We start from the raw sequence: 144,179 nt of genomic DNA on the forward strand, positions 1-144,179 counted from the left end.
GGGACAGCTCAAACCCACATAGGCACCTGGGAAGAAGACCTAGTGATGCGCCACTGAAAATCCCACCTGTGGATCAGTTCAACCTTGCCCACCTGTGGATCAGTTCAACCTTGCCCACCTGGGTATTTGGATTTACCGGACATTAAAAATCCAAGTCTCGTTAGGAGTGAATGATTTTTAAGCGGTACGGAGGCTTCCCCCTTAGGTCCCTGTTTAAAGCCCTTAGCGCCTCTGTCCATGTATTACATAACACTGTAAGGAATTGGTTAAAATACATGTCTAAGAGTTCCAAAACTGAACTATGTTGATCACTTTACACACAGACCGGCTCCCCTAGTGCTAGAGAACCAAAGGAGGAAGTTGAGGTGACAAGAACTTGGAAGGTTGGAGGAGAACCCTAAAGACTCTGATTTCTGAGGAGCAGTGGACCGAGCCGGGGATCTTCAAGAATTCCCAGGCAAAGGCCCAGAGTGAAATCTGGGGCTCCGACTTCAAAGAGGGGCGATTTCTCAGCAGTTGCCAGGACCTCTGAGGGAGTATGAGGAACCTGCTCTAGGAGTTACTAGAAAAAAACAAAAAAGTTGGGACATATCACCAATTGTCCCTGCCAGGTGGCGGTTGGTTGCCATGGCGACAAGGCTAGGAGCAGCAAGGAAAAAGGAAACGCAGAAACCCTTCTTCCTGCTCTCTCTGGTTCCCTCCACAGCTGGCGTTTCCAAAACGTCTGGTAAGGGAGAAATCAGACTGCAAGGCTGTGATACATATTTGGAATTCTAAAAGTATTGCTGGTAGTAGGAATGAACGAAGCACGCTTACCAAGGCATCTTCACGCAGTGTGAAACTTTACGTCTTAGTTTAGAAAGTCCCACCACCTTCCAGTTGATTGCAACTCCTAAGGCCCCATGGGGCGGAGTAGAAATGTCCCCCAGGGTTTCTGAGGCTGTCAATGTTCAGGACGCAACTGCCTCATCTTTCTCCCTCACGGGAGCTGGGGGGGGGGGGAGGTCTTCAACCATCCGTCTTATGTCCATTGCACCTAATAAAGGCACTAGACATGCTGAATTTTTGTAGACATGAACCATTGATTATGGTCAATGGTGCAGATTTTCCACGGAATTTGGGGAGCCAAATGTCTATCTTTTCCGGCTCATCTGTATCCTCTGGTGCCACCAAACACCCTCCTCCAAATGCTTCACTGAAAAATAGGCCTTGGCGAGGCAGAACGCGCAAACCTTCAAATGCAAGTTTCTGAGTACCGACATTCAAGCCACACACAAAACTGGCCACACGTGATGGAGTCCAGCCCAAACGGAGACCCCACGCTTCCTCCCAGGTGGAGGCTCCCTGCTCAGCCAGAGCGAGCACCTACACCTTAGCCCAGCGCACCCGGTGGGCGTGTCCCTTCTCTCCCGGCGTTTCAGCCCCATCCACCCGCCCGAGGCCCCGCCTTTCCTCGGCCGTTGCCATAGAAACCCCGGAAACGCCATGACTGCCGCCGGTCCGAAAGGGAGGCGTTCGTGGCAGCCGGCGGCAGCCACAGCGGAGCCACTCCCGCTTTCGGCCCAGCCAGCAGCGCGCGGCCCAAGGCAGCCCAGGGCGGGTCTGGTCTACCCGCCGCCCCCGAAAAGATGCCGCCTGTCGCGGTCCGTGCTGCGCTGGCTGCAGAGCCTGGACCTCACCTTCTTCCCCAGGAACATCAGCAGGTGCTGCCCGTCAGACCTGCCCCGCTCGCCAGCCCCGATGCCCTGCCCTCCCCTCCCCGGGGCGAGGGCCGCAGAAGGACGGGGACCTTCTGAGTAGTGTGTTCCCTTTGTCAGCCATTATGATGTACCCCTCCTTCGTCCAATCCAGAGCGCTTGGGGGACTTCCAAAAAACGGTTAAAGTAGTCAAGGATCTTTCTGCACCGGCACCGGACCTTTAGTCCTGGTACTAGTGGAGGCTGCTTGACCCCCATGAGAGGGGGCATCTAGTCTGGGGTGATTAGGAATTTACAGCAGCTGTGTCATTGAAAGGAAGCCACCATGACCTTCACCGGGCATTAACAGTTGCCCAGGGAATGCAAGCTAAATTCTGCAAAAATTGGGACGATGAATCATTTTGCCCACATGGCCTCTTGTTTACGGGTTTCAGTCTTCCGTGAAAAGATGCATCTGAAATTTCAATGTGCAGATAAATCAATCACCTGGGGATGTTGTTACCATGCAGCCTTAGCGCCTATTAGTTTGGGATCATAAAAACGAACATCAATGCCTTGGCAATGTGTATAATCTTTTTTTTTTAAGCCTTTCCTACCTACCCCGCAATTTATGATTCATAACAACCCCCTGTTAGAGTAGAACGGTTCCACAAGGGTTGGTTTTTATTTTATTTTATTTTTTTGGTTGTAGTCTCTCTCAACTTTGTAAATTGTGAATTAAGGGAAGGCTGACAGAAGAGATCATCCGTGTTTTTCATTGTTCCATTCATACACAACTTGCTTCAACTCATTGCAATTCCTCGTGTTTCATTGCTTATTCCGCTGCTGCCCTTTGTGTCCTGTTTTTATTCCACCTTCCCCCGCTTTGGGTCGATGTTTGCAATTCTGATCTGAAATGCTTGACTTCATTACAACATGGGGTAAAGTTCAGTTCCAGACCTGAAAAGTGACTAAGGACCGTCATCTTGGGAATCCCACCCCTCTCTCTGAGCAGTAATTCTGGTTTCTTTTATGATTTTATTTTGTTCTATGTTTTTTTTTCTAGCAGAATCTTCTAATGTCAGCCCTTTCTGAGCAGTTGGTAGTGGTAGCTGGCACCATCTAGTTCTTCTGGTCTCAGGGTTGTGGAGACAGGTGTTAGTGTGGTCCATTCATCCATCAAATAATTGTTTCCATGTGTCTTTTGATTTTTGTCACTCGTTTTCCCTCTGGATGGGGCGAGACCAATAGTTACATCTCAGATGATCCTTCACAAACTTTTAAGACCACACCACTACTTATGAAAAATCAAAACACAATACCATCGAGTCAATGCTGACTCATAGCAACCCACTGTGGGTTTGCTTCCTGAGATTGTTACTGTTGACGCGAGTAGAAAGCCCAGTCTTTCTCAGCGGAGTTGCTGATCCTTTTGAACTGCCATCCACACAGGGTGCAGCCCAACCTCACTGCTACGCTTTCCAAAGTGGTTGCTACGGCCCCTGGTGGAGGGTGGAGCACAATCCAGGGGGCGGGGGCGCCTACAAAAGCAAATACCTATGCTTTATGGGGGATTGTGAACTCTAGCACAAAAGTTTTGAATTGCCAGGAGTTATGCCAGTCGACCTTGGTGTCCTCTGATCCCCCTAGTTAGTGATATGCTCTAGAGAAGATGGCTAGAACTTTCCTTCTGAGGCCGGTCCAGAGGGTTCAAAGCAATGACCAGAATGCTGTTTCTACACAGGGATCCCCCTCCGGGCAACCATCCAACGAAAGTCTAATTTTCTAAATTATTCCCTTTCAGTATGGAATATTGAAGTGGTGTTAGTTAACTATAAAACAATTCAAACGTTATGTAATAAGCTACATTTTTTGTTTCCTTATTGCTACGGAGCAGGGATTTTTCCAATGGCTTCCTGATTGCAGAAATATTCAGTGTATATTTCCCCTGGGACCTTAAATTGTCTTTCTTTGAAAATGGAACCTCTTTAAAAGTCAAATTGGATAACTGGGCACAGTTGGAGAAGGTAAATTAGCAACCATTTACACTTTTACCAGTTAAGAAACGTATGTTGGCTAATGATTGTTTTTAAAGGTACACTCCTGAAATCTTGAATATTTATGTTATGTATAGGTGAGAGTGTGTTTGCATGTTGAGACGTTCTCATGTACTGCAAAGTACCTTATTCTAACTGCTTATGCCATGTGTCACTCAAGAAGCTGCACACTCATTTCAAATCTGGAGAGAGGATAAAGGTCCATTTTTTTGCTGAATAATAACTTTTTAATACTAAAAAACATTAAGCATAAGAAAACTAGTTGAAATAAAAGATGGGGATTTATTAACCTAATAAGTCATTGGAATTTTCATAAGAACTTCTCATGATAACATATATTCTTTCTAACAAACTTTCTTTTAAAGTTCTTGGCAAGAAAAAATTTAAAATTACCTAAAGAACTTATCCATGGAACCATTCATTGTAAACCTGGAGTACCTGAAATCCTGATACAAGAGGTCTACACTTTGTTAACACATCGAGAGTGAGTTACTCAGAATTTACCAATAACATAGTTTGCTTCTGTTTATGATTTTTATTGGAATACTTTTATTGGCATATAGTTCACATACCATATGATTCAATAGTTTCATCATGCTAAGAGTTATGCAGTTATCACCATAATTTGAGAACCTTTTATTCTTTCTTGTCCTCATTGGTAATGGCTCCCCATGCTGCCACCACCCCACCTCCTCTGCCATTCCCCTAATAAATTATTAATCAAATCACTATCTCTATAGTTATGCCCACCCTGGAGTTCCTATACAGAAACACATATTTTTAAAACACCAGAAAAAAAACAAAACAAAACAGTAACAGGGACAAAATAAAAAAAAGAAAAAACCTTAATTGAAAAAGACACTATTAAAAACTGGAGCTAATTTGAAATGGGTCAAAAGGGAGATTAAATGATACAGTGTTGCATTTTAACCTAACTGCATCTACCTCATCCACCATCCACTGCTCTCTGTTGGATCGCACGGTTATTTGCATCCCGGACTCTGGTCAAAGGGAGTCACCTGAGGCTTAACCACATGAGCACCCTTCCACTGTCATCCGTAGCCCACTGCAATCCAGATTTTCGGAATTTAAACTCTAATATCGCTCCCTTCCCTGGATTAGGATTTCATTATTTACACTCCTTGTCCTTCTTGTGTGTGCACTTAGCTGATGCCGCACTTACATGCCAGCTTGCTTTATGACACCAGAAGCTATTCCCTCTGAGAGCTGGGCATCATGTCTTTTCTTCACCACATTTTACTATAGCACCCATACCTTCAATCTCTTCACGACTATCAAGTAAGGCCGTGTCATAAGAACTGATTGTTCTTAGAGTAGGGCTGCCATGAATTGTGAGCTCAAAATCCATTCACATATCTTTTGTTTATATATGTCCCCCCATCTACTTTACAGATATCATTATTCTTAATTGGGGAACATTTTAACTCATCCACATGGGGCCCGAGGTAATCCTATTAATACCACCATTAATTTTACCCATGCTATAGAATTTAAAACATAATTTAATGTGAAACTTTTGATAATCTCATTTCTACAATGTCTGGTAAAACGTCTTTTGTTTTATTTTTGTCTTCCAGAATTAAAAGTATCCAGGATGACCTTGTGAATTTTACAGACTACAGTTACCAGATGCGTTTGCCCCTGGTGCCCAGGTCTACAGCTTCAAAGTTTATTAAAGATAACATTCGACTATCAGAATTACTAAGTAATCCCAACATTCTCAGCAATGAACTTAAAGTAGAGTTTCTCTTCCTTTTACAAATGTTGCAAAGAAAATTAAGCAGAAAATTGAATCCAAGTAAGTTTTCCTTGGAAACAGTCACCTGGGTGTTTCCAAACTCAATGGCATAAGATACAGCAAATAACTAAATAATATAATAATAAGGTTCCTGGGGGATAGAGTCCGGGAGAGAGGGGACAGAGTGGAGCTGATATCAAATAGCTGAAGAAGAAAATGTTTAGAAACTGATGGTTGTAGCAATTGTACAATTATGCTTGATCTAATTGAATTATGCATTGTTATAATATCTGTAAGAGCTCCCAATAAAATGATTTTTAGAAAGAAGCATTCCAGAGTCAGACGAAAGACATGCTTGTCATTGTCCCAGCGGTGCTTTGTTCTATGACTGGTTTAAAGGGGAAATACCTCTCAGTGGAATGGTTTATTAATCCCATGGAAGTGGCTTAAGTTATAATTCATTCTTTTAAACAAAAGTGTAGGTTAGTATAGTATGCAAACACTCTGATTTTTAGATAACTATTAGCCAATCATTTAAAATCTGGGGGAGGAACGAAGTTCACTTATTAATTCAAGTAACTGAAGACAATTGGAATGGTTGAGAGTCCCTTGGGAGATAAGAACATTAGGAAAGACCCAATTTCCATTATTCACTTAGAGGTACTCTATAGCGTATGGTCAGTGTTACTCAACTTGATTTCTGAGAGTCACAGAAGCTGTATTTCCCACCATCCTAATTTTGTTTTTTTTCTTTTCGTTTTGTATATCTTTTTATGCTAGTCTTATGGAGCCATGGTGGTGCAGTGGTTAAAGCATTTGGCTGCTAAGCAAATCATCAGTGGTTGGGCCCCACCAGCTGATTTGCGGGACACGATGAGACCGTTGCTTTGTCACCCTGTGGGTTGCCAGACTGGAACACTCCAGTAGAAAGCCTCATCTTTCTCCCTCAGAGTGGCTGGTGGTTTCTGACTGTGGGTTGCCACAGGGATTATGCAAAAACTTTGCCACCTGGTTGTTTCTGACTGATAGCGATGCTACAGGATGGGTGACACTATGCCTCTGGGCCTCTGAGGCTTTAATTCTATGGGAGTTGAAATCTGTGTCTGTCTTCCTTGGAGTAGATGGTGGTTTTGAACTGTTAACTTCACTGTTAGCCTCCCAATGTGTAACCAATAGGCCACGAGGGCTCCTTGTGGCTGTGAGTGGTGGTGGGGGGAGGGAGGGGCCCGGGGACATCATTAGCCTCCAACCATACCACTCTAATTGATAAAATATGTCTAAATAACTTGCTTATTTTTTAAAAATTACCTTCATCTTGACTGTGACTGCTGTGACGTTTTAAGACTCAGGTCTGGTGTTTGCATTTTAATAGAATGGTTCGAGGTCAAACCTACAGTGGCAGAAACTACTCTCAATCGTCATCCTCGTTACCCCACCGGGCGCAGATATGATTCAATGAGATCAAGCGATATAATTGCTCCTGCTGAATGTAAGGGTTTTTTGTTTGCTTACCTTTTCACCCATTCAAATGGGTTGGGCTATCTTTAATCGATGCGATTTTAAAACTTAAATAGCAGTCTAGGTATTCCATCTAACATCATGTACATTATATCGGCATATTACTTTGCTTTTTGATAATTGGAGAGAATCAGCTAAGGACAGAATAATGGTACCCCACCTGTTATGATTAACTAGGCTGTTTTGCTTACTTGCCCATCTGGATTTCCTAATCCGAGGTTATAGGCGCTAAAAGTCTGTGGGAAAATTCATGATCATTTAATTCAGTGTGCCACGGACTCTTGGAAGCCCTGCGGTGTTCCAAGAACTGGTGAAAACACTTAGGATGGAAGCATTTATAGTCTTACAAACTCACATCTGTGAGCCAAATCCAGCCCTCCCTGCTTTCATCTAGCTTGCACATTAGGAATCGGTTTGTTAGGTTTCAATGGTTGAAAAAATATATCAAAAGGTAAATAGTATTTCTTGGCAGGATATCCTGGAAATTTAGAATTTCCATGTCCATAAAATGAGTCATACTGGAACATAGCCACACTCATCAATTTTATTTCTTGTCTATAGCTACTTTCACATTTTGATTAAGAGCCCGTGTGGTCCACAAATGTAAGGCTATCAGAGTTTGCAAGTCAAAATAGAGAATGGTATTTTCATGATATGTTAGAGGACATATTTTTACAACATTGTTTAGGACATATTAGAGCATATTTTATCTCAAATTCAAATGTAACTGGATGCTCAAATTTTATCTGGTAATCCTATCATAAAGCCTAAACTATTTATCACCTGACACTCTGAGGAACTTCATAGATTTCTGCTATAGGGAATGTTCCCTGAAGTGTTAATAGGGATTTACTGTAAGCCACAGTTTCTTCTGTGCATAGGTCTAGAGAAGGAATGTCTTACAGACTTACCTTTTTGATGTATGATTTCTCAGACTGTAATATGCAAATATTAATTGTGATTATCAAGAAAGAAAGGTCCAGACAAAGGGTGTTCCAACTTTTGCTCTGACCAGACATCACTATTGTTTTGCTTTGTTTAGTAGTCATGTAGAGCCATGTTTCCCAGAGCACACGGTTTGAAATGTAGACATCAGGTCAGTCTATCAAAAGACCTTCAGTTAGACCTTCAGTTACAGGACTTAGCATACTATAAACCCAACAGAAAAATCCATGGGTTCACATTTACATTCTCTCTCTCTCTCTCTCTCTCTGACTGCCATAACCTCTTTTGTTAGTGATAGCCAAAGCTAAAGTTCCGTCAGAGTAGGAGTAGCAGCTGAGGCAACAGGGTGAGGCACGTGAGGAGGGGGTGAGGGTAAGTTGAGGCATGAGGAGGGAGATGGCAGGGGATGGGGGTGGGGGGTTCCTGCGCTGTTATTTTTGCTTTGTGACTGCTGTAGCCTGGCTGGATGTAGGAAAGGGCACGCCGACATGCTTTGGAACCTACATTGAAAAGTAGTTGTAATGAGACAGCAAGGCTTTCTGCCTGTGCAAGAAACAGATTCAAATATGAATTGCTGAAAGTGTATTTTGGGGGGGAAATTCTCAAAGGGTCACATTTGAATTAAAAACAACAGTGTTCTCATTATTTAAGATCAAGGCTCCAACGTGAATGGGTTTTTGCCTTTACAATTTTAATCACCTATAAACTGCTGCAATTAACTCCTCCAATTCCTTCTCTTATTTCACAATTATCAATTATCTTTCACTTCAATAATCTTTTCACCTTCTTTACAAACTCATTCCGAGCAGTGGTTCTCATCCTGTAGGCCGCGACCCCCGGGGGGAGTTAAACGACCCTTTCTCAGGGGTCGCCTGATTCATAACAGTAGCAAAACTACAGTTATAAAGTAGCAATAAAAATAGTTTTATGGCTGGGGGTATCAAAAAATGAGGAATTGTGTTCAAGGGTTACAGCCTTAGGAAGCTTGAGAACTACTGGCTTGTAGGTTTTTGGAAGTTTTTGAAGGATAAACCAGATGTTTGTTTGTTTTTTTAACTTTTCTCAATCTTGTTCTAAATACTTAGATTCTCTTCATCTGTGCATGCAGGTAATTACAGAATAATGTGGCTTTGATTTTGATACATGAAATGAAAACTGCTTTTGCTGAGCTTTAATTTCCCCACCTCTACATTGGTAAAAGGAGTCCATTCCAGTTAAAAGATGACTTAGGCCAATTTATAAAAGTTGAAAGCTAAAGGGGAGAAGAGAGGGACTGTAGGATTTTAGCGCTGTTCTATCACCCAAATACAATTAATAGCTCTGAAATCACATAAAAAATCAACAAATGATCAATTAAGATGACAAAATTAATTGTAACATAGGTTGTTACCCTTGCTTTTTTCTCTTTATAACACTTAAAATTCTCTATTTTTTATCCAACATGTTGCAGTCAGCACAATGGGCCAAAGGAATCAGCATGCTTTGTAACCATGGCACAGCACGTCAGAGCCCACAGCTCAGCCTGGGTGCCCCCGTGCAGTCGGAGCTCTAGAAACTGAAGTAGAATCTGTGTGATGTGCCAAATTTACGTACGGAAGTGTAGTGTATTGCCTCAGCTGCTTTCTGAAGCAATAACTAAAATTAGTTGACTCATATTTAGAACCAGAAGAAGACCAAGTTATTTTTAGGCCCTGCTTATGACTTTTAGAGTTGGGTGACATTCAGACGTTTATTAGCCATGACGACTACAATGCCCGTGTTACGTATTCTGTTTACTAGGCTGATTTGTCCTCAGTCTGTTGTTGCCAACGAGTCTGCCTACTTGGAAACAGTGTTTGGTTGTGTAAATATTTGATATCTATGAATTGATTTTGATTTTATTTATTTAAATATCCTATTAAACACAGGTTATGGTGGTAATCTACTTAGAGAAATTCAAGTGAAGCACGCTGGAAAACATTTTGATTCTATTTTAAAATCTTCTAAAAATACGAAGAACACTTGAGAAGCAGTTGTCAAAAGTCACATGGCTTTCAAGAAGTGATGCTGCCATGTCATGCCACACTAAAGGAATATAATCACCTAGTCTTGGCTATATTCAATAAGATGTCAATTAAAGTGGAGTCTTATCTACAACTGGGCTAAGGAAGCATCTTTTCAATTCAATTCAACCATTTATTGAATATCTATGATGGGCCAGGTACTCTTGAAAATACATAACAAATTAATTAGTTCAGAATTCATTTAAAAGTGACATTGAAGGCAGAGTAAAAGAGGAGAGTTCTTTCTCACACATGGTGAAGGACCGGTGACAACATTTTGTAAACAAGGGGACTTCTCCAAACTTGTGGAAAAATGGGAATAAAAGTGAATCTAATTTTTCCATGAATATTTTGAAGCCCCCTCATATGATTTTAAAAACCACTTTGTTCGACATCATGCCCTGAAACCTCACGTTCATGACCATTCAGTTCAGAGTGGCTGTTATTGTAAACTGCCCATAGAAAAACCCTGCCCATCCTCAGAAGCGGGCTTCATTTAACCATTTTACCAATGAATGCTGCTCTTGTGGTAATGATTTGTGAGGAGGAAGAATGCTTTTCTTGGCATTTGATCCCTGTGTTTGGCAATTCATTTAGTTCAATTACCAATGTCTGCTTGTCACTTCCATTCCCCATATTCTTAGTGAAGGGAATTGAAACCATTTTGATATCTGGAAAGGCTAATTATCTTTCGTATATTCTTAGAAATGTTATACCCTTATTTGGAAGTATTTCTTTAAATGGAATTACTCATGTTAATCCTATTTCAAAAGCAGTAGCATTACTAATTACTTTACACGAGCATGTTTCATGTTCCCACAATATACATGTCAGATTTCCACCAAACGTGATCCTTTTTTCCTGTATTTTTTATAAGATTCGCTAGTTTTATTAGTATTCTATCCCCAGAGACTTCCTTAATTTTCCATTTTTAGATAAATAATACTTAGGAAGAAAGTTAATGGCAGGAGACTATTTCTTTGAACTATGTTTAGAATCCAGACCCACCCCAGATAAGGCAAGGGATGACTAATCCGCGCAGTCATCATAACCAGCTACGATCAATTGCCTTTTGTCTTGCTGGATAAGGAACAAGAACGGGTGGAGGAAAATGGATACATTTGACTTGTGGTATTGGCAGATAATATCAAATATACTGTGTACTGCTGGGAAAACAAACAGCAAAAAAATCAGTATTGGAAAAAATAAAGCCGAAGTCATCTTAGAAATGAGGATAGTCCACTTTCCTTTGTTTACTTTGGACGCATCATTAGGAAGAACAAAGAACAGGAAAATTTTATCATATAAAGGATCAGTAAAAATCAGGATCAGGAATGAAGATGGCGGACCAGGGGACCTACATACTCTGAGAGCTCTTCTGACCAAAGCAGGTTTAGGTTCCGGGTAGCCCAGTGGTAGGAGTCTGGTGAATGAAATATCCCCCCCTGGACAGCCCTCCACCCCCACCCAACGCACTTGTCCTGAGCAGGGACCTCGGCGATACAGGACCCGATTTATGGGACATCTCCAGTCACTAGGCTGCCGCCAACCTGCCCTCAACTAGCTACAGCCCCACTTCATCCCCCATCAGGATCTTGAGCCCAGAGTCGCTTGCCTGCCCTGCCGAGACACGCTCAGAAGCCACACGATCCCCTACAACAGCTTCCCACTCGATGGGACCCCACTAGGAGAGAAACTTCCCTTTCCTGCGGTTCCCCTCTCCCCACGTGGCAGCGATCTGCCCTTGGGCTCGCGTCCCTCTTGCCATACATCCAAGGCCCGGGTAACTGGCCAGCAGGCCACCGGGGTCTAGCTCCTGCCCCCATCAGCCTAGCTCCTGCTCCACTCCCAGACGGAGAAGCTGCGCTGCCTGCACTTCCCGCCAGTGCTAGCTGCAGCCAGAACCCATCCCACTCCCATCGCCCCCACCCCCACACTGCGTTTCTGTGCCCAAGGCCCCGGTGCAAAAGATCTGCCTGTCACGGAGCCCTCCTTCCAGCGCCGACAGTGCGCATCCGTGCTTACTGGGAGCACGAGCGACAGGGCTTTGCATTCCTGCGGGAGCGAAGTTGCCCTCCCCATGAGCTGCCGGGATTCCAGCTCTGAGCTCTGAGCCTGCTGTGACACAATCCCTCCTGGACGGAGGACAAGCACCATTGCCCGCTATTTCCCGCCAGAGCTGCTGCTGTCCGATCCGGCTCATCCAAGTAGCTGCGGAGCCTGTGCAGCTCACAGGGCAGGCAGCTTAAGCGATTAACGTCCCCGCATTCCAGGGAGCCTAGGACACAGTTTTGCGGTCCCAACTGGCACTCACCACCGCGGTGCCTGGGGGGCTGCTCCTGCCTGTGTAGCCTCTCCCCACAGGCTCAACTCTACAAGCCTGCAGGGACCTGGGAGGGCTTGCTGATCTGAAGATCATTGTTTCCCCACATAGCCCGGCTCCGGAGCCCAGATCAGCACCACATCCCGTGGCAGCAAGACCTCACCCACCTCCACATTCTATTAGGTATCACCAGAAATTGGCGGGAAAAGAAGGGGGAAATATATATATATATAATCTCATGCTGGTTTTTCTCTTTTCTTTCTTTTACTTTCTGTGTTGTCTTTTCTCTCTTCTTTCTTCCTCCTATTCCAATATTGCTAGTACTTCTCTTCCGGCCCTTTTCTATGGGTTTTCCTTCTATCCCCCCACCCCCTCCTTCCCCTTCTACTATTATCACGTCTTTTCTCTCCTCCTTTATAGCTTCTCTTTCTTCCTCTCCATTTTTTCTTTTTCCTCCCAAAATTTTGTTAAAATTATCTTTTAATTTTTAACCCTTTAAATTCTTTATTATTACTAAACCAAAAAAGGGTTGCTAAGGGCACCCTGACAAACCAGGTCAAAGCAGCCTGAGGGCACTCACTAAGGCTCCAGCCCACACTCCAGTTGCTGAAACATCTCACCACTGCAGGTCACTAAGCCATCGGGGTACTCTGCCTACACAGCAGTCTGACCAATCCATATAGTAGGTCATAGGAAGTCACCTGAAAGAATCCTTAACAGTAACACAGATAAGGTTCCACTGGTCTCCCAGAAGCATGGAGCCTATGAAATAATTGAGGAAAAATCAACAGACTACATCACTCCCAACAAAAAAAAACATAGAGACAAAGCATAATAGGAGAGCTAACGTCTCTAATAGAAGAAACATACAGATCTCCACAGAAGGAAATCTTCAGAAGTCTCCTTGCAGTAATATAGGAGCTGAAGGAAGCAACCCGGAATAAGGATGCTATGATAGAGAAGATGAAGTCCATAATAGAGGCGATGAAATCCACCCACAAAAGGGAACTGCAGGAGCTAACAGAAGAGGTAGCAGAAGCCACACATAAGGTCACAGAATTTACAATTAGGCTTGAGGTGGCAGAGAACCATATTAGTGATCTTGAGGACATTCACACACACCTAAGCAAGCGAGAAAGACAGTCAGGAAAATTAAAGAAACAGAAGATAGCCTGAGATCAATGACAGATGCTAGGAAGAGGAATGATATTCGAATAATCAGTCTACTGGAACACAACACAATACACAAGTCGACAGTCAAGATAGCAAAGGAATTTCTGGAAAGAAAACGTTCCCATCCTTACAAGGGAGAACCAGGAACTCATACAGGAAGCAGAAAGAAAACCAGCTAAACTAAACCCAAGAAGAACATGCCAAGACATATAATAGTAAAAATATCCAACTTAGAGGAAAAAGGGAAAATTTTATGAGCAGCAAGAGAAAGGAAGACAGTCACATACAAAGGAGCGCAGGTAAGAAGATGCTCGGATCTACCAGCAGATACTATGAAGAGGAGGGAAGAATGGAGCAACATCTTCCAAAAGGTGAAAGAAAAAGTGCCTCCCCCAGAATCCTGTACCCTTCCAGGTTATCCATTAAGATAGATAGTGAGATAAGGGTCTTCCAGAACAAGGAAATACTCAAAGAATATGCTGCAAGTCACCCGACCCTGCGGAAGATACTGGCTGACTCACTATGGCCAGAGGATCAAGCTCCATCAAGAACAAACAGGAGACCACCATATAGACCATGTCCATCTAGAAATCAACACGCCAGCAACAATTACCAGGACAAAATGGTCTCAGATGGAAAAGAGGACAAGATAGAAACTCTCCATTCAAGCACAGTACACTGATATGAAGTGAGATAGGCAAAGACCCAAAGCACAAAACAGGGTATGCCAAATATGAATCCATAGTTTGTGATAATAACTCTGAATCAAATGGACTCAATTCATACATTAAAAGAAAAATGCTTGAGGACTGGCTCAGAAAACATTATCCATCAATGTGTTGCCTGCAAGAGACACATCTTAAGCACACAGACAAGATTATGCTAAGAATAAAGGGTTGGCAGAAAGTTTACCAATAGAATTGTAACTCCAAAAAGCAGGGGTGGCGATCTTAATCTCTGGCAAAATGGACCTCAAGATCCAAACCATAAGAAGAGACAAATAAGGACACTACATAATGCTCAAAGGTGCAGTAAACCAGGAAGCACTTAGAATATTGAATATTTATGCTTCTAATAATGGTGTGCTGAATTTCGTTAAACAAACTATTAAAATGATGAAAAAAGAAATCACGGATTCGACAATCATAGCAGGTGACTTTAAAACTCCACTATCAGAGAAAGACAGATCACTGGGAAAGAAGTTCAGCAAAGAGGCCAGAGAGCTGAACAATGTAATTAGGCCACAGTGCCTGACAGACATCTATAGGGCCTTCTGTCCAAAGGCAAAGGGTTTCACATTCTTTTCAAATCCACATGGATCTTTTTTTAAAATAGACCACAGGCTGGGACAAAAGTCCGGTCTGATTAAATTCAAACCCATAGAAATTATGCAGACATCGTTCTCAGATCGCCATACCATAAAGCTGGAGATTAATAAGAAGATGTCCAGTAAAGCAAGGGCAACCAATTGGAGAATGAACAACGATCTCCTGCAACATGAATGGGCACAGGCCCAGATCAGAGAAGATATTAGGAAGTTTCTAGAAACTAACGAGAATGAGAATACAAGTATCAAAACTTATGGGACACTGCAAAGGCAGTTATCAGAGGTAGCTTGATATCATTAAATGCATAAATGAAAAAAGAAGAAAGACAGATATGTTAACACAAAACCTTCAAAACTAGAACAGAGTCAGCAGAACAACACACCCCCCCCCAATAGCAAGAGAAAATAAATAATAAAATCGGGATGGAGTTAAGCCAGTGGGAAGACAAGAGAACAATGCAAAAGATAAATGCAGCTAAAAGCTGGTTCTACTCAAGAATCAACAAAATTGACAGCCCTCTGGAAAAGCTTACCAAAGATAGAAAGGAGCAAACATCAATAGCCAGGATGAGGGATGAATCAGGGGCAATAACAACAGACCCCAATGAGATGAAAAGGATAATCACAAAGTACTATGAAGGTTTGTATTCTAATGAATTCAGAAAAATGGAACACATGGATAAATATTTGGAAAAACAGTCTCTTCCTAGATTATTTCAGACAGAGATCAAGTACCTCAACAAACCCATAATGAAAGAAGAAATAGAGAAGGTAATAAAAAATCTACCAACAAAAAGGCCCCAGGGCCAGATGGTTTCACAGGATAATTCTACCAAGCATTCAGGGAAAAGTTGACACCAATTCTCCACAAAGTATTCCATAACATAGAAGAGGATGGCAAACTCCCAAACTCATTTTACAAAGCCAGCATTACTTTGATACCCAAACAGGGCAAAGACCCCAACGTATAGAGAATTACAGACCAATATCTCTAATGAACATAGATGCAAAAATCCTTAACAAAATATTGGCCAATAGAATACAAAGTATATAAAACATATCATCCACCACGACCAGGTAGGATTCATCCCAGGGATGCAGGGATGCTTTAACATCCAAAAATCCATCAATATTATACATCACATCGAGAAGAAAAAGGATAAAACCATACAATATACATAGATGCAGAAAAAGCATTTGACAACATCCAGCAGCCATTCCTAATCAAAACACTCATGAAGATAGGATTGGAAGGTAAGTTCCTCAAGCTCATACAAGCTATCCATGAAAGACCAACTGCCAACATCCTAGTCAAGGGAGAAAAGACAAGAATAATCCCACTGAAAAAGGGTACAAGACAAGGATGCCCCATCCCCACTTCTATTCAATATCGTTTTGGAGGTTCTGGCTAACAACATAAGACAGTGGAAGGACAAAGGGATCCAAATGGGAAAGGAGGAGGTGAAACTATCGCTATTTGCAGACGACATGATCCTGTACATTGAAAACCCCAAAAATTCCACAGCTGGAGTATTTACAGAGATAGAGGAATATGGAAGAATAGCAGGATACAAGATCAATAAACAGAAATCAGTAGGTGTTCTATACACACTGGACAGGGCCATGGAAGAAGGGATTAAGAAGGAAGTGAACTTCACAGTAGCTAAGAACAAACTGAAATACCTAGAAATATATTTAACACAAAATACTAAAGACCTATATAAGGAAAACTATAAAACCCTACTACAGGAAAGCAAAAGCAACCTCCACAAATGGAAGAACATCCCCTGCTCATGGATTGGAAGGCTCAACACAGTAAAGATGACAGTCCTACCTAAAGCACTTCACAAATTCAATGCTATACAAATTCAAATACCATCAACCTTCTTCACAGAACTGGGAAAACTGACCACCAATTTCATATGGAGAGGGAAGAAACCCAGAATTAGCAGAGAACTTCTCAAGAAGAAGACACAGTTGGAGGTTTCTCCTTACCCGATTTTAATGCCTATTACACAGCTACAGTGGTCAAACAGCTTGGTACTGGCACAACAACAGACACTCAGATGAACGAAAAAGAATACAAAGTCCAAGAGTAAAATCATCAGCATATAGACAACTGATCTTCGACAAGGGTGCCCAAACCATCAAGTGGGAAGCAGATGTCCTTTTAACAAGTGATGCTGGAAACAATGTATATCCACATGCAGAAAGATGAAATAAGAAGTTTACCTCACCCCATGCACAAGAATAAACTCAAGGTGGGTCACAGACCTAGAAGTTAAACCTCAAACCATCAGGACCATGAAGGAGGGAATTGGGACTAACCTCAGAGCACTGTCCCAGGGAATTCGTAGGCTCACTGCAATAGGGAAGGGTAAACACAGGTGAATTGGAAATTGACAAATGGGATTTAATAAGAATAAAGCACCTGAGCACCTTGAAAGACTTTACCAAGAGGGTTATAAGACAACCTACGGACTGGGAGAGGATTTTTAGTAATGACACATCGGACAAAGGGCCCATTACTAAAATCTACAACACCATCATGACCTGCAAAAAGAGGAAAACAGTTAACCCCCTAAAGAAGTTGGCAAAAGAACTGAAAAGAACTTTCACTAGGGAGGAGACCCATATGGCCAATAAGCATATGAGAAAGTGTTCCAGGGCATTAGCCATAAGAGAAATGCAAACCAAAACAACCATGAGATACCACCTAACACCCCTGAGGCTAGCCCAGATCAGCAAATCAGAGAGCAACAAGTGTTGGAGGGCTTGTGGTCAAGTAGGAACCCTCCTCCACTGCTCATGGTTGGGTAGATTTGTGCAGCCACTGTGGAAAGCAATCTGGTGATACTTAAAGAAAATGGAAATTGATCTACCTTATGACCCAGCCATCCCTCTACTGGGCATAGACCTGGTGGAAGCAGCAAATAAAACACGACCAGTCATATGCGCTCCAATGTTTATTGCGGCAAAATTCACAATCGCAAAGACTTGGAAACAGCCCAAGTTTCCATCGATACATGAGTGGATTAGTAAACTTTGGCACATATACACAATGGAGTACTATGCAGCACTAGAAAGCACGGACGATCACATGAAACACTTTGTTTCGTGGGAAGAGCTGGAAGGAATTATGTTAAGCGAGGTAAGGCAAACTCAAAAGGACAGGTATAACATGAGTCCCCTGAGGTAAGTATAATCAGTATGCCAGGAATAGAAGAATAAACATCTATCTTGAAACAAACAAGGGGAAGCATAGCTAGTTGGAGGGAGGGCAGGCCACACCGAGGTAGGTACATGAGAGCCCAGCATAAAGAAGGGGAAGTAGGGCAGGGGGAGGGAGAAGCGGGGTGGGGAGAAACTGAGTGAATGGTATGGGGGGAACAGGACACTAACCACCCGGGGGAGAGTATTGGTTGTGTCCCCACAGAACTGGAACACGCATATGGGCCCCACTATGACACGCCAAACCAGGAGGGCAACGTAAAGCATGGAGGAATCCACAAAGAGACTGGACCATACGCCAGCCCCAACCAGAATTAGTCCGACCCCGACCATTGAAGGGAGTACCACAGAAAATGAAATTAGATCGTCTGGTGTGGGAAAGGAACTGACTCACCACATCACCCCCAGAAGGAAGCTGAAGCAAAGGAAGGAGGAAGAACGGAGCGGTGCACACCTGGGCCCACCAAGCTCAGAGGACGACAGGCCGGCTCGAAGGGCCCAATGTACAGAGGATCATATAGCTGGCTCTAGGGCAAGATGTGACATTCTGCACTGACCCATGGCCCTACATGGGACAGCACCTGAGACACAGTGGGGGATGTGTGACTGAGCTGACCCCACCACCTTGAGGCAAAACACTGGGTGCCTGCAATGGAGTGGCGGGGGAAGCAGAGCAAGGAGGTCCCGAGGGAGTATAAAGGATGGACTTTGGGGCCAGGACTCCTCTAGAAAACACTCCTAAAGGTCAACAAATAGACCTTGAACTACCAACAGGTTTTTTGTTTTTTGCTATCTTTTTTTTCCCTCTTCTTTTAAATTTTGTATGTCAGTGGCTATTTTGTTTGTTAGTGTGTCAATGTTGCTGCTATTGACACCATGTTCTTATGTGCCACTTTGGTACTGTCAATAACATCTGCATTTTTATGCACATATTACTATATCTGCAGGTCCACTTAGATAAGATAGGCTGGACAAACAATGTGAGAAGAAAATAACGGGACCAATGGTCTCGGAGGGACATGAGAGTGTGGGAGGTAGGGGAAGGGAGGAGGTGTTGGCCAACACGGGGACAAGGGAACAACGAGTGGTTCAAAATTAGTGGAGGGAGGGGATGGGAGGACTGGAAGTGAGTGACCAAGGGCAAGGTAACTGAGAGGAACTACTGAATCCAGAATGAAGGCTGAACATGATAGTGAGACGTGAGGAAAGCGAAAGGAAATAGAGGAAAGGAGTAGGAGGCATAGGGCATACATAGAAGCCTAAATACAGACATCTACATATGTAAATATATTTATGATTATGGGGGAAATAGATCTATGTGCCTATATTTATAGGTTCAGTAGTAGGGTACCAGGCGGACATTGGGTCTCGTCGCATGCATTCCCGTAATACAAGAGCACCTTGTTCAGCTAAACGGTCATTACATGATACCCACCTTCCCGACATGATCGCTGAAGACAGACGTGTGCATAAGCAAACGTGGTGAAGAAAGCTGATGTTGTCCGGCTATCAAAAAGATATAGCATCTGGGGTCTTAAAGGCTTGAAAGCAAACAAGTGGCCATGTAGCTCGGAAGCAACAAAGCCCACAGAGAAGAAGCACACAGCCTAAGTGAACACAAGGTATTGAAGGGATCAGGTAGCAGATACCAAAGAACAAAAACCATCATTGTGTGATCACCTTTCCCACATAAATGCTGAAGACAAATGTGTGCATAAGTAAGTGTGGTGAAGAAGGCTTATGGTGCCCGGCTATCAAGAGATAAGAACACCTTGGGCCTTAAAGGCTTGAAAGTAAACAATCGGCCATCTAGCTCAGAAGCAACAAAGCCCACATGGAAGCAGCACACCAACATGTGTGATCATGAAGGGCTGAGGGGACCAGGTTTCAAGCAACAAAGGTGGGGGAAAATCATATCATCATGAAGGAGGGGAGTGCATGATGGGGACCCAATACCCATCTGTAGACAACTGGCCATCCTTGCAGAGGGGTAGTAAGGAGGAGACGAGTCACTCAGGGGGCAGTGTAACAACAATGAAACTCAAAACCTTCCTCTAGTTCTTAAATGCTTCCTCCCCCGCAACTATCATGATCCCAATTCTACCTTGCAAACCTGGTTAGACCAGAGGATGCACAACAGTACAGTTGGGATCTGGAAACACAGGGAATCTAGGACAGATGAATCCCTCAGGACCAATGGTGAGAGTGGCGATACCAGGAGGGAAAGTGGGGTAGAAAGGGGGCATTGACCTTGGGGATCTACATATAACTTCTTCTCTGGGGGAAGGGTAACAGGATATTGGGTTAAGGGAGACACCAGGCAGTGTAAGATAAAGTAATAATTTATAAATTATTAAGGGTTCATGAGGGAAAGGGAAGCGGGGAGGGAGGGGAAGGGAAAAAAGGACAATGAGCTGATTCCAGGAACCCAAGTGGAAGGCGAATTATGAGAAAGATGAGGGTAACAAATGTATAAGGGTGCTTTACTCAATTGATGTATATATGGATTGTGATGAGTTGTATGAACCCCAATAAAATGATTAAAAGAACAAACCAACCAGGATCAGTAAAAGCCAGGGAAGCCTTCCTCGAGAACTTTCCAGGGGCTGCAACAAGAGTCTCGAACATACTGCGGCTGGTGCACACCATGCGAAATCTCCTCCCGTTGTATGTCAGGTCCTCACATGTCGGCACAACTAGCTACAGCACAGTGGAGAGTCATGAGAGTAAGTGTTGAACCCGTGGTTTTAGAACCAAATCTTCTGAAATTTAATTGGGGAAAAAATTGTGAGCAAAGGACTGGTTGGTATGTGCTTCCTGACGGCAGCCCTACGGCCAGGAGAATGCAGCATGGCTGCTCTTGTGCCGTCCTCAGCAAAGGCTGCAGTCTGGGTGAACTACTGAAAGGGGCCTGGTTGGGGTGCATGGTAAATTGCCTAAAAAATCAGTTTACCCGGGAGTTGACGATGTTAAGTTCCCCAAACTGAAATATGTGAACAGAGTTGTGAAAAATATGAAGTAGTCCATAGGCCTCATCACATGGTGAATGAGTAAATGGGGACCGACTGCCGGATGGTAAAAAAGAGTAGCCTCCAAAGCTTGTTGAGGCTCCTTTGAAGAAAACTGAGGTCATGAAGGATCTTTGACAGAAGGAAACATGGGGCTTCTCTAGGAGCTGCCATTGAACAGAATCTGTTCAAAAACAATTCTGGAAGAATGTTTATTATAGAAATATAAGTTAGTGTGATGTGCTGTCTATGTTCATACTAAAAAGTACTATCTCTCTTTTATACTAAATTTGGGGAATATTACAGTCAGTACTACCTATAATTAGCGCTTGAAGAGGTCATCGTTTTGATATCTAGTTGTTTTTTTGGGGGTAAATAGGGGGTGGGTAAGAGTAATGTCACAGATATTGATGGAATACTAATGGAGACATATCAACAAAGCTGGATGAACTCACTAGTCTATGCTGAAAATTTGGGAGACGGTTACATGACCAGCCAACTGAAACACATCCATATTTGTGCCCATTTCAAGGAAAGATGAACCTGCAGGGTGCAGAAAAAAATCAAGCAGTATCATTAATATCACAGGCAAATAACATTTTATGGACATGATTCAAAACAGTTGCAGCAGCATATATAGTGAGAACTGACAGAAATTCAAAGTAGATTCAGAAGAGGATGTGAGATCAGGATATTATTGCTGATGTCATATGAGTCTTAACCAATGTAGGGAATACCAGAAAGATGTTTACCTGTGTTTTAGTAACTATATATAGTAATTCAACTATGTGGATTATAACAAATTATACTTAACATTGCAAATAAGAGTGGAATCAGATTTATGCATTTGAATTATGGTGTTGTCAAAAAATACTGAAAGTGACATGGTGTGTTAGGTTGAGTTGCCTAGAGGAAAAAAAACAAACCGAGTTATACTCATATAAGTATAAGAGAAAGATTTATGCCAAGCAGTTAAAAAAAGAGAGAGAGAAAGTCATATTGCATTCTCTACACAAGACCTCTTTAAAGTGTGAGAGACAAAGATGTTACTCTGAGAACTAAGATGTGCATGACCCAAGCCATGATATTTTCAATAATCTTGTATGCATGAAAGCTAAGCAATGAATAGAGAACTGGAGTCAAATTGGTGCGTGTGAATTATGGTGCTGGCAAAAAATACTGAAAGTGCCAGTGTGTGTTAGGCTGGGTGGTCTAGAGAAACAAAAGTCCTCATGGACTGCCAAACACAAGGCGAGCAGTTTGAAACTACCAGCCACTTTTTAGGGAGAAAGATGGGACTTTGTACTCCTGTGAAGAATTAGTCTTGGAAACTCACAGGGGCAATTCTATCCTGTTCTATAGAGTTGACTTGATGGTAGTGAGGGAACCTCAGTGTTAACATTCAAATTAACTATTCCTTTGACTAAGTTATTACTTCTTTTTTTTGAAGTTATTACTTCTAATGATTTATCTTAATGGTCATAATATTTATTTCTATGATTTCCCCTAAGTGTTGGATCCCTAAACCCACCAGCCACTCCATGAGAGAAAGTTTAGGCTGTCGGCTTCCATAAAGATTTACAGCCCGAAACCCTATGTAGGGTGGCTATGAGTTGCAATTAACTCAATGGCATTGGGTAGTTGTTTATAACACAGAGCTCTGTTAGGACATTCAATGTTATAAACTCAAAGGTAGACCATCCGTTCACTCTCTGGGATCTCATGCTGTGAGAAGAAGAGTGCTCTAGTCCAGAATTAAGATTAAGTAGGAACTCAACTATCAGTCACAAGGTGGGTCTCTCCTTTGCCACAGGCAACATCTTGTCTCAAATTGCAATCATGGGTGCAGATTCCTGCTGTGCAGAGGCAGCCTAGCTCCAGCCCTGATACCTGTTCACACGTTTGGTCCTAGCCCCTTGTGGAAGTGAAGAGTCCTGACTTGGGCACATTGCTCAAGACCCTGGCCAGCTACATACCCTCACGCTTCAGCTCTCACTCACGGCTATACATTTTGGCTCCTTTTCTACACAGGATTAGTTTCTTGATATACATGGACTATTAAAGAACCAAGTGATCTGTCTTGGAAGAAGTATGGCCCAGAGTGCTCCTTAACACAAGGGTGAGGAGACTTCATTTTACATACTTTTGACATGTTGGCAGGAGAAACCAGGCCCTGGAGAAGGATATCATACTTGTTAAAGTAGAAGAACAGTGAGAAAGAGGAAGGCCCTCAATGGGATGGATTGGCACAGTGGCTGCAACAAGGGGCTAAAGCACAGGAACAATTATAGGGTGGTGCAGGGCATCAGTGTTTCATTCTGTTTTGCATAATGTCCCTCCCTATCAATTGGAACAGACTCAATGGCACCTAATAAAAACAACAGTAAGATTTTGTTTGGCAATTAAAAACATTATTTTATTAGGGGCTCGTATAACTCTTTTTTTTTTTTAAATTTTAACAATTTATTGGGGCTCATACAATTCTTTTCACCGTTCATATATATACATACATCAATTGTATAAAGCACATCTGTACAGTCTTTGCCCTAATCATTTTTTTCTCTTTTCTTCTTTTACATTTTATTAGGGACTCCAACAACTCTTACCACAATCCATACATATACATACATCAATTGTATAAAGCACATCCATACATTCCCTGCCCCAATCATTCTCAAGGCATTTGCTCTCCACTTAAGCCCCTTGCATCAGGTCTCGTACAACTCTTTTTACAATCCGTACATATATCATTTGTGTCCAGCTCATTCGTACATATATTGCCATCATCATTCTTGGTATCAGCTCCCCACTTCCCTCTCTCCCTGAATCCTTGATAATTTATAAATAATTATTATTTTATCATATCTTACACCATCCGACATCTTCTGCACCCAGTTCACTGTCCGTCCTCCAGGGAGGAGGTTACATGTAGACCTTGTCATCTGTTTCCCCTTTCTCCCTCACCCTCCCTCCACCTTCCTGATATCACCACTCTCACCACTGTTTATGAGGGGCTCATCTGACCTGGATTTCCCGTATTTCCAGTTCCTATCCATGACAGTGTACATCGCCGCGCCGGTCCAGCCGGTTATGTAAGGTAGAATTGGGATCATGATAGTGGGCGCGGGGGGGGGGGGAGAGGAAGCATTCAAGAACTAGAGGAAAACTGTATGTTTCATTGTTGCTACACTGCACTCTGACTGGTTCGCCACCTCCCCATAGCCCTTCTGCAAGGGGATGTCCAATTTCCCCCAGATGGGTCCTGGGTCCCCACTCTGCATTCCCCCTCATTCACAATGCTATGGATTTTTTTTTTTTTGGTCTTTGATGCTTGATACCTGAGCCCTTCGATGCCTTGCCATCTCACAGGCTGGTGTGCATTTTCCATGTGGGCTTTGTTGTTTTTCAGTTAGATGGCCCCTTGTTTATCTTCCAGCCTATGGGGCCCCAGACTCTATATATTTTGACAACTGGGCACCAACAGCTTTCTTTACTGCACTTGCCTATGCACCCGCTTTGTCTTCAGCATTCGTGTCGGGGTAGGCTGGTATGCTTCTTCCTTGTGGGCTTTGTTGTTTCTTAGCTAGATGGCTGCCTGGTTGTCTTCAATCCTTTAAGACCCCTGATGCTATATCATTTGATAGCCGAGCACCATCAGTTTTGTTCGCAACTTTTGCTTATGCACCCACTTTGTCCTCAGTGATCTAGTCGGGACAAGCCAGTGTGTTTCTTCCATGTGGGTTTTGTTGTCTCTTAGCTAGATGGCTGCTTGTTTATCTTCAGGTCTTTAAGACTTCAGGTGCTATATCTTTTGGTAGCTGGGTACTATCAGCTTTCTTCACCACATATTCTTGTGCACCCATTGTCTTCAGCGACTTCAGGTGCTTTATCTTTTGGTAGCCGGGCACCATCAGCTTTCTTCACCACATTTGCCTGTGCACTCATTGTCATCAGGGATCGTGTTGTTTGGCAATTTTTAATTCCTTTTGGGTCTTCCTTTGGACTTCTTCCAGTGAATTAGCCAATGCCTGTCTTCTAAATTTACTGGGATAGATACATGAATGTTTACAGTACTCCATCAACTTGTTGAAACATTTCATTGGTAACTGTGGTAGTTGCATAATTTCATGTAAACTTGAGGGTATTAAGAATGAAGGGGTGGAATCTAGCCTGTCAATCAGGTAACAACCTGAGGATGCCTCCTTGTAGACATGGCCTTCTTAGGAGGATTCAGGGAACTTCTATCTCTGCCTTGCTCTTCCTGTTGACAAACCACTCAGATGTGCTGAGACTTTCAAGAACTTTCTCTCTCTGCTCCCCCAGAGCTCGAGGAGGCACATGAAGACCCGCACCAGTGCTGTGATGCTTCCGCCATTGTATCCACAGACTTTACACCCACTTGCCTGTGATCTACCTGCAGTTTGCATCATTGCATGTGCTGTGTATATCTGGAGAGATGAATGGACTAGTATTGGACTTATGGGCTAATATAGGACTTAAGGACTTGATGCGGATGGGCTGCGGTGTTTTTCTTGATATACAATTGCTCTTTGATATAAAGCTCTCTCACACACATACATGAGAGTCAATGAATTTGTTTCTCTTGTCGATTCGACCGAACACAGCAACCATACATTTCCTGGAGCCTTGTTTTTCATTGTCTTCAAAGAAATCTGGACTTCTTTCTTCAGTACCATTGTGTTTTTGATTATATGCTACCCATTGAAATGACTGAATGTCACCTTTTTGTGTGTGTGTTTTTTTGTGCATCCCTTCTAACTTCTTTTGATGCTCCATGCATCATTCAATATTTTGCCTAGAGAATCATTAATTAATGTTGACATTTGAGACTTGGATTTTCTATTCAGGTTTTTCAGTTGAGTTTGTTCTTCCCTTTATTTTTCTGACTCCATTCTTTGCACATTCATCTTAGTGATTTACTCTGTCTTCTCCACCTGCCTTTGGGAATCATAAGGTCAGCCATCCCTTGCCTCTCTCAGGCACCCATTGTTTCTTCCATTTGTTTTAACTATTCCATGTTCAAGAGCAAGTTTACTCTCATATCACACTTACCTTGATCTTTTCTTTATTTTTTGTTTCTTCTCATGATGATGTTCTTCACGCCATCCCACAGCTTGTCTGTTCTTTAGTCACTAGTGTTCATTAGCAGCAAATTTGTTCTTAAGATGGTCTCCAAATTCAGGTGGGATATACTCAAGTTTCCACATTGGCTCTTGTGGACCTGTTTGAACTTTCTTCACCTTCAACAAACTTGATGGTTTGTTTCACAGTCAGCCTCTGACCTTGCTTAGGCTGACAACATTGAGCTTACTATTGCCAGTTTCCACATTTAAAGTCAATGTGATTTTTCTGTATTCTGTCTAGGGAAGTCTGTGTATATCGTTGCCATTTGTGTTGTTGAAAAAAGGGTATTACAAATGAAGAGGTCATTGATCTGGCAAAATTTCAATATGTGACCTCCAGGTTTCTATCGCCAAGTCATTATTTTCCAACTACTGATTTTGAACTACTGGTTCTTTCTCTTCGTTTCCAATGTTGCATTGCAATGAAAAAAAAAACAAAAAACAAAACCCAGTGACAAAAACTCCATGGAGTGATACCACCTGATCACAACGCCAACGCTGCAGGGCAGGAGAGAAGCCCCCTGGTGAGTTTCTGGGACTGTAGCGGTCTACCAAATAGAAAGTCCTGCCGTTCTCGGGAAGAGTGGCTGGTAGTTTGGAATGGATTTTCTTCATCACAGCCCAATACAAAACCATTATGCCATGGGGATACTACTAATTTCTGTTCGCCCAATCACCAGTCATTTGCAAAGTCTATTGATTATATGTTTAAACGAGTTCAGACTGAATAAGTCGGTAGATTTCTTCAATTTATCACTGGCCATAGTGGTTGCTGCACAAATTTGAATGAGTTTTTTTAAATAATTATTGGTCTTTCTTGTAGGTCTATACATATTGTCCTGCCATAGACAGCATTGCACATCAAGACATCTTGTTTGATGAGGAAAGTGATACCATTCCTCTTCAATTTGTCATTCTTGATTATCTGATTCAAAATGGCTGACACAATATTATGTGTCCAATTTTATTTTTGACAACTTGCAATTTTCCAAGATTCACATTTTGTACATTCCTTGTTCCAATTAGTCATTAAAGTGTACAGTTATTATTTTTTTTCCATTTTGAGGTGTGCCTCTTCAGGAAATCCAAGTCCTGAAAGCTCTGCTCGATTCCTGTAATGAAGGGCAGCTCCGCTTCGGGGATGCAGCTGGTATGCCTTTCCCCCGGGAGGGGACATCTCCTGGAAATCTTCTATGGGACAATCTTCTGCTGCCATTCCTAAGATCGTCATGGCTCTTCTCTCAGAAGTGCACGGCCTCTTCCTTTTTCCTAGTTTGTTGTCAGTCTGTAAAGTCCTCTAAAACCGTCCACCGTGGGTGACCTGCTGCTATTTCAAATACAGGTAGCAAAGCTACCAGCAGCATAGTACAATAGACTGACAGACAAATGACGAAAATAAATACAAAATATAAATCAGTTTCTAATCAAAAAGCTTGTTTAAGGAAGTTTTGAAGATATTTTAAATGTATAAATTTAAAGAATTATTCTAGTTATATGACCTCATTACTTAGTCAGATAAAAACATCTACATGGTAAATTATGTAAAAACAACTTGAGTATTAGAGTATACTTTTATGCATACTAGACATTATTTTTATAAATTTAAAAACCATGTATTTTGTCAAATTGACATACTTATAATCACATATAAGGCTACTTATAATTTTATACTTTTAATAAACTGTTCTTAATTACATTTACATTCCAAATTTCAACTATTTCATTTACTCAAAGAATATTTGAACTTAATTTTGATAAAATAATTATGTTTTAAGGAAGCTAATAAAATATTCCATTTATTATGTATATCCATTAATAAAACCTAAAATCCATTAATCCATACTCACCTTTAGACATAATAAAAGAGTTATTGCCGAATGCAAATTGGAATACCATTTTGACTACATATTGTTTCCACACCCAATTTTCTTAATGCTTATTTAACTATTATAATTAGCCAGTTGAAATTCAGATGAAAACTTGGTAATATTTTCTTTTATTTTTAAAATAAGCATTTTATTGTGTATCTATTTATGAAATTTATAATTGGAAAATTAATAAATGTCATCTAAACCAATGATTTATTATGCATTTAATAGAGGACAAGATAGGTGCCTGTTAACTTGAGGATCAATGTAAATACCTTATGTTTTCTTATATTTTATTAAGAAGACACTTAATTTCCCTTTAAATTACATAAATATTTTATTTTTGCAAATGAAGGCGTGAAATCAACTCTCATTTCCCACAGTTCATGCGTCCCCTCATTATTTGGTTTAAGACAACCAAGATTAAGGTAGTTCTAATGCTAGAGAATTCATTCTTCTTTTACAAAACAAGTGACCAGGGAGAAAAATGTATCAAAATGGATTAAGTCGTATTCCAGTCCCTAGAGGTGAAAATGGATTCACTTTAGCCCACATCAGTGCATCATTCAATGAGATAGCCGATTTTCCATCTTCAAGAAAAAATACAGGGCCCTGTAGAATAGAGTTGGAGAGAAAGGAAGATGAGATCATAAGTTTGAAACATAACTTGAAGCTTCCAGAAGCAAAATCATACTAAAAAGACATCACTGATGATATTTAGGCAATCTTAATTGGAGATGAAAGATTCATGAAAAATTAGTGTTTTTGAACTACCACTAAGCAGAACATAATTTTCAAGTATGTCATCGTGCCCTGATGTGTTTCCCAATAGAATGTAACATCATAACTTGAATTTATATAATACAGGTGTCACTAATGAGAAGGGAGATTGTGAATAGATTAATTGCTATAAAAAGTAATTTTTATAAAAGTATATTGCCTAGTTACAGACTTCAATATATATTATAACTTTAATCAGATAGCCTGTCAATAAAACTTGGGGAGTTGTTTAAACCAGACAACTTGGTACCTACTTTCCAGAAGATTAAAATGTATTTTTCAGGGTGTACATGTATGTGGATACGTATGCAATCATTAATTTACTGGTATATTTAAAATTTAGTTATGGCATAATTTTTCGGAAGAATTTATCACTCATCTGTTAAAACAGAAAACACAATTTAAAAAGCATGGGCTATAGCACAAACTTTCATTTATTAATTATTGTCTAAGTTTATTACACTGTCAAAATTTCAAGTGATATGACTTATTGTTAGACAATTATTTCTAGATACTAAAATATTGGTCATAGTTGCAGGCAAAGTGGATAGCTTTCTATAGTTGACATTTTATAATTATAGCCAAAACTTATTAACTTCATGTTGAAACAAACAATACTGGGAAAGAGTCGCACACCATCTAACATAATTGTACCTTATTATGTAGTAAACAATTCGCAGAGCCTCTCTGGAGTGCACATTGAATAGAGAGGTTAGACAGCATGCGAGGTCATTTGGCTACTCCGATGGAGAAGAGAGACGGGAGAGAATAGAAAGAGAAAAGAAAGCTGCCACCAACTCGGGATATGTTTGTTTTGTTTTGTTACCAAAGACACACCCTGAAGTGTCCACGTGATTTCTGCTCTTAGTTATAAGCTACTGAATATTTTGCTCTGCAGTTTTATATCTGATAAAGAAATAGATAATAAGGGAGATGAGGTCAAGGAGTCCAGGAAGGAAAAGAGTGTATGGAAACTGATTGTGGAACAAGTGTACAGTACTGCTTGATGTGATTGAACTATGGAAGGCCATGGTATATGTATTAACTCCCAATCAATAATACATTTTTGAAAAGAAATAGATTAGAAACTTTGTTTGGGGATATGCTTGTTGGTTCTAAACACCTAAGCAGCATGCAGTGACAAACTGATCAACAATTTAGGTTTACATTCGTAGCAAACAATTTATTTTGCGTGGTCGTACAAGAAAAACCACCTTTTCCACTGGCTTGCCAGGCCAGCATTTGAAATTTAAATACTGAATTTTGAACACTTTCTAGTGAAGAATTTACTTAGTAAAATGGACCTGTGATTCAGAGGTGAAGGTGTTTTAAAATCACTCTGCAGTCTCACTGAGCATTTTCATGGGGATTCAGTTTTGTTTATTTCAGGGTCCTGGTCCTAAAATGACTAAGGCCTCTTTATTTACTTGAGGAAATGGTACTACTGGGCCACACTGAGAAGCTCGGGTGTTATTTGTGGTCATTAAGGTTGAATGTTCAACACCATTCGAGGGGACTTAGCCATCTCCATGAAGGATCCCAATACTGAATCACTGAAAAGTTCATCACTCCAAATGTAAAAATATGCCTAACACACCAAAGAAATATTATACATAAATCAACTCTGTTTTGTTTATGCTCATCAAACACAAATGAAGGCTAGAAACGTAAGTTTACTCTACCGAGATGTAGCAGTTTAGACTTGTGTCGGTTGTTGCATTAGCTCCTTTATTTAACTGCCATTTCCATTACTGTGAGGACCTATTTGTATTTAAAAATGCATTCATACATGCAACACGAATTGCTTCTATGACAATGGTCACTACATTGAGGGTTTCAACTTATTTTAAGGGGAAAAAGGACATAGTTGGTATCTACCTTAGGGTTATTTTAAGAACATGTTTAAAATCAATGAAATAAATAAAAATGAAGGAAATGCACAAGTAGTGCCCGATATTAGACTGTACCTGAATTTTTAATCCCGTAAGACAAGAGTTGTGGATGTCAGAATGACTTGGCAGATTTGACCCAGTCACATAATCTGGTCCAATAATTCCTTTGAGTGGTTCTTCTTTTATTCTCTTCAGCAAAGTTGAATAAATCATTCTTTGTGACTCAGAAGGGGGTGTATATGAAGATTCTTCTGTTAATCTATGTTTTCAACAGATGTTAAAATTTCATTTTTGTGAAATCGTAGAATTGTTGATGTCGACATTAGAAACAGTCCCTGATGATTATTTATATGCTCTTTCTGGATGAGACAGGAGTCCTGGTGACACCATGGGCTAGGCTTTGGGCTGCTAACTGAATAGGTAGCTGGCTCAAATCCCCTAGCGGCTCTGTGGGAGATCGATTAAGCTGTCTGTTCCCATAAAAGTTTATGGTCTTGGAAACATCGACCAGGGGTTGCTATGAGTCAGGATTAACTCAATGGCAGTCAAATTTAGACTTGATTTATAACTGACTTTAGAAATACAGGAAGAGCAGCATAGTGAACTATTGCTGAAAATGTTGTCAACATAATTTCATTAAAATCAATAATAAAATAGCACACACTTCCAACAAGTTCATCTATAATATCAGTAAGTATTTTCACATCCCAAACTTTACATCGCATATACTCACTGGTTGATGTGCTGCGTACAAGCTCTCCAGGCATCCAATTCCTTAGAGAGATGTTCAATTTGTAAAGGTACTGACACCTCCCTACGCTTTAAAAGTTGGCTGAAACATGCAAAAGAGAAATTAATGTTTTATATTAAAGGTTAAGGTATCATAAAGGTAAATTAATAACTATACTTTTAAATTTAATAACAATTGTTTCAAAATATAGTATATATATGAGGAGACTTCAAAATGTTTGTGGAAAAATGGAATCAAAGATGAAAATAAACAATACCAACTTTATTGCTAATCATAAGTTCAGCCAACATCAAGACACTTTTGCAAGTGATCCATCCTGGGAATTTAATCAAGTCAATGACGTCTTTTTCTTCTTTTATTTTTGCATTCTTAACAGAAGGAAAATAGGAGCAAAATGTTTTGAGCAAAAGTGTTGAACATTCCCCCATACTGTTTCCGGGATCTTTGCTCTTGATCAGTTTGCTTTGGCTGTGGTTGAACTGCCACTACTTCTTAGTAGTCATTGTTTTGTGCTTTGTCTTCAGGAAGGACCTGCTTCAATTCAACTCCTGTTCCAATTCTTCTGAGAGTGCTTGAGGGTTTTGATCACACTTCCCCCCCCCCCAATAGTTTTACTGGCACATAATTTACATGTCATACAATTGAACAGTTCAATAGCTTAATCAGATCAAAGGAATTTGTGCAATCACCGTGACATAAATCTTAGGGCCCTCCCCACACCCATGATTAAATTGTCTTTCAGTGAGTTGTGCAATTACAGTCAGTTCTAGTGCTCCCTCCCCCCTCACTATTTACTTCAGCATTCTTTTTCCCTCCCTGTCTCCCATCGTCCACCTCTGCATTCCTTTGTATCGGTTATTATCATTCTGCATCCAGTCCTTCTGTTCGCCACAGCTGGGAAACCCAGTGAAAACCAAATCACACTAAAGTGATAAGGGTAAGGTCATAATAGGATAAAAACAAAAATACAAATGATGTGTCAGTGGGAGACGACCCCCATCAACATTCAAAAATCCAGGGAAGAAATTTCTGTCATGGAACAACTAAGAGATACTTGCACCCAGTACAAATTCAGGACATGTCTATTGGGAGGTCAACTGACCAAGTGTCAAGTTCGATCCAGCGTAATCCAGACTACAAAGGCTGTTCGCGATTCTTGCCTTTGGTTAGAGTGGATCTGCCAGCGAGTGTCTGACTAGCTACTATGCAGATGAATTTTGGGCTCCCACTGTCCTCCATAGCCTTCTACACATTGGGTGTTCATAATTTTACCTCTGCTACCTTTCTCTTCAACATGAATCACACATGAATCACAACATGAATAACACATGAATCAACATGTGCTTCTTTCTGAGGACTTAGTTAACTACTTAGATGGCTGCTTGTTTGAATACACGTCTTTAAGACTCCAGACACTATTCTGATTGATAGCTGGGCACCACCTACTTTTTTCAGGGCACTTTGCTGTAGCACCCTTATCTTCAATGATCATTTCATGAAGGTAAGTATCAAGCAGGGTCACGATGTAAGAACTAATTGTTAAGTTGGAGCCAGGATTTAGTGCTAGCCCAGAACTTATTCCTGGATTTGTGCTTTTATTTTTTTTAATTATTTTTAATTTAAAAAATTGTCTGTGACTTGGGAGTGAATACATATGTAATATAATTTCATATTTCAATCAGATCAGACATAATTGTATAATTGCTTTCATAATCAGTCTTCAAACATACTTTTCCTTCATGGACTTCTGACATCATCGCCTCCTTCTCTCCCCCAGCCCTCTAAATCATCACTCTTGTTATATTTTCTTTCTCTTTAGGCTCAATGTCCCTGGGTTTCATTTACTGAGAAACAAATAACACAGCTTCAAGTGGGTGACCCCCAATGGCAGAGCACGTCTGAGATACACTCTTTATATACACGGGCATAAGCAAAATATAACAATGGCCATCGCTGGATTGCCAGAATAATGTGCATCTAAATATGGCATGCAGGGTATTGATTTTCAAGGCCTTGTTTGTCTGCCAACCAACAGTATGCCACTTTTGTACAGCTGTCTTCTGCTTCCTCAGGCAGCATGTGTTTTCTGTCTTAAGTTTTCAGGTTACAAATGTGTCTGAGGTAGAGTCCAATTCACTCAGTGGGGTTCCCATATGGGGTCTCACTGATGCTGCCTCTGGAGCATGCTGTATTCTTCAGCCCCTGACCTGGTTTCCTGGGATACACCCAGATGTCCTAGGTCAATTCTGCCCACCTGCTGCATGCCACTAAAGACCCTCCCCACCTAATGTTCCCAAGAGTATCCTCAGTCTCCCCATCACCCCCTCCTAGAGTTCAGCCGTCCCACCCCGTCCCTCCCCTCAACAGACATGCACCTGTGGTCCTCCCCGACCCCCACCAACTTGACTGTGCCCTCTCCCCACTCTTGCATATCCCCAATCAGTAAGCCTCATCTCTCTGACAAGGCTGCCTCCCTCTCTGGGGGACCTCACCCCAGATCCACTTGGCTACTACTCAGCAGACAGCATCCTCCTCCCTTTGATCCCAGCTGTGGTGAGGTGCCCTCTGGCCAAGTGCCCCACACTATACTTCCTGGAGTGGATGTTGTGTGCGTCCTTAGCACTGGTCTGACTCTTCACCAGGCTTGCTGGTCTCTGGCCATAACATTGGATGCCTGCCAGCTTGAGCTTGTGCCTGTTCTGCTGCTTGTTCTTACCGCAGAGGACTCAGACACTGTTTGTCCTCTGGGATTGACTAAGTTCACTCAGCATAATGTGTTCCAGATCCCTCCACGCGTTGAGGTGTTTCATTGTTGTTTTTTAGGGAACAGAGTATTCCATGTGTGTATGCACCAGAGTTGTTTTTTAATCCACTCTTCAATTGATGAGACTTTAGGCTGTTTCCAGGCTCTGGCTCTTGTGAACTATGCGGTGATGAACACGGGGGAGCAAACATCTATTTGCGATCTGTTTCTTATTTCTTTGTCTATCCTGTGCTTCTTCCCTCTCCAGACGAAGTTGGTAATCATGTTTCCATTTCTTTGGAGAATGATGCTGGGATTTGAAATGGGATTGCATTGAATCTGTACAGTGCTTCAGGTAATATTGACATTTTCACAATATCAAGATTTCCGATCCACAAACATGGAACGCTCCTCCATTTGTATCAATCCCTCCTGATTTCTTGTCGTAATTTCTCTAGGTTTCTTCATACAGGTCTTTAGTTTTTTTGGTTAGGTTTATTCCTAAGTATTTCAGTTTCTGCATGGCTGTTGTGAATGATACTGTTTCCTTGATATTTTTTACAGTATCTCCATCACCGGTAGATAGGAAACCAATGGATCCCTGCTTGTTAATTTTGTATCCTGCTACCCTACCAAACTCCTTCCTTGTTTGTAGTAATCCTATTGTGGACTCCTTGGGATTCTCAAAATATAAAAACATATTGTCTGAAAATAGTGAAGTTTTCACTTCTTCTTTACCTAATTACACTCCCTGATCTCTTGCTGTTGTCTTATGGCACTGGGTGGGCTTCCAGCACAATGTAGAATAAAAGTGGGGATTTGGGACATTTTTTCCCCTTATTTATTGAAAATGTCTTCAGCTTTTCACTTTGTAATGACGGATTATGTTTTTGATATGTTGTTGGATTGTGTTGGCCAAGATTTTGTTGAGGATTTTTGCAGTCATGTTGATGAGGGACATCAGTCTGTAATCGTTTGTCCTTGAAGGGCCCTTGCCTGATTTGGGTCTCAAGGTCATGCTGGCTTCACAGAATGAGCTTGTCATATGTTCTATGCTCCGTAGGGCTGCTGTCAGCCTTCTCTGAATGCTTGGTCGAATTCCACTGTGAAGCCATCTTGGCCGGGGCTTTTGAAGTTGGGAGATTCTTGATTATCTTATCTATTGCTTCTTTTGCTATGGGGTCATTCGAGTTCTTAATGTCTGGATGTGGTAATTTAGGGGGAGAGTGTTTTTTCTAGGGATTTTTCCATGTCTTCCAAGTTATCGAATTTATTAACAGGCAGTTTTTTTTGGTAATACTGTGTTATTAGACGTTCCCCCCCCCCCATTTGTATCTGTTGTGGCTTCCCTGTTTCATCCCTAACTCTTGATATTGACATCTGCTCCTTCTTTTCCTTTGCTAAATTTGCTAGTGGTTTGTTGATTTTGTTAATCCTTTCAAAGAACAAGCTTCTTGTTTTGTGATTTTTTTCTATTGTACTTCTGTCTTCCTGTTCATTTATTTCTGTTATAATTTTTATGTGTTCTTTCCTTTTGCTCTTTGAGGGATTATGCTTTTGTTTCTGTTCTGTTTACTGGAGGTTCTGTGTCAAAGGGCTGCCCATGATTCTCTCCTCTGCTTGTTCTGTGTACATTTATTGCAAAAGAGTGACCTCTGATAACCACTTTTGCTGGGTACCATAGGTTTTAGTATGTTGTGTTATCATTCTCATTAGTTTCTAGGAATTTCCTAATTACCCCTCTAATTTGGACTATTACTCATACCTCTTTGAGCAGTGAATTGTTGAGTCGCCCAGTTATTGTCTTTATTTTTCTATCCTTTCTATTTTTTATTTCCAGCTTAATACAGTAGTGGTCAGAGAAAATGGATAGAATGATCTCTATGTTTTTGAATTTTCTCAAGCCTGCTCTATGTCCCACATGTGGTCTATTCTAGAAGGTGAGCCATGCATATTGGAGAAGAATGTGTATATCTATATTTTTTTTATGAAGAGCTCTATCAGTATCCATGAAGTCGAGTTGATCAATTGTCTTGTTCAGCTCTTCTGTTGTTTTATTGATTTTCTGACCTGTTCATTTATCATTCTTTGAGAGTGGTATATTAAAATGACCTATTACAATTCTTTCTTCTTTACCAGTTATACTCCCTCGATCTTTTACCATTGCCTTATGGTACTGGCTAAACCTTCCAGCACAATGCTGAATAAAAGTGGGGACAAGGGACATTTTTATGAGGATTTGGTTGATGAATTCTGAAGGCCTTTCATTGGATGCACACAAGTTTATTATGGTCATATTTTCTTGGTCCCTTGACCCCTTGAGCAATATATAATGCTCATTAATTTAACTTTTGCACCTTGAGATTTATTTTAGCAGAGTTTAATATTGCCACCCTGATTTTTGTTGTTGTTGTTTTGTTTTGCTGCCAATAGTTGGTAGATTTTCACCAACCTTTGAATCTCAGTCTGTTTTTGTCTGAGTTTAAGACGCTGTTCACACTTTTAAATGAGCTGACACCAAGGGCTCAAGTAGAAAGAAAATATTTTGAAAATAATGATGGCAAAAAAGGTACAAATGTACTTGACACATGGGTGGATGTATGGATTGTGACAAGAGCTGTCTGAGCCCTCTATAAAATGACTGAAAAAATTTTTTTCAGCTGCAGGCTCTACTCTTGGCTGCAGCTGATCCAGGCACAATAATTTTTGGTGACCACTGAGTGGAAATTTGCAAATTATGAATGATTTCACCATTCTTTTCCCCAAGCTTTGCCACATATTTTATGCTCATTCTTGCTTCCACTTTAACAAAAGTCATGCTGATGTGGTTGGGGTTCCTTTCAAATTAGTATATTTTTAAGTGCTACAAACTAGATCTTGTCCAGACATAGGAGAACAAGTTTATTTCACTCATTGCCACTAACATTTTTTTGTATGTTAATAATTTATTTCCAAGGCAATTCTGATTCCAAGCAACCCTAGAGTTTAGGGTAGAACTTCTCGTGGGTTTCAGTGAGGGAGGAGTCTTTAGGAGGTAGGGTAGACAGCAAGGATTACAAACAAATTATTCATTTGTATGTTTATCATTTAATTACATGGCAATTCAAGGTCGTTCAATAAATAATGGATGAATGGCTGAGTGAGTGAGCGGATAAATAAATGAGCTTTTTAATGTTTGGAAATTATTATATAAATCAAGTGGAGTTGAATAATAGCTATATGCTGCTGCTATATTGTACAACACATGCTTTATATTAAAAAGAAGTGAGAAAACTGTCATAGTTTAGAAGCTGCACTAAAAACTGTCTAACTAAAATACTCAGTTTCTTATATTGTTTCAAAGTATTATTACAAAATTCTGGCTAGAAACCAGAAGTTACCAGCTTTTGGTAAGAAACAATCATAAAGCCTTAAACAGGACTTGCATTACTGAATAAAAGGTCTTGTTAGGAGAAATTAGCCAGGGTTCTCTACAGAAACAAAATCAAGATGCTCATGGTTATATACAAGAGGACAGGTGTATACAGCGAGAAGGAGTATAACAGCTAATTCATCAACACAGCAGCACAGAGGGTTCAGGTCAACTCATTTCCTTGGAACAGTTAATATATTGGAAGCACTTTAACTTACATAGGATGCTTGGCCCAAGGTCAAGGAAGCACACAGGGGAGTCCTCCCTTGGGCAAAGCAAGCAGAGTCTGCCCACAGGCAGCACACAGCAGGGTAGGTCAGCAACAGTCAGTAGCTCTGGAGCTTAGCAAAGCAGGCCTGGATGGGTTATCCAATGCAAGCAATGCAAGGCAATAGGAACCACCAGCCTCGAGCTTAAGCGCTGTATACACCAGCTGTGTGGCAAAGCAGGTCTCCAAGGAGCCAAACTCTAGCAACATGATCCATGGGTTGGTTTGGCCCACAGGTAGTGTAGCTCACAGGTTGAGGCAGAGAAGCAAGTAAAGCAGCACCACACTCCAGGGTGGTCTGATCACCAGAGAGCAAGAGAGATGGGGATGGGCCTTGCAGAACCATTTATCTCTTTGCCCTCCAATACAACTGCAGCCTGATTAATCCCACATGTTCCTATTGGCAAAATAAACTTAACCATCAAAGAGGGCTTTACCATTTACTCTTAATCCTTTCCTGTTTAGAGTGCAGATATATTATATGGAAATATAGCAGCTATCTCGTAAACTATGGGCAACTCAAGTAAGAGAAGAGAAGCCAAGAAGGCAGAATCGAAAGGAAGGATCAAAGTGTCAAGGATTTTGCTTTTGCTTTGGGTCTACGATCAGTGCTCACGGAGGCCCAATCAAGAGATCAAACAACAAATTGCATTGGGTAAATTCGCTGCATAAACCTCTTTAAAGTGTTGAAGAACTAGGATGTCACTCTGAAGTACTAAGGTGGGCCTGAGTCAATACATGGTATTTTCAGTGGCCTCATATGCATGTGAAAGTTGGATACTGAATAAGGAAGACCAAAAAGAGTTGATGCATTTGAATTGTGGTGCTGGCGAAGAATATGGAAAGTGCCACGGAGGGCCAAAAGAACAACGAGATCTGTCTTGAAAGAAGTACAGCTGGAATGTTCCTTGGAGATAAAGATGGCAATATTTCACCCGATGTACTTTGCACATGTATGGTCTCAGGAGAGGTCAATCCTTGAAAAAGGACATCATGTTTGGTAGCGGGGCAGCACAAAAGAGGAAGAGCCACAACAAGATGAATTGACATAGTGACTGTAACCATTGTGAGGATGGTGCAGGACAAGGCCATGCTCCATCTGCTATCCATAAGGTCTCGGTCATTCTAAACTGACTGGATAGCACTTAACAATAAGTGAATGAATGGTGCGTTTGCTGCCTTTTATTATTCACTTACAGCTTATTCATCCTAGTGAAAAGAAGTCTCATAATTTAATGATAGTAAGAGAAATTATTGATTTTACCTTGTGTATTCATAAAGTGCTGGAACAATGCTTTGGTACTGTCTTCTGATAGCCAATAATGCACCAATATAACCATACAAGATAAGCAACTCATTTCGAGCTCTAGAAAAAAGGTTTATTTTTTATTTTAAATGCACATTTGAGATATACAACACTACTTATTTACATATAGTCATTCATTTATATCTCTATGTTTTAATTAGTGACATTTATGGACAAATGCTTGGAAAAATTTCAAAATATTGCAACTTTTTAATATTCAATTATTTAGGCATTCATGTGTATGCTATGGCATTAACCATAATTAATATTAAAAGTCTTTAAACAGTATTGAACTCCATTCCTTCCTGTTTTCCCCTCTCCTTGGAGTCTTGCTTATGTCATTTCCCTAAGTATGCCTCTTAGATAGGGATTCCTGGTATATTAGGTAGGTTCCAAGAAGCAACAACAAATATCCATTGCACTGCCTTATAGAAGTTTGTTCAAATTGCTCCGGCTTCTGGGTAATCAATTATGCACAAATATTAAAAATAGGCTAAGTCTCTCTTGAAAATTACATGAGTGTTTGGTGCTTTTAAGTATAGGGACAACTGTGCCTTTAAATGTCAATCGATTTCTAGGGCAGGGGGTGGGTGGGCTCGGGGATATGTATATATATTGCTTTCCAGTACTCAATTTCCCATAAGACAAGTGCGATGCTTTCCACACAGTCACTATTTAATAAGGTCACTATTTAATAAATATGACCACCATTTGTTTGGAGACATGTGGTTTAAAACCATCTCGAAGCTTCAGCTAGTATATATGTTTGTGTGCAGGTGACTGTACGCATGTGCACACATTTACAGATATGCATACACTGGATATTTCTAACTGAACTCCTTGGATTTAGTATTTATCAAATTGATCTCTCTATTTTTAGTTAAGATTATAATAAATAAATATGTATTTATGTACAGATACGGTAGAAAATTATCCCATTTATTTCTCTGAATATCAAAACCAACACATAGGTTCATCTATGTATTTCAGAGAAAAAATACTCACACAGTACATGTATGCAGGACTAACTTCTCAGTACGAATATAACTCAGTAGGTCAAGAACAGGGTAAATGGTGTCCAAGTTCCAGTCTGAACTACTGATGTACTCTGGCAAAATAAAATCAAGTACAAGATTACTCTAAACCATAGTATCAAAAATTGTTCCCTAATTTTAACTTATGAAATTGTTTCCTTGCTGAGCTGACTCCTCTTTCTCCGCATTCCCTAGATTACAAGTAATTGACCCATCCATCTTCTCTCAGGTTCCTACAATACTAAAATCAGCAGGGGTATCATATATAATATCAGCAATCTCTCAATTTTTCATTTAGGATGGCTAGCCCTTATTAAGATTTTAAGGATTATCATTTTAATAAAAAGACCATATAAACAAATAGATTTTAAACTCTATTACCAACTAGGAACTTACCTTTAATGAAAGCAATGCCAATAGGAAGGGCTTTTTCAGGTTCTTGACTTAACAGGTAATTCTTTATAGCTTCAAATACATTGCCATTTGCATGGGCCGTCTCAGCTAACTGCAAACATTCTTCCACCGTGGGTAGCTTGCACTAGAATACAATCAGTTTGGTGACAGTATTACTAACCTTTACAGGAACAAAAAGTAAATGTAAGTGCATATTTCAAACAAATCTAATACTTTTTCTTTCTAAAGGTTGCCCAAAAGAGCTTTAAATGAGATTATCTATTTTGAGAACATACACATTGTGGTAGTTACATAATTGGCTGTTAATTTGAGACTTAGGATTGTAGGGGTGGAGTTTAGTCTGTCAAGCTGGTTGCAGCTTGATGACCTCATTTGGCGCCACTAAGGAGATAAATAGCTCAGTGGTGGTGGGACACACACCTACCCTCTGGGAGACATCCCTGGGGAGAAGACACATGGAGTTACGCTAGAGCCCTGGAGCTGAAGGAGCCACATGGAGAGCCCTGCCAGCCCTGAGATGCTTCTACTGCCACTGGATCTACAAAACTTTCCACCCAGTTTCCTGTAATTGCCATGCATTCATTATCATTGCATGTGTTTTGTGAGTCTGAAGAGGAATTTATAGACTGGTATCGGACAAATAGGCTAATATCGGACTTATAGACTTTATCTGGACTGGGCTGGGGTGTTTTCTCAAATTAAATTGCTCTTGTATATAAAGCTCTTTCTTCTATACATATGAGTGTCTATGAATTTGTTTCTTTAGTCTACCCAGACTAACACATCATATAAAAGTAAGATCTAAGAACAAGAAATGGTGCCATTAGCTAATGAGACCACACTTTTTCATCACACAAACACTCCATGAAAGAGGGGAAAGTAAAGCAATCCATCCTGGTTGTAATATTGGAACTACTACCTGAAAATGTGATTTAGCCAAACCAAAAAATCAGATTGGCTAAATTAGAACTCTGTTATTTTTGACGTTGAATGTTGTAAAGCTAGGAAGTGTCCTTTTATATGTCAACACTATAATTTACTTTCACTTGGCCTTTAAAGCAAATTCCTTTATTTCAAGAAAAAAGACAAAAAAATCTTAAATTTTTCAGTTGGTGTTATGCCACACACTGCAGGTTACAGTCCATGAAGTTTCACTGTAAAATGAAAAGCAATGGTGACTATGTCCCAACACCTCCCCCCCAACCCACCGTTCAAACTGATTGCAGGCATCTTTCAGTTATATTACTCTGCTTCCATAATTCCATGAGCAGGAATGAAGTTACCTTCTATATTCTAAAAGGTTTATGATTTTAAGTGCTAATATTTCTATGTTTGTTTGCTCTTAAGCAACACTGATAGTTAGTGCTTTGTCTCACCAGTTTTGGGCAGCCACTGAGATTGAGTTTTCCAGTATCTTGTGTGGTGGCTCCTGATGATGTATGTGGCTCATCTCTTTGAGTGTTGTTACTCTTCTTCCCTTTAAATATTTCTTTTATATCACCCTTAAATCACTATTATGGTGCTTTCCGTTTATATATTTACATATTTATTCAACTTTAAGAAATTGTGGTTGGTTAAATTTTAAGTAAATTGAGCAATTAAGTTTTGGGTTTGTTTTTAATTCTCTCTCTCTCTCAAAAAAAAAAAAAACCCTTTAAATAAAGTGGACTCTTAATGGGATTTCATGTTGTTTCCCAGCTCTGTCACTAACTGAACAACTAAAATGTGCTATTTTGTCTGGCTAGATCGTCTTCATCTCAATATGTGTCCAAAGAGTAGGAGGAATTAAAAAATACCTGTTCCCATTGAAACGTCATTCTAGATCGATTAAAATGCAAAATGTGATATGATCATCCCTGTAGTTCTTATCTTAAGATTCTAAATATTGGTAATTAACATCATATTTGAATATATATTGTAGTATTACTTGTCAGATGCCCAGTTATTAGCAGTCACCAGCATACCTTCTCATGAAGGTCATCTATCTCTTCAGTACACCCTGGGTAGAAAGCACAGAGTTTTACTAAGTGCAGTTCACTATCAGGAATCATCAGGAGAAGATCAGCTGCCAAATTCCTAATCACACAAAAGGAAAAGATCTAAAAATAATATTTAGAGCCATTGCACCTTTACTTCCCTCCCTGCACAGTCAGTACTCATTTTCTTTTTAATTGCGAAAATTCTCTTTAAAAACAAAGAGCATGAAGGAACATTTATTATGATATTTCTAAAGATTTTTTAGAAACCTCAGCTGAGTCTACAGACTTATATACAGACTTTCTAAAATAACTACATTATTATAGAAAATACTTTCTAGTCAAATAAAACAGTTTAAAACATTGTTATTTACATCACATTATAAAGCAAAAGTTGGAAAACCTGGCTCTTGTCCACTCTCCCTACGCTCATCAGTGACGGAGAATGCTATTAGCCAGCTCATTAACACCGTCAGAATATCTGACTATTTTAATTAGGAATTCTTTTGTGTTTCTCATATTCCTTAATATTTACCTGGAAAACCAAGTTGGAAATTCTCTTTTCTGCTTTACATTTTAAATATTCAATTGATGACATAAACTGGTGCTTTCAAACATATGAAATGACTTTGGCTCATCTGCTTTACATTAAAAAATATTTTCTGTAAAATCCTCTTTTCAAATCACTAGGTGGGAGTTTTTGGTTGCATGCATTGTAACGGAGAAAACACCTAATCAATGGCTTAAGATGTTGTTATTCAGTTCTTAAGAAAATGATGCATAGACATTCAGAAAATGCCTTTTGGATCGTAGATATTTCAAATGGGAATTTATGAAGTTGTATGTCCTGGACTTCAAGAGTAAACACTTCCCTTTGAAGCTCTCAGATAACTCTGCATTTCATAGTCATGATCTTTTCAATACAACTTGTCTTTAAACATATTAAAATGTACCTAATCAAGTCTACCACTTGGGTAAAACAGGATAATTAGTAGTTTGTAACATCTAGTGTCAAACTGAAAATGCTACTAAAAATACACACGAATCACAAACTATTAGGATAATAGAAATGTTGAAATAGACCTGAGTGTTTTGAATAAAAGAATTTTTCTCAGGTATCAAGAAGCTTTCATAAAATATTTTAATCAGTAAATAGTGTGCTCACAAACCATTTTCTAAACTGATATTGACAAGTATTGCTAAAAGATTACAGTGAATTTTCACATAACTTTGCTTAGTCAATTCATTTTAAGGTCTTCTCAATTTGTCATATATATTAATTTTCATTGGAAAATAAATAAATATTTTTATGTTTTCCAAGTTCCAAATTAGAGTAACGTATTTGTGGCTGCTAAAATTTTAAGTGATTTTGTTTTCAAGTACTACGGTGTAATGTTGTGACTCAGAGCCGCCCTATGCGTAGTAGAACAAAACAGTGCCTAAGCCTGGGCCCTCCTTACAACTGTTGTTATCCATTTGGCAGCTACTGTGCCTGTCATGTCATTGAGAGTCCTTCCCCTGTTCATTGACCAACTACGTTGCCAAGTGTGATGCTCCCGGGACACAAAAGGAAGTCTCACCACCCTTGCGTTCAAAAAGCCTTCTCACTGTCCTTCCTGCAGGACAGATTTGCTTGTTCTTCTGACAATCTATGGTTCGTTCAATATTTTTCCACACCTTAAGTCAAACTCATCGATTCTTCCGAGGTCTTCCTTATTCATCTTCCAGCTTTCACAAGGACAAGAGGTGTTAAAAATACCATGGCTTAGGCCAAGTTTGCCTGAGTCCTCAGAAGTATACCTTTACTTTCTAACCCCTTAAGAAGATATTTTGCAACAGAGTCACCCAACGAATTTGATTTCTGAATTGCTACTTCCATGAGCCTTGAATGCGGATCCAAGTAAAATGAAATCCTTGTCAACTTCAATATTTTATTTTCATGATTATCACAATGCTGTTAATCGATAAAGTTGATGATTTTTGTTTTCTTTACATTGAGGCAAAATCCTTGTTCAAGCCTGTAGCTTGATTTTTATCAGTGCCTGCTTCCTGCCCTATTTGACTTTAATAAGCAAGGTGTGTCATCTATATATTGCAGCTTGTGAAATAGCTTTCCTCCAATCCGGATTCTCCCTTCACAGATCATTTGCTCAGCACACAGACTGAGTAAGCACAGTGCAAGGAGACAGCCCGATGCAACCTTTCCCGGTTTAAACCGTTCAGTATCCCCTTGATCTGTTGGAACGGCCTCCTCTTGGACTATGTACAGGCTCACCACCAGTGTGGAATGCCCATTCTTTAAAACGCTGTCAACAGTTTGTTATGATCGACACTGTCAAAGCCCTATGCAGACACAAAACATGCAAACATCTCTCTGACATTCTGTATTTTTGGCCAAGATGCGCCTGACAGCAGTAATTATATCCTTTGTTCCTCCTTCTCTTTTTAAAGCAATCTGAATTTCAGGCAGCGGCAACTGTTTTTAACTATGTTCAGTAAAGCTTCACTTGCACGTGTTATTAGAGCATCCTATGTTTGAGTCAAGTCCTTGAAATGTTCTCTTTTACAATGGACATGACACATTCTAGAGTTGACAATAGAGTAACAAAAGGAAACAGTAAATTCTTTTTCAATTTGTCATTCTTGGCACAGTAAGCCGTGATTGTTCGATTCACAATGGCCAATTTAATTCCATTTCAGTTCACTATACCTAGGATATCAATGTTTATGCATTCTATTTCAGTTTTGACAACATTTAATTTTACAAAGTTCTTATATGCACACTCATTGCCACTGAGTCAATTATTGCTCATAGCAACCCTATAGGCTAGTGAAGAAATGCCCCTTTGGGTTTCGAGTTTAGTAAATCTTTATAGAAGCAGAAATCTCATTTTTCCTCCCAGAGTGGCTGGTGAATTCAAACTGCTGACCTTGTGGTAATAAGTCCATTGCATAACTCATTACAAAGCGTGGCTTCTTATTAGATTAAGACTTTGTGTAATTGACAGAAATTTTTGAATAATGCCCATAAATATAATAGGAACCCTGGTGGTACAGTAAATTAAGTGTTGGGCTGCTAATTGCAAAGTTGTTGGTTCAACCCTAACAATCACTCCCTGGGAGAAAGCTAAGGCTGTCTACCCTTGTAAAGATTTCCAGTTTTCGAACACTATGGAGCAGTTCTACTCCATTGTATAGGGTCCCTATTCGCAGGAATTGACTCAATGACAGTGGGTTTGGTTTAGGCTTTTATAGTGTATAAAATAGTGTGTTTAATTTCTATTAAACTTCCTAGGAATTATATTGTGATACAGTGAAGTTTCAGCAAAGTTAATGAACTTAAAATTTTTTAATGATATCAATCTATAGCTATGTTGATATTGATCAATTAAGTGATCTAAATTCTTAAATCTCATTATCAGAACAGGTATGTTTATTTGCTTAGCTGACTTGGTTTTCCATGAGTATTGCAGAAAGCCAAAGTTCATTTATTACACAGATTTTACAGCCTAAATTCATAGACTTTTTTATTATTTCATAGTCCAGTTTCTTATGTTAGAAATGATGTATATCAATTGTCGGTGTAAAGCAGTAAATCTAAAATAGATCATGGACATTTATTAGCATAGATATTTCACCTTACTAATAAAATAACAAATGACTATTGAATTAGACATAAGTTTGTACATTAAACTAGATACCTGTATCCAACAGACGGAAAGCTAAAAAAAAACATAAAATGGCAATGAACACAAAGAAATAAATCTTTGCTAGTAAATAAAAAAAAGTAGAGAAAGAAGTGTTCTTAGTTTATAAAACTATTACCATCCTTTGGAAATTATAAAGTTACCTAAATTTTTTAAAATGTGTGGAGCTCTATTAATAGCCATAAGGACTACAGACCTCCTCTGGAGATAACCTGAATCAGCACTAACATAATGCGAAGGTCCCCTGGTTTCTGGAAGCTTATGGGAGTATAAAGGGAGAAACCTTAAGGAGACTCGCCATTATTTCCAGTTGGTTGTTAGTAACAATATATAAAGTAACCAATATATAAAGTAAACTAAAAAGATCTTAAGTACATTATTTAATATGTATTTCAATTTTGTTTTCCTTCTAAAAACCAATCCCATTTCATTTACATGACAGATGAACTTTTAGCATGGAGTAGGCTATATTACTGAAAACACAATCTTGCGCTAGACTTCATGCCTTAAGATGGGTATGAGGCAAACTGTGGTGAGTATGTCATTGATTATTATAGTCACTGTGTGTGGGAACTGAGCCCCCTCAGGGGAGACACGGGTTAAATGCCAACATCTATGGTAGGGATCCTCTGTATCCCCACAACATTTTGTTCGTGGGGAGGGAATTTGTACATCACTGTCAGACACAAAATAAGTATGAATACCCCTGAGATTCCTGATTCGCGATGAAATGCCCAGATCAAAACAAGACTGAGAAGGGTGGCTTGTTTTCTGAGATATTCGCCCCCCCCACCACCACCAAAACCCCTGTGCAAGGAGGTGGTATAATTAAGTGTGTAGACTTTTGTACCAGTTTATGTAGGTTTGCAACTTGGCTCTACCAGTTAGAGAGACATCAGGAAGTTCACAATTTAATTAAAACAGTGCTTGGCCAACACTAAGCAGGATAAAAGTTTTAGCTGTCATTATTTTTATGATTGATTCATTTTTATAGGTCCAAAAGGGTGATATATGTGTATGCATGGTATATAGTGGGGAAAATTCAGAATTCTCATGTACAGCTCATTTAGAAACATCTTGAGGTGTTAAAAACTGGGGGGCAAGAGGAACAAACTCTAAAATCATCTGTATCCATCACACATTTATTGAGTGCAGCACAGTGTCTTTCTTAACAATGGCTTCCTTAGGGACTGTCTGTGCTGAAACAAGAGGAGGGAGCCAACATGGGAGCGAGGGTTGCCCTAGCCGGGATTGCCCAACGACTTTACCAGGTCCACAATCAAAGGGCCCGGAGAAGGGCTCTCGGAGTCGCCCAGTGGTTCAGGCACTCAGCTGCTAATCCGTCACCCATTTCACAGGAGAAAGGTGTGGCAGACTGCTTCTCTAGAGATGTGCGGCCTTGTTATATATTTTCCCCTCTAGAGTTTCCATAGGAGTCCTGCGGCTTAGTGGGTCCTTGTTGGCTTGCTAACCGAAGGTCAGCAGTTGGAACCCCCAACTGTTCCCCTGAAGAAAGTCTGGGCTTTCCATTCTCATTAAGGACGCCGTTGTGGGGAGCTCACAGGGGCAGTTCTACCTTGTGCTGTAGAATCGCTATGAGTTGCCATTGTTTCCAAGGCATTGACTTCTGGGTTTTGTTTTTATTTATAGAGTTGCTGTGCATTGGAATCAACTCAGTAACAGTGGGTTCCATTCAGTTTATATCTTAAGAGTATTGCTAGGGGTTGGAGACATGGCTTGTTCCAATTCTTTAGCCTAACTGTCTTTGTTTATTCTTCTCCAAGGTCCGTTCATGTGACATTGTTTCTCCAACTTAAGGTAGAGTACAAGGCTTGGGGAGAATGAGAATACATATGTAGATGTTTAAGAAATAGAAATGAGGTGTGTTAATCTTAAGAAGCACCTCATTTACGATTTCTATTCTGGGAAAAATACAGCATCATAATATCTACTACAAAATGGGCCATGGTAGATTTCCTTATATAATCACATGCCTCCTGATCATTGCTTTCTTCTCTGACAGTTTTATGATAATATATCGTACTGCATGTGTCCTATATTTTACTAGTGCAGAGCTGCCCCAAACAGGTCTTCACATTGTTAGGAAAAATGCAGTCAATCACTAGGAAATTATTGTTTGAGGTTAGAAGTTCTTACCATGTTGGAAACATCATGCATTTTCTTGCCAGTAGTTCTAGGGCATAGTGGGTTGCTGGTACTGCCGCCTCTCCGAGTACTGTTCCCACACACACTGCCAAGTCGAGTTCATTTCCACGGATCAGGTAGGCCATAGCAAGCTTGCTCAATAAGAAAATAGTTTCAGTTGCATAGGATCAGCATAGCCCTCCAAGATCGTAAGTGGTTAAAGCTGCGTTAACCTAGAAATCAACTATTCTGACCAATTATTGATTTTAATATTTCCATAAAGTACCCATGTAAGAGTGACTGCAACCTTAAGTTGCTATGGAAAACCACTAATGGGAACTGTTGGTGATGTTGTGAGGTCAGAATTTAAGGGTTTGGAACCTTTACCTTAAATTTTGTAGTTAATTTACACAAATCTCTACAAGATCCTCAATATCCTTTAGTCTCCATGTCAGAAATACATACATGCTTAAACGTATCTTCCAGATTGCAAATTACCAGTCATTCTACGAAGCTTATTCAAGTATAAATAGTAACAAATATTTTCCTCATTACATCAGTGAGTCAACTGAAAGGTACTTCAACTATATATCTTGGGGAAATGCCCTTAAGTACTCTTAAAAATAAATGGTTTCATTTGCATTCCTTTTTATAATTCTAGCAACTCTATGTGAATTTTGTAAAATAGGTATTGATATTTTTCTCTTTATCACTGAGAATATGTGATACTCAGAGAAGTTAAGTGATCTTCTCAAGGTCAGTATATGAAACAACAACAAAAAAATCCTGACTCAAAAATAGTGTTTTTTTCCCCTCTACTAAAATAGAGATTCTTATATATGATGAGATGCTATCAGTTGCTAAATATCTTGTGAGGAAAAGAAAGACAAGATCTAACAGCCTGTGGAGTTGGTGTTTATTTGGAATGTATTACTCGGGCTTGAGAAGCATGCACAATGAGAACTTGGGGATGGATATTTTATCCTCCAACACCATGGCACACTCAAATAGCATTTCATTCGTGCGAATCAACGGCGAATGCCATACCTCAATATTGTCGACAGCAAGATGGCAACACGCAGCTAGCACTGCTCGACCGTCCTGAAAATGCCATTCTGCCAGCTCTCTACTGACTTTGCGCAGGAGTCTAGATAAAGGGGAAAAGTATACACTCCACACAAACGTAGTAGTTCCATAAGATATCTCCTTATTTCAGGTTCCTAAAGACCAGATAGGGTTTTAGTTGATATCTTAATTTAGCCATAAACTCTGAAATTGGTTGAGGAGCTCAGGAAACCAGCCTTTGCTGATATAGAAGCTCACAAATGAATCTATCACAACTATCAGAAGAAATGCCCAAGGAGTCTATGAAGAAAACTTAGCATCCTGCAGCAAATCATCGCAATTCAACTCTGGGTAAAGTTAATGTTAGAAGGATAAAATGTTGAAGTATAGTGTAGGATAAGTTTAAAAACTGTCTACCCTAAAATGGCAGAGTATATAGCAGCAAAGATTGTGGAGGAAAAAATACTGTACTCAACACCTTATTTACTTAAAATTTTCTAATCCTTTCTGCTTGACTACTTAAGAGTCAAGAGTAGAAGGATGTTGTAGACTATGTATCAGAATATAAAAGAGTAACAGGCTGAAAAATATTATTTATTTAGTTTTTCAAAAACCTTTTGAGTTTCTTCTTTTTTTAAAAAAAAAAGGAGGACTAAATCCGATTTATGGCACTACATCATTGTCATTGGATTGCAAGCTACCTTCCGGTGGTATTTTAGAGACTGACTTTACATTCGTAAGCAGCACATCTAATTTTACAATCCTCAACTCCCTAAGCATTTAGGTGTTTTATTTATCATTCACTTTCCCGTGCTTTTGCTTTTCTGGAAGCAACATGAAATGTTTGTAGTCTGCATCTCCAAGACTGGCCTTCGTCTAGAGATGGACGTGATCGTGGAACCAGAGAGTGCCAAGAACGCACTAGAGGAGTTGAGACAGTCAAGTCTCCTGTGGACAAAGGAAGACCGAATATACTGCCTTCAAAAGCTCCTAAAAGGAACTCACACGATAAAAGTGTGAACCATCCACAAAGCGCAAATCACTCACTCGTTGAAGTCCTCCTTGCAGACATCATCGGGATTTGGAGATCCGTCAGGCGTAGCAAGGTGGAGGGGCTGCATATTTCCCTCACAAGCAGCCTAGAATTTAACCAAACTTCCATTTAACTGAAAGCTGATGCTAATGGAAAATTCCAGAGTATTATTTTGAGCAAGGCATACTTAAGTATTGTTTTACATTTGGCTACAGTTTTATGCCATTCTTAGAAGTTGAAGATATACATTATTCATTTAAATGTGAGTACCCCCCAAAAAAAGTTTCAGTAAAAAGCTACTAGAAAAAGTTATTAAAATATATGATATAATACATTTCAGCAGTATGTGCATTGTTTAGTATTGAGTTGTAGGTATAAAGATCTAAAATAAGTCCACTTGTGACTAGAGCAAATGTAATATAACTAAGCAAGGAAGCAGGCAGAAGCCAACCTACCCATGACTTAGTCAATCATGAGAGGGTAAGCCAATCAACACAATCTTCTCCCTTCTACCCACCCACCCACCCACCGGTGTACATGGCTTATGTGATATTGCAGTTGTACCTGTGCAACAAGCAGAGCTTCTTTAAGTTGTCCCCGTGACATAAAAAAACTGACGAGTTTTTTCACATCACCAATGGCTATGCAATAAGGGATTACGTCATCCTTATCTTCCTGGATTAACTGGTCAGCTCTCCTAATACAATAAAGACTCTGTTTATAACATGCTGACTTAATGGTTCTCAGACTGACATTTCCTGAAAGTATTTCTAAAATTCAAAAGAAATTTCATAAACTTTTCTTTGATAAACCATTACAAAAGGCTTAGATTTCATAGTCATTCACATATGGAAAGCAAACGTTTTACGTAGCCTACGTATTAAAATAAGCATCTTACGTATTGGGAGAGTTGGTTGCTTCCTAAGGAGAAGTGTCACTGTGGATTAATGCCCGTATTCCTACTGTTTACTGGTTCTAACTTGGGGTAACCTATTAACTTCCCTAATACATCTCCATAATTGTATCGTCTCTGGGTTCAGTGTGGCTACTGCCGTGAATTATTGAACCCAGCATAGAAGTAGAGGCCCCATATGAGAAAAAGTTCATGGCAGAATACATAAAGGAGCATGCAGGGTGGAGGCACATCTGACCCCTGCCTTGTGGCATGGGGGGAGCTGAAGGAGTCAAACATGGCCCCTACACCTTTTCTCACAATAAGAGAGCTAAATGGTGTCTTGTCCTGCCACCCCTCACCACTGCCACGTTTGGACCCACTGTTACAGCCACCATGCAAAACATCTCATTCAGGGTCTTGCTCTTTTTTAATGACCCTCTACTTTTCAAAGTATAATGTCCTTTTCCAGGGACTGGTATTCTGATAGCATATCCAAAGTATGTACTATAAAGTCTTGTCATCTTTGATTTTAATGTGTGTTCTGGCTATACTTTTTCCAACGCACATTTGTTTGATTTGGGGCCGTCCATGGTGCTTTCAGTCTTCCTCACCACCACAGAGTTCATGTTCCTCAATTTCTCTGTGGTCTTGCTCACGCATGCTTCAACTTCCGCCTACGTAAGATGTGACAGCAAATACCAGGGCTTGGCTCAGGCCCACCGCAGTGCTCCAAGTGACATCCTTCTTCTATGACTTTTAAGAGGTCTTATACAACACGTTTGTCCAAGTCAATACATCGTTTGTTTGCTTGACCCTTAGCCCCATGAGCCTTGATTGTGGCTCTAATTAAAATGAAATCCTGGACAACCTCGATCCTTTCTCCATTATCATACTATTTACTGATGCACTGTGAGGATTTGGGCTTTCTCTAGAATGAATTGCAGTCACACAGCGAACTGCAGTCTTTCATTTTCATCAGCAAGCACCTCGAGTCCTCCTCAAATTCAGCCCAGTTATGTCACCGGCGTACTGAAAGTTCTATAGAAACGGGATTATACTCCCAATGCCAAGTTCTTTTTGCAGCCTGGGCACTTGGATTATGTTCTCAGCATACAGATTAAATAAATGTTGTGCAAGCATACAACCCTGGTGCACATCTTTCCTGATTTAAAGAGAAGGAAATCCACAGTGCCTCTTTCGTTTGTTTGAATGACTGCCTCTTGGTGCACACACAGGTTCTGCATGGGTACAATAAGATGTTTGGAATTCCCATCTTTGGAAATATTAACGACATTTTTATATAATTCATCATATATTGCCTTTCATAGTCAATAAATTAAACAAGTACCGTTTATACTTGTGTATAAACCAAGTTTTTTCAGCACATTGTCATGTAGTTTTGGTGGTAAAATTAGCTGCCTCGGCTGATGTTCGGATCGACTACTACTCGAGTATACATGGTAAACATATTTCTGCTATTCTGCTTTCATCTAAGATTCATTTGATGTCACAGTGATGTATTTTGGTCCTTATCCTCTTTCAAATCTGGCTATTTCCTGCTGATGTCCTGTTATAATTTTTAAAAATCATATTCAGCAAAATTTTACTTGAGTGATATTAATGATAAACTCCACATTCTGTTTGATCACCTGTTGTTTTGGAGTTTTTTTCTTGGAATGGGCACACATGGATCTTTTCTCGTCAGCTTGCCAACTAGCTGGTTTCCAGATTTCTTGGCATAGATTAAGGGATTCTTACAGGACTGCATCCATTTACAGATCGTTTCAACAAATGTTTTCATAATGTCTCTAGGTAGCATAAATACATGCTACCGCTTGAAATGATTGAGTCAGTGGATTATTTTTGGTCTAGTGATTTTGCATATTATTCTTATCTCCTTCCTACATTTTAGAGCAGATTTCAGAGTCTCGTCTAACATAAATTTTGGTCTTTTCTTTTCCCCCCCGTCTTTTTAATGATGCTTTGTTTTCTTCATGCATGATTTCCTGGATGTCATCCCGCAACATATTTAATAATTAGTGTTCAGTGTATCAAAACTTATCTTGAGATGGCCTTCAAATTCAGGTGGGATATGCACAAAGTCCTATATTGGAATTTATGGACCTGTTTTAATGTTCTCAGATTTCAACCTGAACATGCATCTGAGCAATTGATGAGATGTACCATAGTCATCCTGTGACCTTGACATGGCTGATGATATTGTGATTCATCATTTCTTCCTACAAGTACAGTCATTTTGATTCCATCTGTTAAGGTCCACATGAACAATCTCTATTTATGTTGTTTTAAAAAATATTTGCAATGAGTCACTCTTGACCTTGCAAAATTCTATCATGAAATCTCTACTCTCACATAGATCATTTCGGCCATATATTCCAACCACCAATCCTCTTTTCTACCAATTGAAAGGTTTCAACAGGCTGATGAAGCACTGGAAGCATTCGTTCATCTATGTCATGAAGTTTGGAGAACAATTACTTGGCTAATTGATGGGAAAAGAGTCATATTTTCCCCCATTCTAAAGAAAGGGAACAATACAATGTTCAAATTATAGTACAATATCACTAATATCACATGCAAGTACATGTTTGCAAACATCATGCAATAATGGTTCTATCAGTAAATTTACAGGGAACTTCTAGAAGATTCAGAAGAGGACATGGAAAAAGGGATATCATTGCTCATGTCAGGTGGATTCTGGCTAAAAAAAAAGAATATCAGAAAGATGTTGTTTGTATTTTGTTGACTATGTTAAAGCATTGGACTGTATGGTTCATTGTGATAGTTTATTGTGCAAACCTGGCTTATGAACACGTGTGGGGCTCATTGAAGGGCAGTTTATTGAAGGGAGGAGAGATAAATAGCTCGGCGGACATCACCTTTCTGGTCTCTTGCTCTCTGATGGCCAGATCGGTGTGCGGCTGCCTCAGCTAGTCCTCTCCTCAGCTGGCAAGGCTCACTTCCTGCGAGAGATGTACCTGAGGAGAAGTCACATGGACCTACCCTGATGCAGCCCTGAGTGCTGGAGAAGCCATGTGGAACCCCCTGCCAGTGCTGAGATGCTCACACGCTCTCTGATTCGGTTTTCCTCCTGCAGTCGGCATCATTGTATGGGCTTTGTGAGTTTCAGGAAGACTGGGTAGATTGGTGTCCGATGTACGGGCTAATGTTGGACTTGTGGGTTTGGAATGGACTGGGTTGGGGTGCTTTCTTAGAGTAAACTTACCCTTTACATGAAACTCTAATGAACATAGATGAGTATCTCTGGGTTTCTTTTCTCTAGTCTACCCAGACTAACACAATCCTAATGAAGTATGGGTAGCCTTGAGAAGAATGGGGATTGCCGAATACTTGCTCATATGGAACCTGTACATGGATCAAAGGGCTATGAACAGAACGAGGGCATACCGAAAGGTTTAAAATCAGGAAGGGTGTGCATCAAGATTGCATCCTCTCATCATATTTATTCAATCTGTATTCTGAGAAAATAATCAGAAAGCCTGGATTATGTGAAGAAGAATATGGCATGAGGATTGGAGGAAGGCTTGTTAACAATTCAATATGAAAATGACATGACACACCTTTTTTGCTGAAAGCGATGAGGACTTGAAGCACTTGCTGATGAGGACCATGGATGGAAGCCTTCAGTGTGGTTTAAAATTCGATTTAACGAAGACCCACATCCTCACAACTGAACTATAGATAACATCATGATAAATGGAGAAAAAGATGGACTATTTCAAGAATTTCATCTTGCTTGGATTTGAAATCAATGCTCATGGAAGGAGCAGTTGGGAGCTCAAACACCAACTTACATGGCATAATATCTGCCGTACAAGGACTCGTTAAAGCAGCGGTTCTCCACCTGTGTGGGTCGTGACCCCTTTGGGGGCTGAGCAACCCTTTCACAGTGGTCGCCCAATTCATAACAGTAGCAAAATGACAGTTAGGAAGTAGCAACAAAAATACTTTTATGGCTGGGGGGTCACCACCCCATGAGGAACTGTATGAAAGGGCCATGGCATGACACAGGTAGAGAACCACTGCTAAAGTGTTGTAAAGCAAGAATGCTACTTTGAGGATTAAGGTGGGCCTAACACAAGCCATGGTATTTCAATTTCTTCATAGGCATGTGAAAGTTGGACACTGGACAAGGAAGATCAATGAATAATCAATACATATGAATTGTTTTACTAGCAAACAATATTAAAATACCATGAATTGCTAAAAGGACAAATACACTGTCTTGGAAGAAGTGCAAGCAGACTGCTCCTTAGAGAAAGGGTGGGGGAAACTTTTTCTCATATACTTTGAACATGTTGTCAGGTGAGACCAGGGCCTGGAGAAAGACATCATCCTGGGTAAAGTAGAGGGGTGGCCCCAAAGAGTGAGGCCCGCAATGACAAAGACTACAACAATGAGCTCAAGCACAGGAGCAACCGTGAGGATGGCACAGGACCAGGCGAGGCTCCCTTCTGCTGTGCACAGGGTTACCAGGACAACATCCAGCAGCAAAAACAAGCCAACAGAACAGGATATTGGACCAAGTCTGGTCAGTGGTGAAGATATCTTTTAATCCTGCGCTCACCCCTTACAGCCATAGGCAGACAATAGCAAAGGGTGCATCTGCTGAGAATTTCTGAGATTATATGTAGAATAAGTATTCCTCTAATTTTTGGTAACCCTGAGAGAACCTGACCACTTATGTATCAATAGCAATACCCTGGTCAGTAAGTATGTTTGCTGATTTGCATACAATGATCACGAATTTCCTCTACTGACATGAGGAAAATTACCTTTCATTGTTTTCATCAAAAATGTTATGTTATCAATTTACTTTTTGTATCAGTAGAAACAAAAGCACTCAGTATTTAAAATGGCATCTGAATAAGAAATCTTAAAAACAACCACATTATCTGCACATTGATTCTTTTTAACGAACGATCTTAAAACCTGTATTTAGGCTCAGATTCCCTGCCTTACCTGTGCATTAACTTCCTCCAGTATTTCACAGACACGCCTGGTGCAACGGACAGAGCTTTGTCCCACTAGCGAAGAACAGAAGCAAAGCATAAGCATGTGTGTTTCCATCGCATTGCCCAGCCCTTAAACCATCTCCCCCGTGAGCTCACATTTATAATAAGGGATGTTTCAGCGTCTGGATTTAAAGGAATATTTTGTATGCTACATCATGCATTCAACAGAAGGTCTTGATTAATTTTAAAATGAGATAGTAAAATGATATTCTTTAGCTGGGGAGAAAGGGACTAAGACTGAGAGAAAAAGCAGGAACAAAGGTGTAACAAGGGAGGTAAGAGTAGGAAAGGGTGGGTAAGAGAGAGAGAGAGAGAGAGAGAGAGAGAGAGAGAGAGGAAGGACTGATAGTAAATGAAGTACGTAGTTCAAAACTCTATTAACATACAGAGTAATTTTTTATGATCTATAAAAATCAAGACTAAAATTTTATTTCTCTTATACTTAACAACTAGACTTCCTTTTCTTTTCCCGATTCATTTTTCTTAGGCTTATCATGATGTAGTAACATCTTGTATTTTTATTTTAGAAATATATTTTAATAGATAATTTTTTATACACCGTTTCATTGGGACATAATCCAAGCATCCTATGACTTAAAAGTTCAGTCATATCCAGGACAGTTGTACAGTCATCACCACAATCAACTTTACAACATTTTCTTCTGTTTGTGCTCTTTGTTATTAATTTCCCATCCCCCAACCGCTCTTGGTGTTACCCTCTCCCTACTAATTTTTATAATTTTGTCATTCTACTTTTATGACACCTATCTTCATATTCTAAAAATCAGACTGCTTTTGAAGAGCCCTATTATTCCATTAAGTCTGACGTGCTGTTATTTGATGATACGGGTTCCAAGGCTGGAAAGGAAAGCAAGAGAAAGTTTGCTGAAGTAGTACTGCAAGAATCAAAATTTCATTTCTATCCAGGCTTCTCAAAACACTAGAGTTCTCCTATAATTATGGCTAGAAAACTAGAAATTAATGTGTAAGTAATATTACATTTTAAGTAGACACCTTTGAATATTATATATTTAATTCATGGATTATTTTTATTTTTAAGTTACTCTTAACTATGTTTTAGTGAAAATTTGTTATAGTTGGGGGTAATTGGGAGAAAGAAATATAACTCTAAATGGAATTAATTTTTAATTAAATAAATAAATTTAAATAAAAACATATTTGGTAGTGCAAAGATTAAATATTTTCCTAACTCCAACAACAATTACTACCCAATATTACTAAGCTTACAGAGATGGAAACTATTCAGAAGGAGGTGGTAATAAACCACTAAAAGGTTGAACATAATTCTGATTTAAAGGATTGCACAATCACTGTCCATTTATGAAATTATACAATAAAATCATTAAGCTGTATAAATAGATGATTAAGAGGCTTTAAAGACAGTTTAAAATATAAAAATTCAAATATAAAACTCAGAAATACAAAAAATTATTCGGCCATATTTTGTTCCTTTCTCCTTGATATTTGATAATTACATTCTGTTGTTTTGAGCGAAAGTTTATAAAGCAAATTAAGGTCTCATTTGGCAATTTCTGTACAAAGTGTTCAGCAACATAAGTTACATTTTTCACAATGTGTCAACATTCCCTTTAATTGCATTCTGGTTGTTCTATTTTCAGTATTCTAGTGTTCCTGTTCCCTATGTTCTCATCTTTGCTTTAGAATACTTATTGACTATTTGGTCTCATGTAGTTTTTCTTTCTTTTTTTTTTTCAAATGGAGCATGGAACTAATGGATAATATCTTAGGAACTAATGGATAATAACTTAAATTTTTTGTGTCAATCTCTTCTCTCACTAAGAGGTGACCTCAAAGGCTAATTTCAGTTTAAGGCTTAAAAAAGTCAGCCACAGTTTCAGAGAATCCTCCTGTCTCATCTAATCCCTTAAGACAATTTAAGTTCTGCTCCATTTTTCTCCCATTTTACTAGAATTCATCTATTGTGGCCCCTGCCTCTTGATTTTTTGATTGGTACTTTTGTGGTTTCTAGTAGTGCTGATAAAAGTAACTTATCAGTCAAATCTTTATTTATTCAAAAGTAAAAGTACTACCTTGTTCTAAAATGGTTGGTGAATGCTGCTGGGCAGTGTGCCCTTACACCATATAAAATGGGAGACAACCCTTAGACCTGACCCCTAGGGTGTTCACTGGCTTGGGGGTGGCTGGAAACGAGGTCCACTGTCTAGGTCTTCATCACGGAAGGCAGGAAGTTCACCACTCAACCACAACTGCCCTCCCTCTCATTCTTTGGTTAAATGTTTCAAGTTCGCAATGTTGGCTCATAACATTTGAAAAGGCACATTTCATTATTTTAGGCCAGGCTGTGACTTATTGTTTATCTCAAAATGAATGAGAAAATAAAAACAGAAGCTAAATATAATTTTGGTTTATTAAATTAAAACGGTCCTGTTTCATTTTAAGTATTTGCGGTATCCTAGTAGTCTGTGGATAAATATTGTACCGCACATTGGGAGGTCAGCTACTAGGGCCCACCCGCCACTTTGAGTCCGTTCCTGTCGACCCTTAGTTAAGGGTGCTGTGTGTCAGGAACAGCTCAATGCCAGTGAGTTTGGTTTGTTTTTATGAGTATTCTTAATAGCATGCTTTGTAATTATAAAAGTTATTATTCTAAATTAACCTATAGTTTTTAAATGAACCCTGTGGCACCGTAGCTAAACACTTAGCTGTCATCTAAAATATTGGCACTATTAACCCACCAGCTGCTTTTCAGGAGTCCTGTATGCTCCACAGCGGAACCTCCTCTTCTGGCAAGTGTGGGGGAGGAGTTCACAAGTGTCCTTAGCAAGGAGATCCCATTGGGAGCAAACCAGATATATATCCATGTGTACATATTTGTGTGTGTTTTAAGAAATATGGATTCTATTCTAGGACAACAATTCTCAAGCTTTAGCAAAAATAGGAATCAGTTGGATGGTTTATTAGGACATAGATTACTGGGGTTTTGAGTCTATACACTGAGGTTGAATGGGGAAAGTTGCATGTCTACCAGGCTCCCAGGTGGCATAGTCGTGAAAGCATTAGGTTGCTAACCAATAGGTTGGTTTTAACCAACCAGTCATTTCATGGGAGAGAGAGAAAATAGACAGTTTCCATAAATATTCAGATGCAGCCATGGGAACACAATGGGGCAATTCAACTGTTCTCTTTGAGGCTTATTATGGTGTAGAATCAACTCAGAGGCAGTGTTGCATTTTGTTTGTTTTTTAATAAACAGGTTTTCAAATGACAGGGGATTTGCCTTTGAGATCAGTGGTTCTGACTGGCAGATAGCTAATTAGATTTTGGGAGAAATTAAGCTGAATACTTAGTATCTAACTAACATGTAGACTATTTTATTAGACACATTTATTTTACTTTAATAGCATAATTACCTCTCCAAGTTCAACCATAAGTTCACAATATCTCTGAATATGTCCTAATCTCAAGTGTATTTCAGCAGCTTCTTTCAGTCTTTCTTCTTTGGTAGGTACACCAATACCACCACCGAATTTGGACATCTTTACAGTTGTTAGTTCTTGTGCTTCAGACTGGTTATAAAGAAGAGAAAATATTCTAAATTTCTAGTGGTAACAAATGATTTTTAAAAGCATTTTGTATATCAATATATATCTAAATATAGCACTGAAAAAGGAATGTTTTAAACTTGATATACAAAATTACTCGATGTAAATTACTTTAGTTAATAACAAGATATGAACAATGGTTTGTCCATTGTAATAAATTATATTAATAGTGGTAGAAACCATCTACCAAGGTAAGTGAGAAAGCATATGGGAACTCTGTACTTTCTGCACAATTTTGCTGTACACTTAATGCTTATCTAAAAATTAAGTCACTATTAAATCAAAGTTTTCTCTTTATAAAATACAATGACTATATAAAAATGATATTTAGATGTGGGAGATTGGAGAAAATTCCTTTGTTCCTAAAACTTTTGGGCTGTTGCAATTGTCCAGAAATACAGGCCCCATAGCAGTGGTAAAGAGTTGCGATATACAAACACATCGTCACAATGCATGCAGAGATCTCTAACAACAACCCCAATTCTGGCTTGCTTTGAAAGACTCCTGTGTTTTCAACTGATTTTACATTGAATCTTTAGTTTGGTGTTTAAAGGGTAAAGTACTTCCGCTTTATGAAAATACCCTTTCTAGAGACCATCAAATGTACATCCCTGCCACAGTTCTCTCCAAAGTTAACCATGGACATTTCACTGCAGACATAGGAGATCACTTCTCTCTGGTTCAGGGTTGCTTTTGCTGTCATCACAGGGTAACTTGCTAGCTACAAAGAAACCAGTGGTTTCGTATTAAATTTCATGAAGTCATTTACTATGATCAATTTTAACATAAACATCTCAGAATAAAGTTTATTAGGTAGTCTCTCTGGGAGTAAAACAGGGCAGTGTCTATGTCGCGATCTTTGATACTGAGATAAAGAACAGCTTTTCAAGGCGTTCCGAGGGGCCCTGAAAGAATTTCAGGAGATTCGAGTCCATTGAAAACTACAGTTCCTTTAATCTCTTCGTAAGTACTTCATACTGTCACGATTGGTTTACCAAAAGATGCATCTTCCCAATGCTGACTTAGTTTAGTCTAACCATTACAAGCCTTACAAAAGGGCTCCTATGCATTTTTGGAAAAGTAAAATTAAGAGATAATTGAATTTTCTCACAAACTTTTTGACGTCCTCTTGTATTGAGTTTAGGGGTTGGTCATTATTGAAGGAGCCCTGATCACCGCGGTGGAATTGCTTGGTTGCTAACGAGGGACGGTGCCCAAGCTGCTCTGGGAGAGAGATGCGGCTGTCCATCCCCGGTGCATCAGTTCATCGTGAGTTGGCATAGACTTGAGAACAGTATATTTGACTTCTGATTTTAGTATTTATTACATAGAGAAAACATTTTTGCTTAAGTACATGGTATTTGCGCAGCTTACTTACAGTTCTAAATTTGATCAGGTGTTTCAAATGCATTATTCCTTTAGCGTAGCTCTGAGGAAGTAAGCTATCATCTTGCCCTTTTATCACGGCAACCAGGTTCCATAAATTGTGACTGCCACCTGGAGGCTAAAACGTTGACATGCATAGTGAACCAGCACCCACAGCATTTCCAAGTTCACAAACAGGATCAAACAAGTACATTTAAGTTGAACAAGAAACAAATTTAACTATTTAAAAATTATCTGACACGCTTTTGTGCACTGTAATGGCCAGGCTAAGAGTCATGCGCAGAACTGGGATGGTCGATGTAAATAAGTCGCGACTTAATGGCTATGGTTGTAGTGATGCATTTTGGCTGAAGAGACAAAATTCATATATAATTTTTATTACTTACTGATAAACATTCTGAAAACCATTTCAGTTTTTTCACTCGTGGATTTCCAGCTTCTTTCTCTATGTCTTGCTTAATATCTCTTGATACTTTGCCACACAATAGAGGCGCAGTGCCTTGCTGTATAGCATTATCTGAAGACAGACAGGATTTAGTGAGTAAAAACTGCTTATAACATAGTGATAAAAAACAAAACGGAGTGCATGCATGTGTTCAATACCAGTGTTCCCGATAATTTCTTCCCAAGGTCTGTCTGCCACAATATTTATTTGTAACGGAGTGACCAAAGGCGCCAAGGACCAGAGTCTCACGGTCGAGTCACGGGAGCAAGAGGCCATAGTGAAAGGGCGACTTGGATGGCATGTCAAACCTGATGGGAAAAAACTTGCATTTTAACTAAAGTAGAAATTGAAAAATAGTCATATATAGCTCACAAAACTTCTACAAAATTGCAGTTATGAAGAAATGCTTTAAACAACTGTAAGGCTCTTAGAGCTAAAGCATACTATAATTGTATTCAATTAACATATTGACAAAAATGCAACCATGTAATAAATTATTTAGCATATTATATGAATATATAACTGAACATTTATTATCAAGAAAATGGTCCACAGTGCATACATTGAAATTATTTTCAGTCAGTTAAGGAGCAGGTATACTATAATATCAATATGTGAATTGATGAATGGGTGGATGAAATTCATATAAGACAAAGAAAGCTGATACTTTTACATTCAGAATATGTAAAAATAAATGAGATTCTCATGGGTATTTAGTACCACACTGCCTCAGCCAAAAAGTCATTGGACTAAAAACATAGGTGGGAATGGCTATATTAGGTTGTAAAAATAAATGAGAGTTAAATGAGAAAAATAATCTGTTTTTATTTTAATTCTCAGCAAGACAAGTCTAACAATGACTATCCTCTGATAATTTCCTTCGACTTTTTCTACTACCTTCTACATATTCTGAGAGGAACCCTGGTGGTGTAGTGGTTATGAGTTAGACTGCGTTCATCCTTGTTGGCAGTTTGAAACCACCAGCAGCTCAGAGAGAAAAAGACTGGTCTTTCTACTTCCATAAAGAGTTACAGTCTATCTTTAGATAGAAAAAATAATTAACTAAATAAAAAGTGTTACGGTCTCAGAAACTCACTATGAGTCAGCACTGACTGGATGTCAGTGAGTGGGTGCTGTATTGATATTCCAGTTATAAACAGGCACACTTTCTAGTAAGTAAATATAATTTATTAAATTAAACACCATGAGATATTCAATACACTGTACTTCTTAGAAGTTACGTTAATATATCAACATCATAAATGAAAAACTTTACCATATACATCTGCACCATGATCGTACACAGTATCCAAACAAATTCCTTCTCGGGTGTCCCACACTTTTATAGTGTAGTCCCAGCTACCAGATATTAGTAGATAAGGAATCTCAGTGTTCCACATTAATCCCCTCACAGGTGCGGTGTGTCCGCTGAGAATATTTATGCAAGCATCTTGTGTATAATCCCAGATTCGAACAGAACTGAAAACAGAACGTTGTAAGTCATTAAGGGCATAATTTATCTAAAGAATTAACAACCTTAATGGGACACAATGATTATTTCCTAGTCTATTTAGAAAACATTTTATGTTTTATTGTATCTTTTATACACTATAGAAATGAGTATTCAACGAGGCAAATGTTAGCCTATTCCAGCATAGTTATTTTCTTTTTTTTTTCCCCCGCCCTTCCCCCATAGTTATTTTCTTTATGTTTACTGGCTATTTACTACTGAAAGTAAATATACTATTTCATAGTTTGTTTCTTTAAAAATAGCTTTCTTAAAATAAAATAGTGAAAAAAATAGCCAAAGAGGGGAAAAAGAGACAAATAAGACAAATGCAGTAATTTAAGAGCTCTCAAATGACTTTCAAGTGTGATGGTGGCTATTATTGGAAAACTCAGTAAGTACACTTTTTTTTTTCACCACGGGATCAGTCAGTACGAATACAAGAAAAATCAGCATGATGTCAAGGGTCAAGGTAACATCATTTCCCAGTAAGTACACTCTTATCAATACAATTCCTCCATGTTTCTGTCAGAAAAATGAGTTGCTTAATTTGAGCTCAATCTCAAATCAAGAAAATACATTAAATACATTTAAAAGCAGCTGATTCATAATATTGCTTTAACATATTTATTTTAGTAGAGAGAGATGTTATTAAAATCTAAGACCCCTTAATGCCAATTTTATTTGGGTAAACTATAATTTTTTTTAGTCTCCTATTGGTGCTAACCTAATTCAAAGGCTGATGCGTTTGTCAGGTAAGCATTGGCCTGCAAACCTCAAGGTTGAATTCAAGCCCACTGGCCAGTTCCTGGGAGAACGTAGAGGTGCCTGCTCCTGTAAAGATTTCCAACCTTGGAGATGATCCCATGTAGAGTCACTGTGAGTCAGCAGTAACGAGGCGGCAGGGGGCTTGTTTTGGTATTGGTTTAACAATGATTCAAAAATCATATTACCAAGTAGATACATAGTTTTGTTTTGTCAAGGCATTGTGCTCTTTGCTGCCTATAACTCTCCCACCCCACCCCTATTCCTCCTAAGAGACAATGCACTGGTTACATGTGGTTATATGTTAGGCTGCTAACCGCGAGGTCAGCAGTTCCAAACCACCAGCAGCTGGGGCGGGAAGAGAGACAAGAGGCTCAGTCTTAAAAACGTAGAAACCCCCAAGGGGCAGTTCTATCCTGCTCCATTGGGTCACTATGAGTTGCAATGAGCTTGATGGCGGGGAATGAGGGCTACCGTAATTAAATGTTGTTAATGCTACCTTCTTATGAATGGCCAGCATCGGACTTATTCTAAGTCTGATGTCTTACATTCATAAATGAGAATATATTTAAGTGATTTATTTTTGGGTGACAAAATACTTAAATGTTCCCACCGAGGACCCTAAAACAGGCGTCCTTGCTTATGTGGCACACATTAGATACTAATGCTTGTTGGTCAGCCATGGGACTTTGGGGCGCTCCAATGGAACAAGAGGGTCTGTAACTTTCCAGGCGGAATGTTAAGGCTCTTGAATAATCTAAAATAATAACTCTTCCTAAGTTTCATATGACATCCTTAGTAGAAATACCACTTTAAATGATAACCCACAACAATTGCATGAATGTACAGCTAATCCCCAATTTCAAGAAAAAAAACCCTAATTATTTGATATAAAACCTGTGCTATGACTTTTACGTTGCACAATAATCTCTCTCATACCTAAATGTATCCTGTCTTCAAAGTGACTAAAAGTATACCACAGAAATATATATTGTTTGTATATAAACTTATAGGTAAGGATTTTGCTCTCAAATCTATAAAAATTGTTAAGTCACTTTCACTTCTAAAATAGCTTCTCTTCAGGCTAGAGGGAATTATCCAATTTCATTCATACGTAAACAGAAAACAACTCTTTTTTCTGTTTCTATGTCAGAACATCTGTAAACAAACTCCGCTTTGTATGTGCTAGAGATTTATTTCAGATCCTTTCTTCTCTCCCACAGATCCTTTTAGAATTGCTGTTTTGTCCACTGTGTTGCTAATAAGATACAAATAAGTATCCACACTAAGTAAAACAAAAAAACAAAACCCATGAATATTAGGGTAATATAAGTATGATAATATTTCATTTGGTTGGGTTGATCGCATTTAGGAACTCATAAGTACCTAGTTGTTACATAAATATTTAAATTATTTACATATGGTTTTGGATCATACAAATAGATACATTTCTAGAAACATATACACTTAAGACTTTGGCGCTAACAAATCAGAATCCCATGATACAGACCCATCGTCAGAACCACTGCCAAGAATCCCCTCCCTCAGAGGTGACCATCTCACGTGGAACACTTTTGCTTTGTGCCCACTGAACACTTTCAGTGGCTGATCAGAACTTGTGGCTACGTAATAGACACGGACATTTTTGTCTTCACAGCCAGTGGCGATCATGTCTCTGAAATAACATCAAAGCACATTAAAAATATCAAACTATTGCTATCACTTATTTGAACAGTTTAAAATTATTTCTGAAATAGCATTTGTTTTAGCTGAGGTCTGTAGGCTAAACACTAGGTTCTTAAAAGCAAGGTTGAATTTTCAAAACCATCCAACTTGAGACAGCATTGTGGTAGTTACAGGCTCTGTTGCCAATTTGAGATTATTATGAGTGAAGGGGTGGAGTTTAGCCTGTTAATCAGGTCGCAGCTTGATGACCTCACTTGAAGCCTCTAAGGAGATAAAATAGCACACTGGAGGTAGGACACTGGCTCACTCCCTGCAAGAAATGCTTGCTGTCAAGGCACATGGAGCTATGCGAGAGCCCTGGAGCTGAAGGAGTCATGTGTAGACCCCTGCCAGCACTGAGACGCCTCCATAAGACTTTCCACTCACTGGCTTGTGATCTCCCTGAATTCGGCGTCATTGCATGTGTCGTGTGAGTCTGAAGAGGAATTTATAGATTGGTATTGGACATATGGGCTAATATAGGGCTGATGGACTTGATCTGGACTGGGCTGGGATGTTTTCTCAATATTCAATTGTTCTTGTCTTTAAAGCTCTTCTTACACACATATGAATGTGTCTGAATTTGTTTCTCCAATCTACCAGACCAACACAAGTATCAAATGCAAGGGCAATCAATGCCACCGTGGAACACCACGGCACGGCACAACTTCCTTAAACGGTGTTGATCCCAGGACACATTGCAATAGTAGAAGTTCATACAATCTTTGCACTGATTTCCACGTTTCACTAGTTAGTCCAAGCTTTTCTTCCCCCCAAAGTACTAGAAAATAGTTTTGAGATCATCGGTATTGCGAAAGCCGTGAAAACTTCTTGAAATGAAAATAAAACCAAACCCAGTGACACCTCAAATTCCAAATCATAGCAAACCTATAGGACAGAGTTGAATTGCCCCACAGGGTCACCAATGCTGTTATGGAAGCAGACTGTCAAATCCTTCCCTCATGCGTGGATGGCTTTGAACTGCCACGCTTCCAGACAGCCACCAACCACTTAACCAAAGGCTCATTGAAATGAAAAGAGATAGTTAAAATAAATGACAATTTACAAGGTTCCTTCTCATTTTCTAGGCAAGGGGAATATTACTTTTTTAAAAAGTGATAAGGATTACTTTTAGAAATAGTTTTAATTTTTATGGTGATTAAAACCTCCTAAATATAATTATTATTATGTTGAGGGGGAAAACTAGAATAGCAAACCAACTTACTTGTTGTTTTGGCTCCAATCACAACCAAAAACTGCCGCTGGATGTTTGTATTTATGTAGCACTTTGCCATCAATTGTTCGAATAATACTGAAATTAAATGTGAATAGAAAAAACAGCATTCTTAATACATTAAACAATGAAACAAAGTAAGAGTTGTATAATTCAAACACAAGCATCTTAGGTTATAGAGCTTCTTTGTAAATCGCAAGGAACATTTTAAAATACTCTAGAAATGAGTTACTAATTAAGAGTATATTTACATTCCTGGAAAACCACAGTGCTGTTGAGTAACTCCAGCCACTGGCGCGTCTCCAGGACAGAGAACTGCCCCAGGAGCTCCGAGGCTGTCAATCCTTACAGAGCAGACGGCCACGCACCCTGAGCAGTGGCTCATGTGTTCAAACTGGCAGCTAAGCACTTTCATCAGACATTTTCGGCTGGAAATGATTTCTTTTAGAATCGTTTGCGGAAAAATCTCGTTTAACAATATGTTTCAAAGTAGTGTAATAGGTAAGGTAGGCATTGGTGTTTCAGCTTTAAAATTTACTATTTGGAAATTTACAATATTTATAACAGTCCATTTATGAAACTGCTCCCATAAGTTAGCATACAAAGAATAAGACACATATTATAACATTATCATAGTCCGTTCTCCGTGATATGGCAAGACGTTCAGAGACCTTCTCAAGAGATGGAGCACTTGCCTTAAGCCCTTACTATCCTATGATAACGCCACAGAACAGTAAAATGCTGAGGAAGATCAAGGCTTATAGCCCACGGTATGGACTGCAACTCAGTGAAAGGAAGACCCGAATCCTCACGACTGCACCAGCACGATAAGCAGAGAAGACATTGAAAGTGTCAGGAGTTCTGTTTTGCTTGGATCTATAAACGCTGCTCAGGGAAGCCGCAGTCAAGAGATCAAGCGACACACTGCATGGGTAAATCCGCCGCACACGGCCTCGTTAAAGTGTTGAAAAGCAAAGATGTTACTTGGAAGACTAACGTGCTCTGGACCCAAGCCATGTTATTTTCAATTGGCTCAGATGCATCTGAATGTTGGATTTTGAATAAGGAAGACTGAAAGAACTACTGCGTTTGACTTGTGGTGGTAAAGAATCATACTGAAAGCGCCACGCGCGGCGAAGAGAACAGAAACATCTGGCTTGGAAGCGTATGGACAGAATGCTCCTCGGAGGTAAGGATGGCAAGACTTCATCGCACATACTTTGGGGGTGGGTTCAGGGGAGTCCAGTTCCTGCAGAAGGACAGCATGCTTGGTCAAGAAGAGGGAGAAAGAGAGGAGGGCTCCTGACAAGGTGCGCTGACAGGCGCGGCATCAATCTGCTGGACCCTACGAGGGACAGCGCGGACAGTGTCGGTGCTGGTGCACCGAGGGTGGCTAGGAGTTGGGGCACCTAACATGTCCAACTTTGTGAACGAGCCTTGGGGTTACGTCGAGCCAATGCAGAGACCCTTCACTTTAAATAAGGTCAGATCTTCATTTTTGTTTAAAGACCCTTAGCTTTAAAGAAGGTAAGAATTTCCTTTCTTTATTTTTAAAATACCAATCCTTTATTATTTATTTCTGAAACATAATAGGAAGGTAGTGTGTGCTTACGTAGCTCATTAGTATTTATGAGAGATTGTATAAATGAAGTCTCAGGATATTTCAGTGTATGTGCTAACGTGGTACACCAAGTGTTAAGTATGACTTTTATAAGCAGGGCGACTTCACGCATGGTACTTACCAGAACCCGTCACCACTGCAGGTAGCAATTCTTTTCGAATCTTTATGACTCCAGGCAATGCAGAATATTCCATCTTTCCCATGCTTCAAAAAATGCAAAATGCCTATCAATAAGAAATAATTCACCCCTTTTTCTCTTATTTATTTATTACTTATTCCTTCTACAGATTACTTTTCTATCAGCAGCTGTTCTTCTAAGTGCTATCAGAGGAGACATTCTTGACATGACCAGAAGCCTAAATATAGATATAAAATAGTGCAAAGCTGTCAACCTAAAAAGAGCACTTTAAAGATGTAACGTGGGTGGCTCCATATCTTGATGAGTACAGGTGTAGGGCCTGAATTCGCTTCTTCCTCCATTCAAAGGGTTAATTTCTGCATCGTATCTTTTGCTGGGAAGAACCCTGGTGATTCTTCCCAAGGTCAGCAGTTCGGAACCACCAGCAGCTCTGCAGGCTAAAGGAGAGCTTTCCACCCCTGTAAAGAGTTTCAGTCTCAGAAACTCACAGGGACCGTCCTTCCTTGTCCTATAAGCTCACGAGGAGCCAGAAGGGCAGTGAGTTTGGTGGGTGTACCTTTGGCCTGCAATGCCAGTCTGAAAAAAGTGACTGACATGCTTTTACAATTGCATGGGAGACAGAAAACATGGCCATTGTTACAATTGGTCATTCTTCCAAATTTCGGTTTCATTTTTTTGTAACGAAAAATTTGAAGCAGCATATTTGTATGATGAATCATTCTGCATGTGCTCGCTGCACTGTGGGAGTGGGAAGGTGCTGGTGCAGTTCTAGCTGGTATGATACCAATGTATTACACACAAGGACTATATTGCACATGGGAATATCATTCATAAACTCTGTCACGGAAGACAGAAGTTTGTGGTCAATTACTTTCAAAATTTTCTTTGAAAACATTTCAATTTTATATGGTACTTAAAAGGTGGCTAAAGTTAAGGGCATATACAAAAGTGGGGGCATATACAAAAACACTAGGCTGCTAACCAAAAAGCCTGTGGTTTGAACTTATTACCTCCTCCACAAGAGAAGAATGTGGCAGTCTGATCTGTAAAGCTTGAAATCCTCAGTCTCCCTATAGAATAAATTACTCTGCCTGACAGCCCACCGATGAGTAGAAATTGATTCGATGGTGGTGGGTTTGGGTCAACTGATTCTTTTTCTGAGTTTTATGAGCACTCAAAAACTTGATGGTGGAAAAATTCCATTATCTCCTAATTCTGTTTTTTCCATGAATTTTTAAAAGCCCCTCATAGATACAGTTTCACATTCATAATGGCATCTGCAGTTAGCTATGTTTTTCATCTTTAGGGAGATTATAGGTGGGCCAATTTTTAAAAGGCAGATATGAAAATGAAACAAGGCCCTTTCTTTATCCAGCTGAAGGTGCTGTCGGTTGTACGCATGAGAAGCGCATTGACAGCTCTCTAAGTCTGCGTTTCCTTCTCAGAGGTCTCTGCCACATCGCTCCTCAAAGCTGGCTTTGTTCATTTTTCCCACTTTCATTACCTAGGGTGTAAGTCATTTCGATATTGACCTTAATCCTACTACTGAATGCTGAAAAATACATGGATGAAATCAGGGATGTCCCTACGATAGGGAAGCTCTGTTACTGGAACCCAAGCGGGGCTTGTCTGTCCAAGTACAAAAGAGTAGCCATTGCAGGTCACAAGATGCAGAAAGGTCGCAAGTAGAAAATAGAGATCTGATCTCTAAGGCTCAACAATTTAAACCTATGTCATTTTCAGGCTCAATTCTTCTTTTGTTCTTCTAGCTCCCGATGTAATATATGGGGATTGTGTTCTCCTGGGGATGGGCTGGCGGAGAGTGAGGGTTGAATGTGGAGGAAGGAGGCAGGGTGCAGCTTATACAACCCAAGGTTCCCCTTCAGGGAGCACAGTTGCCTGCTGGCAGTTGGCAAGGTGTCTCCAATGCTCTGTATTCACCAATCACTGCAGCGCTGTCAATCCCGTGTCAGGAAATTAATCTTTTATATAAATTGTCAGTTTCAAGTATCCTCACGTGAAGGGTTCAACGATAGAAATTATCAACAAGAATATTAAACAAAACATATGTATCACCTGGTTATTAACTGGTAAATTAAGGGAGAAAATATTTTTAGAACATAAAGTAGTAAAAGATATTATTTTATTGTGCTATCAATAAATACATCTTACCTCATTAAATCGTTGTACCATTTTCCCCTTTTTAACATCCCATATAAAAGCACCATTTCGGGAAGTTGCCCCAGCAATGCAATTTAAATCACCTTAGGAAATAATTCGTTAAGACATTACATTAAACATTTGCCACAGATACCATTCTTTTTAAAAAAGTTAATGATGTTGATGGCATAAGATGAGATTTGCAAGGTAGTGATTTTCTCTTTTTGGTGAGAATAATCAAATAAATGCAAATGTAGAGAGATGAGATGAATAAACTCCCATCGTACCACTTCAACGATTATCAAAGTATAGTCTATCCTGTTAGCCCTGTAACTCTTATTGGATTCTGGTGGAGCCAGTCTCTGACACGATTTCAGCGTGGCTGCATCTAAAGACCACCAGCCATCCCCAGGTATCGTGCAGTTGCTCCCCATTCGTGGTGATTCCTGGTTGGAAAGGCTGAGTTTTCTATGGAAGTAGGGCACAAGGCCTTTCTTCCAAGGTGTCTCTGGTTGGACTTGAACCACTAGCCTTTCAGATAGCAACTAGCACAATAACCATTTCCACTTTCCAGGGATTGTGACCCTTTTCTTAACATGACAAAACTATCACAGCTGTAGAATTTGCCAACAGTTCCTCAATATTGTCTTCTATCCAGTCCATCTTTATGTGCTCAGGTAGCATATGAATATGTAGGTACTATTTTAGGGTAGATAATAATGTGATGACAAAACACATCTTCAACATAGTTCTTATATTTTTATTGTGCTCCCCTTTACATGTTTCTAAATTATTAGTGACACATTCCTATATTTGCAGTTTTTCCCCCTCATTTCCTATAGTAGCTACTTTAAGACATAGAAACAATTGTAAATCACCTCTTTCCTATCTATATCCTTATCAACATTATCTTTTAAGGGTTCATCCACATTTTAGTTCAAAATTCATCAATAACGATGGAAATAATAACAACATTTCATTTTTCCAACCATTTACTGGATGCAAATTCTCAAAGCAGGGAGTGAAAGAATTCTTTAAGTGGGCTTAGGCTTCTCTGTTATTATTTGAAAACCATGTTTTTTGCTACACTATCCATTTCATTTTTAGACTGAGACACATACTTCTACAGAAGGGATGATGGTCAATGAATCGGTGCTCTAGTGCTGAGCTGCTGCAGTGACAGGTCCACCTCCTATGTCCCAAAGGGACCCTGCTGTGAAGATGATGCATATTGCAATGATTAAGAACACAGCTTCTGAGTGAGACAATTTTGATCAAGCCTTGATTCTGCCACTTACTTGAGTAAGCTACTCACCCTTCTGCATCTTATGCTACTTACTAAATGAAGGCTAGCACAATGTTTAAAAAGTAAACATAACAAGACATTTTGAGGGAGCAGGTGAGATGTTTTGTTAGCTCTTTCTGTGCTGTATGTCTTAATCAGTGAAATAAAACTTCCTCCCTCCTCCCAATTAGTCCCGTGTCTACAATAACAATAGGTGTTTTGTGCTTAAAGAAATTGCTGTAATTTAATGTTGTAAGGAAACATTGCTCTAGATATTTTCCCTCATTGTATGGGATGGGGGATAGATAAAATGGAAATTAACCTTTTAGTGTGTCTGAACCCATTGGAAAATCAATTCATTTGAACAGATTCAGGCATCTATATACAGGAACTAAAATTTATATATACACCTCTGTGAGAATACCAGACTTTGGGGAAATATCTGTAATGCCTGCCTGTAAGTTGAAAAATGTAAGAATTCAATAGACCGAAGAATTCCCCTATACAGAGAAATAAGCTAACAAATAAGATCTATCTTATCTGTTAGGAGTGGACATAGCTTATTTCAGTTAGTAAAAGCTTGGGGACTAACCTCACAGAATTTCTTCATTCCTGGATACAAGTGAAAATTAATATATATATAACTACTGGGACAAAAAGGTAAAGCATACAGAGAGGAAAATCCTCCTTTTAAGTTGAAAATTTTACTTGGGAGTATAAAATTGTTTATTATTGGTACATGGCACTGTTAGGGGAGAAACTGTCTGAAGTTTGACTTTATACATAGAAGGCACAGAGATAGCATCCATCTGGGATCATAGAAAAGGCTGTGCCAACCTTATGGCACATTTTATTATGGAAAAATGGTCTTTAATATTATAAAGGTGGATTCACACAGAATTACATGGTCTCAGTTGCTGTATAATCATTCACACTTCAAAAGAAGTTATAGCAGGAAAGGTCATCCACTTCAGCTTGAGATAATAAATTCCTTTCTAAAACTATGGATTTAATATTTTATAGATTTTATTTACAAGTAATTTCACAGGATAATATGTACCACATAACATCATTATAACTTTGCATACCCATATAAATACAGCTAAAATCAGAGAAGCCAAGGTGATGGTGGTAGTTAGAAAATGTGGTGTCAATTTGAGAGGATTATGAGTGAAGGGGTGGAGTCTGGCCTGTCAATCAAGATATAAGCAATGAAACCTCTGTGTGGGCATGGCCTTCTCCTGAGAGTTCTGGGAACTCCTGTATTTCCTCCTTAGATGCAGGAGACACTTCTCTCTCTAGGCTCATTCCCTTGGAGATGCTCTACGGACAAGACACATGGTGCTACATACACCCTGGGAGCTGGAGAAGCCACATGGACCTCCCCTAATGCAACCAGACTAGAGAACCAGATGAACTGGAGCTACAGAAGATGCACAGAAACCCCTACCAGTGCTGAGGTGCTTGCAACACCACTGGATCCACAAGACTTCCAACCCACTGGCCTGCGATCCTCTTGCATTCAGCATCATTGTATGTATTTCATGAGTCTAAAGAGGACTTTATAGACTGGTATCGGACATATGGGCTAACATTGGACTTACAGACTTGATCTGGACTGAGCTGGGACATTTTCTCAATATTCAATTGCTCTTGTATATAAACTTCTTTCTTATACACACGTGAGTGTCTGTGCATTTGTTTCTCTGGTCTACCCAGACTAACACAGTGACCCTGATTTGCTGTGGCTTTTCCATATAATTATTCAGGGTCCTAGGAGCCAAAGTCTCTCTGCAGGTAGTCTATTCTAAAACATAAACTAACTTTACATGTTGATACTAAAATGTTTCTATAAGCATGTGAAAAATCTAATGGAAAGAACAGAACTCAGATAAACACAAAATTGGGGACAAATCAGTTCCAACTTTCAATAAAAGAAATCTTACCTGGTGCCCATGAAAGGGAATAGATAACCCCTTCATTACCAGGCGAAGTGTACACTGCTGTTAATGTGTTTATATCCCAGACTTTTATAGTGCCATCAAACGAAGCTGTTGCTAAAAGGTTGGGATCATCAGGTTTGAATTTGCAGTCAAAGATAGTTTCTACATGTCCCTAAGAACAGAACATTTAAAAATAAGTCAACTAATGAGAAAAGCATATTAAGAGTTACTTCAAAACTACCCGTCGTTTACAAAGTATAACATCTAATCAAGCTGACACATGAATGATAGATTTCAAAACATTAGGAAAAATACATAGACAGGCAAAAAATAAATAAAACCATATGAAATCGGGATAAGCACAGTGGTTGAATGTTCTCTGTGCTGCTACAACAATGTTATTTTGTCCCCACCTAGATTTCACTCAACCCTAGTTTTTCAAATCAGCAGCTAAACACAAATAGATACAATGTTTTCATTTTCCAATTTCACTTCAATTCAAAATGTGCCTTTTAAATTATTCATGGTGTGTAGGATGCTGTTCTGGAAGTATGTGTAGCAAACAACTATTGTTAGGTGTCGGAGAGTAAAATCTAAATCACAACTACCCATGTACAACAGAATGCAACACTGCCTGGCTCTGCATCGTGTTCCCAATGCCTATGCTTGACCCCATTGTTGAAGCCACCGTGTCAATCCATCTTACTCAGGGTCTTCCTCTTTGTCACACAACCTCTGCTTTTCTAAGTAGGATGTCCTTTTCCAGCTACTGGTCTCTCCTGACAACATGCCATGAGACTTTGTCTAACCAATGCTAAGGAATCTTCTGGCAGCTCATAGTACATTCAATATTCAATGACATGAGGTCTTCCTTATTCATTGTCCAGTTTTCACATAGATATGAGGCAATAAAAGCCCTTTAGTTCTCAAAGTGATATCTTTGCTTCTTACCATGTTAGAGAGATCTTTTGTAGCAAAGTTGCTCAATGAAATATGTTGTTTGACTGATTTCCTGGCTGTTATGTCCAAGACATTCTGGTCTGACATAGTGGGTAAAGCCTTGGCCTGCCAACGGCATAGACAGCGCAGGTGTAGTATGAAAGAGGAAGCTGTCTGATCATGTAAAGATTTCGTTTCAGAAAACTTGTGGATTGGTTCTGTTCTGATCTATGAGTTGATTCAATGGCATTGATTATATATATATATATATATATATATATATATGATTTGATTATGGATCCTAGTTAAATGCAGTTCTTGACAGCTTCAATCATATCTTTTATTATGCTGTTACTTATTGGTCCAGTTGTCAGGGTTTTTGTTTTATGTAGAACTGTAATCTACACTGCAGGCTATAATTTTTTGTTTTGTTTTTAATCATTTTATTGGGGTACATACAACTATTACCACAATCCATACATACGTCAATTGTGTAAAGCACACTTATACATTAGTTGCCTTCATCATTCTCAAAACACTTGCTTTCCGCTTGGGCTCCTGGAATCAGCTCATTTTCCTTTTTTTCCCTCTGTCCCCGCTCCTCCTCCCTCATGAACCCTTGATAATTTATAAATTATTATTTTATCATATATTACACTGCCCAATGTCTCCCTTCACCCACTTTTCTGTTGTCCATCCCCTAGGGAGGAGGTTATATGTAGATCCTTATAATTGGGTCCTCTATTCTATGCCCCACTTCCTGCTCCCTCCCAGTATCACCACTCTCACCACTGGTCCTGAGGGGTTCATCTGTCCTGGATTTCCTGTTCCTATAGGCAACACTGTACATCCTCTATATAGTGTTTGATCGTTATCAGTAAGTGTTTCAATTTCTCTTCTCTTTCAGCTAACAAGAGAGTGTCATCTTTACATTCTAGGTTATTAGTCAACTGTTAATACATTCATATATATTGTTTGGGCAATACAATAAAAACAAAACAAGACAAACCTGAAAATAAAAATCTCTATACTCCCAATTTTGACACAAATAAAAAGAATCAGACATGGTCCCAATTTTCAATGAATTTTGTTCCAAAGATTTCTAGGAGGACTGCTGCTTCAGTGTGGTGTGTATGTTCCTTTTCCTGGTTACTTGGATCCCAAATAGCCCAGAAGACAGAAAGTGGTTTATGCAAGTCCATATAAGCTAGCTATATACGGCAAAATAGAGTTTACCCGTCATGTGCTTATGAGAGTGCATGTAACGAGCTCAACTTAAATGGCTGGAGTCACATTTTGACTTTTAAGATGTTGCTGAGTGGGAATTACAACTACTCTAAGCAGCAGAAGTTATAACATGCTGCATGTAGAGCAGAAGTTGCTCTAGGATGTAAAATGCAGGCCTAGGACTTTCCATTTTCCAACAGCTGTAGTCCAATTGTAGAAAGGGGTCCCTTAAATTCTTGTCTCTCCGATAATAGAAGCAATCACAATCTTCAGGGAAGGCCATAATTAACTTTTTGCCATGGAAGACAGATAAAAATCTCAGGTTCTGCAAAAGAGAACTAAGAGAGTTTTTTCCAGCCCTTGGTACACAAGGCTAGAACTGTTTTATGCTCTTTTTCAAAAATATATCGAAGTTGGAATTAATTGCCTCTAGGTGTATTTTTTAAAATGTGATTGTTTTTACCACTATGCTTTCAAATCTTATTTTTGGAATTTGATAACTCACATATCAAAAATCATATTATAAATATTTTATTTTGTTTTCTGCTCAATAAAAAGAAACAGTATATTTCTTAATTTTAAGGAATTGAGCATTAGCATGGAACAATATTTGTCAGAAGCATTTTAATAGTATTTTATTTATCTTCTGTAGTTTGTAATCTTTAAAAATGCTTTAGGTAAACATCATATCAGAATCAGATGTTTGTTTCTTCCAGTCAACTCACATTTGGGATTGAGAGAAATGATAATAATTAAAAAAATTATTACCTCTTCTAAATAGTAGGTACTTTAAAAACTGAGAAGTACTGAAATAATTTTTAATAAGAAACTTTTAAATACTCATTATATTAGAATTATATTTCTTAAATAAAATGTATTTTATTATGGATCTATACTTTAAAAGAAAAATTATTTAACTTATGCTATATGAAATTCTACTAATAAAACTTATTAAAATCTAAATGTATTCTTTCTTTAAAAAATCATTTTATTGGGGGCTCGTACAACTCTTATAATCCATCCATCCATCGTGTCAAGCACATTTGTACTTTTTTTTGCCATCATCATTCTCAAAACATTTTCTTTCTACTAGAGCCCTTGGTATCAGCTCCTCATTCATTCCCCTTCCTTTACCACCTTTCCTCCCTCATGAAACCTTGCTAATTTATAAATTATTATTAGGTTTTTGTAAATTTATTCTTATATTTTTTCTTCCTCCATATTTTTAAAAAGTAAAGGACAATTTGAAGTACTACAGGAAATTTACACATTGTGAATATCTGGAAGTATATAAATATGTAAAAGAATGTAATAATATTTTAATGAATATCAACAAAAGGAATGGTTTAAAATAAGTTAAATATTGTTTCAAAATTTATTTTGCTATAATTCAATATTTTCATTTAGAAGGAAAAGTAGATTAATTGTCTTAAAGTGCAGCATTATTATTGAGCTTTCTTCTTCCCTGTGTAATAGAAAAAATATAGCTCTATATCCCTTTTTATAAGTGAGGTCACAGGACAACAATATTTAAATTTCTTAAATGTTCACATCAGTGTAATTCAAACCTCAGAAAAGGAGCATTTTTATTAATCTTGATCCAAGAAAATGATCTAAAATTGACTATGGTGATGATTGCCCAATGCTTCATAATATGACAGAACTATTGAATTGTATGAATAAAACCATCTTTAAAAGAATTGGTGAATTTGTTTTTTTTGTAACTATTAATTAGACTACATATTACGGTGTACATTTATTTATTAATTCACTCATTCATTCAACAAGGGTTAATAGATCTGGCTAGGTGCCAGGCACACCAGTGTAGATGACATGACCTTGCTTGTTGAAAGCGAGGAGGACTTGCTGATGAAGATTCAGAATTGCAGCCTGCAGCTCATGGGAGCGGTAGTCGAGAGAGCAAACGATGACTTGTGTTGGGTAAGTCTGGCACCCTCGACTTCTTTAAATATTGAAAAGCAAGCCTGTTACTTTGAGGTGCTGACTGGCCGAGTTTCACGGGGCTTATGTAGCTAGTCACCAGTTGGAACCGCTCAATGGCACCTAACAACAGGCGCCAGGCGCTACTGTCGGGGTGAAGAAGACATGTGATGTCTGAAAGGCAATAATAGTCTATTCTACGTAAGACCTTTAGGAGGCCCAGTGAGGTGCCTAGGTGGAAGGGCTTTTCTCCTTAAGGATTGGTCGGTCCTTTGAGCTCACGCAGAGGCGCCTCAGGGATTGGCCTGACAAGGTGCTTTCAGATGCCAATACCTTGAAAGCCCGATACAGCAGTGCACATGAGGACGCGCGGAGTGCCACCCAACTGCCCACGATAACAATCACCCAATGACACACAGTGTTGGCCATATTTCTGATAACAATTCAGCAATCTAAATGAAGCTTAGAAAACATTTAACTCCACCCTATTCCTCTCAAAAATAATTATAAAGTTTGGAGTAACTGGCAGAGATGCATATGTATTTCTTCTGAAAGGAGATCCTATTTCTCATAGTGCCTTCCAAAATATAAAACAGCTACATGGTTTTCCAGTGCCATATGCTATGAATTAAGTAGATTTTAATATTTGAGGATTAAAATTTTAATAAATAATGAGTTTTATCTTCATACTATATATTTTTTCAAAATACTTTAACCATCTATGATGAAGTTCGAGTACATGAATACTTGGAAAAATAATTTTTAAAGATATAGTGTGTTGGTAAAGTTAAACACATAGACTTACAGGATTTGTACCGAACAAGAATTGTGTATAATAGAATATTAGAGGTAAGGAATGGCTGGAGACGTACCAAATCCCTGAGAAAATCCCATTTCTTGGCTCCCATATCATAAAGTCCAACTCCACCGTCCAAGAAACAGCAGACTGCATGCCCAGGAGGGAGAGAAAATGCATGATTCGGTGTCAAATTTGGGAGTGGGACTGCTTCACTGGTTGAAGACGTATAATGATTTTTGGTTGGAGACTGGATCAAAACTACAAATAAATTTTAAAAAGATAAATACCAGGTAAATTTTGTGCTCATTACGAAAGCTTGGTTTTCAAACTCAACCAGCTGCCTGGTGATCTGGTTCCATAACGGTTGTGAACAAACCCTCCCAAGCTCGATGGGACACTACATGGAAAGAGAAGCAATGGACACAAAGGCAGGGGGTTGTCTTTCTCTTTAGGTATTACATCAGTTGACTTTCATCTGCTGAATGAAACCAACATCACTTAATTTCTAAAGAACCTCTATCATTTACCTTTATTCAAAATGTATACTAGTGATCGCCCGAGCAATGACCAAACTCTTCTAACACAGAAGCACTTTTTATAACGTTGTCCAAGAATGTGGAAAATTATGCACAAAATTATATCTTATTTTGAAAGGAGATATGCAGATGAAGTGAAATGGACCAAAATTAGTGTGTGAGAAATGACCACCTGTTATGAAGATTAAATAAATTAAATTAAACCACAGCATAAGAACCTTTCTCTCTGACGTAACAATTTCCCCCTCTTCTACAGATAAAAACACGAATGCAAATGATTTTTTCCACTATTTTTAGAGCAAAAAACTCTCTTACATTAGTGGCCAAGTCAATGAAAATAATGATTCTTAATATTATTTCTAATTCACAAATTAAAGATGATGGCCTGACATAAATGTACATCTCACTTTTTCTTCCCTGTTTCAGAGTCTTATTTTGTTTTTTACTGTTCATAAGCTCTCGTTTCTATTTCAATTATTTAAATTCCCCTTGTTCAGCTCTTTTGCATATATTATTTCTTCCATAGTTTCTTCATTTCTTCACTGTCCTTTTCCAAGAAGCTTTTCATTACAACATGAATATTCTCTTGTTAACATAAGAAAAAACACAACACTATAAACTATTAAGCCACTCTTATTAATTAAAGAGTTGAATATTGATAAACATTGCCATTGTTTTTTTTTCTTTGGGATTCAAAGGTGCCCTCGTGGCACCATGCATGAAGTTGGCCTGCCAGCTGAGCCCACCTGCCACTACGTGGGAGTGAGAGAAGTCAGTTTGCTTCTGGAACGACTTTCAGCCTGTTTTGTATCAGTTTGCTGCAGTTCTACAGAAGAGAGGTAAAGTGAAATGGATTAAAATTAATGTGTGAGAAATGACAGCCTGTTAGAGGGTTTGAAGGCAGAATCCTAACTCATAGAATTACTATGAGTTCGAATCAACTCAATGGCTGTGGGTTTTGATTTTGGTTTTCACTAAGGATAAGGCTCATTTCGCAGAATCTACGGATGGCAGCAAATCTGGACTGGCAGTTTTTTCAGAGTTTGGTTAAAAACTCGTGTGTCTTGTGATACATTTTCCTACTATTTTAATTTGGTGATCTTATGGGTGGATTTTACATCCTGTATGCATAGCTAGCTAAATAAATGACTCATTTTAATGCCTACATTTATTTTTTCATTTTTACTTAATTATTATTATTCCACACTTTTTACTAAATAACTGAGGTGAAACAAAAGAAAATAAATAAAAGTAGATATCTAATAATGTGTAACCTGAAGGAATCACTCCAAATATTGACTCTTTTATGTGCTTTTAAACGATCTTCTATTTTTCTCTATGGTCCTGGACTAGTTCTGTAATGTGAAAGAAAACAATTGTGGTATTTTGATCATCTCATGATCTGGAAGTTTATAACCTCTAAATATAAACAAAAACTAAATTCAGGAACATACACAACCCATCAATCACCACAGTATTACTTCCCCAGTCTTCATATTTCTAGGTCTTCCAGTTTCCATGATTTAAAAATATTAGTACTCTAAATACAATTTTCAATTTATGTAAAGGGTGGCGGTTAAGATACAGAGATTTTCTGCTACTTTCCATTGTCCACAAATTGGACATTAAATTTGCTCACCAAAATAGCATTATTTTGAATTGTCATTGAAAATTACTTATAAAGCACACAGATAATAAAAGGACAAAGTTTAAAACAAAGTCTCCTATGTTAGACCAATATTCTTGAATCCCAACATTATTGATATTTTTTATTTACTTTCATGGATATCATTGTTTATTTTCCCTAGATAGATGTCTCAAGATTATCTGAACACTTTGCTTAATTGTATTTTTTTAATGTCGGTGAGCTGTGAGTATTTTCATTGTAGTAATATTAGGTTTTGTGGAACTTTGATTACTCCTTTAGAAAATACATCCTCTCAGGTTACTTTTTAATAATACTCTTCAGTAGTATATGCTGTTTGTGTCATAGTTTGAGTCATTTTATGTGAAAGCAGATATAATATTTTAAAGGTAATATTATTTTTACTTACATTTTTTCCTTGGAGGAGAATTAAGCACATGTAGGCAGTGAAACCCTGTTTTCTTCAACTTAAAATTATCAATAGGTGTGGTTCTTGAAACATTCCAAAAACGCAAAACACCCACTTGAGAATCTAGTAATACCAAAAAGTAGACAGTTGATTAAATAACAAAATCGCCTAGACACAAAGTAACAACAACAACTGAAATTGTACTTGGGAGCTTTTAAACCTAACTTGACATTCTTCTAACAAAATACAAACAGTGACAGAAACATGAGAAATGCTACTGGACTGTACAGTTTGGGTATGTTTAGTAGGCAGCTTCTGTTTATAAAGCCCAGTATGATCATTTGATCACCAAAAAGCTTCCCACTGACCTTCGACATGTTCTAGGAAATATCTATCCATAGAAGTTTCTCCCACCTTCCCACTGACTAATTTTTTCCTCAAAAGTTCTTACCCACTTGAAGTCAAGCCCCAAGGCCATAGAGTTGACTGCAAGTCACAATGACTTCATCGACACAGGGTTTCCCCCAAACAAAGCCACGGCTTTCTAGTCCCTTAAAGAGTTACAGCCTCAGAAACTCACAGGGCGGTTCCACCTTGCTCTGCAGGGTCGCTGTGAGCCAGCATCTGATGTGGTGACACTGACTTTGGCTTTGACACCGTGTTTCCTAGGTGATAAATCTATGGGAGCAGGCAGCCTCATGTTTCATGTTTCTTCCATAGGGAAGCTGGTGGGTACAAACAGCTAACCTTGGTACCCCAAGTCACCAACAGGGTTCTTGCATACAAACACCCCCCACTAAACATAAACAGTTAAACCACCTCACTTCCATCAAGTCGATTCAGACTCCTAACAATTCTACAAATAGAACTGCCTACCTGTGGGGTCCACAGAGTAGAGCTGCCCCTGTGGGCTTCCAAGGCTGTCAGTCTTAATGGGAACAAAACCTCATCTTTCTTTTGAGGAATAGCTGGTGGATTTGAACTGCTGACTTTGTGGTTAGCAGCTAAACAAGATTCACTCTATCAATAGGGCCCAATTCAGTTAAAAAAAAAAAAGACTGCTAAATATATGTAGATCAACTAGAAAGCCCCTCCAGCCCTCACTTCCAAAACCCCTTCCTGAAGAGAACGCTTTCGATCAGAGATTATCTCAGGCCTTGTTTGTTTGTTCTCTTTTTACTCCATAAAATACAGTTTACTTTCAAATGTCTGTGAGCCTCTGCTGAAATGAAGATGAATGCAGATAAATTCTTTGGTTGCAAGTTTAAGAATACAGATTTAATTTTGTCCTTAACAAGGCGTAATGAAATGAGTCTTATTTTTACCTCTCCTCTACATACTTTGGATGATGATTATTATTATGTTGTATTTGTAATAATGGGGGTATGTTTTATTTTAAAATATCCTGATAGTTACTTCCACTTAAGGTACAGAAAGATTCAAGAGAACAAACTCCCTATTCTACCAATAAAAGACACCAGGTCATATTTTTCTCATATTTTGTTCAATAAGTCAGAGAAGTGAGGCTTCATGCCAACCAAGTGTATTCTAAAGAATAATAGGCCCTGGGAAAAGAAAGGAGATCCACAACATCTTTTGCTTTGGGCAGAGCACAGGACAAGAAAGTGGTCCCCATGAAAGTGGCTAAATGATGTCTTATTCCCAGACTTGCAGAGGTGATAAATAGGGCGGATGGCTTGCTAATTAAAAGCCAATAAAATCCACTGCCATTGGGTTTGCTCTGACTCGGAGCAGCCTTACAGAGCAGAGAATGGCCCGCTGGGTTTCTGAGGTGTCTGAAGTATTTCTTCGTCTCATCTGTCAACCACACAGTAACTGGTGGAAACTGCTCACCGTGTGGTCTGCAACTGAATGCATCATCTATTCAGCCAACATAGCTCCTTTGGATTGAGAATTAGTCATTCTCCATCTTCATTTTCCATTCATCTCTCAAAGTCTTGCGATTAAGTGTTGAATTAACCATTCTCCATATTAGAGGTTTTCTTTTATTCTTCTATGTCCAAATTTGGCATGATTTAGCCTTAATGATGCTACTCAATTATGACAATAGGTAGGAGCCCTGGCAGCACAGGGGTTAAAGGCTGATGGTTCTTGCCCACCAGCCGCTCTGTGAAAGCAAGCTTTGGTAGTCTGCTTCCCCAAAGAGCTGCAGACTTAGAACTCTTGGAGACATGGGCTTGCTAATTGAGCAACAGTTGATTTGCTTTGAGGTCTAACTAAGTGTTGGGATGTTAACTGAAAGGCCCACATTCAAAACCACGAGCAACTCTATGGGGGAAAGACAAGGCTTTCTACACCCGGAAGGAGTTACAGTCTCGGAAATCTATAGAGGCTGATCTACTCCATCTGAAGTCGGAGGTAGTAGAATAACAATTATATTTGTACTAAAAGGTAGCTTTGAATCAGCTCTTAGCTAGACCAAACCCCAAACTCATTGACATCGAGTAGAGGCTGACTCATGGCTGCCCCGGAGGACAGTAGAACTGTCTCTGGGTTTCTGAGACGGTAACTGTCGGCCTACGGGTGCAGAGCCGTGTTTCTCCAGGGGAGCGCGGGGATCTCCACCTGCTGGCCTGGGTTAGCTGCCCGGCGTGGACCAGTGACCCTACCAGGGCTCCGCAAGCTCTTAACCATGGAGCCTTCAAATAGTTAGAGCTCATAATTGACAAAATTTTATTTTGTTTTATTTACAATGACTTGATTTTATTTACATTAAATGTTCAGTGAAACAATAGCTTCACATTTTTATATTTTGCTTAACGTTTCTATACTTTGGTAGCAATGCTTTTTGTTTACCCTTGTATAAGTTTAGGAACTGTTCCGTATATTCTGTTGGACATTCATGTTCCGCATCAGCATGTCAAAGGTTCTTATTTTTCTTTTGGGAAAGTTGTTTAACTTTATAGCCAAAAGTTATTTGAATACAGATTTATTTTTGAATTGAATGATTAAAAATACTATAGAACCTATAAAAAATGTTAAGTGATTTGTCCAATTGATCTAACATTGAAATTACAATTTTAGATGAAAATTTCCTTGTTACAACCATTTGTCACTAAACAAAATACTTTATGATGACTTATTAAACATTTTATTTATGTAGACAGCATGATTCATTTTGTTACCAAATAGTAGTATTATTAAAAATTAAGCCAAATGAACTAAGAATGAAGGATTAAAATTATTCATTTGGATTCTGACAGTGGCCCAACCAAAGCCTAAGATTCATATTCGCTTAAGAAGAAACTCTGTTCTATGTTACTTCAACAGCAGTTTCATAAGAAGGATGAGGTAACTATTAAGTAGGATTTGTCAAGGCTAAAAATGGCTATAAATATTTTATAATAAAATATTAAACCATTATAACTATACTAATTGAAAATAATAAATGAAAGTCCAGAGAACAGAGAAGGAAGAAGAGAATTACAGGAAAAGTCTAGATTTAAGTCAAGAGAATTCAATGGGAAAAGAATAAATGAATGATATCGAGAAAACTGGATATCCATATGCAAAAGAATGCTATTCAACCGCTACCTCACAACGTGTCAAGCATGAACTCAAAATGGGTCAAAAACATAAATCTAAGAGCTAGAACCACAATACATTTAGGAAAAACTCCAAGTTGTAAATCGTCATGATCTTCAGCTTCTCAGATGGGACACGGAAAGGACAAGCAAATAAATTTTATCAAAGTTAATATTAAAAAACTATTGTGCTTTCTTTTTTTTTTTTTTTTGGAACGCTTCACGAATTTGCGTGTCATCCTTGCGCAGGGGCCATGCTAATCTTCTCTGTATCGTTCCAATTTTAGTATATGTGCTGCCAAAGCGCGCACACTATTGTGCTTTCAATGACACTATTTGAAAAATAGGAAGACAATTCACAAAATTGGGTAACGAGAGAAACCATTTTGCAGATCACATATCTGATATGCAGGATAAGCAAAAACTCTTAAAACAACCACAAAAAAGCAAATAGTCCAATAGAAGCTCAGATTTGAGCAGACGCTTCTCTAAAAGAAAGTATGCAAACGGACCATAAATACATCAAAAGACAGCAGCATCAGTCACTAGAAAACAAAAATCCGATACCACCCGAAAGCCACGAGAATAGCTGTAGTAAAAATCAAGACAGTAACAGGTGTTGGTGAGGCTCTGCAGGCATCAATATCCTTACCCATCGCCAAAGAGAATATGAAATACTAAAGCTAAATTTGAAAGTAGCCTTACAGTATCTGGAGAGTTAGACAGAGTTATCATGAAAGCCAGATGCTGCAGACGGATTCCAATTCATGGCAACCAGTTACCACATAACTCAGCAATTCCAATGCTAGGTCAAGACAACTATTCATAGTGAAGTTATTTTAATAGCCAAAAAGTATTGACCATCCAAATGTTCACTGATGATTGAATAGCTATACAACTTTCATATATCTATACAACAAAATATTATTCAGCCATTTTCATATAGAGATACGCACGTTACAGGTGAACCTTGAAAACATAATACTAAATAAAAGAAAATAGATTTAACAGTCACAAATTATATGGTATAATTCATGCTAAGTGGCCAGGAAGGCAATTTTATAGAGGTTGCCAGGGTTGTGGGGAGGGAAGAAATTGTTTAGCTTTGTTTGCTTTCTCTTTTTTAGAGTTATTTCATTCATGAAATGTTCTGGACTTTGTCCTAGTGATGGCTGTACATCTTTGTTAATATATCAAACCCAAATGAGTTCAATAATTTATAAAATGAGTTTTATGTTTTGTGAATCTTATCACAATAAAATAATTTAAGATATCTATTCAATTTAAGAGATTTAAATTACTAATAAAAAATTGCTAATCCAAACCCATTTCAGAAGGCAGGACTCCATGTCAGCTCACCAAAAGCATGAGTGACATGCTGTGGAGTTGAAAGAAAATATCTGAACTAAGGGCCCACCTGGTTCTACACGTAATGTAAATGCTAATGATGTAAAGCACTTCTCAAACAGTATTGAGGGGATAAATATCATTTGTCCATTGTCTTAAAGCAAGCAAATAAGGGAAGTAGAGTATCCAGACAGCACTCTATTCAGGGCCCCTGTTCCTGGACTTTAGTGAATGGTAAATGTTTCAGGATCATTGAATTCCAAGTTGTGATTCATAAATTCTTTCACCTTCTCTTCCCCCACCACACCCTTAATTTACTGCTTCTTTCAGGATGAGGCCCATAGCGATCTTATAGGACAGGTTGAACTGCCTGCGTTTTGGGGGCTGAAACTGTCTTCCTCCAGGGGAGAGTGTTTTGTTTTTTCATGATTAAGAAACCATGAAGGAGCATTTTGTTTCTCAACTCATGGTGACAGAGTCCAATTTCACTTCCAAATAGGTCTAACTCAGAATGTCTGGTCATTGGTTGCCAAAATATTAGTGAGGTTGATATGTGTCCTATCCAGTTAACCTGCTCTTTGGGTCACTATTTCACTGCCCTCCTGCAACACCTGAAATTGAACTGCCTTTTGTCTCACACACATACACACACACACACACACACAATCACATGTACAAGGAATTACCACTCAAAAAAATGGATTTTTCCCAAAGCTATGTGCTTAAATTTTTTTTTACAAAACAACCTTACCACCTTCAAAGTACTCTCCATTACACTTAATACATTTGTCAAATCTGTGATTCCTTTCTTGGAAACATTTCTCAAACTCATCTGTTTGGTTGGCTGACAGCACCTCCCTCATTTTTCTTCACTCTTCTACGTCATCATATCTGTCCTTTTCACACCCCTCTCCACTCACAGAAACAAAAAGAAGTCGCACGGAGCGAGATCAGGTGAGTAAGGCGCATGAGGCAATAAGCATGCTTTTTTGTCCCAAACTTGCACACTGTGATGGCGATGTGAAAAAAGTGCATTGTTGTGATGACAAAAACAGTCCCTTCTGCCACAAATCAGGCATTTATTTGTCACACACTGTTAAGCAATCTTTTCAGAACCTCTGAAGCAAAAGCTTCAGTAACAGTCTGACCTGGTGGAACCAACTCCAAACGCACTGCAAGTTAACATTTTCGTCCTTTTAGGAAGTTTACTGATGTCCAGAATGAGGTTTGTCATCAACTGACACTTCACCTTTTTTGAAATGAGACAAACACTTGTACACTTGCATTTTTCCCATAGTGCTGTCCTTGTAAACTGTGTTCAACATCACAACAGTTGCTGGGGCAATTTTCCCAAGCAGGAAAAATAGCGTCACAGCTGCACACTGTTCTCTTACATCAGCCATCACAAAAAGCAAGGTTTGAGTGAAACTGCTTTTATGAAAAAAATCACTGTGACCAAAGAGAACATTCCCAGGCAATGCCACTGAGTGCAATAACTCAGAGCGAGTTGCTGGACACTCTCCTAGTGGGAAAAATTTGTGTTACTAAAGCTCAGCTCAGCACAGCTCTTTCCTTTGCAGGGGATACGCCCTTGTATATACATCTATGATGTACAGGCAGTCCCCATGTTATTAACACCTGACTTATGTAAAACCTGTAGTCATTGTCCAACCCCTCTGAAACATTAGAATTTCAAAGTACATAAAATGATTCATAATAACAAATGGATGATACTTTGAGATTCCATCCAAAACATTGTTTTCATAATGGCATTATTATGTTAAGATGATTTAATATATCTGGAATTATTTCTTAAAATTTTAAAATATAAAGGGACACTATTCTATATTTACACAAATATCTAAGTGATACTGATCCCTAACTGCCCCAATTTGCATACAAATCCGATGTAAAAATCAATTTAGAAATGGAACTTATACATAATTTGGGAACTGTTTCTATGTGCATGTATTTTCAGAAACCTTGAAAAATGGGTCTTAAGCTTATTTTGATTTTCAATAGGGTTTCAGTATACAGCATACATAAATGTAAAAAGAATATACTGTCATATATAAATGATATTTATATAGTAGGGTTTGCATAAAATTAGCAAAAGGCTATAATTTCTCTGATTCAATTAATAATACACCTATTTAAAGTGCTGGGGAATGAGGGGAAACTTACCTCCAGTTACAAACATCCCTGGGGCACTGGGGACCCAGGCCAAGCATTGCACAGAAGCTGCCGCACTGGGAAAACTAAATGTTGTAATGCAGCAAAGAGATTCAGAATCAACCAGGCGAATTCCATAGTGCAAATTAGCCACAAGAAGATAGTCAGTAGACAGGGGGTCCCATTCCACGGCTGTAATTGGATCTTCCTCATCTGTCCCTTCAAGAGATTCAGGTCTCAGAACATGTTTCTGATTTTTATTACCTATTGAAATATGAAGAATAATATTCCAAACAAGAGTCAGAAAAAAATCAATTGCTTTTCACCACATTCCTGCACCCCTCTGCACAGTACTGATTTCTGAGAGCACTGAACCCGAATCTGGAAATTCTTTGCAGGAGATTTAGTTGATATCTGGCTTAAGGGAATTAAGTGTGTTCCCAACAATGAAAGCGAAACTGAACTGCTTTGCTGTGGCCACCTTTAATCCCTTTGGGTTTTTCCTATTCGAAAAGACAGAGAAACAATACACTTGATTTTGTCAATGGCTGCAAACTTCATTAAGTTCAAGTAGTGTGTTTCCTGGGATTAAAGGCGAGTTCTTCCATTTACAACTGTGGTCTTGAGCAAGAGACTTAGGCTCTATGTAGCTCAGCTTCTTTATTTTATATAATGAGCAGTACAACAGAAATGAATCTACAGAGTTCAAAATATTATTAATTAGTGATATAAAATGTTCAGAACAGTGAAGGAGTGATATAGAGTGAGTGATATATTATAAGTGATATATCAATACCGGATAATACTTTTTGATATCATTCATGACAATCATAATTGACATCTGGCTGACAGTACCACAAAGTCAGTCAGAGAAATAGGGAGATAAAACAAATGGAATTGAATGATGTAATGGATCATCAAATTGCACACTTGTTTCTTCTAAGTACACACTGGTACTATGGGGAAAATGCACTTCCTGGATGTACCACACGGGGGTGCCAACGAGCCAGTCTGCAATTTCCCCAAAGAAAATCTGTCAAACTAAGTTTAAAGCCTGCAACCTTGACAGGAAGTACTGATTATTCTTGTTACTAGAAACTTTAAAAGACATTAATTATATTCTTCATTATCTTTTAATCTATTTCTCCTCAAACTTTTTGAAGCTCCTTTGTAAAGATAGAGACAGGGGGGGGGGGGCGGGTAATTCTGCGTGGTGCAATGAACAGCAAAGGAGGTGGACAGATCTGACCTTCCGTGGCTCGCCTACTGTCACCAGGCCAGTGTTAGGCGGGCTTCCGAGTCTCATCATTCTTCATGCATTTCTGACACCAGCTGTTCCCCTCACACCTGTCTCTATCTGTGCTAGGCTTCATCATTTGTTGCAATGGCCACCGAGAACCGGTAGGTAACACTTACACGGCAGGTGGTTTCCCGGGGAGGTTACTAGGTTACCGCCACGCGTCAGCATCAGCAAACAGCAAGGCTACAGTCAGGGTCTCTTCAGCCAGGCAACCAGGTCTCTTTCCGGATCTCGGCCTCTGGGCCATGCTGTGGCCCAGCCTCTCTCCCATTCTCTGTCTCTCATCCACGTGGGTCCTTGGACCCGGCCTTCCTGGACGAGTGAGCCAGCCTGCCAGCCATGATGCCCCACAGCCCGCAGCTTCAGGCCAAGGATGGAGAAGGTACCACATCGTCTTGGTGCCGCTCCTCTGTCTCCATGACACAGTCTGTGCCGCCTCTGGTCTAGGTGGCCTCCACCGGCCCAGGGAGCTTGAATAGGCTCTCCGTAGGCCTTGGTGGGTTTTTGTTTTTCTCGTCTGCTCTTCCAACACAGTTCATTCTTACAGCCAGGAGTGGCAATCAGAACTGACTGTTCCTCTCTAAGGGTGGCAAACCCCCGTTTGCACAGTTCGAACTCGTGACGTGGTGCCAGTCTGGAGGCGCCACACTGAGTTTTACTCCACTGCACTTAGATACACAAAATCTTTGCTAAATGGATTAGAGACCTGTGACTTCTCACTTCTGGGATTTATTTTGTCATCATATGCTATTTTTTTTTAAATATAAGGCGTGTGTCACCTGAGCTTTGTTTCAATTTGGCAGGTCCAGAATCCTCAGTCTGGCAGTACGGCCTCCCCCATAATGCGGCCTAACACAATGCAGCGGTTCTCACTGGGCGTCACGACTCCTTTGGGGGCCAAATGACCCTTTCACGGGGGTCGCCCAAGACCATCGGAAAACACGTATTTCTGATGGTCTTAGGAATGGAGATGTTGGCTTTTTACACATACTGTCACAAAATGTAGCAATGCAATTTACTGTTGTTGCATGCTAGTCCATGCTTCAAGACAAAATTTATTTGTAATTAGAAATAAATATTTCACAATATATAATTACATATTGTTTTGTGATTAATCACTATGCTTTAATTATGTTTAGTTTGTACCAATGAAAATACCTCCTGCATATCAGATATTTATATTACAATTCATAACAGTAGCATAATTATAGTTATGAAGTAGCAATGAAAATAATGTTATGGTTGGGGGTCACCACCACATGAGGAGCTGTATTAAAGGGTCGTGGCATGAGGAAGGTTGAGAACCACTGCAAGAGTGGGATGATTTGGGCAGAATGCAACCGTTTTCAGGTCACAGCACGATGGCATTTCCTTCGGGTTGTGGCCTACTTCCTGTATATGCATAAATAGACACTGTGGAAAATGCGCGTCCTTTCTCCTTCTTCCTGCTGGCCCACATCCTGCACCCGATCTCTTGGAACTTCAGTCCACACGCTGACATGTTGCCTGCCAGTGCCTGGAGGCTGTTGGTGGCCCTGCTGACCTTTGATTCCCTGGACTCTACCGCCACAGTCCTGTGGTCCTCCCGCTTCCTAAGCCGTCTTTCTGCTTCCGAGCATCCGACCCACACATTTGAGTCAGACTGGGCTTGCCCACTTCTCCAATTGTGTAGGTCTCTATCTATCTACCTATCTATCTATCTATCTATCTATCTATCTATCTATCTATCTACCTACCTACCTATCTCTCTATCATCTATCGAAGACTGAGGTGGAGGCAGAGATAGAGATGTATTACTGGTTTTGCCTCCCACCCTTAATGAGTCTTACGTTAGTGATAGTTTATCTTAGAATGCCCATATGTATTATCTGGCGGACAGACGCACGGTAGCTTTTATGGGGTCAGTAAGTTTTGCTGCATAACTTTCAAGGCAAGTTTGTCTTCTTTACCTTTTTCAAGACAGAAACCCAAGCAACAAACTACAAAATCTGTTACCATGAAGATGACTCAAAGCGAGTGCCCAAAGTTCAATCCATTCCTGGTGCATCTAAGGCTCCTTTTTCCAAAGTAAAACAAACGTCAAACAAAATCCAACTCTGGCAGCAAGTGAATATCAAGTCACAGTGCCCCTCTCAAGCAGAGTGCTTCTGCCCCTTAAGTTCCCAAGGCTGCACATCTTTACAGGAGCAGACAGCCCATCTTTCTCTTGGGTTGTAAATCTTTACGAAAGCTGAGTGTCTAGGGCCGTGGTTCTCAACCTTCCTAACGTCATGACTCTTGGATACAGCGCCTCATGTCGTGGTGACCCCCAACCATAACATCATTTTAATTGCTACTTCATAACTAATTTTGATACTGTTATAAATTGTAATGTAAATATCTGATATGCAGGAGTTATTTTCATTGGTACAAACTGAACATAATTAAACTAAGCATAGTGATTAATCACAAAACAATATGTGATTATATATTGTGAAATATTTATGTGTTTTCCAATGGTTTTAGGTGACCCCTGTGAAAGGGTCATTTGATCCCCAAAGGGGTTGTGACCCACAGGCCTAGGGGGTTTGAACTGATTACCTTGAGGTTAACAACCCAAAGCATACCCCACTAAGCCATCGTAACTCGGTAAGAACCTGCTATAATTAGATACAACAGACTGGTGAATTTGTCATAGTTAATCACTTCAAGGCAGATAGAGGACTCTTTTTGATTACATAATAGCCCAAACTGTACTACTTAAATATATTCTAGGCATTTACATGAGCCAATTAGTATTTATAGTTTGTTAGAAATGTTTTAGCATGTAAAAAAGCAGCAGGACAGCACCCATCCAAAATAAGGGAACTTTTGCAATCTAGACGCTATATGAGATTTCAGTTACGTTGTTTCAAAGACCCAGACATATCCTCAAAATTATAATGACTTACGATAGTTATCAAATTCTTTTCTCTCTGATAGTCTGACCTTTTAAATTATGAGAGACAGACAAATGACTCTATAAACTTCTATAGCCAGTCATTATAGCAATGAAGTAAAAAATAGTTGACAATACTTTCTAATCCGTTTTTATCTACCTATTATCATTATTTATATCTTATTTTATCAAATTCAGGCACTGTGTATTTTAAGGGGACATCAGAAATATGACTTGAATAAATAAATAAAACATGGTTGACAACATCTATATTGAAAGAAACTGCACCGTGAGATCATAGCGGGTTAACAATAGCTGAGCTGCAGCTGTTAACAAGATTCGGTGTGGTTGTTAAAGCTGAGCAAGCATATTGGTGTTGATATAAGTAGTCAAAGCCCAAAGGAAAGAGCACATGAGAGGTTACTCGCGTCGTAGTGCCAACGATATAAAAACAAAGCTCACGAACAAATAAAACATGTGACCAGGAACAGACAACTTTTCCTAAAATTTAGACCTGAAACAAAAAACGTTTCCTGTGCACTTTCAAGAGGAAGGCACGGTGTTAAATGTGAGGAATGTCATGAAAAATTCCTAATATAAAGCAAGGCAAATAGTATTAATATTAACCTGGCCATTCTACTATTAAAAGAAAAAAAAACACACTCCTGGTCTGGGTTGTTCTAAGAACAGGAGGTTAGCTAGCTGAAGCACTACGTCCCAGCATATTTACCTTATAATCCTCTGTTCACATGAGTTTTGTATGGAATCCTACACATAACATAGGAAAACTGTGCCTTACAGGCTGCAAGACAGCAAAAGGCCTGCAGTCCAGATGGGCCCTGGTTAAGCTCTCCCCACTTCGAGTGTCATTGTCGTTGCTCTGTATGATCCAGGCAGTTCTGACTCACAGTGAGTCTATGTGTCTAAGGACACAACGCTGCCAGATCCTGTGCCTTCCTCACCATTGTTTCTATGTTTGAGCCCATGTTGCATTCCCATACACAAGCACACACGTACACACTGAAAACCACTGGTGTAATGTGATAGATACACTGCATTATTAACTCCATTCTTTCAGTTTTTCATCTTTCTTCTAAGTAAACTTTTGGCTAAAAACTCGCTCTGTCAGGACTGTGAGACCATAGTACCCAGCCAGAACCTGGAAGGAAGACACAATGTTGCTCAGCCAGGTCATCCTGAGCTGAGAGACATTTAAGAAGAAAACCCCCAAACTCCTCAGGAGTACCAACGCAAACCAAGCCCAGGGCCGTCAAGTCGCTGTGACTTACAGTGGCAGCCAAGGCTCCGCAAGCAAACGAAGAAGCCGCACAATAGCAGTGCGGGGTTACACGGTAGGCTGCTAGCCACAAGGTGTGCATTTCGAACCCACCAACCGCTCCACAAAAGAAAAATGAGGCTCTCTGCTCCCATGAAGGTGTGCAGCCTTGGGCACCCACAACAAGAGCAGTTCTGCTCTCACCTGCTGGGCCGCCAGGAGACAGAGCTGACTTGATGGTGCTGAGGGCGTGAACAGCAGAGCAGTGTTAGCTTAAGAGTGAGTCTCCATGTAACAAGCTTTCAATACAGAGCTGACACTAGTGGTTTCCTGATAAGCCACGTGTTGGTTTATTTGGAAAAGGAAGATATCTAGGAATATGCCTTCCATTTGTACATAAAAACTCGGAAAACATTCACTGCTGCTGAGTCAGTGCTGGCTCATAGTTACCCTACGGGACAGGGTAGAACTGCTCAGAAATGGCAGCTCTTCATGGGAGGAGAAAACATCACCTTTCTCCCTTGTTTGTACATAGAAGTTGATAAATAAATCCTATAGAATAAATACAGTGAAGGAGATCTGGTAAATCCAGAAAAAGAACCACCATCACCAACAAAAACAATGCTCCCTGCTATCAAGTTCATTCTGACTCAGTGTGCCCATGTGTGGCTTCTAAAGCAGGTGAACATGCACCAAGCAGACAGCTGTATCTTTCTCCGACAGAGAACTGGGTGGGGTCAGAAGGTGGACCATTAACCCTGAAGGCTGCAGCCAATGCCGCCCAAGAGGCAACCAGGGCTTCATGATGGCTGAATTACAGGCTCACACATAACTTTGTTTTAACAACTGGAAGACTAAATCACTGGAAATCAATGACCTGTCCCCAGAGCTAGGCGGCCAAGACTGTTAAACTACTATGTTTCTATCTTGACATAAATTAAGGAAAGAGGAAAGGAAATGAGGGCTGGATTCTTTCTTAACTTTTCTATGCTAAAAGAAGCACATGAGAGCCCCTAATAAATTGTTTTGAAAAAAAAGAAAATGATTAGGGAAAAGAATGTACAGATGTGCTTTGTACAATTGATGTATGTATATGTATTGATTGTGATAAGAGTTGTATAAGCCCCTAATAAAATGTTTAAAAATATATATAAATCAAGTTAAGGGGTTTGGCTACTAAAAAGAAAAAGAAGCACACAATGCCTCAATGCTTTACCACTTAAAATGCTTAGTACTGATAGTAAAACAAAAGATGCTTAGCACTGATTGTAAAACAAACACTAAGAAAAAGTCACAGTGCAGGAAAATCGGTCCCAAAGGCAAATCACAAAATATGAAAAAAATATCTTGAGTGAAATTTGAACCCTGTCGGAGCACTCTCATAAACGTCTTCACATCAAAGGCCGTACACAGATCACTCCTAAGACAAATCCCGCTGCTGATAAAAATCTACAGATGCAGGCTGGCCAGGGGATGTGCAGAATGTCCATAAGGGGATGTGGTTCCATCCTCCTGAGGAATCAGAGAGCTCTGTACAGTAGAGAGTCTCCTGTATTGTCCATAATCCCCTCTTAGCTACCAAGGGACACTGTGATAAGAATTAAGGGTGCAGGAGGGAGGTAAAGTAGTGTTCCTCACATCAAAACACGCAGAGAGAGGCTGTGATTTAAGTTGGTCAATTGAAATCTTGGATTATTCATTATACACCAGAATCTGCCCCCAATGTAGAGGATGTATGAGATTTGGTGAGTAAGTTTTTGAGACAACAAATCCAAATCAAGTGACAAATGGTCGCTGAATACTCCTCATATGATGACCACCATTCCACAAGTAAATGAAACTGTTCTTGTGTTAACTGAGTAAAACCAGAAGGAATGGGAGAGGATGTGGATGAAGATACTGTTGAAGTGCGCATGAGTTAGAAAAGACAAACACAGTGCGTGCATCCAGGTAGGCAGACTAATCCCCCTCTATCCTGGAATGAGATGGATTGATATCTTGGCTGCATTAATGGGCTCAAACACAGAGGCAGTTGTGAAGATGGTGAAGGGCCTATCAGTGTTTCAACCTGTTATTGTTAAGTGCTATTAAATCAACAAGAATGCCGTACAAAGCACGTGCTCATCGCAATCCTCAGAATCGGTGACGGTGTTTCATTACATGGGAAAGAGAGCTTTTCAGATGTGATTACTCTAAGCATCTCCCAATGGTCACATTCACTTAGATTTTTCAGGGGAGCCCAGCATAATCACAAGGGTCATTTTACGGGAAAGAAGAAGGCAGGAGAATCAGCCCTAGAGAGGCACATCTGAAGATGCATGGAACATGGTGATGGAAGAAGGTGTTAGAGTGAACTCAAGCTGTAAACCAAGGAATTTGGGCAGCTTCTAGAGACTGAAAAAGTTAGGAAATTGATTTTACTTTCAGCCTTTCTAAAGGAACTCAGTCCTGTCAACACCTTAATTTTAACTCAGTGAGACCCCCATTAGACTTCTGACCCCCCAAAATGTAAGATATTTGGGTTGTTTTAGTCTTCTGAAGCATAGTTGCAGGAAACAACTATACGATTAACTTTACACAATCATAAAGATAGTGAAAAAAAAGAAAGTGAACTGACAGAAAATACAGTAACAGTTCATGATACATGAGAAAGGGGTACAGGCTCAAAAGTCCTGAGGGAAAGAAAAGTTAACCCAAGAAGTATAATGCAGATACAAGGCATCTGTCATCCAGAAACACAAAAGGGTTCAGAGCCAGAGTGCTTATGAAGTGTTGGAAAACTCCACCAGGAATTGTCTAACATCTAGCCAGTCTTAAATAGTAATCATGAAATTTTTTTTCAAAGCAAAAGCACTTTGAGTTGTAGAGGTTGCAGCTGAAACGTATGACAAATATTTTAAAAGTTTAAGAAAAAGGTTGTAGCTCAACTCATTAACATATAGGATAAGCCCTATATGCTGTTGTCAAACTAAAACTATAATCATTATTGAGAGGTAGAGCAGGGAAGGTCGGTACGCACAATAATCTTTAGTTTTATGTTTTAAAAGGTAAGCAAATACTATGTTTTAAGTGCATTTTAAAATCTAAGCCTGGTGGGATTTGGGGTTAGGCCCGGAGATTAAAATCAAAGACCCGTAGTTCAAGCCTGCCGCGCTCTGTGGTAGAAAGATGAGGCGTCTGCTCCCACGAGGACTTAGTCTGAGGAACCCTGAGCCACTGCGAGTTAGAATGCACTAGATGGCAATGGGCTCCCCTGCAGTAGTTTCCATTATGGCTTCGTTTCATTTTGTTTTAATTAAGTAATATAATCTCCTGAAGAAAAGTTCATTTGAATTTCATCAATTTGTCTGTTCACTTTCAATTTATTGCTCTAGTTAATTTCCAGTACGTTGAATGCAACAAGGTTTGGGAAAGTAAAGATGCTCTTCCTGAAGAGCATGTTTCATCCATCTAGCCAGCTAGTGACAGATAAGCTCAATGGCATAAGGACATGCTTCTCAAATGCCAACAATACTTTTTACAAGGGCAGAGCTGCTAGAAAAGAAAACTTTCATTTTCTTCATTATTTAAACTTTAAATGAGCACCAATGGATGGCCCAGACCCTTTCATTCATGCAGACTCCTTAACTAACGTGGGCTCGAATGGCTTTTCTCCCGGCATCACAGACTTTGCTCTGGGGCTGTGGCAGCAGAATAGCATTTTACAAGCAAACAGAGCAGCATTTTGTAGCGGTACCCATATGTTATCACACAATCTTGCTCTATGTCTTTGTCCGTCCAGGCTACTCTCAAAGTAGGTGTAGAGTTTTAAGATTGACTTAAAAAAGTAAAATCAAGGGGTCAATAGCTGATTTGGGGGCTAGCCAAAGCTCAATATACATAACCTGAGTGAGTGGCTACTTTCAAAGGAGATGGAGAACTTTAAATTGACTTCTAAAGTAAAATCAAGGGGTCAATAACTGACTTGGGGCTATCCAAAACTCAATATACGTACCTGAGTTACTACTACTATTGCTGCTACTTCATGGTTATTACACGGCCCTTCAAATTATGGGACACAAATCACAATTTAAAATTAGCAAAATGCCAGATAATGTATGCCCAACGATTACTGAAAATTAAAACTGCGGTACCTTTGGCTCTGTTCCATGGAAATAAGATATATGCTAAGAAAATAAAATTTAAGATAAAATTTTTACCTGGTTGGAAAATTGATAGACTTCCATCAATATGACCAAACACAACTTTCCCCCTTTTTTGGGTATGCCATCTAAAGACACAGATATCAGACAAGAAGCTATGAGCGTCTTTGTGCACAGTCACGCCACTGTCTGCTCCTGAAATGGTCCAAATGAGCAGGGGGCCTCTGTGGGAAACAAATGCCACAGCGTCGTCCACGTTCCAGCACCAGCTAAGAGAGGCAGGTATTCCTGGTAAACGAAGCAGAGCTAGGTTTTAGAGAAATACAGATATGACCGCACTATTAAATATTACTTGTGTTGCACATTTCTAAAATGCAAGAATATGTTGTTTGTAAAAAATATATATGCTGCTTCCTCACTTGGAAATTGGATTTATAAAGCAATCCCAAAGACCACAATGAACAAGCGTAGGGCACCTCCAGAGTAGAAGGAAAAGTATTTAGACTCGGTCTAAATACTGCAGCAACAACAAAAAAGGTTGTAATCATCATATACTAACATACAAAGCAAGAACTTCACAAAGGCTTTACTTCAGTAGATTATATCCTATCATATATAAGCAGTATACACTTATATAAGGTTTACTGTAGACATTCAAAGTAGACACCATGGTGAAAGATAAAATTTCTGCTTTAAATCACTTTAAATATAAATTGATGAGTCAAAGGCTAAATTAATGAAAAATTAAGCTAGTATATAATTTTAATAATAAAATTAATGTTATAATCTCTCTTATATTTCACCTTACCTAAACTTAGATTTTCTCTTCTATAAAGTGGAAATAATACAAATAGCTCATTTAAATCTGTTGCATAATGTTAAGTATTAATATATTCAGAAAGCCCTTTAAATTATGAAACAGACTGTAAGTTAGTTGCTCGCATTCCTATTATTGTGGGCAAATCAAAATAAATCATATAAAAATAAATGCTATGATAAATGTACTACTCAAGAGATTACAAAATATCCCAAACACAGATACATTAATTGGCTACAGCAGAATCATCAACCTAAAATGGTATGTTAGAACATGCAAAGTTAAAGTCCAGGAACATATTTTTAACAAGATTTGCCAAATGATATTCCTGTTCAGAAGGTTTTGAATTTGATTTATACTCAAATGAGGGGTAGAGTTTAAAGATGTGGGATGGACATCATTTCTTAGGGAGAAGACATTAGATGGACAATGGTACACACTGGAAAGTATTGTTGGCAGCTACAGTCAGCATGTGCCATTAGTCCATCGGGACCAAGATGTACATCTTTTCTGAAATTAAATCATTCAATGTCTCCTTGCCCTGCTTGAATGCTGCCTCTTGGTCTATGCACAGGCTCCACATGACTACAATGAAATATTTTGCAATTCTTGTTCTTCCCAAATATCTCCAAAATTTGTTATGATCCATGCAGTCATATGATCTGCATAGTCAATACAACATATGTAAACATATTTCTGGTATTCTCTGCTTTCAACCAAGATCCATTTTACATCAGTGATTATACCCCCACTCCATAAATTGATCTGATTCCATCTTAACTTCTAGCAGTTGCTTGGCAGCATACTGCTGCAACCAATTTCTAATTACTGTAACATTTTTACCTGCATGTCATATTAATGATAGTGTTTGACAAAGTCTGCAGTGCATGGGACTGCATACAAATAAGGACCTCCTCTAGATGGATGTTCACGTAGCAGTGTCCGAATGTCTTGACATACACTAACGACTGCTTCTAGCACTGCATCTGTTTGCTGGATCATCTTCATTGGCAGCCTGTCAATTTCTAGAACCTTGGGTGCTTGGTTTATGTTTTGGGTTTTGCCAATGCCCCTATTGCAGCGTGGACTGCTTCTATCAATGCAATTAGTTCTTGATTAGATGCTTCCTCTCACAGTGGTTGATATCAACCAACTTCTTCGAGTACAGCGACTCTGGGCAAACCTTCCATCTTCACATGGCATCTCCTGTGTCCTTCAACATCTTGTCGTAAAATCCTTCATTTTACAAGTTAGTGATTGCATTTTTGTTCTCAGTTCTTTGAGAAATCACATCTTGTTTTCTATGGATTTTACCACTCCAGACTTTGCATATTTCACTGCTGTCCTTTAAAACCTCCATATAGCTCTTGATAGAGGCTTACAATCAGTCTTTATGTATCACAAAGCTTTGCAACAAAAACTTGTTTTTTTTAAACATTGATGGATAGAAACATAAGGAAAATTCTTAATTGCTCCAAATGAAATTTACTGAATAACCCTAAAATATTCTGCTCAATGACTAGGGCCAAGTTTACCGTCTCACATTGAAGTTCATTAATTGTTGCAAGTGAAAATAATAGGCAGGCATATAAATTTGGGAATGAGATTCATATTTTCTAGTTAAAATTAATCTCATTTGGCAAATATTTAAAGATATAGGTAACAAAATTGGCACAGTTTCCTTTTAAGCACTCTTAATCTAAGTTTGAAAAAAAAAAAACCAAACCAAGGAAAATGCAGTATACTCAAGATGCTGAACTGATTTTAAGATTTCAAATACTTAATTTTTATTAAAGTAAAAAATTGCTTACGCAATTGGATATTGTTAAATCTGAAAATAATATTATTAATAAGGAAATGAGGCTTTTAACAAAATAAATTAGGGAAATTGTGGCTTCCATTTGAAATTTGTAATAATTATTTTTCAGAGAAGGACATTTAAAAAATTTTTGGTTTTTTTTTTGCTTTTTTTTTCAGAGAAGGAAATTTTAAATGATAAGCAAAAGCCTTTGGGAAAAAATTCCACCCTGGATAGGGCAGAGGTTGTACACTGGTGCATATGGGGGCTGGAGGCACAGGGAATCCAGGGTGGATGATACCTTCAGGACTAAGGGTGTGAGGGGCGATGCTGGGAGAGTCGAGGGTGAGTGGGTTGGAAAGGGGGAACTGATTACAAGGATCCACATGTGACCTCCTCCCTGGGAGAGGGACAGCAGAGAAGATGGGAAGGGAGACTCTGGATAGGGCAAGGTATGACAAAATAGCAATGTATAAATTACCAAGGGCACATGAGGGAGGGGGGAGTGGGAAGGGAGGGGGAAAAAAAAAGGACCTGATGCAAAGGGCTTAAGTGGAGAGCAAATACTTTGAGAATGATTGGGGCAGGGAATGTGCGGATGTGCTTTATACAATTGATGTATGTATATGTATGGATTGTGGTAAGAGTTGTATGAGTCCCTAATAAAATGTAAAAAAAGAAAAGAGGGAAAAAAAAGAAAATGATTAGGGCAAAGAATGTACAGATGTGCTTTATACAATTGATGTATGTATATGTATGGATTGTGATAAGAGTTGTATGAGCCCCTAATAAAATGTTAAAAAAAAAAAGAAAGAAAAAAAAGTCCACCAGTAGTTTTTCATACCCTGAGAAAAAATTGTGTTACTTTTGTTGTTCATAGAAGAAATTGAAATTGTGTGACACTACCACAGAAAAGTTATTATTTAATATTAGATTTATCATATTAATAAGCACACTTTAGCAAGGGTTCTGAGAACTAAGTAGAAAGAGCATATTATTAACATTTATAAACCTCTTTTAATTAATTAAAAGAAAAGAACTTACTTCAAGCAAAATAGAATGTCTGCATAATATTGTTCTTGTATGTTTCAGAGTAATTAATAATGGAGAAAGCCATTTGCTTACTTATGAAATTTTGTTCCTAAGTATTCATTGATTTATTTTGGAAATTTTACATTTTATGCAAATATCAGTAAAATTTTATTTGACAGCAACTGTTTTTACCTTGTAACTTGTAGTAAATATAATTCTCCAAAATAATTTATTTTAGTTTCACAGACATGCACACACACACACACACACAAACACACACAATAATAGGTCATAATGTCAAAGGTATCAGTTTCTATTAGAAACCTAGAAAATATGTCTTATAAAACCTGAACTAAAAATAGTAATAGTTATAATTAAGGAAAAATACTTCATTCAGCAAAATAAAAGTGCAAACAGATACCTTTTGTATTGTTGAGTTTAGCAACAACCTTTTGTTCTGCAACATTCCAAATGATCACCAAGTTATCCATGCTGCCACTTGCGAACAAATCTGGGTCATGTGGACACCAGGAGATGGCTGTGATTGTTTTCTTGTGTTCAGACATTATTGCATGAAGTTTAAATTCATTGTAACGATGATCCAACTGAAACAAAATATATAAATAAGACAATCAATGTTTTTATGGAAATTCAGTATCTGTTAAAAGTATATTACAAAATCAAAAGCTACATACATAAAAGTTACTATATGTCATAAGAAAAATAAAAATACATGTCAAGCCTCAGTCTCCTTTCAAGGGTTTTTAAGTATATTCAATCAGCAGAAACAAATGATTTGGAAAACAAAAAGAAAGAAAGAAAACAGAGGAAGGAATTTAAGTAAAACAAATATAAATTCCCCATTATTACATTACTGCATCCAAATTTCCAAAGCAATGGTATTGTTGGCCCATTTTTATTTTTGGGTTTTTTCAGGACAGAGTATTCTGTTGTATTTTCATAAGTAAATGAGCAAAAGGAGTGGCCTCAGTTTCCCTACTCCTTTGTAAGTATGTTCCCATTAATTAATGAAGGATATGCAGCAAGCAAAATTAATGAATGAAAACTTGGAAATCTTACACTAGCTAGTATACTTTACAATGTAAATTATCTGCAGGATGATTATAGAAAGATTCAAAACTTTCAGTTGAGGAAGGTATAATTTTAAATATTTGGGATGATATTGTGAAATACTGTGAAACCAGTGATACTGGGGATACAGTTATCATTGTCTCTGAGATGAAAGCATAAAACTTAAAACCATAAGGAGTTACAATCTTGGAAACCCATACGTGCAGTTCTGTCCTGCCCTACGATGTCGTTAAGAGTTGGAAACAACTAGTGGCAGTGAATTTGGTTTTGGCTTTAATTTTCCATTACTCCAAGACCATACTTTCTGTGAAAGAACATTTGTTCACAACGATGTATAAATTACAAAGGGCACATGAGGGAGGGGGGAGCGGGGAGGGAGGGGAAAAAAAGAGGACCTGATGCAAAGGGCTTAAGTGGAGAGCAAATGTTTTGAGAATGATTGGGGCGGGGAATGTATGGATGAGCTTTATACAATTGATGTATGTATATGTATGGATTGTGATAAGAGTTGTATGAGTCCCTAATAAAATGTTTTAAAAACAAACAAACAAACAAAAGAAACCCCCCCCCCAAAAAAAAAGAAACTCAGGAGAAATAAAATGCTATTAAAAAAAGAAAGAACATTTGTTCATAATTGCATTTCTAGTGTCTAGCAATACCCGGCCAATAGATGAACTCAAGAAATATTGTTGAAAGAATGAACCATTATGCTCTTGTTTCATATAGACCATTTTTTAAATTTTTGCTATCATAAGTAATGCTGCAATGAACATTTTATCTATACAATTTTTATTACACATCTAATTATTTCTAAAGGCTTTGTCTAATTTCTGGATCTTCTGCTAGTTGAACATTAGCTATTCTAAAACAAATTTACCTAAAAGCATTGTTAAAGATGACCCAGAGTAAACCACTAGAATTTTCCACAAAATATAATTACAGCTATGGTACTTTTATAGCGATTCACTTTAATCACTAAATGAATTTTTAGTACATTTAGGAACAACTTGAAGTCCTAGCACTGTTGTGGTCGCACAGTGAATGGGCCGCCAACCGCAAGGTCAATCCTTGGAAAACCATGAGCGGTGTTGGGGGAGGAAGACACGGCTCTCAGCTTTGTTAGAGTTACAGCCTCAGAGACCCCAGGGGCAGTTTTCCATGTCCTACAGTATTGTTATGAGTCGAAATTGCCCCAAGGACAGTCATTTCGGTTTTGAGTGGAATCAATAAGTTAATTAGAAAAGTTATTCAGCTATTTAATGTATAATAATGTTACTTTTTAGGAATAGAAGAATTATCTATTATCTATTCTTATTCCTAGAAAAAAGCTATATATATATATATACACATAAACACACTTGGTAGACAAATACCACGAATGTCTAAAGAAACTACATTGTACACAAATTATCTTTAATAGGTTTATCAAATAAATTACCCATATTGCATTTGTATGCATACTGTATATATTAAATACACTCTCTGTAATGATTAATTTGATAATCTATTCATATTGTGCCCACAAGTCACTATTATGAGGGCATACTATTATACTGCATTTCACCATAAGGTACTTTACTTTTTATAATTCAATAAATTAGTTCAATACAGCATAGCTTAAAAGTACTCTAATTGTACTTATAAGTATCACTAAGTACTTCAGAAGACTCTGATAATCTATCAATGTCGCTATTTAGAATAGAGTATCAAATTTTTTACATTGACCCTTGGTGCAATGTAATAAATATTTCTTCTGAAAATCATAGTAACATTTTATATTCATGTACTATAATTTTTATAGCACTTTGAACTTGAAAACTCTAAGATAAGGGACCCTCATTTCAGATATGTGAAAAGAGGCAGTCAATTATAGGGCAGACCATTCCTGAATAAGAAAGGAAAAAGGTAAGATGTGTGTGTGGGGGGGGGGAGGTTGGTAGGGGGAGATTATGTACTTGAGTTGAGATCTGAACAAAGAGGAAGTGTTCTCTAGCCAGGCAATGTGGACAGAAGTTCAGGGTAAGTAAAGGCAAGATGTGAGCGTCTGAGATGTTTTGCAAAATGAGGTTTGCTTTGTACGTCTGGGCACAGCAAGCTGGAGGTGGATACAGGGCGATCATGAAAGACCTTGAATGTCATACTATGAAATTTATGTTAGTGTTCAGGAATGCGGAGCAACGGAAGAGATTTTAATGTAGGAAAGCAATACAACCAGATCTGCATTGTGTCTGATGAATTATTCTGGGCTGAATTTGATTGAGGGAATCCAATAGTCCGGATACTATTCAGAGGCAATTGTAGCAATTCAGGTGAAAAAAAACAACACAAAAAAACGATGAAGGTAAGAATAAAGAGAGAAGGAAGGATGATAGAAGATACAAAGTATACATAATACTAGAGCAACTCTGGGTTACTTAGGAGATAGAAAGTGAGCGGAGAAGGGAGTCAAAGCTTGCATTGTGGTTTGTATGAATATTTACTTGGGGATAAAAGAGAAACGTAAGAAGAAAACTTTGACTCAGGGCTTAAGATACACATTTCTCAAGAGCTATTCAAGAGACCATTAACTCTATAAATTGGGGGTTGACAAGAGATGCCTGGGAGTGCGGTTACATGAAGAAATAAAGAAGAATGTAAAGGCTCCCCAAAATAATACCTCAAAATATATCATATCTGCACTCCCTCTGATTATATAATGGCCTCCAGTGGACCCCCCCCCCAGTCTTCAGCTCATCCATTCTTACTGCACAGAGGTTTGAAATAAGTAAGGAAATAGATTCCTTTTATTTATCTTGAGTAACTAAGCAAAGGGAATTAAAGACAATTTTCCCACCTTTCCAAAAATGGGCCTTTTTAATTCTTGAGAGATTCTTTTTGGTAAACAACTTTAAAAAGACTCTAAAATCAATGATCATTTTAGTAATTTTACATTCTAAAATTTTTATAAAAGTTTTCATTATAAACCCAATAGAGTAAATATAGAGATAAAACAAGAAATATAAATAAATAGCAGAAAAATGATAGCACTGTACTTTTCATGGGAGAAAATTGTAGTAACAGATTTTAATTAAGTGACAGGTTTAGTTCACAAAATCAAAAATGGAAGTGAAGGAGTCTCGGTGTTACCTGATAAACATAGACGGCCAGGGTAGCGCAATACGCAAACCTGTCCCCGTGGGCGGCGCACACGTCTTTGTTCCATGGCTGACAGCCAGCAGGCAGCAGTCCCACTTGCCGCACCTGAGACATGTTTTTCTTGAAAAGTAAAGTTTGAGAAATATGAGTGATTTCCATAATATGATGCTCAAAGTATTATTTTAAATCTATCTTTTCCCGTATGTATAGACATCAGAAAGATAAATTAGGAAAACTAGAGAAAGGTTGCAGTTCAAATCCACCCAGCAGCTCCTTGGGAGAGATTTGCTTCCCTAAAGATTATCCTCTGTCCTCCTGTGTCACTGGGAGTCAGTAAAAGTCAAATGGACTCCAAATCATGTAACAAAAACAGATACTAAGTATAAACTGTATAAAGGTATCTAATTGTAAATAAATAACTGCTCCTCATATCTAAAACAATGCATCTGCCCTAAGTTTTTTTTTCAGATTTCTCTTGGCTCAGAGAATTCTGACTCTCTCTGTCGAATATAAATACAACTATCCTGGGAGATTTCAGGAAATACACAGAAGAGTATTGCCGCTTGTCAGGGTTTTGATGATATAAAAAATCACCAAATTTGAAGATACCTTTAAGACAAAAAGCATTATCAGTGCTGAGCACTATACTATATAGTTGCCTAATGGGTGATATTAAAAAGTACATTAATGACAAAAAGACACCCAAACTTTCAAAAGGTAGAGAATCCAGATCAGATTATAATGAGATCTTTCACAATATGTTCTCAAATATCGGTGTAAAAGTAAACAGCTCCCCTTTCCCCACAAACCACATTGTTAATGCTGACTCATAGCAAACCCCTGTAGGTTTCTGAGAATCTGTTTACTGAGTAGAAAGAAGCTCAGTCTTTCTCCCACAGAGCTGCTGGTGGTTTTGAACTGACAACCATGTGGTTCCCAGACCAATGCATAACCACTACACCACTAGGGATCCACTTAAGAATAAAGACAGTAACATCTAATATAAGATACAATCTTCCACTTAACCACAAAGATATGCCATACAAATATCCATTTTCTATGATTGGCAATTTCATATCTGACTTTTAAATAAGGAAATATGTCAATAAAATGATAGTCTTAAAATATTTTGTTTTGAAATATTAGTAGCTGACTGGGAGCTGTAATAAATTTAGTTTTGCATTAATTAAGAGAAACTATGAGTGGTCAGTATTTGTTACTCATCTTTATCATTATTTTAAAAGTATTATGTTAATATCTTAACCCACCACTCATCTGTCAGTTGTTTGTAAAGGGCTGGCTTGCATGTTGCTATGACACTAGATGCTTTGCTACAGTGTTTCAATGCTAACCTGGTCCCCAAAGGGGGCGGGTGTCAGTGGAGTTGCCAGACCAAGTGAGACTCGGCCAAGGAGCTGGTGATCTACTTCTGGGAAAACCAAGGGCAATCAAAGCCTTATGAGTACCAGTGGGACATTCTCTGATAGAATGCCGGGTGAAGAGGCGATCAGGCTGTACACACTGAAAACACACCGAAGGAAGAACTGCCTCCTTCAAGTAGTCAGCCTTCATGATGTGCGTTGGACAAAGGTTTCGGGACCTTCTCTTGATTTTGTGGCGTGACTCAAAAGTGCACGACAGTTGCAAACATCTATCAATAATCTAACCATGAAATGTAAAAAGTAAATCTGAGAGAAACGCAAGTTGTCAAGCATGAAACAGTGAACTAAATGCACCACGTGATTTAGACAATCCCGGAATGTACAATGTCGTGAATTGCAAATTGAAGAGGAATTAAATTTCATTCATTGTCAAAAGAATATTTCAAGATCTTTCTAGAAGTACAGTGCCAGGGATATCATAATATCCATATGCTTACAAGGAAGACCAGTTATTGTAACTCTATTTCATAGTTAAGTACCAATTGCTGACCATAGAAGAAATTGAACTTTTTTTTTTTTTTTTTACCATTTTCAGCATTCTAAAAGAAATAAAACATACAATGAATATGCACTGATAATTGCTGGTGATTGAGATGCAAAAGTTGAAAACAAAGAGGGATTTGTAGTGAGCATCAAGGCCTTAGTGACAGAACACACACAAGAACTTTGCAAGACTAATCCCTTACTTATTGTGATTACATTTTTAAAAACAAAATAAACAGCAACTAAACATATGGATCTCACTGGACTTAATATATGGGATTCTAAGCAACTACATCTGTAGAAAGAGACAATACTGAAAGTCTACATTATCAGTCACATCCAAACAGGGGCTGATAGTGGAACAGAACTCCAATTGCTCCTGTGCAAGTGCAAGTTGACATTGACTAAAGAAGACAAATGAAAACACTTCCACAAGAGCCAAACTATGACCTTGAGTAAGGGCTTTTCTCAAACAGATGTGATGCACTGAACACAAATGACTGAACAACACAGATAACTTGAGGAATGAAATCAAGCTTATTTTACTGTAAGAAAATAAAGGGTCACTTATAAAAAGAGGAAAGAAAGATAAGACTAAGACAGATGTCAGAACTCTAAAACCCGCTCCTAAATGAAGAGTAGCTAAAGTGAATGGAAATAACGATGACCTTCAGAGCTGAGAAGATGTCAAAGAACAGTTGAGAAGATAAAGCAAAGCATTAGCGAAAACTTAGAAAGAAAAAATAGAAGAGCACATTCAGCATTGCTCACTAAAATAATAGAAATTTCAAGTTTCAAATGACAATATTGAATGCTGCTGTAGGCAAAGAGTGAATGAGGCAGGACGCATCCAAAGAAGATGGAAGGGACACATGAAGGGCAGGATCTGCTCAAGCATTGATGATACTGGAAGAAGAAGCACACGCTGCACTGACGGCCCTCGCACGAAGGATGACTCCAGGAATTGACGCAGACCAGTGAATGTTTGTCAACAAAGGAGGGCAATTCTGAAAGTGTGCACTTGTCTATGTCAAGAACTTTGGAAGAGGTTACCTGGCCAACCACCAAAAAGGGATCAATATTTGTGTCCACTTCAAAGAAAGGTGATCCAGCAGAATACAGGCATTATAGAACAATATTATTTATATCACGTGCAAGTAACACTTTGCTGAAGATGATTTTAAATGGTTACAACAGTACATTGACAGAGAGCTGCCAGAGGCTCAGGTCAGATTCAAAAGAGGAACAAGGGATATCATTGCTGGTGTCAGATGGTTCTTGGCTGAAAGCAAAGAACATCAGAAAGATGTTTACTTGTGTTTTATTGATTATGCAAAGGAATTCAACTATGTGCATCATAACAAACTATGGATAATACTGTGAAGAATGGGAATTCCATTGTCTTGACTGTACTCATGTGGAATCTGTACATCAGCCTAAAAGCAGCTGTTTTAAAAGAATAAGGAAATATTGCATGGTTTAAAATAAGAAAAAGTGTGTGTCAGGTGTGTCCTTTAACCATACCCCTTCAATATGCATACTGAACAAATAATCTGAGAAACTGAACTATATGAAGAATGTAGTATCAGAAATTGAGGAAGATACATTAACAGCATGTGATATGCAAGTGACATAATATTGCTGGATAGGAAGACACCAAAACTGAAAACACTGCTGATGATTAAATAATACAGAAGTCTTTATTAATTATACCTCAACATAAATTCTTCATAACTGGAGCAATAAAAATTATAGCCAATGAAGAAAATTTTGACTCTGCCAATAATTTTATTTTATTTGAATCCACAATCAACCTTCATGGAAACAGCAGTCAAGAAGTCAAATGACATAGAGCATTAGCCAAATATACTGTGAAAGACCTACATCAATCATTAAAAAGCAAAGATGTCACTTCAAGGAATAAGTATCAACTGAAGAGCCAGAGTATTTTCAGTAGCCACATATGCATGCAAAAGCTGTACGATGAATCAGGATGACGGAAGAAACGATGCATTTTAATTACAGTGTTGGCAAAGGATGTTGACTTATCCCAGACTGCCAAATGAATGAACAAATCTTTCTGGGGACGGAACTATAACCAAATGCTCAGTGGAGGTAAGGGTAGGGGACTTCTCAGGTACAGCGAACATTTTGTCAGGAGATACCTGTGCGGGGAAAGAACACCGTCGATGAAGCAGAAGGACTGACGTCATGATAGCAACGACTGACTCCAACATACAACTCTGAGTACGACGCACAAATTGAGGAGTGATTAATTTTCTGTTGCACATAAGGTTACTATGAATCAGAACCAACTCAACTGCACATTATAACAACAAAACCAGCAATTTTGGAACACCACAAAGTATAAAATACCAGAAGTATGAAACATCAACCCAGGCATATAAACTATGACCAGCTTAATACAAATCTGAAGGGTACTTCTTCAGGGTACTTGCGAGAGCCCCCACCTCAATCTATGTGTTCCCTTTTCTTTGTACCTGGCTACCTAGAAGTTTAAATCAACCATCCTGCACCAGGGATAGCTAGCAATATCGTGGAAATCTAACGCGGTGTCTCTTAATGCCTATGTTCTTGCTGTGTCAATGAATCATGTATTCACTAGAGCTCGTTTTATTATTTATTTTAAATCATAAATTGTAACCAGAATCTAATCTTGCTCCAATGTAGCACTAGCCAACATTTATTTATAAACCACTTTTTTCTTTCTTTTTTGATCTTTTCTGTTTCTGGAAAGGATCTCCTTTCCTGCACCCTCCTCTGTTTTTCTGACCATCGTGATCTCAGTCAATTCCTTCCATTGAGAGTCCTTTACTGTGCCCTGGTCCCAGTAAAATGTCTGAAGCAAAAACCAGCATAATAGGGAAGCAGTTCTATCAACCTTAGGGAGCCCTTTGCTCCAGCAGAAATATAATGTTTTATACATGTTTTCAATTAATACCATCAAGACAGTTTTTCACTGGAAATCTCAGTGAATTATTTCACTGAACTATTCACATGATTTTAGCTTCTAGATGAGTGACATCGGCTTTTGTAGGCTGTCCCGGTGACTGTCTGTCTGTCTGTCTATATGTTTATAAATGAAAAATGCTATCTAAATCACATTTAGCCAAATGCTGAATTTATTGTATTTGGCAAATAAACTGTTCATAATTAGGGGAAAAATTCTGAAACTGTTAAATAGTCATTTTTAATTTTTTCATTTAGTATTACATTTCTTTAAGACAAATAAATAACTTCTAAATCAATATCAATACTTTTAAACAAAAATTTTTAATAAAAAATTTAATATATTGATTTATTTTTTATCTGATTTCCAAAGTGACATAATATCAACATTTCTATGTGGATGTACAATTTGGTATGTAATTGTTTCTAAACAACTCTGAAAGTATTACACTACAACCACTGAAATTCTTTTCAAATTTGAGTAGAATATGACCACTTATTTTTAAAATCTGTTTTTAAAGAAATATAAAAACATATAATAAAATATCTATCATAACATTAAAAACCCTGAATTATATATTTAAATATTCTAGTATTTATAACTAGATTTCTTCAAAAGTACTGGAAAATGTGTGAAATAATTCAGTAGCCCTTATTAAATGATATCTACAATTGCCAAGGAGATGAAAGCAAATGCTAGAAGCTTCCATTGTCTTTGCAGTCAGTATGTATGATCACACAAATGGTTATTCTCCATTATTGAGAAGAGAAAGTATTCAACTGAGGGTCTGTTCCAAACTATTTACTAATATTCAAATATAAATCCTGTATGATATACCGTGTGAAAGAGTTACAAGTCCCAGAAAACAGTTACACACGCTGTTACTATTCTTACTTCGCAGCATGTTTCAATCTTGTACTTCATATTTAAGCATTTCTATGCCTATTTCAAACATTTTTTGCCTCAGAAAGCATAATCTTTTTGGCCCTGCAACAACATACATCACAGACAAATGGGAAAACTAATTCTTGGAACTCACTGAGTAATACAGATTTATTCAGGCATCACAAGGCTGGCCACTGAGTCACCCCATGTGCAATTAACAATATCAGCCTGGTAACTACAGGACTTGAAGAGATATTTATTTAAAAACCTATATTTTATTGTGGTTCGGTTTCATCCTATGTGTGCACACATTATAATACACTAAATGCAATTATTATTGATAGATCCAAAAAGGAATATATGATGAAGATTGGCATAAATAAGGGAATGGAATTTAAAAATAGAAGTGGTTAGATTGTATCGACATGATATTTCAATAAGCAACAAAGCTCACTTTTACATAACAAACGATCCTAATGAAGATTAATGTATAACTAATACAAATTCCTAACACTGTCCAAGACAGGACCAGAGAGCAAAGTTGAAATTAGTTCCCTAGATGCACCACAAATATTAATTATACCAAAATCAAAAGGCCAAGTCAGTGCTCAATAGAGGAAAGTCACACATGTGTGTTCTTTTTCAAACATTTCTAAATTATTCATAGTAATACAGGAATCTAATAGCAATCTCACTTTAATGTTTTGAAAAATTTCAAGTGAATCTACTTAAAAATCTGTTACATTGAATGCTTGTTATATATAAATCTGGGCAAAGAAAAAGCTGTATTTCTTGGATGGATTATTGTCAATATTTACATGCTAATTTTATCTATTTAAATATGCTTTTTGATTTTTATTAACTCTGTATAATAATATAATATATAAAGAACTCAAATAAGACCATCTCTAAATAAAAGGAGTCCATGCTCACAAAGAGATATAGTAATTTTATGGTTCAACTATTACTATATATAAAAAATAATTACTCTTTTAATGTATCTCAGAGTCAGGAATTTACTTCTATAAGCCACTAATACTGGTTGTTCAAGTGCACCTTAGGGTCAAGGTGAAGGAAAAGCTTTTGAATTCCAATAATTTTAATGGGCACGCCCAAGGCCATGTTAAAATCACAGACTAGTAAAAATCATTGTTCTGAAAAGCACTCAACTATACCCTTCAGCATCCAAAGACAAAAGCATTGCCATCCAGCGGCTCTGGTTCATAGTGACCTTATAGGGCAGACTTGAATTGCTCCCGTGGGTTTGCAAGACTGTAACTCTGTAAGGACAAAGAAGGCCTCTTTCTCCCAAGGAGCGGCTTTTGATTTTGAACTGCTAACCTTGTGGTTAGCAGCCCAGTGCATAACTTATCATGCCAGCGCCTTCCCAATATTCCCTGTCAATCATATTTCCAGCCCGAGCCATTGTGAATATAAACATATGGATTGTGCATATCATTCTAATTTTAAAGATCAGAAATACTTTTGTATTAGATTTTAATGCACACACAATACAGATGCTGCTAGCTGTGTGTGTGTGTGTGTGTGTGTGTGTGTGTGTTTCCTGTAAGGCTTGGAGGGCTGCTATGAAAATCATATGCCAAACTGTTTCCATCGTGGAGATGCACAATTGAAAACTACTCAGGATTTCCTACTTGTTTTCTGAACAATGTTTCTGGGTTCACATGATTGTTATTCAAATTTAGACATTTACTGTCCTTGAAAAGCTTGCTAACTTTTTTCACAGCTTAAAAATGTATCTGAAAAAAGAAGACAATGTTGTTTTCAATTGCTGAGGATTTTAGGTAATGAAAATGGAGTAAAATTGTGTGTGTGTGTGTGTGTGTGTGTGTGTGTGTGTGTTTAGCCTGGGAGGAAGATAATTCAGGGCTGCCTCACTAGCTCTAGCGACATCTACCCTTGAACAACACATGGCGGGGGAGGGGGAGGTGGGTGTTCAAGAGTTGTTCTGATCCTCCTGTTTTAATCATTAATAATAAGAAAAAATAGACAAATTGCCTCCATTTTAAAAATGAAGAAATCCTCCATTAAACAGGTAAAAAGAGTCAATGATAAGTCATGTACTATTCTTAACTAACGTATAATTTTCAACATCACTTTTTCTGGGATTGCAATAGATCAGAATAGCTATTTTGAAAATACTGTGTAAATGTTGTCATAGTAACAATGCAAATTCTTTTGAAACACAATCAATAGCCTAAATATTTTCCTCTTTTTTTCCTGAAACCATTTTGTTGGGAGTTAATACAGATATCACATCATTCCATAGCTCAATCATATCAAGCGGTGTTGTACAATTGCTACCACAGTTTCAAACATTCTTTTTTTATGAGATGCTGAAGTCCTTTACTATTTACAAATACACAATATAATATTTCAACAATAACATTTAGTCCATGCCTGAAATTCAAAATAGTTCTTTTCCTTCCTGAATTCCTTGATATCCGCTCCCTTTTACCCCTCACCACACCACCGCCAATGCACCCCCCAGAAACCCATATTCTCCTTGCTGTCCCTGGAGGCTCATTGATCTTGGGTTTCACAGACTGAAAAGCAGGAAAGCATATAACACAACATCAAGAGGGAGACATCCAATGACATAACTCATCTGCGATAAACCCCAATCTGAACAAACAAATGCAGAAAATGTTAGAAAGCCAGATCAGGCCTGAAGTGCATCGGAGGGGGAACCAGCTGACAAGGTTTCCACCAGTGGAGTCAGGGTTCTCATTTTGATCCTCTGTAGCCATCTCTCCAAAGCACTGGCTTTAGTAACCACTTTCCTCCCATCCTCTATTACGGATAGAGCGAAACCACTGAAGCTTTATTTCCTATGTAGATCCTACAAATGGATCCCAGGCCCCCATAAACTTTGGCAAATCAGATTCTCACAATTTAGTCTCGATCCTAATCCCTCCTTTGACTTCAGATTATGTTGTTTACCATCCTTCGGTGATTCATGATGGTGTGCTTCGTCCATGTGGGCTTAGTTGACATTTTATTTAAATGGATCTTTGTTTGGAAACAGCCTTTAAGACCCTCAGTCACTTTTATCTGATAGCTGGGCACCACCTAATTTCTTCACCACACTTTGCTGTGGCATCCCTATCTTCCATGCTCCCTTCCTAAAGGCGAGTAATTACCAAGGCCATGATGTAAGAATTAAGTGCAAGCCCAAATCCTACTAATCTTTGTTTGTTTTTAATATGCTTTTGGTTCCCTTTAAAAGCCTACTTGTTAAATTATAGTAGAGAATCTGATCAATCATATCCCCATGGCATAACAATTTTCTGTTAATATTGTCTTGGATTGGCCCTTGGTACTAATTTTTTAAAGCTCTATTGAGAGAGAAATATTGGGCCAATGTTGTCTCACTCCACATCGCTATACCTGAATTACCTATCCACTAGTTCAGAATCAATCCTTATTTACTGGATGCTATTTACACAAACAAGGGGGGAAAATTTGCAGCAGTAGTCACCGAGGTCAGTCACAGGTTTGCCAGAATTATATAATCTTAATACAGTATATTGGGCATTGATGTAGCAAGACCATGTTTGTCTGCCTACCAACAGCTCAACAATCTTGGTACAGCTGTCGGCTACTTCCCTAGACACCATGAAGTTTCTGTCTTAAGTCCTCAGTGTGTCTGAGGTAGATTCCCATTCACCCAGAGGATTTTCTACATTGGATCTCACTGATGCAGTCCCTGGAGCATGCCGAGCACCTTGGAGATCCAGGATTCCATGTCCCAGTTTTCCATGGAACCCGACCTGGATCCCCAAGATGCACCCAGAAGCCCAAGTCAGTGTGGCCCATTCAGTGCAGGCCACCAGGGACACTCCTGCCGCTCCAGGATCCCCAAAAGGGTTTTCAGTCTTTCCTCCTTACAACTTGAGGTCGGTTCTCCCACTTTTCCTACCAGCAGCCATGCATTTGTGTTCCCCCGGGCGTGTTTGCTCCCTTTCTCCTCTCCAGACTTGAATTTCTCATCAGTATCGCACATCCCTCTGATAGGGCTGTTTACCTGTCCATGGACACCTCATCATAGCTCTGCATGAACAGACACTCAGTAGACCAGATCTCCTTCCCCTCTCTTAACAATTGGATCCCAGGTATCATGAGGTGCCCTGCAGAAGCCTGAATATTTAGCAGCTTGGTGCTTTTCCTGAGAAAATTTTATAAATCTTCTTTTACAAAATTACTATAATACAGCAAATATTATACACAAATCTTCCATTTAATTAAATGTTTTTCTTCAGGTGAAATTACTTTCTGGAAGTTGTTGCTTTTTTCATACATCAATTATATTTAATAAACATAATTTTATATATAAAAACTAAAGATAATTTCCAAACATTAGTAAAAAGGTGATCATTTTTAAAAGTGGTGCATTTTCTTCAACATATCATATTAACATCTTTAATAAGAACACATATAAGAAATGCAGTTTGCTTTGAAATGTACTAAGTGCCTTTGAATCCTCAGAATCTTGCAATGCAAAAAAAACAAACAAACAACCTACCTTGTAAGTGACACACAGAAAGAAACATGGCATGAGAAACATAACAGAAAAGTATAATGACAGCATAAATATCTTACTCTTTGTAGTCCTTCATACCAATCATCTTGATCAAACCAATGTGAAATGTAAGTTATCCAAGCCATAGAAGGGTTCTACTTTACTCAAGGCAATTGGAAATTCAGCATCAGAATAATCAGCACCTAAAGTGACAACAACGTGGTTCAACTAAACATCTCAACTAAATAAGTTAATAATTTTAAATAACCCCCAAACCAAACCCCATTACCATCTATTTGATTTCCAGTCACAATACTGTCATAAGACAGAGTAGGACTGTCCCCATGGGTTTCTGAGACACTAAATCTTTATAGAAGCAGACTACATCACCTTTCTCCTGCCGAGGGGCTTCATGGGCTTGAACTTCCAGCCTTTTAATTAGCAGCTAACTACTTTGTCTTACATGCTTCGGACATGCTATCAGGAGAGTCCAGCCCTCAAGAAAGCATCGTGTTTGGTAAGGTTGAGAGGTAGCAAAAACAGAGGAAGGCCTCCAGGACATGGACTGACACTGTGGCCACCACAACGGGCTCAGACTTAGGAACAATTGTGAGGTGGGCACAGGGCAGGCAGCGTCCCCTGGTGTTGTGCATGAGGTAGCGGTGGGTCGGAGCTGACTCGATGACTCTCAACAACGTGAGCAACGGAGCCATAGGGCTCCTTTTTCAAATGTCCAAGGAGTTTAGAGACATTGCTTCACGTCCTGTAGAACTAACACTCAGAGAATCAAAGCCACAAGAATTCTCTTTTTAATTGTACCCAACATCCTGAAAAAAAAAAACTTAAAATGTAAATGATTTCTGCATGCACTGGAGAACATTTGAACTCCAAAACATGTGCCATGAAGTTTAGGTGCTTCACAACCCAAGCGAAACAAATTCCAGTTACCTTTCCTGACACAACTCATCAAGCCCTGATCCATAAAAGAGGAAAAATAAAGAGAAATCAATGTACAGAGAGACCATAGTTTTGGCCTTCATACCACAGACAGAAAGATAAACTTGTCACTTATATTTATGTAGGTATGAGTGCGCATGATTCCTTATTCTCTAGAAGTATTTAAAAAAATGTTTGAACCTCAGGGTGAAATGCTTAAAAACACACTTTCCCAGTAAGCTCCAAGAGTGGCATAATTTTTGGTTTATTTTATTTGCATTGTTTTCTCTGAGTCTGGACCTTAATTATATTGCCCTGTCATTTTAGTTCCTACAGGACTCTGGATTTCTCTATTTGCTGTTGTCTGTTGCCTATTGTATATCCTATGTTGAGTGGTAATTATTTGCTTGCCTTAAGTTTTCTTTTTAATCATTTTATTAGGGGCGCATACAACTCTTATCACAATCCATACATACATCAGTTGTGTAGAGCACATCTGTACATTCATTGCCCTCATCATTCTCAAAACATTTGCTCTCCACTTAAGCCCCTGGCATCAGCTTATTTTCCCCCCTCCCTCCCCACTCCCTTCTCCCTCATGAACCCTTGGTAATTTATAAATTATTATTTTGTCATATCTTGCACTGTCTGACCTCTCACTTCACCCATTTTTCTGTTGTCCATCCCCCAGGGAGGAGGTTATATGTAGATCTTTGTAATCAGTTCCCCCTTTCCACCCCACCCTCGCTCCACCCTCCCAGTATCACCACTCACACCACGGGTCCTGAAGGGATCATCTACTCTGGATTCCCTGTGTTTCCAGTTGCTATCTGTACCAGTGTATATCCTCTGCTCTAGCCAGATTTGTAAGGTAGAATTGGGATCATGATAGTGGGGGTGGGGAGTGGTGGTGAGCATTTAGGAACTAGAGGAAAGTTGTATGTTTCATCCTTGCTACAATGCACCCTGACTTGCTTGTCTCCTCCCCATGACCCTACTGTAAGAGGATGTCCAGTTGCCTACAGATGAACTTTGAGTCTCCACTCTGCACTCCCCCTCATTCACAATGACAGAATTTTTTGTTCTTTGATGCCTGATCCCTGATCCCTTCGACACCTCATGATCATGCAGGCTGGTGTCCTTCTTCCTTGTGGGCTTTGTTGCTTCTGAGCTAGATGGCTGCTTGTTTACCTTCAAGCCTTTAAGACCCCAGACGCTATGTCTTTTGATAGCTGGGCACCATCAGCTTTTTTCATGCCTTAAGTTTTCTTACTCCACTCTACCTAGCCCTTGACCAACAAATTCAGCTACCTTGTCACTGCTTCTGTATGTAGTCCCAGTTTCTCTTCAAATATTCCAACTTCTACCCACACCAATCTTCTAACCTCCATTTTAAACTATGTCCTGCTTATAGGTCACACAGCCTTTCATCATGTTTTTGCAATAACAGCATGATGAAAATGTCTCCTTTCTCTTAAGTGAAATTCCCTTTTCTATCGCCCACATTTTGTACTTTTCCCTGCAATCCACATTTCTACACCATTATATTCTAAATAATAACTCAAGATGAGAACATCAAGCCATCTTTGGTTATTTTGTCAATTTCCCTGTATGTCCTACTAATCTGATCACAAAATCGTTTTTCTATAAAAGAATTTCCTTACAGTGAAACCTTTTACCATGGCTTTTATAAATGAATGAGTTTATGTACAGATTATCTTGTTTTCATTCCAATTCCAAATATGACATCCACTCTTACAATTTTATGCAGTGATGATTTTTAATAAATGCATTTGCCCAGCATATTCTTCTGAGTTACCTTGTGTGTATGTAGATATAATATAATCTTACACATATTATAGACCTTAGATTAAATATCCTACTTTTTTGGAAGGTTTCAACATTTTCCAAATGCTTCTCTTTGCATCTATAAACTATAATTGTGGCTATTTGTGTAGCTGTAAATTGAAAATTCTCTATAAAAGGACCAATCTTTATTCATCTTTGCATAGAGAATACAGGATGCTTGTTGACTGAGTTGACACCTGCAGTGCTGAGAAAGTTTGTCAGCTAGTGACAATTCACTAGAAATGAAGGCACATATTACTGACATTAAGGAAAGATCTAAAGGGCTGTCTCCAGTTATAGGACAAATGCTCATCAACAAGTAGAATGTGATTACTATTTACGGAGAAAGGGGGCTGCCAGTAAGCCAAGTCATCTTTAAAAATTACACTAATATAAAAGACAAACATGAATTACTAGAGCGGTAATTTTTCATATTCTGGTACCAAGTGTATATTCATATATCATTAAAAATCTAACATGCCGGTAAACTTAATATATAATACTTATACAGCAAGCTACAGTTCTGATCATTTTATTTCCTGGTACTCTTCCATGAGCATGATTTACCGGAAAATAGTTCACATCACATAATTTCTTTTACAAAATACATATTTCTTGATAGCACTCCAGGCATTTGATAATCGGAGAGTCCGCAGCATCTGGTTCACTTAGTGTAAGAATAGGAAATGAGTTAAACATTTCTCATTGGTGATAATTCACTAGGGTGCACAACTGAAACTTTTCAGCTAAACTCGGGGGAAGGGTGTGTCATGATCACTTAGCAGTGACAGACAGAAAGCAGAGAGCCATGGGGGCACTTACTCCATGTCTTTACCTCCCATCATCAGTCAGGGGGTATAAATGACAATATTGGGGTAAAATCACACATTTAACCACATTCACGGTCGGAAAAGTCTTACTACTTACTGAAGTAAGGATGGAAAAAACATTTATTGGGTGGGTGCTAGATAGAGATTCAAGGTGGAGGTGGGGTGGAGTGGTAAAAATAATAATCGGAGGTGAAATAAAACAGAAAATTGACTGATTTTGACTCATTTCCAACTCATAGTGACCCTATAAGACAGTGAAGAACTGCCCCTCGGCTTTCTTCATTCATGTAAAAGCTCTTTAGGGGAATTGAAAACTTTGTCTTTTTCCCACAGAGCAGCTGGTAGTTTTGAACTGCTGACCTTGCAATTAGCAGCTCAATGTGTAACAATTATGCCGCCACGGTACAATAGCACCATGTAAAAGAAAATAAGTAATTATAATGAATCAAAATGTTTTTCGATGTCATAAAAGCTACTGGAGGCAATAAGGATCCAAAACACACAATTAACTTGTGGTCTGATTAGAGTCCTGAGTTTATTACTATTACTATTATTCCTCTCTGCCCTCCTGATATGAAGACTATCGGTGCTGACTCTTGCCTTTGCACTTGCTATGCAACTTGTCTGGCCCAGCTGTGTGTGGCAGAAGTCACTGTGAGTGTTAGGTCCATGTCTCAGCCTTGGGGCTTGCCTCCACTCACAGAATTTTACACAAGCGGAGCACACATGCCATGGGCACCCCAGTGGTGCAAGAAGGGGCACTAGGCAGATGGTGCAGAGCTGACTACCAGAAACCTCTGGCCTCCAGTAGAAAGCAAAACCACTCAGCTAAGCCCCACTATCTGTCAGTAAGACCCCACTGTTAGCACAATGTGCTTACTGTTACTGTACTGAGTTCCGGAGTTATAACACAGTGTTTTTGCAGTAATAATTAACCAATAATTACTTCTCGAAATATTGACAACTAGCATTCTAATGTGAATACCCTATGCACTTACTTGGAGATGCGTTAACCACATGAACAATTGAAGATGAGTTAACCAAATGAACCAATTGCCTTGGAATTGTTGGGAAACAAGCATCTAATGACCTTTAAAAACCAGCAGCCTTTATTGGTGCTATGCCAACTCAGTCTGATAGTAAGATGACTTAACTCTCTCACTGCCAGCAAGTCAATCCAACTCATAGCAACCTTATCGGACAGGGTAGACCTGTCCCTGTTGGTTTCCAAGACTCTTTATGAAAGCACAAAGTCTTATCTTTCTGCCTCAGAGAAAAACTGGGGGTTTTGGACTGCTGACCTCATGGTTGGCATCCCAACTTGTAAGCACTATGTCACCAGGGCTCCAGTTGGAAAATGCGATCTAAGCCGAGAGGACTGATATTAACTAAATATAACAAGAGACACGTATTTATATAAGAAATTTGAGTTACAGCTTTTCATCTTTTTCTTCACCCTGATAATTAGAAATCGTTTTGATTAGCCTTTCTCTTCATGATAACACATTTTTGGGAATCCATTTATATATATACCTCCCTGTTTTTGAAGAGTGCTTGACAACTATTGAAGTTAAAACTGGATAGAGCTATATTAAAGATGTAGAAATTTTAAACAAATAAAATATCTTTAGGCCACTGCTCTCATTCTGGGAAGTGGGACATGTCTGTAGTAAGCAACAATCTTTTATAAATATGGAATTTAAAATCAAGAAACAGGAAAGGCAGTCTTTGGCCTAGAACTGAAAGTATTAAGAATACTCTGGTTATGATTTTGTGTGAACTTATTTGTACCTGATGCTGAAATATTTATTTCTGCTCCCTCTTCCTATAATTTACCTTTATTATTGAATCCTAAATAGAGTAAAATGACATTTTTTGGTGTCTAATCTCTAAAACTTTATCTCAATTATGTAGATTTTGATTCCACATTAGTATTTTTCCCATTCAATTGTACCTGATATCTCACACCAAGGTGTTGGATTTGGGGGGTCTACAGGCTTACCTTTTCCCTACTAACCTTTCCCTAAAGTATTATCTTCAGGTCTTATAGTCTCTCAGTCAGTCTTTACCTTCCTGTCTTATGACACAACAGTAACATTTATTTAAAACTCCCTAACAATCTGTGCACAATAAATAAGTAAAACAAATTCAGGCCTTTACTTGTTGGATCAAATAGGAGAGAGTCAAGTTTAAAAATAACTACTATTGCTTAATATCATTTCGTTGCATGTATTCGTAGCAGACTCGTCTAGAAAAACAGTTGCAAGCGCTGATGAGAGATGGTGAACGAGGAACTCAGGAAGGCAGACGCTCATCAAGTTGTTCCAGGTGCTAGTGCTACAACTCAATATGGATGTGGGATCATATATTTACCTGTGAGTAGATGCTGCTTACTATGAACAGAGGTTCTAGTTGAGAACACGTAAATAGATTTGGAAAGCATTAGATCAATTTTGAGAAATTGTACACCCTATCTAGACTTTTTTAATTACATAAAATAAAGGCAACGTCACACTTCTTTAACTTTGTTGGATGCCAAAGAGTCAATTCTGTCTCAAAGCTACCCTAGAGAACAGAGAACCGACACATAGAATTCTCAGCGCTGCATTCTTTAAGCCAGTAGATCATCTGGTCTTTTCTCCCACAGTGCCAAGGATGGAGTTGAACTTTCTTTCAAATTTAAATGATCGTTCAAATAATGGATATACGCATAACCACCATGGATCTTTCCATGGCAAATAAGCGTGTCTATGGGTTTCAAAGTTGCTGAAATAATAGAATGAAAAGAAAATGGAATTTTTCTGAGGACCGTTTGAAGCCCCCTCATCTATCCAATTATCCCATTGAAAACAACCAGGAAAGCTAAACAAAAATAAGTAAAATTTCAGACCAAGATCCCAGAAACAAGATTCGAATAATTTTTTTCTTCTCATTTTGATGTTGAAAAGATGTATAGCCACATTGGGGAATTTAAGCATATAAATGGTCAAATTAAAATGCTAGAAAAAAATCACATTATCAGAAATGATGAACTAAAAAGTAAACTAAAAAGAATCTCTGAACTTGAAGTATCATAAGTAAACTAAACTAGTTGTCATCGTATTTATTCCAGCACACAGTGATTCTATGTTTCAGAGTATGCCCAGAGTCTATAAGCAAAATACTGAATGATGCAGGAAACATCAAGAGAAGAGGGAAAGAAGCCAGAGCCACTGTTAAAAAAAAAAACAAAAAACCCAAACACCCAAAAAACCCTAGTCAACGGTTGACCATTTCAGAAGGGAGCATATAAACAAGAACCAATGATGCTGAAGGAGGAAGTTCAAGCTGCAATGAATGCATTAACCACAACAAGGCTCCAGGAATGAGAAAATTACCACTGAAATGTTTCAGAGAGCTGAAAAAGCACTGGAAGCACTTACTCACCTGTACCAGGTTGTGGCTCCCTGGCCAGTTGATCAGAAGAGGTCCATATTTGTGCCAATTCTAAAAAAAAATAGACGAACAGACTGCCCAACATATGGAACAATATCATTGATATCACACAGAAATAAAATTTTGTTTAAGATCATCCAACAACAGTTGCACCACTACATTGACAGGGAACTGCCAGAAGTTCAAGATGGAGTCAGAAAAGGCCATGGAAGGGATATCATTGCTCATGTCATATGGATCTTGACTCAGCACAGAGAATACCAGCAGGATGTTTACTTGTTTTTCATTGACTATGCAAAGGTATTCAATGATGTGAACCAGGACAAACTGTGGGTAATCTTGAGAAGAATGGGAATTCTAGAACACTTCATTGCGCTCATGTTGAACTTGTACAATGAATGAACAGGCCTCTGGATTAGGGGATTGGTGGGGGAGAGTGGGCAGAAATTGACAGACACTGCTGATAATAAAGTTAATTTTTATCCCAGAAAACAAAGCAAAAGAGTCCATTGTGTGAACAGAACAATACTGCCTGGTTTAAAATCAGGAAATGTGTGCATCAGGGTTGTATCCTCTCATCATACTTGTTCAATCTGTATGTGAGCAAATTACTAGAGAAGCTGGATTATATGAAGATGAGTGTGGCATCAGGATTAGAGAAAGGTTTAATAATAACCTGAGGTATTCAGATGATCCAACATTGCTTGCTGAAAAGTGAGGAGAAACTGAAACACTTGCTGTCAAAGGTCAAGGAGCGGAGCCTTCAGTAAGGGCTACAATTTAATGTAAGGAAGACCAAACTTCTCACAACCAGACAATAGGAACATGAGGATAAATGGTGGAAGGTTGAGGTCGTCAATGAGTCTGGCTTACATCATGCTTGGTAAAGTGGAGGGCAGCACACAGAGGAAGGCGCTCAGGAGATAGTTGACACCATGGCTGCAACTATGGGCTCAAGTAGAGGAATGGCTGTGGGGATGGCACAGGGCCAGGAAGCGTTTCTCTCTGCGGCGCACGAGGTGACTGTGGGTCAGGAGTGATGGAATGGTACCAAACAGCAACAGCCTTGTGAACCAGCAGAGCCTGAACTACTGATTTGGAGATTATCAGCTCATGCAAATTGTAAATAGGAAAGAGACTCCAACATGATGCCTGGTTTGGTCAGCCTTCATAATACCATGAGGCATTTACTGGAAATCTCTTTCTGTCTGGATGTGGGTATATAGCTACATCTATACACATGTATATAGACACACACATGTATACATATATATTAACAGTCACATGTGCATGTGTGTATACATGTGTGCATATATGTTTATATATACACACATAAATATATAGCAAAAGCTCTTCAAGCAGCAGGAAATGTAGAACTACACTAAAAATGTCATAAATTCTAGCTACACTGAGTTATATTAAAAAGAAAAGTTAATTTCCAATTGTTGTAGAAGATAATTAGTAGCATTGTGGTATGGGGTTTATAACACATGTAGAATTTAACAGATATGGCTAAATTAATGCTGTTTACAGGGAGAATGTAGAGTATATTATTGAAATAGAATCCCAAGGCATAATTTGGGTGGACTCAAGCATCCAACTTTTCAGTTAGCAGTCAAAACGATGAACCTTTTGCACAGCTCCAGAGATTAATGGATTTTTAAATATATAGTTTTACAGCATTTTAATCATACAGGAGGATGTACACTTTTATGATCTTTTAACAATGTATTGATGCTTGCTTTATGGCCTAATTAATAGTTTATTGTAGAGAATTCTCCATGAATATTGGAGGAGACTGGGTACTCTGCTGTTGCTGGGTAGAGTGTCCTTTACCTGTATATACGATCAAATTGGGGAAGTGTAATACTTAGGTCTACTGTGTATTTGTTGAGTTTCTTTTAGTTGTAAAGTCTTCCAATGAAAATAGGATGGCGCAGGACCAGGAACTGTTTCTTTTTCTTTTTATTAATTTTCCCTGCTCTTATGGTGGAAAAGTCTATTTCTCTTCAGTACTCTTATGTTTTATTACAGTTCTAGCTAAGTGTATGTAAATGTTTATTACAGTTATATCTTCCTGATGGATTGATCCTTAATCATAGAATACCCTTCTTTGAATATTTTTATTTAAAATCTATTTGTAAGAGATTAATATTACCACTTCTATTTGCTCAGCATACTTCCTCATTCTTTGAGTTTCTTTGTATCTTTGTGTCTAAGGTATGGCTCTTGTAGAAAGCCTGTTGATGGGTCATGTTTATTTTATCCATGCTACTATAATCTGCCTCTTAACGGCTGCATCTAAACTATTTAAATTCAGTGTGGTTATTCATAGGTATGAATTTACTGTTATCATTCTGTGTGTGTAATATTAACACTTTCCCCATTACTTTTATGTATTGAGTTGCTTTGTGTATGGATTTTATATTCATTTTTATTGATTTTTTGTTTATTGTGTCTTTATGGTTTTCTTCTTTTTCAGTTTGATCAGTATGTTTATTAATTTTCCATATTGTTATGTTGGAATTTATCTTTATCTTCATACATTTAAAACAGTTTGTTATATATTGATGCCACCTTGACTGCTCTACTTGTGAATTCTGTATTTACATGATTTAGTTCCTCTTTTATCTTTCAGTTGTCATTTACATATTGGTATCTCTGGTTTCTTGCCCAACATTCTAAATTCCACAGATATTTTATAACTTTCTCAATGAAATGCAAGAGTAAGAACCCTGACTTTGCATGAAACTGAGAAGTTAAACAGAGTTCAGATAAATGCCTATCTGCTTAAACTCTCATACAGACAGGTGGTTCAACAAAGTTAAAAACACTTTCGCAGATACTGATACTGGCAATAAAATGGTTTCTGTACCTGATGAGTATGATAGTATGCAGACACTGTCATCCCTTTACTTGGGCATGACTGTGCGTAGGCAGTTGGAAAATGACAGTCCAACGCACATTAGCCTTAGTGGGAGCTCCTCACGATTTTCCCTCAATGAAAGCATACATTGAACTAATGACATGAAATTGCTGGTGTGGAAATGAAGTAAATAGAGAGGAGGTAGCTTGGGAGACACAAAACCCTTGGGAAAAGAATCCCTTTGTAAGAGGATTTGTTCTCTGGGGTGACATAGCTAACTTGAAAATGACCGTTGAAATATATCCACAACTATTAAGAAAATCGTTGATGGCATTTCTGACTAGCTAGAAGCTAAACAGAAATATCTGGAATCTTAGAGGACATAATTTCCCTAGACTTTCTGCTACTCCAACACACCCTCTTGTATCTGTGCTGGTGCCTCTCTTGAAGCGCAACAGGACATTAAAGAGATGACCAGAAGGCCACTTGGCTGCAGACATCCAAGAATGGAATTTCCTAGATTTCTGTTCTCTGACATGTTGAGTTGGCTTCTGGAAGGTACCACAAAAGTTGACTCTGAGACTGAAATGTTCCTGCCAGCTTTGAGAAATAGCAAGAACAATCAATATAAATATCTAAAATGGTATATTTAAAAGATCAAAGATATACTAGAATCCAAATATTTAAAATAATTATACTAAACTCATCTTTACAGTCTTCAAATTTAGTAAATTTTCTGATGGAAATATACAGCTTTTATTGAAAATAAGAGCACCTTATTGAAATTGTCTGAAGTTTTATTATACTCTATTCTCAGAGCTATAAAATAGTTTTGTTTTCCCCTAACTATACAATTCGCATGTACTTAGAAGGTCATTATGAGTCAGAATCAACTCAATGACAACAGGTTGCTATAAAACAATTGAAAATGCTGAAAACTGAAATGAAAATACATTTTTAAAAGTTAATCGTTGGCCCACTAACTTGGAATTTGTTTCCTGTGTCTAGTTTTTCATAAGCCTAAATACCACTATTCTCACTGGGTGATGTAAAGCCCAGGATTATAAAAAATACAGAGGATTGGTAAGACCTCTAAGTCAGTGCCGATGGAAAAGGTGGTGTTCAGATCTCTTCAATAGAATTAATAAAAGCCTGATAAAGATAAAAATCCTGGGAGCATGCCCCAAGTCTAGAAAATCAGAATCTTGGAGTGGAATCTGCACACTTGCTTTTTAACATCACACATATATTTTTTTATATAGGATGCACCTCACTCAAATTCTGAAATGGCATTTCCAAGACATGTAGCTTTAAAATAAATTGTCACATGTTTCATTAAAAATCACTTGTTTTGTCATAAAGAAACAAAATTTAGGGAAATATTAGCTGTTGTCATTAGGTGTCATGAATTCATTTGACTGCGAACAGTCCCATGTACAACAGTAAAACACTGCTCAGCCCTGCACCAGTCTCAAAATTGGCTTTCACTTAAGCCCATGATTGCAATCCCTGTGTCAATCCAGCTTGTAGAGTCTTCCTTTTTTTCACGGCCCCTCTCCGTGACAAAGTATGATGTCATCTGACAGCAGAGGTTCTCAACCTGTGGATCACAGCTCCTCTGGGGTGTCGAATAACCCGCTCACAGGGGTCAGCTAAGACCATCGGAAAACACAAATAAGCTTTCTTACATTTTGTTAGTACAACAAAAAAATCTAATTTCATAATTCAGATAAATATTGAATTCATTGTAATGGTTAAAATGTGAAAAGTGTTAAATATAGTATGCAGATGAATGATAAAGATAATTCTATATTTTAAAGTTTCTGCATTATTGTCTTGCTCTTCTCATGTAGGAGGGGGCTTTGAAAAGTTCATGGAAAAATGGAATTTTTTTCTGTGAGCTCTTGAAGTACCTTCAAATAGAACTTAGTTTTACATTAACTCCAGTGTTTCGCTGATGAAATTAAAATTCATATGGGTGTAAGCGGTCATTCTGGTGAGTCCCAAGTAGAACTGTCATATTAACCTTATTTTTTTTCTGCTTGCAGCCTAACTCAAGATTTCAACATAGGTTAAAATTTATGATGACCTATTTTACAACCCAAGCTTTTAAGAATGTTTTAATTTGACATTTATTGGGAGTATTCAGAAAAAATGATGCCTTGCTAAGCATGTGAAATCACATGTCACAAATTATAGAACTGTAAGCAATTAAAATCAACTAGTAGAAGGTATAGAATGAGGTATTTTTGTAAATTAGCTGTATTATTTACAGCCAGGACTGGGTGGGGAGAGTGGTCTTCTTTATATCGAGAAGAAATTTTACACTGAGTTGTAATCCACACTGAAGCCTGCAATCCTTGCTATTCATCAACAAGCGCCTTAAGCCCTCCTCACTTTCAACAAGCAAGGTCGTCTGCATATTGTATCTTGTTAATAAGTCTTCCTCCAGTTCTGCTGCCTTATTCTTCTTCGTATAAGCCAGGTTCTCTAATATTAGCTACTTCTTATTAATTCATTATCTCTGGATCTTCCTTCTTTTTACAGAGAGAAGAAACATATACTAAACTAAGATATGGTTTACATTAAACAACAACCAAGACAGTGTGTTTTTCTCTTGTTCTATGTATAAACTACTTCTTACTGATTAATCTTCAAGAGTCTGTATGACCTGTTCATATTGGAAAATGATGGTTTCCCCTTAAGACCTAAACTATGAAATAATCTAACCAGTAAGATTTGAAAGTAAGTTGTTTGTAATATAAATTTGAATTTCTATAAACATCATTGTAAAAGGTCAAGAATTTGAGAGAATTAAAAATAAAACCTAAGCCTAAGAAAAATGCTGAATAATCTTTTCTATTATATTTGTCTAGTCAATTAGATTAGGTAGAGCAACCTGAACTTTATCATCTAATTTGACCTCCAATGCTTTGCCATGTGAACCCTTGATATCTTTTTAACCAATCAAGATGGTCAATTTTAGTACAGATACAAAGGCAGAGGGTGGAACTTTAAAGCATTTCTCTACCAATCAAGTTACAAATCCTTCTTGCACATTATAAGTAACTTCAAAATCAACAAAAGGTTTTCCTTAGATTTTATTTCCCTGTAGTATTGATTTTCTGGACACATTCTAAAAAAAATTTCAGATACCTTTATCTAATTTCTTGCCCACAAATCCACAAAGGAATGCCCCAATAAACAGTGCGCAAAAGACTCCCACATAATTACAGACGAACAGGCATGCTTGGTTATTGCTAAATATCAGGCAAATCTTGGTTGAGTATGTGTTTCTGATACAAAGGAAACGAAGGAAGAACTAGAGCTAATAAGAAATCCCTCCCTAAAATACCCAATAAAATCTGCTTCTGAAATCATATTGAAAACTACATAACTTCACACAATATTTCAAATGCTAAATGGTATAGATATACAAAATATGCTCAATAAGATAATTCAAAAGTAGTCATGCTACTATATGCATCATCACTATGGATGGCTGAGTATCCTGATAAACTACCACCTTTGAGTACATGCATCAGATTGTAAGAAAGTACAGGAATGTAGATAGAAAATGTAAATCATTCAGAATTGTTTGCTTTTAGTCCAGTCTTCCATACAATGCTTAGAACAATAAAACCGGGTAGTCTGAATTTGAAGGCACACCTGCAGCACCGTGCTAAAAGCTTTCTGATGCTAACAAAAGGTGTGAAGGTTCCATGCGGCCAGTCATTCCTCCAGAAGTAATCTGAGCAGCATGATCCCTGAAGAATTACAACTTGTGGGCAGCTTTAGCTCATCCTAGAGAGTCAAATGGAATCAACTTGACAACAGTAAGTTTCTTATATGTTTTGAAAAGAGTTGGACACATTTTATTCACCCAAAACCAAATTCATTGCCAAGAGTTGATTCCAACTGACAACGCCTCCCTAAGAGTGGGTAGAACAGCCCTGTGGTTTTCCAAGACTCTCTTTACAAGAGTAGAAAGCTCCATCTTTCTCTGAAATAGAGGGTGGTGTTTTTGAGTTGCAGACCTGGCTGTTAGCATTCCAACGCATCACCCAAAACAACAACAACAACACGGCTCGCATTTCTAGTGATTTCCTAATCATGCTGCGCTTCTAGCATTTTACAGGAAATACAAATGAACAAGAATAGCAGAACTTACTTTTTTGGAGAGATTTAGAGTCCTCCTGTTTAGACTAGGAGTTATAACGTGGAGCTTATAGACAGTAACAAGCTAGCTCTAATCCTTCCTCTAGTGCGAGCAGGGTAATTTAAAAACATTTTAAAATTGTTAATTTATCCCTTTCTAACATACAAAAATTATGGTTTTGACTAATAAAAGGTCTCCCCTGCCCCATCTCATTCATCTCTTTGTCATTGCATGGATTCTGACTTGTAGCAACTCTATGGGGTAGAATGCAATTTCCCCTGGAGGTTTCTGTGGCTTTACAGGAGCAGAAAGGCTCAACTTTTTCCCAGAGTGACAGGTGACTTTAAGGATGTCCTTGTGGTTAGCAACTCCACTCGGTAACCCACTACTGCATCAGAGGATGCTAATTAGCCCAAAGATTTAATTATTGAAAGTAAAAAGCAATAAGGAACCTTAAAACTTGTAAGTAAACATTGTTAACTCCCCTCTCCCCCAAGAGATGTCTTGATTCTTTACGCATTTCTATTACTATCAGCACAGGGGAAAATCAGATCAGTATAAATCATAAAATTCAAATGGTCACTTTAATACAGTTTAGGTCTGTAGAGCGCACTCAAGAAGTATATGATTTTTCTCTCCTTGGACACTCTTCCCAATAGGCGATTGGTCGATTACAGTTTAGAAAAGTTCCCAGGATGCTCGGTGCAATGACTTAAAGTGACTGCTTAATAAAATTAATGAAGTTACTAAAATATATTTCCTAAAATTTTATAAAATTAATCTTTTCATAATCACTAAATGGCTATATTGAAATTTGGATTACAAAACAGGAGAGTGTGCCAGACCACTTGGCACAGAGCCTTCAAACAGGTGAACTATGTCCGTCTTCTTGCAGCACAGAGACCAGTCGGCAGAACCACTCGAGCACGTCAGAGTATTTTTCCAGAGGACTTGTAAGAAAGCACCGCATAGCCACCATCCGCTTCCCTCGGGCAGTGGCAAGAAGTGTAGTATATCTTCAACTAGACAGATTGTTTAAACCCTTGCTGGGTTCACTCTTCTAGATCTTCATAAAGTCATTTTTGGTTATTTTTTGGTTATTATACTATCCAGAAATGTTACTAGAGGGTAACCCTTTGCAATGGTTATCTCATGTAGTTGAACATTACATCAGCTTTTAGAACTTTGTTTGTAATAACTTGTGTGTGCTTGTTTTGGGTTAGTATTCCCTGATGGCTCTGCTTACAGTTTTTGGCAATGCAAAATTCAGAAATATTTCACCCTTTTCAAACCCTTGTTGAAGATTCTGGTGAATGTTCACTTAACCATTTGGGGAAAGATAAAGAAATTACAAAAACAAATGTAATTAATTTTTGATACATGATCAAAATTTTCTATAAATTGCATGCAAATCTTTTGCTCTCTATTAATGCAGTAACGAGTCAGTTTAATTTTTGTTCCTTTAATTACATTTAAAAATGTTTAATGAAGTTTTTGTGTTATTTTATGAAGGAGGGGGCAGGAAATATTGTGCTTTCGTGATCTATTTAGCCTACCTTAAACCCAATGTCTTATTTGTGGAACACATCCGTTTTAATCAAAGCTTTCTTGGCACAATCTGAATATTAAGACCATTTAAAAAGGGCTAAGTAGCCTTTATAGAAGTGCCTGCTCTGCCCAGTAATGAGGATGGCCCCAGGCGCACACATGCTTAGTTATTTTAATTTAAAAAAACAATGTCTTTGCCCATGGTCGTAGTTTGCACTCCAATGGTAAGTCCCAGATAAAACTGTTGGCTATTTGTTATTCCTTGTGATAATCTCGTGGGTGACAAACTCTGGGGATTAACCAATTAAACACATTCGCGTGCTGTACACACACACACACCCCTTGTCTGTGATCCCAGGGTAATAAGCGCTCCCCTTTACACGATGCCACAGCTGTTCAAAGATCGCTGGCTTCAAGATTACCTTTGCTCAAATCTCTCACCCACGGCCCCGCAGATGCCTTACCTGGAGTTTTAGGCTGCTGCAGCGATGGACAGCAGAAGGTGCTGAAGCGGGCGCGGCTACAGCGCGAGCTGGACCGGCGTGAGTACCCGCCCCACCGCCCCGCCCACCCCGCCTTCTGAGGGCTCCCGGGGGTGGGGCTTCCTGGTCGAAGGTTCCAAGCCTTGGCTGGACTGTCGCTAAAGGGTAGAGGAGCCGTTTTCGCTCCGCCCTCCTCGCCCCGCCCCGGACTTCCACGTGACACCCACACTGATCATTGATTGGCCTACCTGTAGGCGGAAGCGCCTGGTGACCCTTGGAGACTAAGCTGCTAGAAAGGTGGTAACCTGGCAACCGGGCGGGCAGGTCTAGAGAGGTTTTTCCAGGCACTGGGCACGAGGTTCGGTATAAGATTTGCAGACACGCTGAAAGCAGGAAAACATTGTGAGGATGAACCATCAGCGACCCTGCCATGTAACACATTTTCAAATATCGCGTCTGCACACTCTAGGAAAATGAGCCAAATAAATCAATCATCCAATCCAATCTTTGGACAATGGTGGGGCAGGGAGCTGAGCCTCCTTCAAAGGTGAGGCCACACTAACCTGCCACCATCCCCTGGATGTGAAGACACGGCACTAAATATTCCCTTCCCATGGTTATTCCTTAATTGGGTTCATGAAATTCTGTGGGAAACCTTTGGATGAAATTGGATTTTATTAGGCGATATACTGCCTTCACAGTGAGCAAAAGTGACATTGTATTGTGGAATCTGGTTCAATGAAAACAATTGGTAATCTCATATTTTCCTTTATATTTATATGTTTATCTCTGAGCTATGTTTATATCCATTTTCAAAATACTCTAGGGAAAATAAACCTTTGTACTCTAAATATTCAATAATATTTATAGAACATTAATCGTTTGCCACACTCAGAATAGTAAATAAATTAATGGTTTACCCCAGCTAAGAAATCCCCTGGGCATAGTTTCTGCCCTCCTCTGAGGTAGATGTTTCTAGTATTTTCTCTCAAAGCATTGTCTCCGGAGATGTATTTCTACTAAGGTCTTTAATATGTTATGTTGTAAATTCTAAGGGTTTTTTGTTTTTTACATAGAAAACAAACTTGTTAAAAGCTACACCTTCTATTTCTGTTGCTTATCCCCTAACAAATCCTTTGGTGAGTAGCTGGTAGATAATAAATGGCAGATAGTCATATAAATGAAATTAGCATGTAATCACCAGACAAAATATAGAGGAAATGCCTTAAGTTCCAAAGTAGTGTTATATAAAGTGCTGTGAGATGACTCCAAATGAATGAGAGCGAGATATTTCTTCTATAGTATTTAAGGAAGATGTGAACAAAATGGTGGTATTTGTAAGATAATTGGAAAAATGAAACACAAAATTTCACCCACCAAAAAGGGAAAAAGGATATCTCCAATCTAAAACAATATAGCCCAAAGTGCAAAACAGGTAATGCAAATGATTAGTTCAGCTAAATTTGACTTGTATGCCTTAGGAGAAGATGGGGCAAAGATTCTAAAAATATGAGGGAATATATAAATTAGCATAATGTTAAAATGGAAAATTAAAATTGACTAGTGTGAGGAGAATATTGTATTACATATTTAGGTTAGATGCTAACTTCATGCAACCCACAATCTATGAGTTGCTGCTTTGTATAGATTGAATTTTTAAATGATTGTGTTGTTTACACTGATCCTTGGTGCTAAGGGAAATTTTCCTGTAACATTCCTTACAAAGGTGTATCCTTGCCAATAAGACCACTACATATCATAAGAATGCCAGGAGGACATTAAGATAGTAAATATATGGTGGCTTTGGGTCCCCTTTCATTGGACACCTAACCAAGGTCCAACAACCGCCGGCTCTACACTCTTGGCATGTCCCTCATTTGTTTCATATTTCATCAGGGAATTTCAGTCTTAAGGTCAAGGGCTACAGGTAAGATTGAGGAGGGCCCAGTTCCTCCAGTGTAGTTTCCATGTCAAGTCCTTCTGATGTAGCCTATGGGGGAATGCCATGTTCCATACACGGCCAGAATCTAGGGGCATCATAGCACATAATCCATGGTGTGGGTCACCAAGATCTGGATAGAAATGAAATTAAAAATGTCTACCAGGAACATAATATCTGGTTTATTCTCCCTTTGGGATTTCTATAATTGTTGTTGAGCATTCGTTCCCAGTGAGGCTGCTCCTCTCCATTTACCCACCATCAGACGTATATGAGCATCCTCTGAAATCTAGCTGCTCCGCTGCACTGGTACCTTGCCTGGCATAACCTTTTATCCATTCAAACACTGTGTCTTGGATTGTATACAGGTTCTACAAGATTAAAAAAAGAGTATTCTTGAATTTTCATACGTTGCAATATTATTCATATATTTTTAGAAATTTATGTAGTCAAATTCATTTTTGTAGTAAATAAATTAAATATAAATATCATTTTGTAATTTCTGGCTGCTCCCTATTTGTGTACACTTGCAACTATTTTTGAATTATCTTCAATAAAGACATTTGCTTGCATGAGATATTAATTATATTATTAAATAAATTCTCCATAGTTTGCGGCCAACTTTTTTTGGAATGGGCACAAATAGTGATCTCTCCCAGTTGGCCAGGGATCTGCCATACATAGATTACTGAGCACTTTCGGTGCTACATCACTCGTCAAAAATTTCTACTGGTGTTCCATCAGTTAATGGTGTTTTTCCACCAAGGTTTTCCACCAAGGTCTTCTGTGGATATCTTTCCTTCAATCCCATTAATTGTTGACCATACGCTACCTCCTAAAATGGTTAAATATCAGTCCATTCCTTTTGATACAGTGAGTCGTGTATTTCTTCCATCTTCTTCTGATGCTTCTAACACTTTATAATACTTTGTCTGAGCCTACCTACCCACTGTCATCACGATGATTCTGACTCATGATGGAAAGAGTAGAACTGTCCTTTGTGAGATTTTGAGGCTGTCAAGCTTTATGGGAGCAGAAATCCCCATCTTTCTCAAGAGGCTAGTGGTTTCAAATGCCCGACCTTGTGGTTTGCTACCCAACTTATTACCCATTACTCCACCAGCGTTCTTTTTGTTTTCCACAGAAATCTTTGATCTTGCAACTCAAAGCTTGAATGTTTTCTTGCGTTCTATCAGCTTTAGAAATCCTGAACTTGTTCTTCTCTTTTGATATTTTAATACCCTCTCTCTTCACATTTCATTACTCAGACTTCTTGAGCTGCCCTTGGAAATTTTCTGTTCAGGTCTCTTATATTATCATTTCTTACATTCACTTTAGCTGTTCTATGCAAAATCTCAAGTTTTAGAGTCTCTCCTGATATCCATTTTAGTTTCTTCATTTCCTGTTGTCATAATGACTTTTAATTTTCTTCACGCATGACGCTCTAGATGTCATCCCCAAACTCATCCAGTCTTCAGTGTTTGCTATATCTAATATGCTTCTGAGATAGTCTCTAATTCAGATGTCATATACCTAAGGCTTTGTTTTAGCTTTTCTAGACTTATTTTGATTTTATTTAGCTTGAACCTGGTGATCAGTGCCACAGTTATGGCTTGTTATGGCTGATGGTATTGAACATATGGGATGATGATACAGAAGAGGAGGATATTGAGCCCTTAGAAACACCTGAGCAGATTAGCCAGGTGTTTATTATTATTCAAGCTGAAATGCCAGGTAGGGCTGAGTCAGTAGCATTGCCTGAGGGAGATGCCTTACAAGATATTACCCATTATTTCTGCTATACCTGTCATTAAAATTAAGGCTCAGAAACCTCCTAAAGGTGAGGTTGAGATGATTATCCAAGAAGAAGCATGCTACACACATAAAGACCTGCTCGAGTTCTCAAATACGTACAAGCAAAAGCCTGGAGAATATCCCTAGGAATGGTTACTCAGGGTGTGGGATACTGGTGCATGAAATGTAATATTAGACCGGTCTGAGTTTCTGGATATGGGACTCCTAAGCACAGACTCTTCTTTCAATGTCTCTGCAAGATAGGCTAAAAAAGGATCTAATTCTTTATTTGGTTGGTTCAATGAAGCATGGACTGCCAGATGGCCTAGATTAGACCAACTTGAAGTACCTGACCTGCCTTGGTACACTGTAGAGGAAGGCATCCAAAAGCTTAGAGAAATTGGTACGTTAGAATGGATCTATCAGGATATTCCCAAAGACCCAAAAAGGGGGTGCCCTGAGGACATACCCTTTACCACAACCATAAGGAACAAGTTTGTGAAGTGGGCCCCAGCATCTCTTAAGACTCCTGTAATTGCTATTTTATGTGCACCAGGATTAACAGTGGGCTCTGCCCTAAGCAAACTCTGACATTTGCCCACAATGGGGATGATTGGTCCCCATGATGGTAGAGGGCAGGTGTCAGCACTGAATCAACAGAAACAGGGTAGGCGTGGTTATTATAGACAAGAAGTTTTCAATAGTAATCAAAGCAACCTGTCTCGTGTAGAATTATGGCATTGGCTACTTAGCCACGGTGTCCCTAGCAATGAAATAGATAGGAAACCTACTAAATATTTACGTGATCTGTACAGGCGAAAGAATGGTAGATCAGGTGAACAGCAGAATAGACAGTCACGATCACTCAATCAATTCCCAGACCTGAGCCAGTTTACACACCCACAACCCCTTGAATGAGGGGGAGGCCAGGGCCCTTTGTAAGAGAACTCTGCTACATCACTGAAGGTTTATACTGTTAGTCTTTCTTCTAGCCTTCCCCAAAGGGACCTGTGGCCTTTCATAAGAGTGACTGTTCATTGGGGGAAAGGAAATAATCAATTTTTTCGGGGATTACTAGACACTGGTTAACAACTGACACTAATTCCAGGAGATCCAAAATGTTTCAAAGGCCCACCAGTCAGAGTGGGGGCTTATGGAGGACAAGTTATCAATGGAGTTTTAGCTCAGGTATGCCTCACTGTTGGCCCAGTGGGCACCCGGACCCAGCCTTTGGTTATTTCCCCAGTTCCAGAATGCATCATTGGAATAGACATACTTAGTAACTGGCGGCTCTCAAGACTTAAAGGACTGCTAGTGTCTCACTGCATTATAATTTAACTGTTAATTTCTTATATTATCTATCTAGCTATCTGTATATAATTTAATGGTTCATTTTCTTGTGTTATATATCTATCTTTATAAATACACACATATATATAATTACTAGCAATCTGGTTTTGTCTCTCTAGAGAACCCTGTCTAACACAGATGGCATATACCTAAAGCTTTGTTTTAGCTTTTCTAGACTTACTTTGATTTTATTCAGCTTGAACGTGATGATCAGTCCCACAGGTATGGCTTGGTTATGGCTGATGGCATTGCACTTCTGCACACTCTCTTTTCAAAGATGTAGTAGATTTTGCTTCTGTGATTTCTTCTAGTGAAATCAACATATGTAGCCATCATTTATGTTGTTCACCAAAAAAGTTTTAAAAAGCTACTTTCAATGAAGAATTCACCTTACTATATTTTATCATACCATCGCTGTAATCATTTCTATCACCAAGGTCATATTTTCCAACTAAAGGTCTTTCCCTTGGTTTCAAATTTTACCATTAAAAAAATAATTAATTGTCAATTAATCTTGATTACATATTTGATTAATTTAAGATTGAAGAAGATGGTGGGCTTCAGTTTCTTGTCATTGACTTTAATGGTTGGGTGTAAAATTGAAAGATAAAGTCATTAACTTCTCTTCATTGTAAGTATGTGGGTAATTATCTCATCACTGAAAGAGTTTTACTTTAAGATAATTTTTTTAAAAGTTCTTTTTAATGGTTAATGTCATGCCATTCCCCTTGAATTTGTCATTTTTGACACTTTAAACCACATGAATGTCTGATTCAAAATGAGCATTTACAGCTGAAACAACCAAGAAATCAAACACCATATTTCACCGGGCAAATCTGCTGTAAAACAAACAAACAAACAAAATAACACCTCATTAAAGTGTTGGAGAACAGCTAACTCACATTGCGAGCTATGGTATTAGAAAATAATATTGCATATATCAGGAACTTCCAGAAGAATAAACAAATATATGTTAGAGGGACAGCCAGCGGTACTGGACGAGACTGACCCTGTGACACCGAGGCAAACCACTAAAAGCGTGTGGCAGAGCAACCGTGGGGGCAGAGCAGGGAGCCCCTGAGGAATACAAAGGACAAATTCTGGGGCCAAAGCATGGTACCCCATGGGACCTGACTGAAGGACATGCCTAGAGATAAAAAAAATCAGACCTTGATCTATTTATAGGTTTTTCTTTCTTTCTAAGTTTTTTCTTTTAATTAATTTATTCTCCTATGGGTAATTGGCTTCCTTTGTTGTTGTCATCACTGTGTTCTCACCAATTGCCTATCTTTCTATGGCCTGATTTTTGGTTCATATTATTATCTCTACAGATCTATCCGCATAAGATAGACTGGATGAATAGTCTGGAGGAGAAAACTATGGGACCAATGGTTCTGGGGGAACATGGGAGAGGGGGAAAAGGGGGTAAGGAGGTGGTGCTGACCAACCGAGGGACAGGGCAGCAACAAGTGATCCAAAATCAGTGGCAAAGAAGGTGTGAGCGGCCTGGTAGGGATTTAGCAAGGGCAGAGTAACTGAGATAAATTACAAATGAAGGCTGAGCATGATAGTGGAACAAGAGGAAAGTGTAAGGAAATAGAAGAAAGAACTGGGTGACAGAGTATTTACAGGGGTCTAAAGACTGGAATGTACATATGTACCGTATATACTCGAATATAAGCCAACCGGAGTATAAGCCGAGGTACCTAATTATTACCTGGGAAAGCAGAAAAACTGGTTGACTCGAGTATAAGCCTAGGGTGGGAAATGCAGGATGTGAATTAACACAGAGGTCAGAGGGGAGAGATGGAGCGTAGCTACAGACATATCCTTACCAGTTCAGCTGCCAGAGTAAGTGAATCACTACAGGTGCTTCTGCGAATTGGAGCCGTCCATGTCATAGGATGGCTCTGATTGGTTAGATGTGAGTAAACAAATATTCAAAGCCCTGCAGTGTCAGTGGAGCTTTGAATGAACAGCGGAGGAACGGCAATCACCCATGAGATGCTATACCCCACTGGGGTACCACTGACCCGTGTATAAACTGAACCCCAGTTTTTCAGCACATTTTTTGTGCTGAAAACTCGGCTTATACATGGGTATATATGGTAAATATATTTATACAAGAGTGTGGAGAAACAGATCAATGTGAATATATTTATAAGCTCAGCATTAAGGCAGCAGATGGACATTGGGCCTTCACTAAAGCCCTTACTCAATGCAAGAACACGATGTTCTATTAAATTGGCATTCCAGGATGCACACCTTCCCGACAGGATTGCTGAAGAAAAATGTGTGCATAAGCAAATGTGGTGAAGAAATCTGATGGTGCCCGGCTATCAAAAGATATAGGGTCTAGGGTCTTAAAGGCTTGAAGACAAACAAGCAGCTATCTAGCTGAGAAGCATCAAAGCCCACATGGAAGAAGCACACCAGCCAGTCTGACCACGAGGTGTAGAAGGAACCAGTTATTAGACATCAAAGATCTAAAAATCATATCAGGGGTGCCCACCTTCCTGATAAGATCACTGAAGACAAATGTGTGCATAAGCAAATGTGGTGAAGAAAGCTAATGGTGCTTGGCTATCAAAAAATAAAGCATCTGGGGTCTTAAAGGCTTGAAGGTAAATAAGCAGCCATCTAGCTGAGAAGCAACAAAGCCCACATGGAAGAAGCACACCAGCCTGTCTGACCACGAGCTGTCGAAGGGACCAGGTATCAAGCATCAAGGAACAAAAAAATCATATACTTGTAAATGTGTGAGTGCAGAGTGGAGACTCAAAGCCCATTGGCAGCCAACCGAACACCACTTTACTTAAGGGTTTTGGGGAGGGGATGAGCCAGTCAGGGTGCAGGGTAGCAACGAAGAAACATATAACTTTCCTCTAGTCCTTAATTACTTCCTTCCCTCACTATCATAATCCCAATTCTACCTTACAAATCTGGTTAACCCAGAGGATGTATATTGGTACAGATAGCAACAGGAAACACAGGGAATCCAGGGCAGATGACTCCTCCAGGACCAGTGGTGAGAGTGGTGATGCCTGGAAGGTGCAGGGAACGTGGGATAGAAAGGAGGCACTGATTACAAGAATCTATGTATAGCCTCCTCCCTGGGGGATGGACAGCAGGGAAGCGGGTAGGGGGAGATGTCAGACAGTGTAACATATGACAAAATAATAACTATTTATGAATTATGAAGGGTTCATAAGGTAGTGGGAGTAGGGAGAGAAGGGGGAAATGAGCAGTTGATATTAAGAGCTCAAGTGGAAGGCAAATGTTTTGAGAATGATCATAACAAATGTACATATGTGCTTGCCCCAATGTATGTATGTATGGATAGTGATAAGAATTGTATGACCACCCAATAAATGATTTTTAAAAAAGGGCAGCCAGAATGCTTCCTAAAATCACAAACTATGGACTTGTTATTGAGAGGGACTAATCCCTAGAAAAACACATCATCTTTGGCAATGTGGAGGATTATTGAATAAATTGAAGACCCTCAAAAATATTAATACAGTGGCTCCCATAATAGGTCCAAACAATAATTTTGACTTCATAGTATTACTTCCATTTTACACACATTCACTATGAATTAGAACAGACTTAATAGCACCTAATAATAACAATGAATATCATTCTGGTTACTCTCTGTTTTCAATCAAGTTTCATCTGGCATTCACAATGGTATCCCTTATTCTACATCTTCTTTGGACTCTTAAAATTCTTTGTCACTTCTTTGTCACTGTGTTGCTATAACAATTTTAAAACAATCTTTAGTATATTTTCATGTGATAGTAATAATGTCTGACAATTTCCACATTCAATTTGATTATCTTTATTTGGCAGGAGATAAATAGCTCTCTGGAGGCAAGATATAGACTCACTCTGTGAGACATACCTGTGGAGAAGACACGTGCAGCTTCGCTACAGCCCTGGAGCTAAAGGAGTCACGTGGAGATCCCTGCCAGTGCCGAGATGTTTCCACTGCCACTGGATCCATAGCACTTTCCACCACTGTCCTGTGATCTTCCTGCGTTCATAGTTATTGCATGTGTTATGTGAGTCTGAAGAGGAATTTATAGAATGGTATCAGACATATGGGCTAATATCAGCCTTATGGACTTGATCTGGACTGAGCTGGAAAGTGTTCTCAATATTCAATTGCTCGTGTATATAAAGCTCTTTCTTATACACATGAGTGTCTGAATTTGTTTCTCTAGTCTACCCAGACTAACACACCACCCTTTTAAATCTACTGTTCAACCTTTTCACATCCTTACTTCTTCCATTTGCTTAAGCTGTTTTATGGTCAAGAGCACATTTCAGAGTCTGTTTTGATATCTATGTCCATCTCATGTTGCTCATATGTAATCACAAGTTATTTTTTCCATATTGATGACAATATAAGTTGTCCATATTTACCCCTCTTGCAAAAGCGTTGAAACTCCTTATGCATCTATTTATTTGCCTTAAAATTCCTCATACTAAGAAGTAGACTTTATGTCACGGCACACGTGTATCTTCAATTATAACAGATACTACCAGATTTTTATCCCTTTGGACTACAAAAAGCAACATCAGAATGATTTTCCTGCTCTATATTCTAAATAAAATTGACTACATCTGTTGGAAGACATGACGGAGAAGGTCAATATAAGCAGCTAAATCAAGACCAGTAGCAGACTGTGGTACAGATCATCAATTGCTCATCTGTAAGTTCAGGATAAAGCTGAAAAAAATGAAAACAAGTCCACAGGAGCCAAAGTACAACTTGAGTCTGTTCCAACCTAACTTAGAAAACATTTCAAGAACGGATTTGATACATTGAACGATAAAGACAGAAGACCTGATGAGCCGTGGGAGGACATCAAGACCATCGTTCATGGAGAAAGCAAAAGGTCATTAAAAAGATAGGAAAGAGAGAAAAAATCAAAGTGGATGTTAACAGAGAATCTGAACCTTGCTTTTAATTGTAGAGTAGCTAAAGAAAATGGTATAAAGCAAGAAATCAAGGAGCTGAACAGAAAATTTCAAAGGATAGCTCAAGAAGAAAAAGCCAAATATTATCAGAACATGTGCAAGGGCCTGGAATTAGAAAACCCAAAGGGAAGAATACATTCAGCATATGTAAAATGGAAAGAACTCAAGACAAAATCCAAGCCTTCAATTGCATTTGTGAAAAATTCTATAGGTGAAATAGAAGCATCAAGAGAAGATGTAAAAAATACACGGTCACTTACCAGAAGGAACTAGAGTAATACTCCACCATTTTAGCAGGTAGCATATGAGGAAAAATCTAGCACACAATGGTGCTGAAGGACGAAATTCAAGCTTCACGGAATGTACTAGCCAAAAATGAGGCTCCAGGAATTGGCAGAACACCCTTTGAGCTGTTTCAGAAAGCTGAGGAACTGGAACAACTCTTTTGTCTATGCCAGGAAATTTGGAAGACAGCGACCTCATCAAGCGACTGGAAAAGATCTATATTTATACCCATGCCAAAGAAAGGTGACCCAAAAGAAAGATGAAATTATAGAATGATATAACTGATGTCACACACAAGTAAAATTTTACTTAAGATCATCCAACAACAGTGACAGCAGCGCATTGACAAGAAACTGGTAGAAGTACAGGCTGCATTCAGAAGAGGACGGGACAAGAGATATTGCTGCCGGTGTCAGACGGATCTTTGTCATAACAGAGCGTACCAGAAATTACAGAAACAGAGCTTACTTGATTTTAACTGACTATGCAAAGGCACTCAACTGTGTGGACCATAATAAACTGTGGATAAACTTGAGAAGATAGGGAATTCCAGAACACTTCACTGGTCATTCTGAACCCGTACGTGGATCAAAAGATATTTGTGAGAGCAGAACAAGGGAACGCTGTGGGGTTTTAAATCAAGAAAGTTGTGCATCAAGGTTGTATCTTCTCAACATAGTTGTTCGAACTATATGCCGAACAAATCATCAGGGAAGCTTGATTGCACGATGAAGAGTGTGGCAAGATTGGAGGAAGATTTATTAACAACTTGTGGTATTCAGAGGACAGAACCTTGCTTGCTGAAAGTGAGGAGGAACTGAAGCACTTGCTGATCAAGATCAAGAACTGTCCCCTTCAGTATGGATTGCAATTCAATGGAAGGAAGAGCAAAATCCTCACAAATGGACATGATGACAAATGAAGGAAAGGTTGGAGCTGCCCAGGATTTTGTATTACATGAATT

At 38.7% G+C, this 144,179-nt stretch overlaps 2 protein-coding genes and 2 non-coding genes across 8 annotated transcripts; 1 reads left to right on the top strand and 3 right to left on the bottom strand.

Moving 5' to 3' along the window:
* Positions 1-1,485: 1,485 nt before the first annotated feature.
* SPATA4 (spermatogenesis associated 4) lies at positions 1,486-9,960 on the top strand. The gene is made up of 6 exons (XM_075555782.1): positions 1,486-1,703; positions 3,574-3,703; positions 4,099-4,217; positions 5,332-5,552; positions 6,865-6,981; positions 9,863-9,960. Exons 1-6 carry the CDS (start codon positions 1,486-1,488, stop codon positions 9,958-9,960), a joined length of 903 nt encoding a protein of 300 aa, XP_075411897.1.
* Positions 9,961-28,563: 18,603 nt separating this feature from the next.
* Positions 28,564-116,903, bottom strand: WDR17 (WD repeat domain 17). 5 transcript variants are annotated; one of them, XM_075555784.1, is made up of 30 exons: positions 116,838-116,903; positions 106,425-106,553; positions 102,628-102,811; positions 98,617-98,847; positions 88,937-89,188; positions 81,861-81,983; positions 79,344-79,528; positions 74,368-74,536; positions 71,149-71,240; positions 68,959-69,041; positions 67,208-67,294; positions 65,768-65,932; positions 63,262-63,464; positions 62,144-62,293; positions 61,927-62,057; positions 61,533-61,658; positions 59,963-60,118; positions 56,497-56,561; positions 51,162-51,294; positions 50,612-50,703; positions 49,547-49,646; positions 48,512-48,651; positions 46,349-46,369; positions 42,636-42,747; positions 40,654-40,795; positions 40,229-40,331; positions 39,182-39,283; positions 31,477-31,575; positions 30,819-31,002; positions 28,564-28,683 (listed from the first exon to the last, which is right to left on the bottom strand). In XM_075555784.1, the coding sequence occupies exons 1-30, from the start codon at positions 116,901-116,903 to the stop codon at positions 28,564-28,566; spliced, it is 3,945 nt and encodes a 1,314-aa protein (XP_075411899.1). The 5 variants fall into 5 exon arrangements, with proteins under 5 accessions (XP_075411899.1, XP_075411898.1, XP_075411901.1 ...); XM_075555783.1 differs by having other exon boundaries at positions 42,636-42,763; positions 46,344-46,369; XM_075555786.1 differs by lacking the exons at positions 65,768-65,932; positions 116,838-116,903 and having other exon boundaries at positions 106,425-106,547.
* On the bottom strand, positions 63,912-63,980 carry LOC142455912 (small nucleolar RNA SNORD41). The gene has a single exon (XR_012786022.1). It is a non-coding gene; the product is annotated as a small nucleolar RNA SNORD41 (small nucleolar RNA).
* LOC142455699 (U6 spliceosomal RNA) lies at positions 85,610-85,712 on the bottom strand. Its single transcript, XR_012785849.1, has one exon. It is a non-coding gene; the product is annotated as a U6 spliceosomal RNA (small nuclear RNA).
* Positions 116,904-144,179: the final 27,276 nt, after the last annotated feature.

The sequence above is a fragment of the Tenrec ecaudatus genome, chromosome 8 (genome assembly GCF_050624435.1).
Source record: "Tenrec ecaudatus isolate mTenEca1 chromosome 8, mTenEca1.hap1, whole genome shotgun sequence".
Classification (NCBI taxonomy): domain Eukaryota; kingdom Metazoa; phylum Chordata; class Mammalia; order Afrosoricida; family Tenrecidae; genus Tenrec; species Tenrec ecaudatus.

Bases quoted from the DNA above. Each gene is read 5' to 3' on its own strand.
- SPATA4 (XM_075555782.1), top strand. From the start codon at position 1,486: ATGACTGCCGCCGGTCCGAAAGGGAGGCGTTCGTGGCAGCCGGCGGCA. The intron at 5,553-6,864 runs GTAAGTTTTCCT...GCATTTTAATAG, and splicing joins AAGCAGAAAATTGAATCCAA to AATGGTTCGAGGTCAAACCT. The intron at 6,982-9,862 runs GTAAGGGTTTTT...TATTAAACACAG, and splicing joins TATAATTGCTCCTGCTGAAT to GTTATGGTGGTAATCTACTT.
- WDR17 (XM_075555783.1), bottom strand. From the start codon at position 116,903: ATGGCTTGGATAACTTACATTTCACATTGGTTTGATCAAGATGATTGG. The intron at 102,812-106,424 runs GTAACACCGAGA...ATTTTGTTTCAG, and splicing joins TGGCCGTCTATGTTTATCAG to TTGGATCATCGTTACAATGA. The intron at 63,465-65,767 runs GTCTGTATCATG...TTCTGTTTTCAG, and splicing joins GGCAGTGGTTCTGACGATGG to TTCTGTTCGAATCTGGGATT.